General features: G+C 38.0%; 2 protein-coding genes across 2 annotated transcripts in view; one reads left to right on the top strand and one right to left on the bottom strand.

Annotated features, from left to right (window-relative positions):
- Positions 1-6739, top strand: part of gxylt1b (glucoside xylosyltransferase 1b) — a 9501-nt gene extending 2762 nt beyond the window's left edge. The window contains exons 4-7 of the mRNA XM_030149621.1: positions 1-227; positions 468-591; positions 2329-2501; positions 5657-6739. The exon at positions 1-227 is cut by the window's left edge and continues 25 nt beyond it. Coding sequence (XP_030005481.1) covers positions 1-227; positions 468-591; positions 2329-2501; positions 5657-5818 — 686 coding nt within the window. The 3' untranslated portion in view covers positions 5819-6739. The remainder of the gene's footprint in view (positions 228-467; positions 592-2328; positions 2502-5656) is intronic.
- A 40098-nt stretch (positions 6740-46837) lies between these two features.
- pdzrn4 (PDZ domain containing ring finger 4) lies at positions 46838-86832 on the bottom strand. Its single transcript, XM_030148402.1, has 9 exons — positions 86369-86832; positions 61973-62244; positions 61210-61312; positions 54658-54756; positions 53091-53153; positions 51088-51189; positions 50775-50891; positions 49409-50458; positions 46838-48464 (listed from the first exon to the last, which is right to left on the bottom strand). The coding sequence occupies exons 1-9, from the start codon at positions 86435-86437 to the stop codon at positions 47892-47894; spliced, it is 2448 nt and encodes an 815-aa protein (XP_030004262.1). The 5' UTR covers positions 86438-86832; the 3' UTR covers positions 46838-47891.
- Between the last annotated feature and the right edge of the window lie 24302 nt (positions 86833-111134).

Raw genomic sequence — 111134 nt, 5'->3', positions numbered from 1 at the left:
TAGTGTATGTTGACTCAGACATCCTCTTCCTTCAGCCTGTAGACAAGTTGTGGGCGTTCTTGTCTCGCTTTAATTCCTCTCAGCTGGCAGCCATGGCCCCGGAACACGAGGAGCCCCGGATCGCCTGGTATAACCGCTTTGCTCGCCACCCCTTCTATGGCAGGACGGGTATCAACTCAGGGGTCATGCTCATGAACATGACAAGGATGAGAAAAACATTCTTTAAGGTATGGCGAAGCTGATGACACATTATTATTATTATTGGCCACTAGGGGTCCTCCTTCTGCCATAGTTGTATTTGTACAGGTCTGGGTAACAGTCTTTGCAGAACAGCTTGGGATGTGCTCGTATTTATCTGAGTCTGATGTAATTCAGTTTGATCCTCTTGCAATGTAATGCTCATAAAAACACAATCTTTGACAAAGTCTTTACTTTTTTTTTTTTTTTTATATGTAATGTGTTGACAGAATGACATGACGTCAGTGGGGTTGCGCTGGGAGGAGCTACTGATGCCTCTTCTCCAAAAATATAAGCTCAACATAACCTGGGGAGATCAGGACCTTCTCAATATAATTTTTCATTACAACCCTGGTAAGAACTGGGCAGACTCACTTCTCCTGATGCAAATGTACAATACATACAGTATGTTTATGCAGTAGTGGAAAAAGTTTTCAGACACCCTTAGGATTTTACACAGTCTCAAATATTACCATGAAATATTTGAGGAAAAAACATTTTTGAGTTTCAAAAGGTGTGGCTGCATCAGACAAACACATACAAATTAATTTGTTGTTTATTGTTAACAAGAAATCATACCAAACCTAAATTCTTAATTTCAACATGTCATGCCTTGGATGTGTTTCAAGGTACATTATCTTAGTAAAACATTCAGTTTTGGCAGTTTTAAACAGAGCATGTACAGAAGGGAACATGTGTGTTTAGAGAATGCCATAATACAATAGTTCTTCCATTTTCTTTTATTTATTTATTTTTTTGTCTTGTTTTGTTTTTTTGTCCTAAGTTTTGCATTATGTTTGTGTCTGAAATAAACTAAACTAAGCTAAAAAAAAGAATACCATAATACTTGACAGAGTTTAATGACTTGAGAGTAATTGTTAATGCAATATGTCACAAATGCATTTGGTGTCCACAAGCTTTTTTCCACCACTGTATGTGGAAAATGTATATACAGCATTAGAAATAACAATTGGATCACTGTGATATGGTGTTGAAATAAATGTTCTGCCTCTTCCATTACGGATCTTGATGTAGTCTCTTAGTAATGACTCATTTACTGAACCACTTTCACAAAGCTCCAAAATGTCCAGCTTCCCATCATATAATCCTAAATAGGGAATGATTGAAACAGCAACTATACTTTGATTTCTATGACATTATAGACAGAAGAACACAATGTACTTGATTATTTGTCTATCTTTATTCCATTTGTAAATATAAATGTATTCCTTACTTTAGGCCCAAAAACATATTCAAGAAGAGGTTAGAAATGAGGCAATTTAAGAGTAATAATGAGTAAAAATTAAATAAGACCATGAGATTTGAAATGGATAATGTGAACTGGTGACTGTAATCATCCTTTTGTACAAAAGTAGCTTCAAGAAAAGGTTTATTCCTAGTAGAACAAAGATGGCTGGAGGATGTCAACTTTGGCAAGTAATGTATGAAAAAATTATTGAAATATTAAAATCAAACTTCCTCAAAGATGGATAGCAAGGGATTTGAATATTTAATTAAAATTATTTAATTTTTTTTTTTCACCTTCGCCCATAAGTAACTGGGATAGACTCCAGCGACTCCCATGACCCTAGTGAGGATAAAGAATGAATGAATAATGTTTTTTTATTATTATTATCAGATTTCATGTAGAAAAATAGCTCCAATTATTCAAACATTTCATGAACTTGAAACACAATTGTCACAGTTAAGATACAATAAGATAAGATTACGCTTTATTCATCCCACAATGAGGAAATTCACTGGTTAAAGGCAGCAACAGGATAAAGTGCAAGAAATTGTACATGTGTAAAGGTAATGCAAAAAAAACCAAAACAATAAATAATAATAGTAATAAAACATTATAGGGTATATACATATTTAAATAAGACGTAGAATTGCAGTATGTCAGACAGTACAGATAGGAGACAAACACAGAAGAGCTACACTGTTGTGTTGTTAAGGAGATGTTCTATTTAATTTCTACAGAAATATCACATGCTCTTAAAAAAATGATTTCCAATGGAGTGTGTTACTTTTTATACAGTGAGTTCAAATATATTTTTAAATGTAAGATTCCTTCCTTCTTCCCAGAGTGTTTGCTGGAGTTCCCATGTCAGTGGAACTATCGCCCTGATCATTGTATCTATGGCAGTAACTGTGCTTCAGCAGAAGAAGAAGGCATCTACATCCTGCATGGAAACAGAGGGGTTTACCATGATAATAAACAACCAGCTTTCAGAGCCGTTTATGAGGTCATACGAAAGGTAGGCATGCCTCAGTGTGTTTGTGTTTGTGTGTGGGTGACTTTCTAAACTGTTGCGGGTGCAATTTAGTGAAACATCTGATTGGAAGAAACCTTTTAGAACCCCAGTGACACACCTGCTCCCCTCTGGTGGGCTGTTTCCATCCCCTCCCAGATGAGATCTTGGATTGCTGCTGACCCTTAAGACCCTAAATGTTAGTGACATCAGATTGTCTGCAGCAGAAAACACAAATCTCCACCTTTGGCAGAAGGATGGAGGGAAAGCTAATTTTTCCCGAGAGGATGTTTATGGGTTGTTTACCAGGAGTGTAATGATATTGACGATCGCGGTGGCATTTACTTAATGAAGCCATCAGCGTCCAGCGTCTCATTGCTTTCCTATTAACAAAGCATTGAACATAGATCAGGCCAGTGGCTGATCCATGCGTTATCTATGGCCTGCAGTTAAGACCATGGCTTTATAGGATAGGATCAATAACAGCGGCAAGGTTAAATGTAACTGTACGGTGTATGCTAGCGTACGGCAGCATAAAACCCTACATAAACACACAGCTTGTCCAATAGCATATGTTGGTATTGATAGGTTTAAAGATATGTGATCGAGTCTAGATTGCCAGGAGGATAGAGTATAGATTGGTCTTGTGTTTAATCTCACAGGACAGGTTATTTCATTAATTTCTGCTTGTTCATCTGCAGTAAAACCTGTAGGCTCTTGTTATGGAGTGAACAACTGAGGGCAGAAATACAGCTGCAACTCCCTAAAAGTGTGACAGTTGGCAAAGAAGCAGTCCCCAATGTCAGCTCACAAAGCAGAAAAAAGACAGCGTAATCACGGGGATGGCACAACAAATTGAGGACTTTCTGGTAAACTAAGTCAAAACAGAGAATGTGCCAAACTGTAGCAGCTGCTTGGAGAGAATATACCGATGCTGATCACGTCCAAGGAGCAGGGATCTAGTCAGGTGATGTGTTTAGATGGAAAAAGCACTGAGGACAGCTGTTGGGGAAGTGAGGAATAGTGATTTGTGAAATATCTGGTATTTGTAAGTTATTACATTTACGGAAGTGGAAATCTTAGTGAATGGATTTGAAGTGGCATTCCTGTGTATCTGTGTTAACTATTATCAAGAAATGCAGGTTAACATAGGGGCTCATGGATTACAACTCACAATGGGGAAAAAATCCAGGATCCACCCCTTTTCTTAATCCACCTTGAAATCTAATTGGTTTAGATTTTGACCATGAACTTCCCATGTAGTTTCAGTAAAATCAACTGCACAGCAAAAATCTAAATCTTACCAAGTGTATTTTCCCCATTTCTAGTCAAAATATCTCATCAGACTTAAAATAAGACATCATCACCTCAAGAGGAACTTTTCAGTGAGATCTAGGAACATATTTTTCAATAATAGATCTTGAAAATCTTATTTCAAGAAATCTTGCCAAGATAATTTTCACTTGTTCCATTGGCAGATTTTTTTGCTTGAATAAAGCAAAAAATCTTGAATTAAGCAAAAAAAAATCTGCCAATGGAACAAGTGAAAATTATCTTGGCAAAATTTCTTGAAATAAGATTTTCAAGATCTATTGTCTAAAAATGAGTTCTTATATCTTACTTACAAGTTACTCTTTAGGTGATGATGTCTTATTTTAAGTGTGATGAGATATTTTGACTAGAAATGAGAAAAATACACTTGATAAGATTTAGATTTTTGCAGTGTGGTAGTTTTTAGACCAAGAGACAGACTAATGAAAAACCTCCATTTGTGGGGGTGATTAAGTGCAATATCTACTCCATCAACAAGTGTATATTTAAACGGCTTCTTAAATGATAAAATAATGATAAAATGGTAAAGCCATTAATGTCTGGACATAAGACTGTTATTCAGTGAGATATCAGCCAGGTCTGTCTCAGCCAGAGCAAACCCACACAATCCAGAGCAGAGATAAACACCAGCAAAATAGAATAGATCAAAAACCTGTATGTATTCTCGTTGGTTGTGCTGTAATTAACTGCAAAAAAAAAAACTAACTTCCTGGGGTACTGCGTGAGTTGCGTGTTCTGTTTAACATTTTAGGTTAAACTCATCTTGTGTTACTGTAACCTGATGAAACAAGAACAAAAGAACTATCACTGTTGCAGAGAAACTTTTCAGTTGTCGTTGGCTGGTTCTGTAAGCCCACACAAAGAGCTGGGAATACAAAGGGCAGTGCTCCTCCCTGTCTGTCTGCCTGTCTGCGTCTCAAACAGGCCGCAGTGGTCTGTCCATCGTAAAGCATCTCCTCCCTCCCTCTGCTGCAAAAGCTGCGTCCAGGAAGAAGCAGTTAAATTTTACAACCGATGGTACGTTTAGAGTTGGAGTCTGCACACCAACAGTACCCCATCAGCCACACAAAATCAATACACCAACTGTAAATGCAACTTTATGACCAGCACATGTGTGTATGTGTGTGTGAAAGTATGCACTCATAAAAATGCCATTCTCTTTGTGACCCAATATCAGAGACCCAACCGCAAGCAAATGAGCTGGCATAAAAAATGGTAATTCCCCTTTGATTTCCTCTGAGCATTGTAAAGGCTCCTTCATTATTGGAAAGACATGAAATTTCTCCTGTAATCCCCAGTTATGACTGGATGGTAAGCCTATAGCATAAAACTGAGGCTGCTTTATGTTTTGCCTTGCTGACCGATCAGATGAGATTTGAAGTCCCATCTGAGTTCAGTAAGCCTTCGCCAATTTAGTTTTTAATTTAAATCAAGGGGAAAATATCGTCTAAACCCAAACACCGCCCAAAGCACCACTTTGTTTGCTTGCTTGCTGTGGGCATCTGATCAATTCCACTGGAAGTCTGGGGCGTGAGTGCCTCCCTCAGGGAGTTTTAACAGCAATTTGGGATTTTAATTGCTCATTTCAAGTTTCCAAGTGCACTCATCTTTGCTTTCGGCTACCACCTCCCCCGTTTTTCAGTTTTCTAAAGAAACGAGGGGTGTGACGATGTTTGATAGTTCTTAGCTAATTAAGTAAGTTCAATTCACCTGGAACTAATGCTTGATTAGCTTGCGGCAGTCTGCCATCACCAAATTCTCATTTCTCCCATTTTTAAGTCTTTAAAACAGTACATTACACTAACCAATGGATTATTGTGTGTTTGCAGTACTCCTTTGGCACAGATCCACTGACTTCATTGTTGGATCCTCTAGAAGAAGAACTGTTAAAGACAACACATACTTACTGTGGTAAATCCCACCCACTCTTCACCAAAAGACTGGCACAAAGCCTGGCAAACATCAACAAGATGGCCCAACATGGACGGTGACAAAATGAACACTAATGATGGGAATGCAGGCAAAATGAAGAGTATGCGCCTTCTATGTTGAACTCCTAACCTAAAATCATCAGCCTAACACAAAGAAGCATAAAAGCTTTTAATGGACTGAACTTTCTTAAAGGTGCACTAAGAAGATTTGCACATGAATGTGAGCTAATCTGAAGTTTATGTTGGAGTTTATTTTGTGCTGAGAGCTGATTGTTTGTTGATATTACTAAGCTAACTATGATAACCCAATGCACAATATACTGATTTCTACACAGGTTTCAGGTCAAATGTTCTGCTCAAAGCCTAACACTGACTTCCTTTCAGGTCCTCTACTGCTGCAACAGTGTGCAACACTAGCACTGTTATCTTAGAGATGCAATCTTCTATGATGCCAACTAGGGCTGGGAGATAAAACGATAGCGATTTATATCATGATCTAACTTTTCCTCAATAGAAATATGACACGCTCGATACAATTTCAGTAGAATTTATTCATCCACGTTTTGACAAAAGTAAGAACAGCCAGTCATAATGAAGTAGTACCGCACCGAACCAATCATGCTAGAGCCATGTCAAGTTAGGTTGATGCACACACATTAATGTTTGGGCAACAGTGGGAGGTAATGAGTGTTCCCACAGGAGAAAATTTGACTGAGAACTCAGGCGACCGGGTTAATGAACAGTAGGGTGTGAACCGTTTCGGTTCCGGTGTACAACCGAGGCATAGAAGCAGGGAGTCAGACGTCCAAAGCATGGTGTTTCACTTTTGGTTTACACCAGTTATGATGCGCCTGCAGACCTGAATTCAGGGGTACACATGGAACGACAGGGGGGGGTTTTGGTCTGTGCGTACCGCAATACTAATACACACAAACCATACGGCTGAAAAAACTGAAAATGAAACTTAAGACACTTATAAGACAGGGGTCAATAAATCTTAAGATGGGGGGCTGGGGGGAGATGAATAAAAGGGGGTTAATAATGAATCAAACGGGGAATAATACATAACAGCGGAGGGGGGAATAATTGTAAGAGCAGAGTACTTCTCCATAAGTACCATGACATATCCCTCTCTCTCTCCCTCCCCCTCTCTCTCTCTCTCTCTCCTTCTCTCCCTCCCCCTTTTTGATGTCTTCACAACTAACTTATGAGTAACGGAAAATTTAAGCTTGACAAAAATAGTGATTTGATTTATTTCATGATACATATCAATATCATCTGATACGAAAAAAATGATTGTGATAATTTTTTTCCATATCGCCCAGCCCTATTACCAACAGACATCAGGCTTCTTAGAGACAGACTTGGAATAAAAACCTCACAGTAGCACACAAGCATGCACAAGTTTTACATAAAGAACCTTTAACTGGCAGAAATGTGAAAAATGAGTTGTGAATACACAGACTGCTGTGACTGACTCCATAGTCACTAATAACAGTTTGGTGGCTCCAGACTGACACTCCTAACTGTTCATCAGGTGTAAACTCTGGACAAGGGTGTGATCTGAATGTCTGATAGCAGCTATAAATGTAGCTTATTACCATTTGGTCTTAAAGCAGAATACTTGATATGTTTAACACTTCCATCTGTTTGGTGTCACACTGTTCCTCTTCCTGTGCTTTTTGTTTACTAACTAGTGTGGAAAGCTCTGTAAAAGTCTGGAAGAGTTGGTTTTGACTTTCCATATTGGAGAATTTATTAGAATCCTGCGTAAGACTCTTGTTAAAAGAGACAAAACAACATAAAAACTGGACTCAAGGCTCTCTGCACTGCAGGGTCTATTTGTAAAAAAATATATGCACTGGACCACTTTTCTATTTTCAGAAACCACTTCTTTATCAAGGGAACATGACTGAATAAATGCATGAAAGTACAATGGGTGTGAATTTTCACAGGTGTACAGGTGCAGTGTAAATGATTTATGCAACTGTTTCTTTTTTACAATGGTTGGGTTAGGGTTGACGATAAAATTGGAGAACTGTTTTCCTGCTTGTATTAGTTTTGTCTACATTAGAGCTGTCACACATCATCATACAAGTGTGCAGAAAAATGAACATTAAATATGTGAATAAGCTACTGTTTCCTAATCTGATGCCAAAGGATTTGTTTTAGTTATAATTATGTTTTTGCACTGTTGAATGTATTTTACAGAGTGTGGGGTTCATAATCATTACGTAATAGAGGTTACTGCTTATTTCTCTATGGTTTAAGGGATGTCCTATGTTACATTCACTTTGTCAAGAATATTTTTTTTTTACATTAAAGATAACTTCAGTTTTTTAAAATGTGTGTGTTGTATTTCACCACCAGAGGGCGACATTTTTTCATGTGTTTAGTAGTGTTGGGAGTGAGAAGGTAATTTTTTTTTTTATAACAACATGATCATTTGATTTTTTATTTCTTGTATAAGTATAATGTTCGAATGGTTATTATTTGGGGGAAGCTTTGTGATCTAAAAATGAGCAATTCCAGTGTTTAATTAAAATCCTTGCTATCATTTAATTGTGAGCCTTGAGGATCTTGTCTAATAAGTTCAGATAAGATGAATCCAATAAGTCACATTTCCTCTTTTATATAGTGTGTATATATAAAGCATATTTCTAGTTTATTCTACAAGGATCTGACTCGTAGAAGATTGATGTAATGTTTCTATCTCCTCCTTGGGCAGATCAATGGATTTACCGATAATCTATGACTAGGCCACCCGAGGTGCCGCACCATCTCTGCCTCAGCTTCAAGGTGCTCATAAAGTGTAAGTGATAGACCAATAACACAGCCTTATAGGTGCCTGTCAGTGACACTGTATGGCATTGACTATGGGGAATGAGTTTATGCTTATTCCCATTAGGTGAGGGATACAACCATCCATTTATGGCTCCGGTGGTAGTTTGATTCATTGCACCAGATATATCCTTCATTCATCACTATATATCCGTATGAGAGCTTATCAATTACCTTTATTGACCTGTGCGCTTAAATGCAACACGTAACAGGCCAGGTCCCGAGGGAGAGGAAGACAATGGCTTGAATTGAGCACCATGCTGAAAAATTCAATATCGTCCATCCTCCAAGGTTTCATTTTCCTGAAACTACATGTTTTATATCGCAATAAATAACTGTGATTTTATTTCTTATATGTCACTATAGATGGAAGAGAAACTATTTAAAATAAATATGTGACCTCCAGCGTTTAGAGTCGGTCAGAGTGGGAGATGAGAGAAAAATGGGGACATTCACATATGTATGTGTGTCTTTCATGTAAAAAGAGCAACCAAGAGAGAAACCAACATCCAGGGTCAGCTATTTCCCTGCTTTTACAAAATACTGAAGAGGAGAGACGAGTGCATTTATCAGAGGAGGAGTACAAACAGAGAAGAGGCTGGAGTGTGTTAGTATTGGAAGAAAAGAACAAGGCTGTCATTGCCAATATAGCAATTAGGATATTTTTTTGTTTTTGTTTCTTTTTTTGCTACAGCGCTCCATCTTTTAGGTACTGCTCTTTACAAAATAGAGCTGGACCTCAAAATGGTATAAAAAAAAAACAAACAGGAGCAAACATATTCCATATTGTTTTTTATTTATTTATTTATTTTTTTTACTGAAAGCTTGTCAGATGGGCCTCAGTACAATGCAACCCCAAAGTAGAAAAAGTTGGTATTTTATGTTAAATTGAAATTAAAACTGAGAGTAGTTTTTTGGAACTAATTATTTTTCAAACAGATTTTTTTTTTTTTTTTTTTTGCAAGGTCTTGCTGATATCTACATGGCAAATGTTGTCATTCTTAAGGCAACAATCCTACAGTATTTTTTAGTAATGGCCTTTGTCAAACTGCAGACCCTGACAGAATCTGGTGCCAGGACTTGTTACAGACAGAACATTATGAATGGTACTTTTTGTCTTTGTTTCCGCAATACATGCAGGATTTGTACGGGTGCTTGAAATCCTTGAAAATGCTTTAATTTCAGTGTTGTGTTTTCAAGGTCTGAAAAGTGCTTGAATTATAGTTGAAATGCTTGAAAGTGCTTGAGTTACAACCTTGTGATGTGATTTATTTATTTATATTTCATATTAACTCTGCCAGGTCAGCCAAGCCGTATTTTGAAAAATAAAACTTAATATCAAAAAAGAAAATTAGCTGGTGTTCTCAGGTCGACTCCAAGTACATTTTTATCTTAGTCTTTGTCTGTGTGAGTGTGTGAAGAACGCCGAGTAGCTTCCCTTTTTTTGGATAAAACTTTGTGTTCTCCTTTAATTTCTAAACTTTTTGCTATTATGACACATAATTTTAAATGTTTATAGCATAATACACTGTACATCATTGTGATAAAAAGTGAAAAAGTAATCGTGAGTATATGTATTCATGTAGATATGTATTTGACCCCAGCAATAAGGTCATGTCCTGGAAACATTTGAAAATTACCCTTAAAAGTCCTTGAAAATAATAATAATAATACATTTTATTTGTATAGCACTTATCATGGAACTCATAGACACTTTACATAAAGCAGATAAAAACAGAAACCAAACACATAGAACAAATAGAATGTATTATTTTATCAGTAGTATTTTGTCACACACGTAAATATGCATCACACATCGAATTTTACCTTCTGCCTTTAACCCATCACTAGATCATGCATCACACACACTGCATGCTAGGAGCAGTAGGCTCACCATGTCAGGCACCCGGGGAGCAAATGTTGGGGTAAGTGCCTTGCTTAAGGGCACATCAGCCAACAACTCTCCACCAGTCCAGGGAATCGAACTGGCGACCCGTGGCCCTGATGGCTAGAAGTGCTTGAATTTGACCTTGAAAAATGTGTACGAACCCTGTACATGTCATCCATTTCTTCTTACAAAAAAAAAAAATTTTGAAATGATGACTGATTTTAGTGTTTGAAAAAAGTTTGTGACAGTAATCCTGAGCCCATGTGGTTCTATCATACCCTCCTGAGACCCAGCAATGCATTTTTCTCCTCTGTAGGAGACAAGAGTTTCACAGCTTTATTGAAAAAAGAAAAAACAAAAACGCTGTCCACTGCAAAGGACATTTTATAAAAATTTTAAAAATGCATCTGAAATAACTTCTGCATTATGTTGTTTCCAAAAAAGGCAATTAGTTAATGTAAAAAAGCCAGAACTTGTACTTTCTTGGGTCTCAGGAGGTTAAATATGTTTTAGTTTTGAGCCATATGAGGAATTGCAGATACTTACGCCCTTCCTCTTTCTACACTGAAATACATTCACAGTCTTTAAATCTTTTCTATTCTGCACCGTAGAGGCTGAAATGTCCAAAATTCCTCCCTATCTTTCTTTGAGGAGCCTTGTTTTAAAACATTTCATTTACTTTTTTACACATTTATTGTCAGTATGGTTCATCTTTACTCCTAAATGACTGGGCCTTTTCTGGATGTTGCTTTTGTATCAAATTATCATAACAATGATCTGTTTCAAATCTTATTGTTGAACTTAACATTAACCTTAACATTAGTGGTGGTGTAGTTGTTCGATCTGTCTCCTCACACCATGAAGGTCCTGGGGTTGAACCTAGCACTGGGCTGACCTGAGCGTGTCTGTGTGGACTTTTACCTGTTCTGTTTGGGTTCTCTGTGGGTACTCCTGCTTCATCCCACAGCCGATTGGTGGCTCCAGATTAACCCACCTTTAAAAATGTCCCTGGATGCAGCAGCCCAGTCTCTCTTTGGTCTCTTCGCAGCTCCCAACGGAGATCGTGTGTGTTCGTGGTGGGCAGCAATCCTGTTACACATTTGTGTTTAGTAGGTTTGTGTTGTATATATGTAAATAGTAAATTTCAACTCTGTCCAAATTTCTGTTAGGGGAGGGTGGCTCATTTGTTTTTAACATCTTTCTCCTGTTTTTGGTTAACCCATAAAGACTCAAACAACCACCGGTGACACAAACCATCCACTGATCTAAACTGTTTAACACCTGTTGATCCACTAATCCTATCAATACATGTCAATAATTGGTGTAAAATATGTTATTCATCTTTTCATGGTCATCAGATATGACCCATTTGGACATTCAGAGGCTCTGTAGTTACCATGGAAACACCGTCACCTTCTACAGTATTGATTCACCAGTAAAACCCATGGAGTTGGATCAGTGACAGTGGATGGACACTTGCTTTTACTTTCAGTTAGCAATATCTTTGCTGAAAAAGTAACTTTTTCTTCAGTTTTCTCTGTTTTGATCTAATTACCTCCACCGAGGAATGGCAGAGATTATGTTTTCATCAGGGTTTGTCTGTCTGTCTGTTTGTCCGTTACTAAGATAACTCAAAAAGTTATGGACGGATTTGGATGAAATTCTCAGGAAATGTTGATGCTGGTACAAGGAATAAATTATTAGATTTTTATGGTGATGGGGGGGGGCTATTCTGTCTTGGTGGAGGTCTGCGCTCTCCTGGTGCTTTTCTGGTTAACTTTGAATTTACTTTGAGTTTTCATGAACATCTCTATGGTCTGTGAATTCAACATAGGAAAATACGTGATTTACACCAAAAAAATGCCAAATAAAGAGGATAGTATTATTATTATTTTTAAATGGTGATAAATCAGTTAAGAAAGGTAGAAAGGAGGACAAAAATCACTGGGGAACTGCCTCAAAAGTAGCACTGGGTCTTTATGGGTTAAGGGAGTTTAGGTTAGTTTATTGTATTTTTATTTCTTGAATTTATTTTTGAGCAACAAATTTAGTTTGACTTTGAAGATGGATTTGTTTGTTGTTTTGGCTGAGCCCTTCCTGAACCTTTTTTTTTTTTAGTTATTTAAAACAGATATATTTTGGACTGTAGTTTTCTGGTCTTGCGTTGTGCTTGGGAGTTGGAAGAGGACAAGGGGAGCATAGTAGGCAAGACAAGGCAAATTTATTTGTATAGCACAATTCATACACAGGGCACTTCACAGGGCTTTACAAAACTAGAAAAGAGACAGGTTAAAAACACACAATTACAATTAAAACATCATCAACAAAACGTAAATAACACTGGGTTACAAAAAAATGTTTTTTTGCAAATTGTCTAGGTTTTTTCAACTGAATTAGGACCATTTTGCACCGCTAAATCCAAAAATGACATTTGTTTTTCTCAATCAGGTCAGGTTTTTTTTGCTAATTTGATTTTGAAAAATTAGATCTTCTCACAAAATTGATTAAATTTAATTACATTAATACCAAAATAAGATCGGTAAGCACACTTTATGAAACTTGTGACTTGATTCCTGTTAGGTACAATGGTGTATTCACTGCAGATGTAGCAGAATATGTCAGGCTTATTTTTGCAAGCTCTTCTAGTTGAAGCCATTCCATTCACCTGTAATATAAAAAAAAAACATTAATCATAAATTGGCAAAAGTAAAATCTTCAGAACTTGTTTATTGCAAGAAATATGAAAGAATTTTGTATCATATGATGTGAAAATGCCCATAAATGTAAGCAAAAATGTTAAAAAGCCAATATGTAGCATAGTTCAGAAAGTTGACCTGATTGAGCAAAATTAATGTGATTTTTGGATTCAGCACACCAAAATTATCCTAAATCAGCTCAAAAAACTTAAACAATAAATTTGTTGTTGACCAGTGTAATAATCAGTTAAAATAAAGTGACCTACAGGGGTTGGACAAAATAATGGAAACACCTTCACCTCAAGATGATAATGCCCCAATCCATACAGCTAGAATTGTTAAAGAATGGCATGAGGAACATTCTAATGAAGTTGAGCATCTCGTATGGCCGGCACAGTCCCCAGACCTCAACATTATTGAGCATTTATGGTCAGTTTTAGAGATTCAAGTAAGACGTCTATTTCCACCGCCATCGTCTCTAAAAGAGTTGGAGGGTATTCTAACTGAAGAATGGCTTAAAATTCCTTTGGAAACAATTCACAAGTTGTATGAATCAATACCTCGGAGAATTGAGGCTGTAATTGCCGCAAAAGGTGGACCTACACCATATTAAATTATATTTTGTTGATTTTTTAAGGTGTTTCCATTATTTTGTCCAACCCCTGTACATCCTGGTTAAACCCTAGGCCAGGACGTAACACAGGCTCACTTTGTTATAAAGGAATACTCTGCTTTCCCAGATAAAGTGATTATAATAAATTAGAGTTATAAATTCTGAGGTACAGGGCCACAAATTATAACTTAAAACATACAAAGCAAACCAAGGCTCAGAAATGGAACAGCCTTATAGATTTACTACTACTTAATTAGCATGAATATGTTTAAAAACATTATCTGAGCATCAGTTGAAATAATTACCACTTCATAGAGGATGTCTCATAATGGTAGCATTTGGTTTATTTCTGGCCCCTCTGAGCTTTGGTCGTGCTTTTATATATGTCGTTTATCATGAAAGAAGCTTTGATCTAAGGTAGAAGTTGCTCTTCTGTTATGATGTGCCATATAGAAACAGATGACAGTAATTTGACAGCTTGAATCTAATGGAGGAACAGGATAGATGCATAATGCACATACAGTGTGTTTGCGCACATACAGTCACTGCAAGTTGATGCATTAGATTGAGCTGAACTATACACACACACATACACACACACACACACACACATTCCTATAGTATATCTGACTTCTGCACTGTGTATTTGCACATACATGTCACACTCACTCCTTATTGCACAGCAGGGGGTCATTTACATGTTGTAATAGGGTCTACATATCACTGCTGCATGAGATGAGAAGGAGAAGCGTATAAGGCTGAATGTTAGCTGCAAACCGAATGTCATGTTCTGTGGTTCTTATTTATATGTTTGGCACTTCAGGGTATGTTTGATGCCCAGTGAGATGGAATATGACATCTTTGCTCACACTGACACTGAATTTGCTTCTACAATTCACACACAGAGAAAGAGTGTGTCAGGAATGTTAGCAGTTTGGTTTATTTACTTCACAGAGTAGTTTTTGTGTGTGTTTGTCAGGCTCAACACTGCAAATGCCACAAAGACAAACTAAAAGATGCCTGTCCAGGTCTGAGTGAAATATTGTTGCTTTTATACGAAGCCAGTACTTAAGAATCACTGTTACAAACACTTTCACTGTTTCATCTGCTATTTGTCTACCTGTTCCCAGCTTGTTTCCACCTTTCTTATTCCCGTAACTTGCTTAATTTTACCCTTCCATCCCCTTTAAGTCCTTCTTCTAAAGCTAAAACATTCCTCAAATCCACGTTACTTAACCCTATAACATCAAACATATCATATTTGATATATGAGTTTTGAAGCCCTCTACATCAGTGGTTCCCAACCTTTTTTGGCTCGTGACCCCATTTTACCATCACAAATTTCTGGTGACCCCAGACATTCAAAACGGAGAATTTTTTTTTTTTTTGCAAAAATTAATTTGTTTTTGATCATGTAATAGTTTGCTATACTATGTTGCAAATAAACATTAATTTTAGACAACATTTAGTCTATTTAATGTATATTATTATGGACGGAGGCAAAAGGTGTAGATTACTGCACAAAATGAGAATTTTATTTTCCCTGGTCAGGATATGTACAGTCAGTCCAGCTTGGATTTACAAGGCTGACAATTAATACTGAACAAACAATAACTCAAACTATGAATTATGAAAGAGCTGCAGCATCTGAAACCGACCACAATGAACATTTGAAAGATAAACAGTACCACAGTGCTTCAGTTTCAGCTTCACAGTTTGTCATGTCTTTTATGGATTGGGATTGTCTCTCTCAACGCACCATATATTTTTTATTTGTATGTTTTTTTTAAAGATTTTTTTCAACTACCAGAAATTTTAGGTGACCCCATTTGAATTCCAGGTGACCAGACATGGGGTCCTGACCCCAACATTGAAAAACACTGCTCTGCATGATCAGTGTGATAATTTTTTTCTTGAAAAACCTGATGTATACAATTAGATACATGCAATACACAGATAATCCACCAGGGGGGAGGAATTCATTCACCAGAGCCCTTTCCAATGACACTATAAGACTGTCATTAATGTGGAAGGAGGAAGAACTTTGACAATTTAGAAAAGGAATTACCAATTTGTTAGACATGTTTGTGTTATATTATGTTTTTGTTCAAAAATAATAATATTTGAGCATTGAGACCTGATGTATCAAATATAATACAACATTGAAACTCATACATGGAAATTGATATTTGAAAAAAAAATGTTTTTGGTTGTTCAGAGGGACCAATAAAGGCTCCAGTTTCAAAGAACTGGAATTTTCTGACAATGATTTAATGGTTCAGGCTTTACTGGGTTAAGAAACACTATTACAAACCTTTTCACTGTTGCATCTGCTATTTGTCTACCTGTTCCCAGCTTGTTTCCACCTTTCTTATTCCCGTAACTTGCTTAATTTTACCCTTCCATCCCCTTTACATCCTTCTTCTAATGCTAAAACATTCCTCAAATCCACGTTATTTCGACAAGGATTCCCTTCACTGTCTGACCCAGTTTCTCATGCCTGATGTGCAATTCTTTTTTTTCCCTGCACTCATCACAAAGCATGCAAACTTCCAAAGACAAACCTCACTGCGGATACAAAAATACCCAATGCGCTCATCAAACACGTTCATATTTTTTTGCTGTTCAAGAAGTGGTGTCTGAATGTTTTCAAAAGCGACTATGCAGCATAAGTTCTCACCTCCAAACATTTCAAGAACGCCTGTACTACTGTGTGCCTACTTAGAAATGCTAGCCTTGAGATAGGAGCTCTTCTGCTTTGTACTAGACCACAGGCACACATAAGCGGCAAAAACAAGACCACCACAATGAGATGAACACATTCAAGGACAATAAGAAGACATTCTCAAGTATGTGAGGTTGTTGAGATGCTGCTTGGCAGGAAGCGGCAGAATAGGTTGTTCAGTGGGGGTTTAAAGCAGTTCAAGCACCTGCATTTGTTTAAATTTAAAAGGGAAGTGGCGTTAAAAGCACGTCATTTCATGATTCTCCAGAGTATTAGATTCTTCCATTTAAGATATGCTGTATATACGCTTGTTTCACTGAAATGGCTTGCACTGATATGTGTAAATTTCTAATTTCTTTTCAGATTTTTTTTAATAGAATGAATCAATCACATTCATTCCCAGTATGCACATCCCTCTTGCACACCCCCACTTTGCTCCCCTCTGTACATAGATCCCATAAAAAACTCAAAGCTGAAGCAGAGGGGAGCCCAGATTGAGAGGCTGACATCAGAAATGAGAGCGACCCTGCTGCTTTTTTATCCTGTGTACCCTGACCCTTCTCCTCTTTTCCCTGCTACATCCTCATCACACAACAATAGATTTCCCATTACTGCTCCCTCCTTCACTCCATCCCTCAATCACAGCTCTACAATATTTACCCCTAGAGTGATCAGATTCATGAAAACAGAAATGTGGAATAAAACTTGCGTGTGTATGTGTGTGTCAGTTTGACTATAGGTGCAAAAACGATGCAAAGGGAGCATTATATGTATGAATATATGCACGTTTACAGTGTGTGTGTGTGTGTGTGTGTGTGTGTGATGGAGAGTAAGGCTTCATCCAGAGCCCTGAAGCTTATCTTTCCCTTTCTCCTGTCTTTTTACCACACTTTTTTTTCTTTCTCTCTCTCTCCTTCACACACACACACACACACACACTTCTTCCCCTGTGGGCTTTTCAATTATGTAATTACAGTAGCGGTGAATAGAGCCTGTCTGGACACTGCCGCTCCATTGTTGAAGCACCTGTCCCCCCATAGACAGCAATTACCTGCCAGGCTGGAAGGAAGATGCAGGCTATTGTCTGTGTATATGTATTTGTGTCCGAAGCGGTGACTCCATCTTCATGTGTCGGCTGTGTCCCCGTATAAGGGCTGGATGTTCATCCAAATGTGTTTGTGTGCGAAACGGTTCATTGTGTGTATGTGTCAGAGTTGACAGTGTGTAAGAAGAGATCTAACTGAGTTAATTATACTCACTGGCAGTGACAGAGAAAGTCTATTTTCATTCAAGTTCATGAAAACGTTAGCAACTTTTTTTTCACTGTGAATATGATGAATGTTGATTTTTTTTTTTTTTTTTTATGCTAAGTCGACATTGGCGGTATATGGAATGTATGCAGTGAGGGTGCAGAGGTGGTACATTGCCTTGAGGTTGAAGCTGTTAAGATCAGTTAGGATCCTGCTGCTTCCTATGAGAATATAGTGTTCAGAATCCCGTTAAACACCCCGTTAACATTTTCTGTGGTTCACACTTAGAGACCCTCAGCAGGGTTTTTCCTCAGGGTGAACAGAAATATGAGTGATGTGTGGCAGATACAAGATTTACTTACAGTATATCACAGCTGTCAAACATGCGGTACGGGGGCCAAATCCAGCCCGCTGAAGGGTCCAGTCTGGCCCCTTTGGATGAATTTGTGAAATACAAATATTACACTAAGATATTAACAATCATTTTAGTTCAGGTTCCACATTCAGACCAATTCAATCTCATAATAACCTATAAATACTCACAACTCTAATTTTTTCTCTTTGTAAATGTAAATGTTTTCATGTATTTAGACTAAAACAAAGTATAATTTCGCAAAAACTCTGAATAACCTGAACAAACATGAACAACCTGAAATGTCCTAAGAGAAGTAAGTGCAATTTTAATAATAATATTCCACCTGTTACTAAATATTTTGTGTATCTGTAGATCCACTGTGATCTGTAAGTTATAATGTACATGTGGAAATGATAAACTAAAGCATAATAGTGTCAAAATTTTAAAAAAAAATTTCAGTTTGTTCATGTTATTCACATTGTTTGAAAGGATAGTTTGTAGATGTAAACATTTTCATAATGTAATTTTACCTTTTTCACTGTAAAACATAGAGAAAAGTTTGGAGTTGACATTAATTATATATAATTATGTTATTATTTTACTGGTCCGGCCCACTTCTGATCCAATTTAGCTGAATGTGGCCCCTGAACTATAATAAGTTTGACATCCCTGCAGCATATGAACAAAATCACAGTCAACGACAGCATTTTGGTCAATTTTACATTAAAAAAAAAAAAGTTTTAAAGACGTTTTTACATCACCAAATGTCACTTCATTCAGGCACCAGCAAGATGTGGCATGATGTAAAAAAAAAAGACTGAGGTTTTTCATAAGCTACAGTAGCGGTGCTCATTTAACATAAATCAAGCAATGTCTATAAATTGTGTTCAGCACAGTAAAAGTTCTCATCTTTTCCAGTTTTCAACCTCCTACATTCAAGCAGCAAATGTATATTCATCAAAATTACACATTTATTCAGCCTTTTGTTCACTATTGGCCCGTCGTATGATTCTCTTTAAGTGGAAGGATCCTCTGCCACCCACCTTTGTGCAATGGGTGCGTGATTTACTTTTCTTTTTAAAGTTGGAATAGATTAAGTTTTCCGTTCATGGACAAAATAATTTGCTTCATCAACAATGGAATCCTTTTTTCTCTGCTGTCTCCTATGCCCTCTTGATGGAGAAATTTGTTCTTAGTATACATTATATTAACTCTCAATCAGCCCTGAGCATCGTAAAGAGAAGTTAATAATATTATTTATTTATTTTGTTGTTGTTTTTTGTATGATTTTGCCCTGTTTTATTTTTTAATAGGTTTTTTGTGCAAATTTTTTTTTTTTTGTATTATGCTTGCGAGGGTTTTTTTTTGTATGTCTAAGTACATGTTTACAGGGTGGGGAAGCAAAATTTACAATATTTTGAGGCAGGGATTGAAAGACAGTGTATGACCAATTAGTTTATTGAAAGTCATGAGAATTTATTTGCCACAAGAAAATTTACATAATAGAAAATGTTTTTATTCTATGTGTCCTCCTTCTTTCTCAATAACTGCCTTCACACGCTTCCTGAAACTTGTGCAAGTGTTCCTCAAATATTCGGGTGACAACTTCTCCCATTCCTCTTTAATAGTATCTTCCAGACTTTCTCGTAATAGTTTTGCTCATAGTCATTCTCTTCTTTACATTATAAACAGTCTTTATGGACACTCCAACTATTTTTGAAATTTCCTTTGGTGTGACGAGTGCATTCAGCAAATCACACACTCTTTGATGTTTGCTTTCCTGTTTACTCATATGGGTAAAAGTTTCTGAAAAGGTATGGATAATAGTGTTAGGTATGATTATGACATCAATATATGTTTGGTTTCAAAACAATTGACGTAGTGCCTGCTGAGAAAAAACAACTAAATGTTCATTGTAAATTTTGCTTCCCCACCCTGTATGTAAATATATTTAAAAAAAAAAAAAAAAAAAAATCACATTTATACTCTTCTTTCTCTGGCAGCTTCCTACTGTCTTAATTTATGCCTCAGTCCATTTCATTGTGAACACCTACTGATCTGCTTGGACACTCATGTAAGGATCCAAACCTCTGTTAACTCAAGGCAAGATGTCTCTTACAAATTGATGGCAACATAATGTGTGTGTTTGCGTGTGTGTATTTGTGTCCCCATTTCACACTGTATTATTCTCAAACCTCTCAAGGTGGCAGAACACGTCAGTAACACCCTATCACATTTGTTCCCATGACGATAAGTGCTTTTTCTGTGAATTAAAGCCCTTTACGTCTAGGTTATGCCATGTACTAAAATTGCTATCAGACATACTGTGTACTAGCATGTGCAAACACACACATAAATGTTCTCTTTAACACAAATATTATGATTTAGTAACAGAACATACAAAGTGTTTTATTCTCCCAACCTGAAGGTAACAGCAGTGATGCGTGAACGTTGAATCATTGACTCATTCATTGGTTTAAAAAAAAAAAAAACCTAAATGAGTAAAAGACATAGCAACTAATGTCAAGGCATCCTGGCAGGGTTCCAAGTTAATCAGTTGTGTTCAGTATGTATCAGTGATGCTTATCAGGCTCAGCACTCCTGATGTTCCGGGAGGAGGATATGCAAGGCAGGATATGAGGATGACGGTTGTTATCAATCACTGATAGCGTCACACAGGGCTAATGAGGTCTCCTAACAGCGGAACATGGAGAAAACGGCATAATTGGGAAAAGTCATGATTATCTCCTGGAAAGATGGATTCATAGTGACTGGGGAGACGCATACATGAGGAGGGATGGAGGAGGGAGACGGAAGGTGCAGTAAAAGGTCAATACCTAAATACAGTGCAAATATGATTCATTGGTTTAATTTTACAGTCATGCCTCATTTCAGTGGATCATTTAAAAATACTCAAATCCCTTACCTGCTTGACATGTGCGTTCAATGCTCTGCTATTTAGTAAAATTACAAAATGTTTTCAATTCATGAGACGATAAATCTTTCCAAATGTAAAATGGACATAGAGCATACTGAAAGATAAGCTGAAGTTTTTCACAGCCTTTTTTTTTTTTTTTTTTACTTCAACTAGTCAGATTTTCTGATAAACCATGATGAGATTACTACTAAGTCTTGCTTTCAAGTTGTCCCACTTTACACATTTCATCATTAAACAACCAGTTTTAACTATGAAAATATCAGCTAAGACATGTGCAACAACAGATTGTAACTCCAATATTTCCAACAGATGGTTCATGGTGGTATGTGACATTTTATTTGGAGTTCTGCTAACATGAAACCAGCTGCAATTTATCTAACCTGTGTGAAATGTTGCATTATTTTTAAGCTCATGGAGGATTATGTGATGAAAAAGAACAGATCTGATATTCTTTGTATGCAGATCGGAAACATTCTAATCTTTTATTGGTTTTGAGAGACACATGCATTTCCCTCTGTTTGTGCAACAAACTAAGCAATTTAACTGTATAAAGCTTTTTATGACATGAACATATAAATGTGCAGATATTGCTCCAGAAACAGTTGGCAGCTCCCTCAGCAGCTTTAACAGGTTTTAAGACTTTGCACCTTGACAGTTTCTGCAAACATTCAACTGAAATACTGTGCAGTTCGTCTTGTAATACTTGCCAAGTTGAATATTTCTTTTTGACCTTGATTCTGAGTTTGCTCAGGTGCTGGTCAATAGGACTAAGGCCAGGTGATGGAGCTGACTGTTCTGTGATAGATAACACTCCACTCTCTAAATAATCCTCACAGAGTGCTGAACTTGTATGTTTCAGATCAGTGTCTCATGCGTGGGGAAGTTCTTAGCCATGCCTTATTTTCTGGCCTGTATCCATGCTGAACCATGCTGCATTTTATTGTTTTGCACATTCATTCATTCATCTTCTGAACTGCTTTGTCCTCAAGAGGGTCGTGAGGGGTGTTGGAGCTTATCCCAGCTATCTGTGGGTGAAGGATACACCCTGGACATGCCACCAGTTCATCGCAGGGCTGACATATAGAGACAACCAACCCCTCTCACATTCACACCTATAGACAATTTTAGCTCAATCAATTAACCTATCAGTGCATGTCTTTGGATGGTGGGAGGAAGCTGGAGTACCCGGAGAGAACCCTTGCAAACATGGGAGAACATGCAAACTCCACACAGAAAGGTCCCACCCCCATCCTGTTTCACACATCAATACATTAAATCATGGTCTTTATGGTGTTTAACCTACATGTAAAAACTGAGTTGGCATGGTCTTCAAACCTGCTCTGAACAGAAACTGGTGAAGTGGAACACGACATAGCTACATGTAGTTCATCTAAGATGTTTGTTATTCCCTAAGGTGATATTATTATCAATACTACTACTACTACTACTACTACTACTACTACTACTACAAATAATAATAATAATAATAATAATAATAATAATAATAATACATATTATTTTTATAGCACTTTTTGCAGAAAGATTTCACAAAGTGCTTTACAATAAAATCAGGAGTAAAATACAGGGGCAATAAAAACACAGTTACATACTCAGACACAGGCATAAAAACACACAGTGACATACACAGGTTTAAAAAACACACAACTATATACACAGACATAAAAATATAAAACCAAATGGTCATAAAACCCACGCTTAACTAAAGCCTGTCTAAACAAGAAGGTCTGCAGTTGCTTTTTAAAAAAAAAAAAAAAAAAAAAAAAACTCAGTCGAGTTTAAGGTGCGAAGTGCCTGTAGCAGGATGTTCCAAAGTCTTGGGGCCACAGCTTGGAATACTCGATCCCCTCTATTTTTGAAGTGAGTGTGACAGGCGACCAGTTGGCACTGATTCAAGGATCTAAGAGCCTGTGGAAGGTTGTGCAACTTATCAACTCTAAAATGTAGACAGGGGCTTGAATATTTAAAGCTTTAAAGGAGTGATATTTGGCTTTTTTAAAATGGAATTATGCATTTTAAAACATTTCCCTGTGGTCTACATAAATTGTAAATGCTATACTTGGGTCTGAATTCTTCATTAATTCAACTCCACAGGTCCATCTTCAACCCTATTTCTGAGTAATGACACCAGAAAGGTGGTTTTGAGCGCTGGCCCTTTAAATGCACATGAGCCACTTCAGGTCCCACCCCCTCCAGGTTGCTGGCTGTGTTGCTCTGTCCCGTTCAACCAACATCTGAACATTTTAGGCAATTGGCTCGAAGTTTGGACATATTTTCAGTATGGACTATAACCGCTGCTGCTGACAAACAATTATGTCGTCCTTGGAGAAATGTTCACCAGAAGTCTTGACCTTACATGTGCAAGTGTCATGACGTAATTAGTTATAGACATAACAAATTTAGCAGGAATTAAAACAGGTTGCAGAAATCCACTCGATTTTTGCCTGAATGAAAATAAAGATAGCTTTGCAGCACCTGGAGGGTTCAAATTCAAACTTTATGAACTATTAGGGTCCAAATACACAAATAAGTGAACCAAAGACTAATAAAAGTGGGTTTAGCTAAATATGACCCCTTTAAAAGTAAGTTCCAAAATCTTAAAATGTATGTAAATGTGATGAATACTAATATTCTTGTACCAATATCTGCATATTTATATATTTATTTGGTCAAAATAAATCTTCATTCTGTTTCATAGTTTGTTGCATTAAACCAGAAGAACATGCATGTGTCTCTTAAAAACATACAAGACTAGATGTTTCCAAACAGTTGATCAGCACTATACAACTTCAAAACCACATATTTTTTTCTAATCTATGATGTGATTTAATTTGTATTTTCTCATTTTAAAGATTAAAGATTAAAACCTAAGTCACGAACTGGCTCCATGGCAGTCAGAACGTGTGGATCCTCCTGATGGGACGGCCATATTAAGGTCACATCAGCTGCTCAGACAGGCCTCGCTTTGATCTGGGGATGCGGAATCCTCAGTGCTGACAGTTTATGTAAGAAGCAGAATCGAACTTGTCGCTCAGATCAGCATTGCCTTGGGAAACAGACTACTCATACATTTCAGAACACAGGCGTAGAGACACACTTGGAAACACAGAGAGGTAACGAAGCAAAAATATAGAAAAGAAAGTGGCACGCTCATGGTTTGAAGTGGAATGTCTCAATTGGAGAGGCATAGTGACGAGGTCTAAGACATGTCAAACTGAACAGTCCGACTGGAGTCAAGGTCATGAAACAGCTTCACCATTTCCAGATCCTTACTGCTGCTCTGATGGTGAAATAGAAAGGAAATCGATGGACTGAATACTCGAACTGCGCGATGAAATGATTCCACTTTCTGAGGACTCATCTATTAAGAGGTTAATGACTGGAAATGTGAAATGAATTTAACGTGCAATGAAACATTTCTATTTAAGTGTGTGTGCTTGCTGACTAAATGCACAGGAGAAGGATGGACTGCACTCAGGAATTGGCCTAATGCTCTTCAAAGTCAAGATGAATGGACACCCCCCCACCCCCCTACCCCACCCCCCTTTCTTCAGTGAACTCCATTTCTCCTATACTGATCATAGATATGGGCTGTTGCTTTTTTTCACGGCAGGATTCAATTTATGGTTTAATTAACATTTTGGAACCGAAAAGACACTCTCATGTTGAATAGCACAGCTGGTCTGAGATATATTTATGGATATAGTGAACTGAAAATGAAAAAGCACAGAGATTTTGACTCAGATTACATTATTTCACATATGAACGTGCACTCGGCAGCTGCAGGAAGGCTTACCTTACTGTCACTGTACTGCTAACTAAAAAAAAAAAAAAACCCTTGCACTGCCTCTTTTACAGGGGAGTAATAAAAGCAGATGGTAACTAAAATGATCAATGTATGTAGTAAGAAGGCAATTTCCAATCATAATTTATCCGGAGCTCATCACAGATATGTTGTGTTTGCAAAGTGGTTAATTCCTTTTTGATTCAGTGCCATCATAAAAAAAGACACTCTTTGTTGAAGTGCACTATTGCAGCTGTCAGGCTTACCGTCAGTGTTATATTAGCCAATGGTGATTAAAGCTTTAAATTTTGATCATTGGTGATTCAGACTCTCAATACTGGTCATCAGTGATTAAACTGTCACTGCACAGCAAGGTCATTTCTACCTCAACATAGGCCTCTTCTCATCAGTTGACATGTTTTCAATACATAATGCTAATTTAGCTTGCATATGGAAGAAACAAACGTCAGACATTTTTTTTAATGAATATACAGGGTGGGGAAGCAAAATTTACAATATTTTGAGGCAGGGATTGAAAGACAGTGTATGACCAATTCGTTTATTGAAAGTCATGACAATTTATTTGCCACAAGAAAATTTACATCATAGAAAATGTTTTTATTCTATATGTCCTCTTTCTTTCTCAATAACTGCCTTCACACGCTTCCTGAAACTTGCGCAAGTGTTCCTCAAATATTCAGGTGACAACTTCTCCCATTCTTCTTTAATAGTATCTTTAAGAAAGTCGACATTGCTGTGTGATGTTCTATTGGTAGCATGTTCTAAAACACCCCAAATAGCAGAATCCAGAGGGTTTAGATCTGGGCTAGAAGGCGGCCATAAACATGATTTCCAAAAATTGCTAAAGTTGGATTTGTTGCTGTTGTCAACAAGTGTTTTGGTGTTCTTGTGTAAGATTTTAACTTCAAATCATATTTTACTGCATTTCTAACAGTCTTGTTGTCTACCTCATGTTCAATTGCCATTTTTCTCATGGATTTGGTTGGATCCTTTAGGATTTTGGATTTGAGAGCTTTAATAAAAGCTTTGGTACGTTTTTTGTTGCTTCCTCCACTTCCAGACTTTCTCGTAATAGTTTTGCTCATAGTCATTCTCTTCTTTACATTATAAACAGTCTTTATGGACATTCCAGCTATTTTGAAATCTCCTTTGGTGTGCATTCAGCAAATCACACACTCTTTGACGTTTGCTTTCCTGATTACTCATATGGGCAAAAGTTTCTGAAAAGGTATGGATAATAGTGTTAGGTATGATTATGACATCAATATATGTTTGGTTTCAAAACAAGTGACGTAGTGCCTGCTGAGAAAAAACAACTAAATGTTCATTGTAAATTTTGCTTCCCCACCCTGTACAGTTGTGGAAAAATATATTAGACCACACTTGTTTTCTGCAATTTCTTGTTCGTTTTAATGCCTGGTACAACTAAAGATAAATTTGTTTTGGACAAATATGATAACAACAAAAATAGCTCATAGTAGTTTAATTTTACAGCTGATATCTATCCATTTTCCACGTTTTCTTGATAATAACCAAAATCACTTCAGTTTTTACATCAATATCTATGGTATTGTACTGACAAAAACTATGCTTTTAGGCATTCCATGTTTTCTTTTCTGTCAGTTTTAGTCACATGATACACACAGGAGTTAGGACTTGACTGCATAACCATTGTTTTTGATGTCTTTTGAAGGTCTTATAAAATTTTTTTTAGCTGTACATACAGTAAGCTAAATCCACATTATATAAGACAGTGAGTCATACTGTGGTGCTCTGGAAGCTCTACTCTCAAGAATGTGCATTATTGGGTCCAAATACTGAGGTACACCTTTGCTGGATGTCATGTGACCTTACAGTATGTTGACTTTCTACATGTATTTACTGCCAATGATGTTCACAGTTATGAAGACGTCAAATACCACACTTGGACCTACCTGGATCTGTCTTATTAGTCCACACAATACTTGCATAACAGTGAATTTATTCATTTGAGCTTTAAAAAATACCACCAAGTCAGGTTTGCATCATATAGTCTTCATCAGAGGATGGAAATAAACTAGTCAAAACCTCAAATTTCCATTTTTCACATCATTTTTTCCCCCTTGTCGTTATATTAAACCATTTTTTAGGTCTTTAGATTCAATATTTCATATAAGAACATAAAACCTGGGATAGGTGTTGATTGAAGAACAGACAATTGTTCAGATTAGTGTGTGTGTGTGTGTGTGTATTTCTGTTGAATTGGGTTTTCCTGTAGACAGATTATGCAAAATATGACTAAAAACTGCTGGCTGGAAATAGTGGCAAAATGCAAGCATTAATTTGGACCGAGAACAATTATATAAAACATCCAATGATATTAAGCAATAAATGATCTTTTCAAGGATTGTCTCTCACTCTTTTAACCCTTTCATGCACGAATTATGAGAACGTTAATCAAAATTTTTTCCTGAGTGTTTTTATTCCTCTTTAGGCATGAAAAAAACAAAATTGAAATTGAAAATTTTCTTATGAAAAAAAAACAAAATTAATAATTAAAAAAATGTAAAAAAAAAAAAATGTATTACAAAAATAATAATAATAATAATTAAAAAATCTTATGAACCTATTTTTCATGAAGTTGCAAAAATGTCCACTCAGCTGGACACCACACGTTTAATTTTTGATGCACAGAAACATGTATTTACTGATAAATTGTGTGAAAACTATGGGGAGAGCTTATGATTCTGGGGGTTTATGCTCAGGAGAGATCTACATAATGTGACCAATTCATGTCATAAAAGATATGTAGTGTCTAAAAACTTTGATAAAGATATGTGTAAAAATAAAACAAAAAAACAACAAAAAGAACAACAAAATCCATGAATATATAAGAGAACAGCTGTAGAATAGCTGTCCACTGGAGTGACCAGTATGCATGAAAGGGTTAATTCACTGATATGAGATTTCTGTTAAAAACTACACTACATTGTCATGCACTGAGTTCCATCATCGTATGTCACACTGAATTGTAAAATAATAATAACAAAACATTCAACAGACTAAACAATTTAAGTACATTTACACATTTAAAATAGACTGTACAGTGTTTAGCTACCAAAACACACTCTAGTAGTGTATTGACGACAGTGAACAGATATAGATTATTTAGATTAACGGCCTTGTGGAGGAATAATTACATTTTCTAATTGCACAAGTCCAAGCTCTCAAGGGAACAACACGGCTCCAAAACAAAGATGAATAATGAAATGATGAGACGGGGACTATCAGAAGATAACATGCCGGGAGGGGAAGCTATGATTCAAAGATCTGGACAAGCAAAGACTTAATCACTTCATCTGATTGGTATCTGAAACCATGAATCTCAATTAACAAGCATTACAGATGTTTTTGACAATTATGGCCATTTCCATGATTGAACCATACCTCCATAAGAGTTAATACACTGCTAGACAGAGGTGTTATAGACTAAGAGTTAGAAGAAAAGCCTGTGCACAGGAAAAATACAAGATTTCAGTCATTAGAATAAAAGTCAAAGTACTTTTCTCTGAGATTCCCCCATATGTTCCACATATCTGTATGTACAAGCTGTGGACTGAATTTATTCAACAGGCCATTTAGTTTTTCCATCCTAACTTTTGAAGACAACACTCCTGTTTTCTGTTGCTGTTTTGTCTGATAATGAATTATATCCTATCTTTACAGCTTTCTCCATGGCCCTTTGTTTACCCGTTAGCCACAGTGTACCGTATCCTCCTGCTTTTGTCTGCTTTAATTATGACTGAATTGCAAAGACAATGGGCTTTTTAATTGATAGTCCTTCCTCTGTGCTTCCAGGTTCTCTATCATTCCTTGCCACTGGTTTTCAAACTGGCTGTTTTTGCACATGTTTCCTCTCGTACCTCAGTTATTAACAAACCAAGCGGTCTCCCTGGTTACCCGCAGATAAGCAGCTAGGCCAGTTAGCCCGTTATCTTGGTTGTCGGACGGTAAAATGAGAGACACTGGGAAATCACACAATAAGCCACTTTGATATATCGTCCCTTTGTAAGTATATGATCAGCAGAAAGATTAGCTTTCTTACATTTTTGTTGAAATGCAGCATTAACAATAAGGTTTGGCTTTTTTTTCTTTTTGTAATGTTTGTTAAATTATTCACATTTTGATCTCCAATTTTTGCTCTCTAGGTGCACAGAAATACTGCACCCCTTTTCCAGAGCCTCTTTAGCATCACCTGGGGTAATTCTGAAGGAATGCTAATCTCTGATTCAGTTTGATAATATGTATGAAATATTCACACTTCTCTTCCTTTCCTCTGCGTTGATTTTTGCATCCTACACTAAGCTGTGAGCGTCCTCTTTGTGGCAGCGTGCGTCTGATATTGGCAAAGCAAGATGCATGTGTGGATGACATGGGGGAATCACTCAGACGAGTATTCTACTTGACAGTTGCTCGCTGCCATCCGATGCCTCTCACCTGAGGCACAGGCACCGACGTCCTTCAAAACCATCTGCCTGTCTTTCACTGCTAATTGATTTGTCCTTGGATGAAGGTGTCTAAGAATGCTTTGGGGAGAATATCTTTTTTGACAGATGCTCTGCATGAGAATCTGTACGATACACAGAAAAGGGCGGGGCCTTGTCTAGAAGATGCTTTTGGCGCCTTTAGGTGAGGTAATCGTCTTTGTGGTGCGTTGAGTTGTTTAAATAAAGCAGCAGGCAGCATAATGGTGATGTGGCTCAACAATTTTACAGCAGCAATCTGGTTTGTTTTCCTTATGCTACAAAGTGTATTAGACTCTTTTTCTCTCTCTTTCTCTCTTTGCAGTACTTTTCTGTGCCCTCCAGTAGCTCCTTAACTAGGCCAGCAGTTTTCACAGTCTTTAGGGATTCATGCCAAAGTGCACACAAAAAAAAATACTTTACCACATTAGGAGTGGCCTCTATGCTGTTTTGGTACAGCTTTGGTAACAGTTCTTATCGCTAGTAGTTAAACACCTAAAGCACTGAAATTAACACTTTTTTTTTTTTTCACACAATAGCGTAATGGGCCCAACTTTTGTGTTTTTTACAAAGCAAGATTGTAAATGCAGGAAGTTGGATATTATTCACAAAGAAAATGCTGCAAGCGGCAAGTCAAGTCAAATACTGTATGCTTCAGGCCCATTCACAGGGGATCGCTCCTGAAGTCATTTCTCAGATTTTTTCACCCTCTAGCCCTCAACTCGCCAAAAATGAATAAATGTAGGTTGCCATGGTGTGATGTGCACAGGGGTAAATAAGATGGATGTGGAGAAGTAGATGGCTGTGATATTTACAGATCCCATCTAAGGGGATTTCACTGAGAGGACTTGCATAGAATTATTCAGTAGTTCCTCTTGTAACAGGCCGCCGCTTACTTTCAACATAAATCACAATGCATTATCCATCATTGTCACGTCTACCAAAATATAAGGATATACAATATTTATAGGGACTGAAGACATTAAATTCTCATCAGTTTAATGGAAAATAATTTTAACTACAGCACCAAGTGAACAGCTTAAGCCATAAAGAATGTTCAATACAAGTATAAGACATGGTATTTTATAATTACACAATATCAAATCCATGAAAAGCAGGTAGTGTCCCAGTTTGTCTTTCTTATTATGCAATGTATGGGACCTCCTCTTTCATTTTCCACAGTGTGGAAGTAAGTGGTGACTTAACCTACCCACCAGTAATTGGTTTGAGCTCTCAGACTCTATTCCCCGGTGCTTACACCGAACAATGAGAGCAGCTAATGTATTTGTGTCAGTAAAGGTTAAATGCCTTGGCTGGTATTAAGATGTAATTAAGGTTTTTGTCTGACATTGTGAGGAAATTAAATCCAAATACATCATAAGGAGTATTGTAACATAAATAAAACTACATAATGTAAAAGTAGACGAAAATGCATGGAGTGGTGTGTTGTTGAATTTCTAACAGAAGTAGTTACAATACTGCATCCTTTGGTTAATGAAAGGTCTGCCAGTAAATGCAGCAATGCAGTCCCTTGGCTATTTGAAAGCAAGGCACAGAAATAGCAGGCTTTAAAGATGCAGGTTTAATTATTTGATTGTAGCTGTGATCGCCTTTTTACTAACCTAATAATGGCATGAATGTCTATCTGGGGGGTGAGCCATGATTCCTAGGAGGCTGTGAGCTACAGAAGACACGATTAACCATTTGCATTTAGATTGTGTGTTGACATACAATATAGACATGTGGGCCTGTGATTCAGACATAGGGAAGGAGAGGCAGAGGCGGACCAACAGAGCCTTGGAGACATAAGTTGTCTTTAGGGGCCCTTAAAACGTTTGTGTGTGTGTATACGAGCGTGTGGATGTTTATGTGTCCACGGCTAAGGTGGTCCAGTGTTAATAGTCATGTCTACCTCTCTCCCCCACGGCTTTCCTTAGGTCGTTCGTTCCCCTATCAGTGATGAAGGATTGGAGGATTCATAGTGTTAGCTCCACTGTAGCTTATTGCTTATTAGTAGGCTTCAACACCCCGAGGATAACACGAGGTAAATATAAGGGGGATTTAAGAAGGTTCCATCTACAGAATGGATGGATTACATGATTATGGAGAGCCCTGCAGGGAAGCACTGATCTAAGTAGAGGCACCCAGCTGTTATAAGGGAAACAAACTGGAATACACAGTAAACAGAGGAGCAGCTTCAGGAGGAGGAGGACACCTTGAATTTACACAAACATAAAAGAAAATCATCTTGTGGGCATTTGTTGCACTGTAAGTACCTGTTACTGTACAGATACAGAGTTAAAGGAAATTTCCTTGTAGATTCATATAACTGGCTGAGCCTGCAGCCAGATTTTTGACCATTTTATGACATGAACTTAATATGTAAATCTTGTTGGCAAACTTTTTCCAATTTGCACATCCTGGAGACATGAAGCAACACTAGAAATTGCTGTTTGAGGCACATTTTAGACCAGTGATGCTAAAGAAACATTGTTTTACTTGGATAATTTGCCACAATATTAATAATCAAAGGCTTTAAAGTTGCAGGATGCAAAAGCAGAGCTATGAACATAACACTGTTGCACAGTTTTTTTTTCCATAGGCACCTAAATCCCTTAGCCCCACCTGTACTTTTCATAAATATCTGTTCTGTATTTGTAACCTGTTTTATAACACTGTGCTTTATTGTTGTGTACTTTTAATTATCATTATTTTTTTTATTTTTTTTTAACATTTTTACACTCATCATATTTCTTTGTTTTTAACAATGCTTTAAAACAATGACAATAAATTTCTCTTCTTCTCTGTCTTCTCAACACAGTAAGTAATAAAATGCTGAAAGATCTGTAGTAGAATCTGAAACTCCAAGCCTGCATTGACAATACATACAAAAAGTCAACAAATTTATCAGTAACTCAACAAATTACTTTGTGATCATATAAAAAAAAAATACTATAAATATTTGTCCAAACTACAACTTATACTTATATAATATTCACACTATATTTTGTAGAGTTACTTTAGATCGTATGCAGTGGTTGGTGTCTGCATTATATCTGTACAACATGCTGGATCCCAGAGATTCTTAAGATAAATTTGCCATTCTTGGCTTCTTTTTCCACTCAATCAACTTAGAGCTTATGGGAATATTACTGCATCAGATCATGAGACTGCCCGCTCATGCAATAACCAAACCGTATTGATGCATCTGAGCGGTGATGACTTATGTGACAAATTTTCCTGTAGAGACTCATTTGATCAGTGCATGACACACATGTTTCTAAGATCAGAGCAGGACACAAACACAACCCATAGTATGTTCTGAATTTATTGACTGGTTGTTTAGTTGATATTTACAGAGCTCTTCTGTGTAAATCAGTTAATTAGGGCGATCGATCAGGAAGCACACAGTTCTTTGTCATGTTGTCACAAAAGCCACTTTAGTCTAAAGCTGTTTTTATTGATATTCCTGTTTCAACTTCAACTCACTTTCAGTGCTAAAGGGAATCAATATATTTCTTTTTTATTTAATAGTAAAAAAAAATCCTGGAAACACAAACAAAACACAATAGTTTTTATGCTTTTCTACATTATTACGTCTATTCTTTCATGAATAAGAGGCAACACACACTAAACAATCATTTTTACTTTTCTAGTAATTCACAGAACAGCATCACTGTGCAGCTTCTCTCAGATCCAGATCAATTGCTTTTCTGTGTTAATTTTACTCAGTTTCACAGGGACTCTAGAAATAGGGAGCACCATCTGTGCACCTTTGCCCAAGCAGAAAAGAAAGAGAGAAAACCCATCCTGTCCATATTTAAGATAATCTCATGGAGCCACTTGTTCTTCTGCAAATCCTCTTGCTACAAAAATCAATTTGCTTTCATCAGAGCTAATGACACTTGGTTTGTGCTACTATTCCCTATAGTAGGCCATTGTGGGAGCTGTTCATGCAGAATGAAGTAACTTGAAAACACTTTGGTATCCAGTGATCTGTGTAGTCAACAGACATTGCTGAAGAAAAGAGAAAAAGTGTGCATCCTTAATTTTATCCATACCTGTGATATGGTTTTTTGTTGTAAATGGATTTATTATACCATGGTACTTTGTAACCAGGTACCAATGAAGCAGTGACACAAAGCCTTTTCATTTTAGAAACGCTAATCCCTTGTCACCATCAATGATCATGAAATTTTAAAATGCACTGCTGTATTTGTCTTAGTCAGCCAATAATATTTACCTCCTGGAAGACGCAGATCCCCATTTTATTAACAAATCCATTAAATCCATACTGCTGCCTTGGAAAACATAATATGCTGCTTTAAACAATGTGTGAATTGTATCCTGATGTGAATTCTCACAGATCATCGTGTTTAATAGAATTCATTTGACCTTTTCACTAATTTCTACTCATAAATTCTTTTGTTGGCTTTAACACTAGATTCACTAGTGTGTAAAATTTACCCACAGATGTTTTTCAATTCTAGATAATGTGTTGTGTTGCAGAGTAAATCCATATTAAAATGAAAAGGAATTATACCTATTACCTTCACTGGAAAACCTTTACTCCTACAGACTGATCTCACCAGTTCTTATGGCGTTTGGTGTGCTATATATCCGCATTTTCATCCTTTCGTGTGTTATTCAATGCCATTTGATCGCGTGTTTACGTCAAGATCTCTGGTTTACATATCTGCAGGGTGCAATTTGTTGGGGGGATCAACCCTCCCTCTGGTTTTTACATCGCTACGTCAGCTCATTGAATTTCATTGTCAGGAGGGATAACCAGCCAATGTAAATAACAGGCAGGTTGTGACAGTTTTCTTACACCTATATCCTACATTACTGGCACTAACGTTCACTTGAACTAAACTGTCAGCAGTCTCAGAATTTGTGAATGTCCAAGGTTAGAAGTAAGGTGACCAGGTGCTTGCAAGTCACATGTGGGACAAGGAGTGTGTTTCTGTGGGACAATGTGAGACACGTAACCGTAATACTGGAACAAAGTCTAGATTTTTAAACAATGTGCATCTTACTGTCGAGCTTATAAATATGAATAACAACAATTTGATTTGGTTGCACACAGTACGCATATTTTTGCACTGGGCATTTATTTTTTTGCTTTTTCTGCACAGGTTTCAACAACTTATTTTGCTTGTAAAAACGAAACAAAAAATCTACTTGTAAAAACTCAAAAAAGAAACCTCAAGTTTCAAATACTGTAATTAAATACTTTTAGAAAATCAGCTCTTTTTATTTTTATTTTTTTTTGAGTACATATTCTCAACCCTCAAAGGTAAATTAATCTATGTGCAATAAAACCAAAAGGAGTAACTGACAACATTATAACAGCTGTTTCCACTTCCAGCCAACCTAAAATTACTTGGACCAAAACCCTTTGTGCATCCAAACACAGAACAGTCAAACTTTTTGCATTCTAACACAGCAATAAAAATAGAATAAGATAAAGAAAATATCCTGTGGAATTTTGTAAAAAAAAAAAAAAAAAAAAAAATCCACATACTTAACAAAAGCATATTTGTTTGTTTGTTGTCTCTCAATTCAAAATCCAAACTTAAAAATAGGTAAAAGGGAATAGAGATCAAATGTAACCAAACATCATATACATGCTGTGTGTTGCTTGAAGTCATACTTACCTCCATGCGCGACAGAGAAATAAGTTTGACATAGTTCACAGAATACCCTTTGTGAATCATCCCCCACTGCTTTCACCCACGTATAAACATTTTCCCATTCTTTTCTGTAGTTGCATCTTCTTTTTTATGCGGAGTTTCCATGATTTCCACCAATATTTGTATGCCGGTGTCTGAGGGTTTTCCCTTTGTTTTTTTGTGTGTCAGAGGGCGGAGCTAAGGAGGACGTCAGTGACAGGTTGATGGACTCCTGGCCCCACGCGCATGTTAGTTGATTGACAGTGGACACAGCCAATGGTGATAGCGCTATCTCCGCTATAAAATGAAGGTCATGTTTGGAGGAAGGCAGGTGACTCTCCTGCAGTTTGGAGAGCCAGAGTCAATCAAATGTGGGACATTGTCTCAATTTGCGGGACGTGGAAAAAATGGTCATAATGCCGTGCAGTCCCACACAAAGCGGGACACCTGGTCACCCTAGTTAGAAGTTGTGAAAATTTTGTGTGAGATCTGCTGTATAATAGAGGAATAGAACCTAAGGGTTGGATGTTGAAAGTATGTAAAGTTTCACTTTTGTTTCATGCCAGTGTTAGTTACGTTAGTTATGGAAAGCATCCTTATGTATATAACTGCTGCTGCCCCCCCAGCTCCGACAAAAAAACATCCCCCCTCTGTTTTTTTTTGACAAATCGCACCCTGCATATCCAACCACTAACCCTAAACCTTACCCTAACCCTACCCACTAATTACATGGTATATGATGCAACGTGAATATACACATGGAAAGCTTATAATGCCTACAGACAAAACGCCAATTAAAAGCGGCGTGTATATTTATGCAGTTCATGATATCATGTTGACTCCTATATTAATGCATTTATTTTTGCACAGTCTATAGTCATACATTGTATGTCACTACAAGGATGTAGAATTGCGTAGGGACGCTAGGGACACGTCCCTACCAATAACCATCCACTACTGTGTTGTCCCTATCAATCCAACCGCTGTCTGTAGTGTTTAGTCAATGATTATGGCACACAAAGGGTTAATAGTCGGTCTCTGCTAGAAGTCCCGCCTCTGACCTAATTATCACTCTCCGATTGGCTCCACGGTTTTGCTATCGTACATGTGATTGGCCGTCCCCGCTGCTACTCCATCTACTTGTAAAAGCTACAGTTACTCGCTAGTTGGACAGGACAGGAAAAAAAAAGTTGGACAGGACAGGAGGCAGTTCGTATCTCCAACCGCTTAACGTAAGTTGTCAACATGTTTGCATTTGTTCTGCCTGGGTCACGTCAGCTAGACAGATTTGAATATCAGAGGCGTCATTTACATTTACATTCATACATGTGTCTGTTTGCCTGCATGCATATGCGTGTATACGTGTCCGTGTGTGCAGGGCTGTTTCAAGATATCTGGGAGCCCTAGGCAAGAAAGTAAAGTGAGGCCCCTAATACGCGAAGATGTGGTGGTCGAATCACAGAAGAAGAAAAATAATAATAATTATTATTAGGCCTATTTATTATATAATAATATGCAATTAGTACTGATCGTGATAGATTTAATAATGATAAGATTTTTTTTCCTAGACTGTGATGTAACTAATTCCATGTAGCCTGATAAATACCTTCAGCTTTTGAGGAGATGGCATTGTCATTATCAATTGTCATTATCATGGCGCTGACAGAAATTTAAGCAAAGCACCTAAAAAAGCAAACAAAACAAAAAAACAAACAAAAAAAAAAAAGGCATTTGGTGAGTAGGCTTACTTTTGTCCTTGTTCTAGAAGTATATGATTAGAGCGCGGAGGATTTGATAGTAACTTTGCAGGAGAAGAACTTCACTTCCCATAATGCACCAAAATGTAACGTCAGACCTCATCGGCAAAACTACCTGAGCACATGGTGCAAAGTGTTGTGATGTGTTGATGGGCAAGTGTGGGAAATATAGGTAATTAAAGAGTTTAAAATGTAGGACTGTGATTACATGGTTCACAGACATGGTTCACAGACACCGCCATTCATTTTTTTTATGTTGTATTTGAATATTCTGAATATTTGACGATTTTGAAAAGTGTTGTAATTTCCTAATTATTCTAATTGTTCCTGAACGCCTCATGTATTGTTTACGTGTGCCTCCTTGAACGTGAACAGAACTCAGTTCTGCAGTGAGGGCACAGAGCTGATGTGAGGGACTCGAGCAGATGCTGGACTGAAAATACAAACTTTTGCTGCAGTCCTACTCTAGTCCTCTTCTGTGCCTAAACCAGCTGACACACAAGGACAAACGATGAGACGGACAAACGCAATGGAAAAGGGACATTTTTCTCCTAATGGGATGGACAGATCACCAACGGAAATTGCTAGCTAACTGAAAATGTCCACTGAACTGGATGGATTATTTGGCCAAACTGGATGGGATTCACTGGACCAGACCATTTTGTTTGGAATAAAGTTGTGTCGGTGACTGCAGCAGGAGCAGACAACCGTCCAGAGTAAGCGAATACACTTCAGTAGGCTTAGGTTTGACTTTTCATGACTAAATACTTTTAATGCTGTCGTACTTCGGTCCTCCACATTAAAATTATTTAGCTCCAAAGAAGTTTTGGAACGCTGTACAACAGTAGAAAAGGGCCATCGAGAAGTTGTGTTTCTTCTCTCCTTAAATTCTTCACACAGAACACAGTTGTGTGTATATGATTAGTTCTTGAACTGAATCCTCCCCCTCTCATGCTAACATCTATCTGTGTGTTTGGTCACTGATGTGAGGGCTTTTGTTCGCATACTTTCAAACATATCACACAGTTGTAGCCTATTTGGAGAAAACAATGGTTTACTTAATACTTGCCGCTGTGTCGTTGGCGTTTTTCCTCTTCTTCTTTCTTTTTTTGTCTTTTTGCAAACCCTGAAGGGTAGGAGTGCTTCATCATTGGTGTTCTTTTAAAATGCTCGCGCCGCCGTGCTCAGTGTGGACAGACCGTTTGTTCCACTGACAGCAAGTGGGGGGTGTGATGGGGGGTGCACAAGGGCGGAGGTCACTTCTACATGACCCTCATAGTGTTTGTCATTGCATGGGCGGAATCCCTCTTGTTTGGTGGGCCCCAGTCACAAAACAGTACAGGAGAGGGTTAGCACTGCCTCACTGTGGTGGTTTGTTTACAATGGATGGTTTTAATAAGTTGTACAGATAAATGACCATGCGGCCATCGGGGGCCCTCTTCAGCGAGGGGGCCCTAGGCAGATGGCTACCCTGCCTACGTCATCCCGGCGGCTCTGGGTTTGTGGCATAGGCTGATAACTGATAACATGATAATTTCTCATTAATTGTCTTAAAAATAAAGAAATGAGAGGAAAAAAACAAAACAATCCCCCCCTGTAATTTCTCAGGTGAGCTCTCCCAGACCGGTGCTTACTGTGTGTGTGTGAGTGACAGAGACAGAGTGGAGCAGAATGACAGTCAGACGGGCTGAACTAAGCATCCAGGTAAAGGATGGAGAGTTTATCACCACAAAAAGGAAAAGGCCTTCCAAGCCCTTAGCTGCACAGTTTAGAAGAGGAGAAAAGAGGAGGAAGAAAAGTAATCCAATTATAGAGGTATGTAACCTTTAATAATGTTAAAAAAAAACGTTTGATGTTACTAGCAACAGCTAGCTGAATTGAAATGAAACAAAGCTGGCTAATAATGGAACTGTGGATGATTAAGATATGAGATATCTGCTAAGGTGTGTGGTTTACTGATGATGGACTGGGTTATGTATGTTTCTATGTGGTTTATATATGTTTCTATATGGTTTATACATGTTTCTATGTGGTTTATATATGTTTATATGGTTTATATATGTTTCTATCTGGTTTACTGCTGGTTGGCTGGTTTATAAATGTTTCTATGTGGTTTATACATGTTTCTGTGTGGTTTATATATGTTTCTATATGGTTTATTTGTGTTTCTATCTGGTTTACTGCTTGTTGGCTGGTTTATAAATGTTTCTATGTGGTTTATACATGTTTCTATGTGGTTTATATATGTTTCTATATGGTTTATTTGTGTTTCTATCTGGTTTACTGCTGGTTGGCTGGTTTATAAATGTTTCTATGTGGTTTATATATGTTTGTATCTGGTTTACTGCTAGTTGGCTGTTTATAAATGTTTCTATCTGATTTATTTATGTTTCTATATGGTTTACTGCTAGTTGGCTGTTTGATATATGTTTCTATGTGGTTTGCTGCTGGCTGCTTTGTGCACCTCCTCTCATGCTTCATGTATTTCCTCTTCATGCCCCCCCCCCCCCATATGTATGTGTGTGTGTTTCTGTGCATGTGTGTGTTTTTTAGGTGTGTGTGTTTGTGTGTGTGTGTGTGCACAATATTCATATCTCGCCTAGGGTGCCAAAATGGCTAGAACCGACTGACTATGATTGTTTGCTTGTTTGATCAGCTCTACATGATGTGAAAGTATGTTCGCAAATGCAAAAAAACATCAACTTTCAGGAGTGCTGCCTTGGAGCACTTTTGTGTCCCCACCAATGTCAGAATCAAACCTACTCCCTTGTGTCACTAGGTCTGACTCAGAGCAAAGATTGTGACGAGATGAAACTGTTTTAGAGTGTTCCATTCAAAGGTTGCAGTGGTGTGAGCTGGGCTGTCTCAGCTCCTGCCAAACGTCAGGCTCATAGTGCTGTTTGTGACTCAGCTTGTGAAACCACCAGTAGCTGGTTTTAGAATATAGTGCTCCATAGTGTGTATTTTTCTCAGTATTTGGGCTGTAGCTCAGCTGTTGTCACGAAGTGCAGTGTTACTGTCTGCTATTTCCCTGATAAAAATCCTGTTTTCTCTGCTTATTACTGCTGACACCTACTTGACGTAACAGAACTCTCTGAGAATAGACCAACATCCCTCTCATTTTTCTTTTTCTTTTTTTTTTTTTTTTTTAGATTTTTGCTCATCAATACCAAAAATATATGTGTAATAAACACCTCAGGATTCATACGCAGGTATTTGTAACATTTCAGTTCACCTCACTGCAAAATGGTCAGAAATAGAATTAAGTTTGTGATCTCCAAACTATGTCAAGTCATTTATAACATTTTACAAAGGATCATTTTCAGTGTTGTTTTAAACTAGTTTTCACCGAACCCTGGAAAGCAATTCATGATGTGTAGATGCTTTATTTGTAAAACTAGAGCAGCAAAACACAGGTGATGGTCAAACAAACTCATGTTATGACTTGTCTTTCTGAAAAGAATACCTTAATACAATGACAAAGTAGATTCAGTAGATTTTTGTATACTAGAAATGCAAGAGCTAAGCAGGTACAGGGCTCGTGACTGCGACTGAATTACGGTCGCATGCGCCTGAGAATTTCGGTAGTGCAACTGTTTTTGAGATTACGATCGCACGGTGCGCCAATAAAAAAATGAACGAAAATTAATACGCGCGCCTAGAATAATGGCTGCAGAAGTAACTCGTCAGCTGAAAATAAACAAGCTCCACGCCCCTCTGACTGAAGCGGAAAATCTAGTCCCCGCCCCCTCGCGTGCGAAGGCGGCATAAACAAAGGGATCAAATAACTCCACCGACGTTTGAAACAATCTCCCGCCAAACCCGGTTAGTAGCGCTGGCGTTGTTCCAAGTATTTTCCCATGACGTAATGTATCCTGCAAGTCAGATGATCATGTTGCGCGAATCAACTTGCTACACGATCAGCTGACCGTAACCAGCGAATCGAGGGGCTAATGAATAAACAACAAGCGGTATCCAGACGTGTACATGATTCGTCAAAAGTTTGACTTGACTTCAGGCGTGGTGTAGACCACAGTGACTAAGGGCCTTTAGGCCATGAAATAAAAAAGTTGGTTGTTGCAAATAATGGTGTGATTCGTCTTTCTTCTCCAAGAACCAACTAAAGTATATACCACACATTGACAATTGTTTTGCACCTGTGTCAATGTAAGCTTTTTCTTTCATACTCTATTCAAATACTTTATTCTAGGTTGTTAACATTGCTTAAATACATATAGGAATATTACTTGGTATGGCCAAGAGTTTTGCTTGTTCTCCAAATTTTTTATATAATAGTGGTGCGCCTAGATTTTAGCCTGTGCTCCTAACTTTTTAGGGTTAGGAGCACAGTGCTCCTAGGTCAAAAAGTTAATTTTGAGCCCTGAGGTAGATGTTGCCCATTGGTATGAGGTGTATACCGGCCATTTGTGAGTCTAGCGTTGGAGAAGTAAAAAGTAGAAAGTGGAAAAAATATCATGGAAAACAATGTTTAACATGCATGGCTGCTTAAAAACTAGACTGTGACATTTCCTCCGTCCTTAAGTCCATTACCAGCCACACTGTGCAGGAGGGATCTAATGAACTTTGATGTGATGTGTACACACTGTGTAGTGAGGACACCTTCTGAAATCAGACTACAAGTGCAGGGGAATGTACAAGAACAAAATGTCATCAGTATACATCATATGTGTGCTGCTATAGTTGTAAATAATGACTGATGATTAAATTTACAAAACCAGTATTTTACCTCAAGTGGGAGGAGGAGAATAAGGACCTGGTTGTGACTCTGGAAAACAGACGTACTTGGGTCAACAATGTTGCAATGCTTTACGTTAGTATTTTTATATTAGTATTTTTAGCTACATAAACTCGATTAGTCCATCATTTCATCATTTCATGCTGACCTGTCATTGGTTGCTATGTAGACATGGTTTATAAATTTCAAACAATATCAGAATTGTCTTTGGTTGCAAGACAAGAACAGCCATCTGTGAATCTCTTACTGTGCAACACCATCCCACCATTTTTTAGCAATAACCAAAGATATTGGTATGCTTTGCCATCTTTCATCTGAGATAGAACAAAATTTCAATGTGTGTACCAGGCTTTAACGAATGAGCAACTGCACTGATAAGACTTTTTAGCCTGCAAAAAAAGCAACATTTCTTTGCCGAACAAAACGTACATGTTTTGAAATACTTGAAATTACTCTTATTGGCTAATGCTGCACCACAACATAATTGTTTGAATGATAATATCTTACAAATAAAGTATGTTGGACAAGACAATTTTCTGTGAGAGGTGGTTTTTCAGTGGATCCATGGTTTCCCAGAGCAGAGCAGTGCTGGTGTTTCCAGCATTTTAAACCACTGAACTCACCGGGGTGCCTGTTGTAAACCAGTAATAGCTGAGCAAGATAAGGAGCAGTCAGGCAGATCAATAGTTGAGCACATCAGCGGCTAATCAAAGCCTTTAGCTCACAGGAGAGACTGAAACATGTTTGTCTCAGAGGATGAACCAGGTGTCACATCAGCTCGATTATGAAACCAGCTGCAACCTACTGCTAATGTCACTGCTGACGCAAAAAAGCATTGTTTTGTGACAATGTTACCTGCAATTTATTTGTAAAGGTAAGATACAAAAAAGTAGAAAGGTGCAATTGTTTAGTAGAAATGAAGATAATCAAAAGTGAGTCCTGTGTTACTAAAGGAAAAAACAGATAATCCGAAAGAAAAAAAATGTTAAATTAATTTTCTTTACAGTTGGACTGTAATATTCTCCAGTCCTCCATCCACTGTAACACCACCATCTCAGAGAGCTTTTTGTTCTGCCATAACCACTGCTTTGGTCCATGTTCTGTTCCAGTTATGTGTTAAATCTGCATTGGGGCTTAGTTTTGAATATTAAGTATATATCATTAAGCCTGAGTTGAACCACCTTTATGAGTGCTGTTATTACTCTGCATGATGCCTCTGTTTTCATTCCCCAACAGATGTCCCCATGCAAAGCAATAGAGGCTGTTTTGCTGAAACTGCACAAAGGGTCTGTATGATGCCTGATGGAGCAGTTTCAGAAAGTATCACTGCCCTGGTACCTGGGTCACACAGTCAAACACAGATGTTTCCAGCACCACCATATCATACTGGTCTACATGAAGCCATCTAGGTGATTGTGATAAGCTTGGAGGCTTGGAGAAGAGTGCCACTCCAAAATATAAATGTAGAACTATTGAGGATTTAGAGTGTACTTGATCTATTGAATGGGAAATTATAGTCTTAAGTCTTTATTACTCAATAGAATAGGACGCTTTAAGGCTTGCTGCTCAAGTTATTGGACTCAAAAGAGTTTAAAATATTAAATATGTGTAAAGAAGAAATAATTTTTCCAAAAATATGAAGGTTTTTTTCAATCTTCCAGAGACACAGATGGTTACATAATGTTGTTTTTTTCACAACATGCCATCTTTAGGTGTTTCACTGTTTTTCAGCTAATCAAAAGGTTTGAGTTAAATTTGTATTACTCAATGTCAAAGTAATAGTAATCAATTAAGTCTGGCATACCAAAGAAAACATGGCTGAAGTCTCTATCAGTGGTACCAGTGAGTGTCTTTCACAAGGAAAAAGCAGAGAAAAATATCAAAATTTTTAATTAATTACAAGTCTAGATGAGCCATTAGCACATAATTGGAGCCATGAATGGAGACTTAACGAATGGAAAATTGTCAGTCATTACCCTGCTTTAATCAGTCTTTTTTCCCTCCATAACAAGACACAACTTTTGATTGAGCTGCATATTATAATGAATAACAGACTTGGCTGTTGCTGGCACAGGACGCAACACTGATTGATCAACTCAGCATCTGCAGGTCATTTGTTTTATACAACAGAGAGTATAAAGGGATGTGAGTTTGTGGGGTGTTTTGCTCTATTTTGCTTAGCTTGTTTTTTCAATATTGCCCATTTTTGCATATTAATATCCGAAGATATATCTGAAGCTGGAAGCTACACAGTGCCCTCTGCTTATGTTTACCACTTACTGATTTTACGTGCAACTTAGGGTTAATTGCAAAGCTCAAGGGCACCATTATCCATTCAGTACTGATATTTTCCTACAAGATAAGAGATTCAACCATGAAAATGTCCATCAGAGGCATATTATCACCCTCAACGCAAAACCTCTAATCACCAGTCTAAAATAAAACGCCTATGTAATGTAGATAGTTTACAAGATCATAAATCCAGTGCAATAAACAAAACTATTCAGTTTTATTGATATGTGCTGATATAATTGCATCTTCCACTTTGAAATGTAAAATCACACATAAAACACAGACAGAAATATAGTCCTATACGTATTTGAAGTTCATATTGCCAGAGTGAGAAGCTATTTCTGACAGGTTAAATGCTTCAGCAATCAAGCCACAAATACATTGGTTTTTGTTTTGGTGTTGTATCTTTCTTTTCTTTTAATGGTGTATCTGCTCAGGACTTTCACAAGTTTTTATTGTGGCACGTTGATCACACTGAAGAACCCACACATACACACAGCCTCACCCCCCGTCTGCATCTCAGAAAAGAACACCTGACTTTGCTCTAGTCCCACTCTCTCGCTGATGCTTCAAAGCCATCACTAGATCTAAGAAAGCCAGGATACCAGGCTTTTTCATCTGTGCTACATCGCAGCACCCGGGCCTGCTCTGCTCACATTAGCTGTTGGAATTTGAATGAGATAGATCTAGATGAGAAGAATGGCTCAAGAGTCATGCTGCATAAATTTCACATATTCATGTTTACGTGTTTGGGGCACGTTCTGCTATGAGAATACATTTTTAAAAAAAGTTACTGACAGGCATGGTTCTAACTCCTCGCCAAACACTAATTACTGAATGAGCAAAATCCCTCAGATGTCTTCCACAAGGAGTTGTAGCTTTTCTGAGCTGCACACATTAATGAGGAAAATCATTCTAGGTTCTTACCTGGTCTGAACTAAGCACTACACTTTTCTTACTTTTTTTTTTTTTAAATCAACCATTATGTCTATGAAGGTCACAGTGGGATATTTACTTTGGTAGTGAAGATCGCTACCACTCTTTTCTTTCAATAGAACCTGAAAGTTATTTTCAATACCAAGACACACCAAATCTTTACTCCCATCCAAATAAAAGTTGTTGAGCTAAAATTCAGGCTTTTGAACATACTTCTTTTTCTTTGGAGTGATCTAACTGATTGAATTGGGCTCAGCTTTGAGATGCTTTTAAGGAACATTGTTGTTATACTTTTAGTAACTTTTAAAATAGTGGTGACATTTTATGTATATGTTCTTATCAGTTTTAAGTTTGTTTTTAGTACTGACTTTCATGGTGCTTATGTATATTATTGTGAATGTATGGCTGTGATTTCCATTTTGTGTAACTTCTGCTGTTGCTCCTGTCTTGGCCTGGACACTCTTAAAAAGAGAATTTTAATCTCAGTGAGCTTTTTTTCCTGGTTAAATAAAGGTTATAATAACAAAATAAATAATTATTTTTCACTGTTAGTAACAGCAAATTCAAGGTGATGCTTCTCTGTGCCAGTTTTAGTCAATATTCTATAAAGCTGTGGTTGTTTCATATTTGTATGTTAAGTTTTAAATGCTTAAATCTTCAGTGCAGTCCAAAACTAAATGCATCAGTTCAGTTTCAGTGTGCATAATACCACTGGTGTATAACTGATCAACATTTAAATGTATTCAATTATCTATGCACATTGGGATTAATCATTTATAATGGGAAGTTGACGGAAACGAATTATGCCTTACAGTTGCCATGTTACTTCTGTCACACAGATATAACTGGTTGGATATTATAGAGGGAAATGTGTGCAGTGCTTACCTTTTTTAATATTATGCATAAAGGCCCTGGCAATGGGCATGCCAGTCTGATGTCTCTCATTAATTCTTCAGTTCAGTGGGCTGTGGACAGACACAGCAGATTGACAAGGGATGAGGAGACGTCACCAGCATCTCCTTAATGCTTTGAAATAGGAGTATAGTTTAGCTTTGATGCCTCCTATCACTAAATGGACACACACACTCACATCCAACCCCCCACATACACTGTCAGTCACCTATCCCACTGTGAATACATGAATACTGTAAACTATAGTGACATGGTAAATTACTATGTGTGCACAAAACATCAAAATGCAGTATGACTTCCTGTGTGTGAGAACGGGGAGATCAGAAGGCTTGGTGTGGTGCAGCGCCGAGACAGGTGTGGCAGTGTTCTAGGCGCAGCAGTCAGTGAAGCTCCCATTTAATGCCTTTAGTTAGCGTTTTAGTCTTTTTCTTTAGTATCCGTTTCATAGACTAGGTTATTAAACATGATTCATATGTGTTAACATAAACACAAAAATCACTTTTTAGTTTTTTTTTAGAAAAAAATTTTAAGAAAATAAATTTATAGAGCTTAGGTTATATAAAAGATGTGCACAAAGATGATGTCAACGATTGTTTATTTATTACCCTTCAAAGCTTTGAGTTTGAATTTAGACCATTATAATCTTGGTCATTTTGGAGCCAGAAATAGTGATACCTGAACAAAAGGTGGGGCCTGGGGGATGATGAGGGACATCATTAGAGAATCTACCCACCCTCTCCTTGCTGCCTTCTGTTAAGAGGTTGTAGTTTCATGGCATCAGAACCAGGACAGTCAGATTTTGCAATTGTTTCATCACCCATCCTATTAGAGTTTGGAACCTAGAGCAATCCCCCCCCATCCAAACTATGCACCTACTGAGCTTTTTCATTAAAAAACCTGTTACTGGATGAGTCACATTCAATTCGTCTTTCTGAAGAACTCTGTATATTTATGATATAATCCCAGACACATACTGTCATTTTGCATGTCTTTGTAAAAGTACCCTTGGGAAACACGACAACACACTAACTTAAAGCACATAACTATGAAGCAGACAAAATGTAGTGACTAAAAGACAAAAGTCTCTTTCTTCAGCTTTTTTTTTATTAGTTTATAATTTTTTATAACAAATTTCACCACTGACAAATACTGAACTGAAGGCCTCTTCAAGGGACTTTACAGTGAAAAGCAGCAAATATGATACATATTTCGACAATGCATTGAAATGTATTGGCTTTGAAGGGCAGCCACATAAGGTCAATCAGACAGACCATGAAAATTAATTTACAATAAATAGAAATAAAAGTAGACAATATAAACATAGATTTATTTAACATTTTGACATAATTCACAGGTTTATCCTTTATCTTTAGGGTTTAGGATTGATTCCAATGTTCCTTGAGTTAATATTAAGTTTGTAATAAACATTCAACTACTTGAAAGATCAGAGTTTTGACTTTAGGTTGAGGTGCAACTGTTCAAGAAGTTCAGCTCATGAATAGAGAGAGGACACAATAATATTGTCAGTGTTTCGAAGTGAGCATTTCAGACAACTCTGACTTAAGATGAGGGGAGAGTTTTTCAATCTGGTATACAACAAAGTCTCAACTGGTGATCCAAATAAATAAGGAGTTACAATAAGATGTTTACAGTACATTGACATTCAGAGTAAAAAAAGTCCTTACAAAAAGTTATCATGTGTACAAAGTGTGAAAAATATTGTTTTTTCCCTATTATAAAAAAAATGCCACCTTGAACGAGGCAAGTGAAGTTGCTTCATATGCAATGAAACAAAACAAAAATGGAGTGGATCTACACAACACATAGTATACAGAAAACTAAGTTTGTTGGTTCTTGAATTAAATTCATCTGAACCTACATGCTACCAAATTCATTTGCTGTCAGAAGCCAGTGCATTAACAAAAGCCAGTGTAAAAACAGTTAAAAGTAATGTTTTTTCCATTTTGTAAAAGGCTGAGGTGTTGTAATGTTTGAGAGTTTGAGACTAACTTAACATTGATTTTCATTCTTCAAGTTACATTTGCTTCAGGATTCCTTCACACCTTCTCTGTAGTGACATTGTAATTTAATATCACACCACAACTTCCTTTCTTCCCTAAAGCAGTAGTTTTGAAAGACAGGCTACCTGCATAAAATACAGTTGAATGAGTCTGCTAGACAGTTGTTACAGACAGGAAGGCATTATGTACTTTGGAGCCCTCTGGGACTCTGGCCCCGTGGCTCATCAGCTCCTGGATAGTCATCCAGTTGTCTAGGATCTTTTTGTTTCGTTTTTTCATCATTTTCTTGTGACTGAGCTCCAGGATATTAATCTCCTTCCTGCCCTCAGCTCCGCTGCTTGGTCCCTCTTTCAGACACTCCAGACGGCTCTTCTGCATGAACTCCCTCCTTTTTCTTTGCTCTCTGGCTCGAGCCAAGTGCTGCTTCCTCTCCTCTTTGCTCCAGTAGCGGCCCATCTTCATCTCACTCATAGCATCGTCATCTGTAGTCATTCCTCCACTTCTCTCCTCTCGGATCCTCAACGCCCTCTCCCTCAGGATTCGGTCACGAGCAGGTCTGCGAGCTACATAGCGCGTGCCATCAGCACGAACTTTGACCTTCCACTCCAGACGAGGCTCCCCTGGGCGTCCACTCCGGTGAACAGGATCTCGACAGACACTGAGCAGACTTAACTGACTCTGGGAATACTCCAGGGATGAATGTTGCTGTAGCAGCTGCATGTAGCTCTGCAACTCAAAGAGACACACAAAGAGGACTTTAAGCATCAGCCTTTTGTCATTCATACCTCATCTAAAGGCATATTAGCATTAGACTGACATATTTTGTTAGGTTACGTATAGCAAAATCGTTACTTAAATTATAATATACATGCAATTACAATCAGTTACCAATTCTGACAAAAAGAAAAAGGAAAAAAATGTAATTCAGTTACAAAGAGATTACATCCAATTATATTTTTTTCAGTTAAAAAACACAGAATATAATTTTCTTGGGGTTAGATTTCATTGTTTGTGAGCTACATCCTTCATTCAAGACATATAGAACTTTTAACTACAGACAGACCTGTGAGAACAGGAGGATTTTTGGACCGGTTTTGGATCTGTACCGGCAGATTCTGGCTCTGCTAGCTGACTAATGTTTAATATAATTTATTTCCATATATATTTGTTAATTCCTTTGCATTTGATGTTCAGTGATCCAGACATATATATATTTTTAAATATCTATTATTTTGACTTCAACAGAATCCCCAAAATCTATTTAGCTTGCACTGCACAGAATAAAGTGTGTGGACAACATACAAAATATCCTTATATATACATATGTTAATTTAAATCATTATCCAGTACTTACATAGGAACAAATATTTATATCGGTTGATTAATTGGATATTAACTTTTTCCTGTTGCAAACTATTAATATCAACCTTCAAAAATCTCCAGTGTATAAATACATTTTATGGTAGTATTGTGATCTGCATTATTTAAATACAATAATTTTACATGTATTTAGCTTTACTGGCTGACTAAAAACATTTTTAGAGACATGACGAAATAGTGATCAAATATTATAAGTTGCATTACTCTGATGAAGTCATTAAAGTAGTTCATTACTGATATTTTTACTGGACAGCTATTTTCAACAATAACCATCTCAACAGTGGTTATACCTGAAGTTGCCTGGATCCACCCTGACCATGATATGGAGACGTCTGATATGAAGAAGCATAGGGAAACCCTCTTCTTGAATCCCTGCTCCTCCCTTTCTTCTCCCATCTCTCATCATCTGCAGGCAGAGCAGGGTCTGACTCTGACCTGGATGGGTTACTCTGGTCTGGGCTGCTGGAGATAACAGGGCCTGGGTCTGCTGGTCTGCTGCGGTTGGGGGTCCCCTGGGCCTTGGGAATAGGGATGGGACTGGAGGAGCCCAGTCTGAGGTTTTTCTGGTTGGTGATGCTGATGTGTCTCTGCAGAGAATGGTCAGGAGATCTCTCCATGCCTAAAGGCGTTGATCGTGCACTCTCTGCTGTGTTGTAGGCACTGGAGCTGTCCTTTTTTCTGTCACTGTCTGACCTCTCTGGGTGTTCGTGGATGTCAGCCAGCCTGCCGTGGCGCTTGTGTCCATCTTTGGGGCTCCGTACTGGTGAACAGGTTGCAGGCTGTGAGGGCTCCAGCTGATGGGTTTGGCGGAGCTGGTGGGCTTGCATGATGCTCTGACACTCCAGCTCAATACTGCGAAGTTCCTCATTTAGCAGCTTTAACTCATGTTCCACCCCTCCCCCTTCTTCAACAGCGTCTTCACTATCTCCATCCCCTCCACCCTGTTCAGTAAGACTACACTCTATACTGTGTCGAATAGAATAAACCCCACATTCGACTCCATTGCGGATTTGACACTTAAGCTCCAGCAGTTGCTGGAAGCGGTTCTCTAAACCCAGAATCCCACCACTGCCATTGCGACTACCCACTACTCCGTCGTGTCCTTTGGATCCTGTCCTTGGACTCTGTGTGTCCTGTTGTAATACAGCTCCCCTTTGTGTGTGTGGATGCTCTGCACGCCATCTCTCTCTCAAGCAGTGAGCTGGGCTTCTCCGGTGGAGTCTGGCCAGCAGAGGCTGGTGATCTGGACTGTCAGTACTGGGTCCAAACCCACTGTCTTTGTCCTGATTGGTGGAGGAGCAGGTGGCTGTGTCTGTTGTCATTTCTTCTTCAGCTTGATACTAGTGAATCAAGACACAAAAACCAGTTAACTTTAATATCAAAATGTCCCCAAGAAATCCCCTTTAAAATAGCACTGCACTATGTACTACTTCCATGCTGTGCAACATTGTGTTCATAATTTGTTTATACAGAGTATTATGAAATGGTAGCAGTACTGATAAATCAAATACTGTACTTCCTGTCAACTTCCTTCAAATTTTCCTCTGTAGTCTGGCTTCCTTGTCAACTGTTCTTGTGATGCCTTTCTACTTCTTCTTTACTATACCATTTTCTTTCTCCTTTGTGATTCATTTCATACAGCTTACTGGTCCGCACCTCATCTCCCCTGTCAAAGTTATGTGCTCTCTGCTTCCTCCTCTCCTCCAGGATTTCCATCTTCAGCTCCTCCACAAGCTCCTGTTGGTCATCATCCAGCCATACCTCTTCTTCCAACTGAAATCACAGCATCTTGTCAGAAATATATCTTTGTCTTGCTATATGTTAGTTTGTGTGCTTCAAATTCTAGACAATCACTCTGACAGTTAGAGTGAAAGAAAAAGGCCCTTAGCAGACAACTGTTCTTATCTGACATGACAAGAGTTGTCAGAGAGAGCAGAGAGAGAGCCTGTATGTGCGCTTGAGTGTTTACCTGCATTTCTGGCCTCGTCACAATGAGTATGATGCTCCTCGCTTCTTCGCTTGACAATAAAGCGACGGCCTTCTCCCGGTCTTGCACCTCACATCCATTTATCTGCACAAAGAAGACAAGAATAAATGGTCATGTTTAAAAATCTTAGTAATTTATCCACAGTATTTTCACCACCATTAGTCTCTTTCTTGCTTTTCTCTCTCCCTGTGCACTACTACGTCTCTTTCCTTGCTCTAAATCTATACAGCTGAGGTAAAAGCATGAGTAGACTGCTCACTGCAATAGTGAGCATGAAGTCGGACTCCAGGAGAGTCTGCTCTCACTACACATCCAGACACACAATTAACTGTTCTTCGACAGGTGGCGTTCATCTTTTCCTCACTAGACTAATGGGGCTGTCAGAAGGAGATAATAGGGGCAGGAGAACAGCAGGCCTTACTCCCTACAATCACTCACACTACAGCGAGAGAAGCCAGATGGGTAATATTGGTACACTCTTGTTCAGGCTGTTGGACATAAACGTTGAAGAGTAGGGTTTTTTTTTATTTTGCCACACCATTTTTATTTACAGTCAGTATCATGGAGACTGCAGTTTCTAACATAAAAATGTGAGTAAACAAATTTGGTCAATATCAGTGCTTAGAATTACACAACAGTGAATAAGAGTCAACAGCAAACCTAATGTCAGTTTCATAAGAAAAGCATACAGCTAATCAATCCATTTCATTTTGCATGTGACAGAGACTTTTCTCTTTTGTTTAAATTGAAAGAAATACCACAAATATCTCCTACCAATTTTAAAGCTCAAACAGCACTGAGCATGCAGAATATAGAGCCTATATGAGTATTCAACTCAGTCTTCAACTGTTACCTTAGAGTTCCAAAAACATCACACAGTTGAGTGAAAAGTCTACACAGGGCACATGGAGATACATTCTCACATCTCTTTGTGGTCACTAAAAACATATCTGTTGAACAGCTTGAAAAAAATGTTTAAGATTCACTTGTTGTCAGTGAACTGATGGACACACACCTACACACACCTGTGAGAACTGAGTCTATGATCATGAATACAAATCTTGTCCCATTGTTACTCCTGTATTCCAATGGGAAAACCAATTTACATCAAAACAATATTTGATCTGAACGCAAGTGAAACTACAACATTACTCTTGTCTAGTCTCACCTTATATCTTAATTTATCTCCACCTTTTGTTAGTACTGTTCACCCAGCTCTTGTCCTAAGGGTGCTTCTTTGAAACTGGTACCTTAAAACAGGATAGAGAGGCTAGAAATTCAAACCAGAGGTAGACTAATGTTACGAAGCAAGTTTGGAGGCAATTTAGGTCGATTTTAAAAGTAAATATTTACTGAGATAAAAAAAACAAACTATTTTTCAAATAAAACACATTTTTCTATGATTTTTTAATACAAATATATATATGTAACACAAAAATTAGGCGCTACTATTTTTTCAAATATCTTTTTATTCTCTCATAGGTACATTTTGGAAATTGAACTAATTATGCAAGGTAGAGTGTTTTACAAAAATGACTGCTGTTGCAAAATCACTCGTGATTTATGTGTTTAAATGGGCAGGTTCTGCATGTAACGCCAGTGGACACAATGGGTTACACACAAAACCTGGAATGAAACTGAAGTTCATGAAAAACCACTAGGATCATCAAATTTAACAGTGTCTTTATTTATAGCAGTATATAATATATGCAACAATATAAAATATAATATAACAATATTTTATTAAAAATTCATTAATTTTGGGATGGCTCGGAGCAAGAGTATAATTTTTTTTCAATTATCTGAGGTCATCATTGGGTACATCCTGGGTGGAAATATGTCTAAATTTCTCTTTTATTATTTGATCTTAAAAAGCTGGCCAAGTGCCAGATAGCAAAATGAACCCAGTTTCATAGAAGTACCGCTAAGGAGAGCGTACAGTCTCAACCTGTTATTTCATCACTATCAGGAAAAAAAAAAATTACCTGTAATATTCGATCTCCTTCCTTGATTCTTCCATCTCTTGCTGCTATGCTGTTTGGCTCTACCTGCACACACACACACACACACACACACACACACACACACACACACACACATACACGATAGACATGTGATTAATTAGATATCTATACTATACCTGTACTTCATATGGAGTAAATGCAGGAATTGTATCATTTGCTTTTTTTTTTTTTTTTTAATATATCAGTGTGACTTGTTATAGACCTGAGATAACATATAAGTCTGTGACATTACACACAATGACATATGAGTCATAGGAAGACAAGGCCACAAGAGCAGAAATAAAAACAACACAACAGCTACAAACATTACAGGTCACAAATGTTTAGAGCACAGAAATTCTTCTATTCTGGTTGAATGAATCAACATCTCCTATGCATCCCAGTGGAAAAGAATAAGGTGCAGCAACACTAAAAACCCTCAACAGTCATTTCATAAACTTTGTTGTTCTTGCATTAAAGATCAAGAGAGAAAGCTACATGTGGAAAAAATAAACCTTAGCGGAACAGAGAAAAAAAAATCATGCCTTTCTAAAGTCTTACCAATGCGATACATACATACATTTTAATGAGGGAAATTAGCATTTCTACCCTTTTATCAAACACACAAAAATAGGCCTAGATATGTTCTGTTGGTGGGTGACAGCAGGTGTGTGCATGGTGTTTTTGTGGTTTTGTTGACATTTAGTGTTTGTGTCTGTCTTCAAATAGAACAGGTGAAAAACCAGTGGAATAACAAGCAATATATATACAAAATAATTAGAAGTCAAAATACCACAATCCTTGTATTATTCTGCAATTTACACTGATGTGGCGGCATTCCAGTTATCATAGCATCATGGCTTTGACAGCTTTGGCTTAGAGTGAGACAAATATTTCCGATTGCACTTTAGTTTTTAGAGCTTAACAATCATAATCCCATTCATTCAGGATTGTCTTGAAAGTGCAGTAATTGTTCCCATTCTTATAAGGAATGCTGTATGAAGTACTATTTATACTGAGCCCAAAATCATTTAATTATTAAAGGAATCTGTTCTTTTCTAAATCCATTCTTTGTTTTGAGTGTTTGGAATTCAGAGCAGGTAGCAGAGAGGAAAATGTGTCATTTATATATTGTGGGGGGAAAAGAAAAGGGTTTCGCTTAGAGCTAATTAAAAGCTTCAATTAAAAAATGTTGAAGGAGGAGGAATGGGGATAACAGGAGGAATCACATTTCAAACCTGACTTCCTCTTTGGCCATGCATATCTCACACTGTTTTTATTTGATTGGAGAACATTTTCTTTGTCTTTCCTCTGTTTGTCAGTTCAACTTGCTTTCTGCTTCAGTATGTAAAAACGTGACAATTTTCTGCTCCAAAGGAAAATAAAAATTGGGCCTTAGTAAATATCTGTTCAGGAGTCATTATCCAACAAGAAGAAGCATTTACCATTAAATCCTATGAAAGGAACTATAGCTAAATATGTCTTGTATAATTCAACGTCTATGAGAGTACGTAGAGAATGGGTAGATAACAGAGACATGGGCCTGTACCTGGCTGACATAGATGGCTGTATCCTCCTCATCATCAGTCCTGTAGCACAGAGTCAGACCCAGTTTCTCTTGGCTGTTCTGCCTACACAACTCCACTTCCTGTTAAACACAAGCACAAATGAACCATTAATATGTAAATACACTAATAGTTTCACAGTTGTATGTGTTTAATGGCTCGGGGTTGGATGGATTTAAGTATCATATTTACTTCTGACACAATCTCACTAAAAGGAGACACACTGTACAAAGTATCACAGTCAATAATATGTGAACATAAAGAATAGGTAGATTAGGTAGTGTTTGTAAGTTGCATATATCAGACCAAACAAAAAGTGCCGAAATTGTATCTGCAATTCTGATCGTCACAGAGAATCACACAATATATCATTTGAGCATCGTCATCGTGACGTATGTGTGCGTAATAGTCACACGGGTCCTGCAACGTAAGAGGTAAATGAACTCAATGTGTTCTCATCTAATTTCAAGGGTACCTGACACACACTGCACACAGCGGTCCACCAATTACAGTCGTTCTTAATCAGTTTGGACTGAGTCGCTGGTAACAATATTGAAAAATGAGCAACGAACAAGAGAAAATCACCGTAAACGAAGACTTGGTGCCAAAAAGGAAAGCAACGTCAGTTATCTGGAATTATTTCAGTTACAAGAAGGATGATATTGAAATATACATGTATGTTCTGTGTTGATAGTACCTTACACCTGTTACACCAACGAGAGGAAACACAACAAATTTTTTTGACCATTTATGTCAGCACCACACAGCTATTATATACTCCCGAGTATTTTTTCATATCGCAATATATATCGCAGGGGTAAAAAAAAAAAATCGCAATGTCAGTTTTTTCCAATATCGTGCAGCCCTGCATGTGAAGAGATTGTGCAAACATCAAAATGGCTTAGTCCATTCATGTTTTAGTCTACTTTTGTCACCTACTTCAGCTCCACCCAGACTGACACCTGCAGTAACTCAAACAACAAAACACTCACAAGCACAACATTAACCCTTTATCGGGCAGGTGACTATTTTTGGTAATTTCCACACACATTACAAGACAGTGACAGCAACAGTTCCAGTGAGGACATTGAGTCAACAATTTCAGGTCCAATGTGGTCTACAGGGTCTGTAAGGTCCACCTCTGCATGAACAGTGAGTGTACCTGCTTTATTAGGTACCATGAAGTAATGGTACTAATGTAAGGAATGATGTTCAAAGGGATAATGTGGATGTGGACAGGGGTCTGCATCAGCACTTATGTTGGTCTAATGTTCTAAAATACATGTTTCTTTTACCTTACATGTGTTTCTCTTGTATTATATGTATTAGAGATCGACCGATATGGGTTTTTCAGGGCTGATATCGATTATTAGTAGTTAGAGGAGGCCGATAACTGATATTTGGAGCCGATATTCATTTGCAGTAAAAGTGTAAAAATTGGCGTGAAAAATTTTGAATAATGCAAACACTGAACTTCGTTTAAATGCCTAAAGCAAGTTTATTTAATCAAACAAATAGAAAATAATAGCTCCAGAAGTGCGTGGATTTCCTAGACTCAGAAACATCGCTTATAAAGTTGAATAAAAGCTTAAATAAATAGCTTCCTTAAATTTTTCCACAGTAAATAAAGTAAACTTTAAATATAACTATAATGACTTATCTTTGTTTTAAGTTCAAACACAACAAAAATACAGGGAGACTCTAGTAAACTCTTGGGCCACATGCTGACATCTGCTCAACTCATCATGCTTAATTTATTACAGCATTTGGGACGCCTTAAATTGATTTCATTATTAAATTTTATATTTTACCATGCGACAGCAGGGACCCTGTCATTCAAAACTATGTTGCTACATTATTAATGATTAATATGATAAAAGCTACATAAAAAAAGTATAATAGTTGCTATGAGTGCAATTAAACTCCTGACAGAACACAAAAAGCCTTTAGGGCTTTAATGAGCACACACAGGATTTAAAATGTTCCACCATGTTCAGATAAATCACTTCTGAATTTTACTCTCTCTCTCATCTTCACTTTAATTTTCAGATCATAGGACTAGAAAGCTCACAGTGACATTAGTAGTTGTGAGTTGTAGAGTTCTTCATGTGACTTTAACGCAAACACACACTATTACATTACATACCAACACAGTCTCACCCCAAATAGTCAGAAATCGACGCATGCGGTCAGAGCCCCATAGCGGCACTATTTGACGCAGAGGGTACCCCTTCCACGTCGGATTTCGACGCGGAAGGGGTACACACTGCGGAGAGGTGAAGTTTTCTCGTGTGAGAAGCTCCGGAGAGAAAACACGTGTCAAAGGTAAACGCAGAAAACTCTTCTGAAACAGTAATAAACATCCCTGTGCTCTACATCTCACAACTACTACTAATGATTCAATGAGCAGCAGAAGAACGTCAGAGCAGAGTAAACATTAGCGGCAGCTCTGCTAACACATATTACCTCCTGACATGTCGGAGAATTAGTTAAAAGAAGACTGCTGATAATATAAGATGGAAACAGTCCGTGATAGAAAAGCATGTGTGTGTGATCAAGAGAGAGTGCGTAAAAAACTCAGTTCACTTGTTTGAGGGAAGCCCGCTAAGGTGGAAGCTGATGAGCTTTTACCAGAACATTAGTTTGTCAGTCTGGCTCTAAACGCTCTGCACACTATGTATTAGTAATGGAGAAAATGTATGTAGAACACAGTGTCATCCCAAGTCAGTCCCAGTCTGTGTGTGAGGACAGCTTCCGCGTCAACCAATCAGAGGGCACGGGGTGGATAGTGCAGGAGACAGTGGGAGAGAGAGAGAGAGAGAGAGAGAGAGAGAGAGAGAGAGAGAGAGAGAGAGAGAGAGCCAAAATAACCCAGATTTAAATAGATTTCTTAATATCGGCCCGTCGGATTAAAAAAAGCCCGATACCGATATATGTCAAATTTGTAAATATCGGCACCGATAATCAGCCGGGCTGATTATCGGTCGACCTCTCATATATATATGTATGTATATAGTTCTTGGATTTATTTATTTATTTATCTATTGCCTCTTACGGGTAAGGAACCAAATATGGTAACTTCGTCAACCTTGATTTTCTACATGACAATAAAAATTTTGAAAAATTTCACACACACAAGTAATAAAGTATTGTTATCTCCTCCAATAACACACTGAGGTTGGAATTTTGAATTTCAGAGTATTTCTATAAGTGAACTATAAAAGGGTTAAAGATTGTACTGATATAATAAGACGATTCCTGACTGGATTCTATAACTTCTAATACCTCCCAAGGTAAATAAAATATAGAAACACAAACATACATCCCAACATGTACTCTGTACATCAGTGAAATAAAAGCTTGTTAATATCAAACAGAGCCCAGTATGTGGTGACATACAGTGCAGGTCTTTGATGGCTATAGTGGTGTTTTTTTACGCCCAGTTCACTCCCACAGGAAATGTCTCTAAATTTAACCCGACTTGTTACCGCCTCCTTTTGATCCCCATTGTGTATAAAGGTAATCACAATAAGATAACTCGGGGATACTCGTTATTAACCCCATGCTGCCAAATTCATTTCAGCGCTGTGAAGTTGTGAAAGGATGGTGGCGTGATAGAACGTGAGGCAAAATGGGGTTGCGGGTGGGTAGAGGTACGAAATAAGCCCCAACCCCCTATTTTCTCTCATGGGAAACCATGATAGCAGAGACTGACAGGGGAAGTAATTAATTTCTGTGGCATTTAACCCCCTGTGCAGACAGCTCTGACCTTCAAAGGTTGGGTTGTGTAAGGAGTTTATAATATTGTTGCACACGTGCTAATCTTAACTACCCACTCTCTTGCAGTATAGTGCTGTGGCTGATTTGCACAAACCCTGCAGTGAGCAGCCACATACAATGGGAGCACTGGCACCTTTGGAGGTATGCTGGTTTAAGATGAGTCACTTATGTGAATCCCACTAGTTAATGATTTCCAGATGCACTGAGCTGTGGGTACTGAAACTGTAGAGAGGCTCAATTAAGGATGATTGGATCATAATTTGCCGCTGTGGGGTTTAAATTATTGTACTGCAGTGATGTCAAAATTCATTTCATTACTGTACAATATATTGTACTGATGGAGTTTGTCATCTTAATTTTCAGTATGCACTAACCAGTTTAAAACAGCAACACATTTACCACATGTCATCATGAGTAAAATATTAGAGGAATAAAGACATATTGACAATAAACATCACTGTGCCTTTCAGAGCCACATTAAACATCTGTTGGCAACATTTTAATCTGAGATGCACTTAACACTTAGTTAATGTCTCATTCAAAAGAAATTGCTGCTAAAGCTAATGTTCATTGGCTCATTGTTTGCACATTGCAGATGATGAGTTTCCCGTATTTTGTTGCAAAGGGTCTTGAAATTATGTCTTCCCACTGATACTGGACTGTTTTCAGGGTTTGAAAGATTTTGTTTCATACCAGCCAATTTCTTTGTAGGTTTTGGAATAAGTTGTCACTGACTAGCACAGTGCAACTCCCTTGATATTAATGGTGCAATTATAATTTTTATCCCCCTTTTAATATATCTACACTGGTGCTGTTTCTTCAAGCTTTATGTTATAGTTTCATACATGCACAAACAAATCCTCTCTCTGCGTGCTTTTGTTGCTCTTTAAGGGGATTTAAAAAATCCAGCAATTGAAGTTTGGCATCGCTCAACAATCCATAATGAAGACATGTTTATTTTGACTAATTTGGCAAAAAGATAACTGGCTGTTTTCTCCTAAACTGGAGCCAGCTCATTAACTGTACTGTGTAAGCCGGTGACCAAACAGAGCACAAAATCTACCATTTATTTATTTATTTGTTATTGAATATTGCATCGCCTTGGAAGCCTATTTAACTAATAGTTCTTTAAAGGGTATTTATCAAAAATGACAGTGACATTAAGAGTATTTTCCTAATTTGAACTGTCATTACATTAGATATTTGATGATATTTCACTGTGAATTTCATTTTTAATCTGTGTAGGAATAAACAGATCCACTGAAACTCTGCATACACAATGTGCAGTTATGAAATGTTATAGAGTGAAGTGGATTTCACATGTAGCAGTAATATTATGACTGCAGGAGTACCCATGTGGACAATCGGCTCCAAGTGAAGCAAATCAAGTGAAAAAAACTCTGACAGTCATACGTAATGTTCCTGGGAATGACAGCCCTATTCTGTTTCATCCACGAGGAAAGCCATCCATGTTTCACTTAGACACACATGGACGGATGGAGGTAAGTGAAGACAGCTGATTTGGTGTGTGTGTGTGTATCTGACAGGGGTGGGGAGTTCTGACTGTATACGCTCTGTGCTGTGTGTGTTGGTGTGATGCTGACCTTGTTGTGATACTAGTGCTACCACACCACACAAGTCCTCCACCTCTACTCAGGCCCTGACAAAGACAGGAGTGTCATCCAGATGACACTGTATGGTAGGCCACAGCTGGCAGTGGAGCAGTCCTAATGGCCTACAGTGCAGTTCACTGAACCAGGAAGTGTCCATTAAACCAGAGAAGATCACTGACAATAGCAAACGTTACCCATTACTGTCACCTAGAATAACCTGAAGGTCCACTGTCAGACTTGTTTGATGCATCTGTCAGTGCAGTCCCTTAAAGCAAAAAAAAAAAGCAAATCATCCACGATTTCATCACTGTTATCTGCTATTGTAACTGAATATGCAGCAGATGTCCACTGCTAGTCCTTCCACTGATATAATGTTTACTCATAACCATGTGAAACTTTCACAATTTTCATTCATCTTGAAGTGACTGTCTGAAAAGGTGTACAAATATTTGTGAAGGACAGTCCATGATGAGCTGGAAACTCATGAATTAAACCCACCAGATTTTCAACAGGAGGCCTTCCACAGCTTTTGGAAGCATTTAGCGGTCCCCATTAAACCCAGGGACTTTGCTGTGTTGCACAGAGCAATTTCCCTATCTTTATTAAGATGGCATCCTCTTTATTGTATTATTGTAGCAGGCAATTTTATTGTATTGTTGAGGGACTTGTGAGTGCCATTCATCAGGATAGCCTTGGATTATCTCTTGGGATTGTTGCGTATTACTGACAGAACTGTGCCCTTATGTTCCAGAGCACCAAGAGAGAAAAAAGCCTATTCAATCAATACAGGCTGGACTTATGAAACGACAAACAGCCAAACAGTAGAGGTCAAAGAGGTTTTGACAGAGTGTAATAACAATTTGATTGCTCATTCATGAAAATAATATACCAAAATATGTTACCATTCAGTAACCTACCTGGTAAAACATGTTTTCACCCATTTTATATATGTACATAATATTTTGACACATTTACATTTTAATTTGTAGTATAAAATTTGGCTTATCTTGGTCCTAGAAAGATCAGATAGTGAATGCAGTGTATGAATTCATTATTTGTGGCCTATGATTGTACCCAGAAATGAATGAGCAGGCTGATTGGTTGACAACTGTGACCTGCATTTATTACAAATGCAAACAGTACCTCGTATTCATACTCGTCAGTTCTCTCCACTTCTGCTGGAGTATTGGATAGGTACTCTGGACATTCATAAAACTCATGCTCCATGGTGTGGATTGAATGACAACTAGAGGAAAAACAAAACACAAAAAACAGACTGTTATGTTAACGATTATTACAGTTTACAACAATGCTTGTTTGATTTTGCAGCAAAACTTTGATGAGCAATGAAAACATAAACCATTCCTCCATATAAAGCAGAGCCTTTACAGTATAAATTGCCCCCACGGTAATTGTCTTTCTGCAATTACTGACCAAGACTAGCAAATCTGGAGTTTCATGGAACAAATTGATTTAATCTGCTGCCCAAAAAAGCTTTAAAAATAGCCACAAAATGGACATAGCGCCAGAATGCCTGCTCTATCACACCATTGACTTTTAATCGCCCAGCAAAAACTCCCATTAAAGAAAATGGATGTAGCACACAGAAGCAATTACTGCATGCTGGCTTGGCTGTGCATAATGATATCACAAGGACACAGCACTAACAATGCTGAGGGATTCCACACTATTCCATGATGCGACTAACATAAAAGAAGAGCAGCAAAGCAGTCAGCCCTTAGGCTCAATTCAGAGGGAAAAGAACTAGAGACTACAGTCTGTCTTATTGTAGCTGATGAGGACTTGTTTTAGTACAGAGTAGATAAATATACAGTTATTTTCCTGTGGGCAAAAAGGAGTATTTCTTGGCCACAATTGTAATATCCAAATGAGTGCTGGCCCTTACCTGTCGGACAAAAGGAAAGGACAAATGTCTGGAACAGGTGGTGTAGTGGGCCGAAGTTTGGCCAGTGCCATGATGTGTTCAAAGGTGATGTCTGTTTGAGTGCATACATCCACCACACACACTTCCTGTGAAGAACCGCTGTGGTTATGTGCAACTGCAGCTGTAGCTCTAGTAGGGGTTCGACGGAGCACTTGGACAACGATAGGGTCTCTCCTGATGGCTTCCACCACTGCCTCCTCATGGTCCACCTTGGAGAAGTCACGTCCATTAACCTGAACAAGAAAAGAGTAAAGAGTCCAGTGACGACTGTTTTAAGATGTGAACGTTGCATTTAAAGATCATTTGACTGAGACATCTGAGGGCTGAATTTGTATTCGAAGGATATTGTATCTTCTGTGCCTTTTTGTTGATTTATACAGAGACAATTTTTTTTGTTTGTTTTTCAAAGAAACTCTTTCACATTAACACATTTAGGTGATGAGGATTTTCCAGGAAATCAACTACAAGCTAAAAGCTTATTTTAAAAACCACATAGCCAGTAATTCCTTATGGAGGGACCACATTATATGTTCTTTTTTACCCACATAGTACACTATTTAAGCAAGTAAGACAGTTTAACTGCTAAGTAGCTTATAACAAATGTGTATACCTTTCTGCTACTGCCAAATTTATGGAGACCATATAATATGTTAAATTGCAGCATTTCTGTAACAAACTCCTACAGTGCTTTTAAACCAATCTCAATGAGTCTTGCAGCCCTGATTTTCTTCAAATAACTCTTAATCATATGCATTATTTACATTACATTCCTAGACAATACTATTAAGCTCATTAGATGAAGAATAATAGTGATAATGATTTAGTCAGAGCAGCAGCAAAGTGAGGAGGCACAGCAGGAGATATTCCCTGCTCCAGAGGGATTTCAGCTTTAGCAAGCTGCACATACTTAATTTGTGAGTTCAGAAAAGATTTTTCCCAAAGGGAATTGGTGAAAATGAGGTGCGCTTCCTGTCATATGACAGCTGCCAATTTAAAAACACACACACATAGACCTGTGCATTTACTCGTTGGCACCCTGACACTCTGCTCAAACCAATTATAATCTCCTTGTGTTGAGCTTTGCGTTGAAGTTCATTTACAGCCTGTCACATCTTGAAATTGATTGTTTTCATTGATTTCTTTACATATCTTAGAGTATCACAGTGCTTGTCCAGGGGTTAAAATGTGTAAGCACATCATTAATGGATGAACAATTTAGGAATAATAAAGAGCTACATCCTGCAGTGGTTTGGACAGTATGTCTGTGGATTGCAGATTTTCTTTTCCATATTGAAATGACAGGCCAACTGGATATGCGAGAAAATCACCTATTATTTTGTACCCACACATACTTTATAATTGCTTAAATTTGGCTCCCTACCTGTACATGCTAGTTACTGCAATCTGCAGTACGACGCAAACTAAGATGCACTAATTTATAGACTGTGACCTTTCCAACCAGAACTCATACACACATTAATTTAATTTTACTGCCTTGTTTGACCCGAAAGGCACTGCTGTAAAAAGTACAGAGAAAGTTCCGTAACATGTTTAGGTTGTAATGAGGTCCAGATGGACACATTAATCGACTATCAGAGGGATTGCTCTAGAAGGCAGGAAGTGATTGTGTGTTACACCTGCCTGTGTGTTTACCTGCTGTTGTTTCACTATTCAATCTGCCCACAGATGAGTTAACTGGGGGCTGATTAATAGCCAGCAGATGTGACAAAGACTGGGGATAATGGCTCAGAACGAGTTGATTTTGTGTGTGTGTTTGTGTGTCTCGCTCATTTTGTACACCACATTCAATGAATTTATACAGCATTAGAGATAATTAAACCACAATTGAGGAGATAAAAAGAATCAAACAAATGAGAGACGCTCTGATGCAATTGAGATGTAGCTTGTGCATATGGATCATGATAATCACATTCTAAATTAAAATATACAATTCTGTTTTGTCTCCTATTGTTAGGTCTTTAAAAAGACGGGCTCTCTATTGGGATTTGGGGATATTCCTTCTGTCTGTGTGTGTTAGAGGTAGTGTCTGTGTGTACTATAAGTAGGAGGACTCAAGCTGTACTCGGAGACATGTAGGTGTACGAATTCCATCAATATCAAACAGTAATTCCATTTTGATTACAACCCCCCTTTCTCATTACTCAACTTCGCTCCTGTGGCCAAGCTGACAGCAAGACAATATCAACTCATTACATCATCCTATATAACTCATGGAAGCTCCACAAGAACACTAAAAATAGTGTGAATCCATGGTGGTCCATTGGGACAGCTGTAACGAACCAACAATCTAGTGCAGCCTTCATATACCACTCAAGTTAAAGGTTACCATTGCCAATAAAAGTAGCTCCCAGTAGCCCTAAAAACCAGAGCTTCTGTCTGAACACTCCATCCAAAAGGTCAAGGTTCAAAGTCAGGTGCTACGGTTTAGAGGAAGTGAACGTTTATGTGTGTCTTTAGTAAGGATAGTGTGTGCATGTCATCGATCTACAGCCTTTAGTGAAAATGTCATACAGTATGCCTGTTATTAGCTTTTGTCTTGACAAATGCTCTAGATTTTCATTGTGTGATTATTAATTTTCCTCTATAGAAACACTCAATTCATTGTTGCTCTTTTCCTCTGTCACAGACTACTGTATATGATCAACAGATATGAAAAGATGGTAAACAGCAATTAATGTAAATATTTTGCTGTTTGTGATGCAACAGATCGAGCATGCTATTGGCCATAAGGTGTTACATAGACTGTGGTCTGGAAATCTAAGTTACATATGTTTGGTTTTAGGATTTAAAGTAACACAGTGCTAGACCTAATGCTTTCAATATGATCAAGTGAGGGACCTTTAAAAGTGTAAAAGGGTTTTATCGGTTAGCCACTAAAGATACCTAAATGTTGTTTCCACTTTTGACACAAATAGAAGTGATAAGAAAAGCCTGGAGATAAGAGTATTTTCCTGTGTGTGTATGTGCAGATGTACATGTGAATGGGTGTGTTTGTTGTGTAGAGATAAGAGCATGACAGAAACCACTCAACCTCACAACTAAATCTGACAGATATCGTGTCATTGTGGGAAAATGGAGGCAAATACACACTGAACACTATGCACATACACTTTAAACATTACATCAGCTCCCCAAAGGCTTAAAACAGCACTACAATGCGTTTGTTTGCATTAACCATGTTTGACTGCATAATGCCACACTGAAAAGGCTTACAATAGACCAGAGAACAATAAGCCACTCAGGAGAGACCCCCTCCTCGTTCAATACAGATCTCATCTACCTCAAGGCTTTCTCCCACAATCCCCTCCAACACAATTTTGGTCAACTTCAACTTAATTCACGTAGGATTGTTTTTTACATTCAGGGAAATTGGCAGATTGTGATGAGAGGAGATGCTCAGGTGGCATATTCCAATAATCTGCCAAATCTCATTTCACTTCCTGCTTTCGTTGTATTGAGGTGATTCAGAGGGGAGCCGCTTGTGTGTCTCTGTGTCATCAATGTCTCATTTCAATAATAAAAGTGTCTGACATTCAATATCATCTGGAGCAGTAGAGGCGAAGAAGATGATGGTTTCATAAATTTGAGTGGCAGGCTATGCAACTGGTGGGTCATGCTCAGTCAACTGAATCCCATTGACCTGTACCTTGCACGGGATGAGAATACCACGATGCTATTGACACATGTGACAACCACAAAAGGGGACATAAAACAGTGAAATACAGGGTAAAAAAGAAACCTTTCCCTTCCTTTTCTCTTGTTAAAATCAATTTTAAAAATTACATTTTGCATCGAGTCTTCCAAAAACATCTCTATTATCCATTAGCTGTACTTAATATTTCTAAAAAAGAATATGTAAATGAATTGTGTTTGTATGTAAATATGACATTTAATGTCAATCATTCGTCAGCAAAGAAAGGAAGAGAGCAGCAGTGGTGAAATGAGCTAAAGGGAGCAGCCTTAGTGAGAAAAGAGCAAAAGAAGAGAGAGAAATTAAACATATTTTGGACAGTTGTTATATTTCAATGCACTGACCATGAAATAACACACTTTGTCTTTACATCTGCTAATTTACAATTCACTGTAACGTGTGCTTGGAATGTCAGTTCATTTGTTTGTTATTCATTTCTTATCTTAGATTATGATCATTTTGTTTTATTATTTGTTATTAAATGATTTCAAAGGCACTGCAATGAGAAGCACTATTTTGTTTCAGGCTGTGATATGACAATAAAGGTGATCTTGAACTTAAAGCCTTGATAAGTACACTCATATACTTGCACAACACTGTGGGAAGGTTCAGAGTGAATCAAACCCTTCAGAACTCTCTGTGGCTCAGTGTGTGGTGGCTCAATTCATAAACATGTGGATCTGCAGAATACCAAATGCAAAGCAATGAGAGGAGACCACATTCTAACAGTCATTTTTATTTTTTATAGAGCTCTGCCAGTACACCCTGCATGGTGCTGTTATTGGCAGGGGGCTTCACTCACAGCCCTGAGGTTCACACAGAAACATCAAGAAACAAAAAACAAAACAAGAGGGAGATAAGAAAAACCAGAGAGAAGGCAATGTCCCTGCAAGCAAATACACTACTATAATTATACAAATTATTATTGTTATTGTTATTATTATATGAACTATTATTACAACAAAAGTACTACTTCTACTGTAAAAGTAGTAAATTCTGTCTTGCAGTTCAGTCGGCCTTTTCCTATTGCACTGCAATACTTCTCTGTGTAATTGTGGAGCATTCAATCTTTTTAATAATTTTAATCATTTAGAATTATATTATTATCTATCATGATTTTCCTGAACTTTGTTTTATTTATAAATTAATATATCACGCTTACATTGTTTAAGTACTTATATAGTATTGCTTTATTTTACAGCTTACAATGTACAGCATACATATTCCTGAGTTATGTTGTGTCTATTTTGTACTAACAGATACAATACCAGTACCCATATGTAGGTACCAGGGCATAAGTAGTGATGGATTAAAGGGGTAACAACTTTGGATCTTGCAACGAATGTACAATAAAGGTATTTTTAACAACTGGGTACCTATTTTATAATCACAGGGTGTGTATGACCTACTGAATGAAAATCTGGTCATTTGAGGACAGAATTAAGAGGGGAATTATACTGTATTTTATCTACTGGGAACCTGTTCAATTATTACATGATGTGAATGAAGTACTGCAGTTTTCATTCATTCATTCATTCATTCACAAATCTGAATGTCTAGTTCACATACCGTTCATGGAGGATCTTGTATACCACAGTTACCTATTTCAATCTAGCAGGTACTTCCTGTTATTATTTTGTACCAGGGTGTTGACCCATGGGGATCCATGGATTCTTTTTTTTTTTTAATTTTCTTTTTTTTTAAACTTGTCTTGTCCAGCATTATAATATTAGAATGGTGGTCTGGCTACCTTATGCTGAACAAATTAGGTTTCTTTTCTTTTTTCATTTTTTTTTTTTTTTTTTTTGGGGGGGGGGGGTGAAAAACAGGGGGAAAGAGAAGAAAGGGAGAAGAAAGAAGGAAAGAGTGATGGGGGGAGAAGACAAAAGAAAAAAGGTGGCAGAGACCCTTACACAATAAAACATCAACAATAATAGTACCAGTAACAACAATAGTGACGACTGTAATGATACAATATTTATATTGTATATATATAATGACAATAACCGACAATAATTGTTGAGATCCAGGGGTTCTAGATGTAGCAGTTTTTATGCTGTTGTGTATTTGAGCATGCTGTACTGCATTTGTCCAACAGTCACCGCCAAAACGTTCTGGGTATAGCAACATAATTGTAAGGCCATTGTATTCCAAAATTACTAATATCTCCCAAAATATTAATCCTATCAACTTGCCGTTTTCACTAATCCGCTCCTTGACCAAAAATACATAAGTATGCCAAACTGCAGCCGTCAGCTCTTTCCAGATTTTGTGTGATTCCTGAGACACACACACGCACATGCACGCACGCACAGAGACGCCACTTGGCTTTTATAATAAAGACTACTATCAAACCAAATTGGTCATTTCTCCAACACATATGAGACTGCCCTCTTGTGGCTGCTCATATTATTCCTAAAATATTTATAAGTAGTTGTAAAATTACACTGCAATGACCTACAAAAATGGGATTGTAAGGAATTTTAAGGTGTGAGTCGGATGGCTTATGAATCCTGCATTCTGTTCACTGGATATACTTCCTTCCTCTTCTTGTGCCACTGAGATGAGAAAGGCAGAGATGTCATCAGCTTTCTAAAGTATGAGCAAATTGTCCACCTTAGTTGTTTGAAATGTCCCAGTATTAAGATGGAGCAATATATTATTATGCCCAATTGATGGTAATATTGGTAAGTTAAAACACATACAGTTAATTTCATTCATACACTTAAGAAACAGGTACCAAACTATAAGAACAGCTATGTAAATAATAACTGTGACATAAAGTCTCCAAAATCCTTCCAGAAAAAATCAAATTCTTGGTCAGCTTTATGACAATGCATGCCCTGGGATTGCCAAATAGGTGTTCAGTTGGTAAAAATTGTGACAGTATAAATCTATTTGTTCTGCTCTGAAATGACACTCCATAGATCATAATTACCCTGTACTTAGAAAATAGGTATGTGTGTGTTCTTTGTTAGATCACGAGTTCTTACCCCTTTATTCCATCAAATCGTGTTTCCAGATATATGCATAAAATACATACATTGTACATTGCAGGTTGTAAAAGAAAGTGTTACCATTGATTTTGGGTATGGAATGCACTATATATATATATATATATATATATATATATATATATATATATATAAACTTTTCTTTGTAATATAAATGTTCAGTTTTGGCTAAATATGGATTTGGAAGTATTGTATTATTTCCTGCAGTTCACTAAACTTCAGACGTTTTTAATCAAAATCATACTAAAATTTACAAGAAAAAACAGCACAAATATGATATTGCATCTTCTATAATTATAACACCAGCAATTTTAAAGACAAGAGAAATATATCACTTAGGATGGAGTTGAAAACAGCTAAAATCTGTAATTCACAACAATTATAGTCAATTTAAAGCTAACTACAGTGACTTTCTTGGGTTGATGACCGCTATTATGTTGTGATCATTTTAACCTATATTTAGCCGATTAAGATTTGCTGAGCAAGTGAGTTGTAGCAGCATCCTTCTGCGGAGCTGCTGAGGATGAGGTCAAAGGCATTTTTGCTTCTTGTGGACACATTGTAAGCTGCTAATTGAGGGAAAAGTATGTGTCTTGGCTCTGCCCAGCACATACACCAGAAGCGTTTTACTCACACAGCCTTCTAAATAACATAGTGAGACACCTGAGAAAAAGACTGCTAATTTCCATCATTTTCTGTTATTATGTTATTTGGCTCAGTTTGTCTGGACTCTCAAGAGCTGAATGTTAGTCTAGTTCATGGGAGTTTGAACATTTAACAAACTTATGTTGGAATAGAATAGAATAGAATAGAATAGAATAGAATAGAATAGAATAGAATAGAATAGATCTTTCTTTCACTGTCACGGGAACAATGGAAATCAGTTTAGCAGCAAAACACTTAGCGCGAAAAGATTGTATAAAACATGTCACACAAAATACTGAAAATGTAGGCATGTGCAAAAAGCTACAGGATACAATATTATATACTACTAAGTAGGGCTGGGCGATATGGAAAAAAATCATATCACGATAATTTTTTTTCATATCAGACGATATCGATATGTATCACAATATAAATCAAATCACTATTTTTGCCAAGCTTAAATTTTTCGTTGCTCGTAAGTTAGTTGTGAAGACATCAGAAGGTTATTTTTGATTTAAATATGATTTATTTTCTGTCAGGGGTTGAACATGACAGATGTGCTGAAGAACATTATCCAACTGTTTCAGATAAATAAAACAGGTACATTTATTTAAAACTAAACTAAATGTCTGACCAGCAGGAAAAAGCTTTCAAGTTTTAAAAGAGAACACAAACAACAACAGACCATCTTCACCAAACAATACCGGGGGTATATATGTAGGGGTGCGTTCCTTAACTGCCATAACTGACGTAAACTGAAAATGAAACTTAACACGCTTTGACCGTCCGACTCCCAGCTTCTATTCCACACCCTACTTTTGAGTAACCCGGTCGTCCGAGTTCTCGGTCACATTTTCTCCTGAGGGAACAGTCATTATCTCCCGCTGCAGCCCAAACATTAGTGTGTGTGCTGCAGCTGCTCTTACACCTGTGCTGTGCGTGTCAACCTAACTTGCTGTGGCTCTAGTGTGATTGGTTCAGTGCGGTGCTACTTAATTATGATTGGCTGTTCATATGTCTGTCAAAACATGGACAAATGATTTCTATTGAAATTGTATTGAGCATGTCTCATATTTTGAGGAAAGGTTAAATCGCGATATATATTGTTATTGTTTTATCACCCAGCCCCACTACTAAGTACTCCAAAAACTACTGAAATATACAGCTAACTCTATACTATAGATGAGAAATATGTACAACAAAAAAGGATAAATACAGACAATCTACAATATATACAGACGACATTAGGAAAACCAGGTGCGTGTCTTGTGGCTATTGCACTGAGGTAGGGTGAGTATTGCACTGTCCATTAGACTGGGTTATATATGGCGGGGGGGGGGGGGGGGACACGCATACTTGTGGGTAAAAACTGTGCTTGAGTCTATTTGTTTTGTCCTGAGTGTCCTGAATCTCCTACTCCTTATTAATCTGACAAATTCAGACTAAAGGTAAAAGCGAGCTTTTCTCTTACACAGGCAGATATCTTTGTGGTGTGAGATGTTTGTTTTTATTGTTAGAAAAACCCTGCGTCAACTTTAAAAGTGCATATGGAGTTAGTGAGATTTTACCTCCGTTTAGCATTTTTAGCCAGGCGTTTTACTCTTTTCCAATCAGCAACTGTTCACTATGCATTGCATTGTATGCTCTGCTGTTTTACATTTCTGCATCGCACCAATTAATCAAACTGACAAGGTATTTAATGAGAGGCAATTAGAGTGTTAACCAAAATGCAAATCAGATGGAAAGAGGGTGTGGGAGAACGAGCGAGAGACGTGTGTTGTAGTGGCCTCTACGATCTGTGTGTATAAATATAAATATATGTATGTGCATGTACAGAATATGTGTGTATGTGTGATAAGCAATACCAACGTGTTCAAGGAGATTCCACATTGCTCTTATTAATACTCTATTTCAGATTTTCCTGTCTGTTTTTCTGTACTTGTTTGCACCCATGATTGCATCTCCGTCCATACCTGTGAGCGTACAAGTTGTAATGAGTGTCCTTCACAGTTTTCCACAGACACAGGCTCCTGAACAACGGGCGAAAACAACCAATTAGTTCTGCCTGAGTAAGGCCGCTTGACAACATAGAACGTGGATTAAATAGCTTCTGACGGGACGGCTGTTAAGTAGCTCACCAGGGTCACTTCCTTTTACATGAGATAGTAGCTGTCTGCTGTAGATTAGACTGTGTTTCCTCTAGAAATCGTTCTTCACAGTGCTGGCTTGTTTCAGCTTTTAGATCTGGGCTTCAGAGGAAAGCATTAAAAGTTAAAAATGTATGAACTTTTCACTGAAGAATAGTGTGCTTAGTTTTACAGTAGTCTTACAGCAACAGCAGAGACCAGTGCTTCCCCCATGTCCCATTTCAGTGATAACAGCAAAAAGTAGCAGACTAGTGCTCTGTCCTTCAACTGGCAATTTTGCATTCAAGCTCTTCATCATAAGCATCAGCACTGCTGTAGTGTCCTTCAGCAAGATTGACATTGCTGCTCTGCTGCTGATCATACACATGAACTGAACACTCCCTCTCCTGTGGATGGCTTTTTGCATTTCCCCAGATGTCTTCCAAAAATCTCGTGATTGTCCATTTTGCCATATTTATAGTTTTTCAAAGGGCAGCATGTCCTTTTCACTCCAGCGGTGTATGTCCATTCATGTTACTGCCGCTAAAGTAATTCACCCCTCCCTTTAATTTTCTCCCGAATGTTGACATGCATCTGCCTCTTCTTCGTCAACAAATAATTGTTTACGGTAGAAGGCTGCAGGTTTCTCTACATAAGACATGGCACGGAGCAGATTTCATTAATACTTTTATTCTTTTGTCTCGTACTCTGAGTGCTCTTCCTTATTGTTTGTCATTGTCGCTGTAAGTCAGCCGCTGTCATTTCAATCCCGTTGGTTAAAAACATTCACCACACAACACCAGCTGAATAGAGACACGCAGGCAGACATCAGAGACTGCTGACTTGTGACTGTCATTTCCAAGCAGCCATTTCTGATGTAAGTGAGGGGAAATCAAAGGTTATCATCTGTCAGCGAATGCATTAAGAACCATCTCATTTCCACTCTTTGTGCCACTCCCATATGCAAGGCAGGTTTCCTTTCAATTAGCCTTCATGAATACACATACTTCCTACGGTAAAGCCTTAGAATGAAACATTATCTGTCTTGTATTTCTGTCTTTGAAATTTGAAGTGTTTTTCTTTATTCTCAAGACAGTGACACTTAAGTGCGAAAAACTCTATCACTAATATAAAAGCAAGCAAATCCAAATTCATATTCAATTAAAACATCACCTCTATCCTTTTTTTTAACCCCACTATGCTATTAAGATGAAAAAAAAGGTAGAAGTCAAAAGACTTGCTTCACCCTGCCTAAATTAATAGACAATCCTACTTAATACGAAAAGAAGTCTGGCACTTTTCTTTATTTGCTGTCATAAAGTGACTAATGCCCTCTGCTAGGTGGGTTCATACATCATGGCAGGACCAATGTGTCTGTGTTTAACTAATAGGCTCTCTGTCCTCAAACAGCCACGGATGGCATGGGTTATGACAAACTGCATCAACAAGACATTCATTACCCTCAACATCCTAGCAACCAAATCACAATTACCGTGATCCACGAGTGAGCATCCAGCTCCACTGCCACACTCTTATTCATTGCACACCATGTTGCCAATGCATAAATTAGCCGTCTTTTGTCACATTGGGGGGTTGGCGGGTTGAGAATTAGCTCAGTTTGTTTTGTTTCTGATGAGACAGGGTGCACTGATGCCGGATATCTGCAAAAAATTCCCTCACTGATAAATCAATACCATAGAAGTGAATTTCATTTTTATTCACTGTGTATCTGTGCATATTTGTGTTTGTTGGGATTTTACAGATATGTGTTTGTGTGCATTCATGCAGATAGTTGTCTCGACTGACTAATGTACTTGGCCTGTGCTGCACCCGGACTCTATTGTTGCTCTGTGTCCTCCCCGCAGTCATTAGATTGCCATTAATCTCTCATATGCCATTAAAACAACAGCCAGTGAGCTGGGCCCAACAATAGAGTGGCCCTTCCTCCAGCCCCTCGACATGTACCAGCAATGAGTTTGAATTAGGCTCTTGGGGGTCACCGATTAGACCCACATAAGTCATCCAGACGGCTGAGTTCACAAAGAGGTTATGTGTTTCGCCTCAGTATGAGAAAGCTGAACAACATGTATTCTGCACTCAAGCATGCCATTTATCCAAGCTCAACAAACAACGAAAGAAATCATATTAAAAGACTTAATCCTTCAGCTACATGAACCAGCACACAGCAGTTAATTTGATGATTGGGCGGACACGGCTCAGGTGGTAGAGCAGTTGGCGGTTGGTAGAGGGTTGGTGGTTCGAATCGCACTCTATCCTAGTCATGTGCCATTGTGTCCTTGGGCAAGACACTTCACCCACCTTGCCTCCAATGCTGCTCACATTGGTGTATGAATGTGTGTATGTTTGGTGGTGGTTGGAGGGGTTGTTGACATGGATTGGCAGCTACGCTTCCGTCAGCGTGCCCCAGGGCAGCTGTGGATACACATGTAGTTTACCACCACCAGAGTGAGAGTGAATGAATAATGGATCCATGTATGTGCTTTGAGTATGCCAAAATAGAAAAGCACTACAGAAATCTAATCCATTATTATTATTATTATTATTGTTATTATTATTATGACAAATTCACATGCTCCATCCTCCTGTCATAAGTACTGACCAGTGGACTGATTATGTCCACTACTTAACTTAGTCCAACAAAAGAAACACTTACTCTATTTAAAATACCATTTACATTCTACAGTACATTCCTATTTTATAAATGAATGTCTGCAAATGCCATTCATGTTGATCAGCTGTCTTTAATGCTTTACTTTACTTTAAAACATTATGATTAATAATAATGAGTCATGCAGTTACCCATTTTATTCGCCCTTAGCTTCACTTCCCTTTGTCTGAACAATTGGGTTGATTGTACTGCTGCACTACATGAGGTTTAAACATGTCAGAAAAGTGGCAATCAGTAAGGAGAAATAGAAGGCAATTGGGACTGAATAAATCCTGACTGAATAATCACTAAGAAAAGAACATAGCCTCTTCGCTTGAGACATTTATGTACACATATATACCTAAGTAAGAGCAAAATCCTCCTTTGTTCATAATACTATATGGTGGCTGTTGGTAGGAAAAACATTACCTAGCACTGGAACCAAAAGAGTGTGGGCATGAGTTCACTTGCAGCAGTTTTAACATGTATCACTAGTTAACTTAAACCAGGATCTTTACTGGATTATATGTTACTTTCATGTGCACAGATTTGGTTAAAGGCAAAGATTCATGGGGCATAATTAGCAACATTTGCTAAAGCTTGAAAAGTGAAAACATTTTACTGGGGAACAGGAAGATAAAAGATTTATGTGCTGCTTTTTGCATAAATTATTTTTTTAAAGAAGCCTAGAGTGTGAATGTTTTTCCTCCACCAAACCTTTGACTTCTTCCTTTTAAAGTGATGCATGTTTACGCTCACTGGAAGCACCTAACCTATTAGCATTATTCATAACATGAAGCTTCCTCTGTCCGCCCTTTGGTGGTAGAGAAAAATGACTTCACACTCCACTAAGTATGAGTGGAAGAGAAGAGCTCTTCCTGCTATGAAAAATACCTTCATCCTAATGCATGGCTGGTTAGTTAAGTAAAAGACACCCTGGTACAATTTACCCCCATTCGAACTGCTTCAATCAAGACTTATTCATAGTTTCATGCCGCTAGGAGTAGTTTGCAACATGTGTGACTGAATAGTCAATCACATCCGACACCAATACATTATCAGTTAGATGATTAGTGACTGAACTCCGGTAATTTCTGACTGTGGCAAAGATTGACTTATTAAATCACACCATTGTTACTCAAAATGGGATACGAGCCTAATTTGCGTCAGCCTCTGTGCAACAGGGGCATTGTGCAGGTTGAAATGATGATCACAAGCTGTATTTACAAAGACAAAACTGACTCAGTCTTTCATTTCTGTGGATACATGTACATATGACGTATTATGACAGGATATTGATGGGAAATTTCACATGAAAATTAATCAAGTCAGATACTTGAGACCTACCAGATTCCCTAAAATTAGCAATGTATGACCATTTATTCTGAGTTTCACCCTGTTTGAAACTTTTAACATCTACAGTTCCATGACAACTGGCAAGCATGCAAAATCAGTATCTCACTGGAGTCCAGATAATGATGCAATGTGGTTGAAAGTCAAGGAATGAGTTTGTAAATTGACCTTTGGTGGCAGATGAAAGTATTATTTGCAGCAATTCTCAAGGGTAAGATGCTGTATATTTCTCATCTCAGCTGGTCAAACAGATTGAACAGTTTACGGTTTTATTTTTATTCCATTAGGTAAAATTTCAACAATGTTTTAATTAGTGCTGGGCAGCGATTAAAATTTTAATCGCAATTAATCATGTGGATTTCTGTGATTAATCACAGTTAATCGCATAGTTATATGAGGTGGTGGGGGGGGTTGCCAGCATCAACAGCGTGTATTTCCTTTCAGTGATATTTCGGACTGGAAGTACTCCGGTGATAAAAAAATAATTCCACATTGCAGTGCTTACAAACAACTTCAGCCTTATCAACCCCACCATCTGAAGACATTTAAAATGAAAATGTCCATGGAAATTGTGAATTTCCCCATTGTGGGATCAATAAAGGAATATCTTATCTTTATCTTATCTTATGGAAAAGACCGGTACTTTTCTCCACGTTTTTGTCCCCACCAGTTTATTTCCGGTTGTGAGTGATTGACAGGAGTCTTAAGCCCACTAATATAATAAGCCCAATAATATGTGATGTTCAGTTGTTAAAAGCAAGCAAAGATGGCCCTCTAGTGGTCGGAATAAATTGCACTAACGTATGTTTTGTACTAGCGGGGTTCCCGTAGCCAGTTCCATAGTAGCCATAAGAAGGAACTAACAGACATGTTTCTTTCACTCTGTTTGCATGGCCTGAAAAACGTTTGCCTCTGAGTATTGTATGCTCAGTTGTTGTAAGAATGAATTGTATAAAATATCTCTGATGTGAACCTTTGTTGCTGGATAAAAAGACATTGTAAATCTCAAGTTAATCTGTAAATGCTAATTGTTAGCGTGTCTATGGATTTTCCCATTCAAGTTAGCATCGAGCTAGCAATCTTTTTCCCATTCATTTAAATGTATAATGCCATGTAAATGTACTAAGGCAATGAACAGAACTGAGACATATTTTGTATGTATATTGCAGTTTTAAAGTGAGTCTCAAGTAAAAGATTTGGAGAGAAGTTTTCGGCATCCAGCTTTTCTTGGGAAACCTGTTGTCTATCTGCTGAGCTAATCGCTACACGCACACAAGCAGGGGCAGAATAATATGAGTTATAATAAAACGGCATTAACGTGAGATAAAAAAAATTGTCGGCATTATTTAACGAATGCTTTAATGCGGTAATAACGCGTTAACTTGCCCAGCCCTAGTTTTAATATTTTACAAATATAATTTTTTTAAAACACATTTTTGATAAAATTATCTATCACTGAAGCTATTCATAGATAGATAGACAGACAGACAGACAGACCTGTGTTTCTGAACTGAGATGAATGGAGGATAGCACAACATATTTGTCCAAATTCTGTCAAAATAGATTTTTTCCCTGGTTACAGTGCAATCCACACAGTGGTGTTGAAAAAAATGTCAAAAAGCAAATGCACCTCTCAAGCCCCCTACTGCTATTCTTACTCACTGTTTGCAGCAGGACTGTGTAAAGTGTTTGCACAAGCTGCCTCCACATGCTGTGTTTACTTCATTTACACCAATCATTCAAACAACAATATGTGATGAAACTGTGCTGTGAAGGGGGACCCAGGAAACAAACCAAAATAATATAACAACAAAGATTTCAGCTTCTCTGCATTCAGAGGGCCTTTCCCATATCAGCACAAGGCTTATGGTTACACCCCACACTAAATGTAATCATCCCCCCTAGTATGCAGATGGCTCAGTGTTATTCTATCCGTAACTGGACTCGAGGCCAGGCTCTGAGTGGGCCTAATGACTCCTAAACCCAGGTTGGTTGAGTGGGAATTCAACACCAGCGCCCTGCAGTAACTTAATCTTCTTTTAGACCACCTGGACCTAGATCTACCCTGTGGATTCAAAATGCACTTGGCACTTGAACAACATCAGAGCATTTGCATTTAAAGCATTTAGCTGATAGTTCCATCACATGGGTACAGTATTATTATTTGACAACAAACTGGCACAGATGTTATTGCATCTTTGAAACAGATACACCACCGATAACACTGAGAATAAACAGTTGCATGCTCACAACAGACCTACTGTTGTCTATAAATAGTTGCACAAAATACCCCTGTCAATCCAAAGTGTACAACATAAAGGATACATTCTTGGCAAAGGAAAAAAAGGGAGGGGAGGGGAAAGTTTTCTTTTTATAGTAAAACTGACATTTGGTCTCTGATGAGATTTGCACCTTCCCTGCCAAAGAATTCATCCCAAGATCTGACGGAGAAAAAAATTATGGTAATGTGAGAGACGTTAGCAGTTTTATGTCTCAGAAGTTCTGTTTTAGCACCCCCCCGCAATGACTAAATATCTCAGGGAATTTTAGTGCATATTTTGTGTGCAGAGTGTGTATTTTTTGTAGCAGTGTGTTGCAGTAAATGTCTGCAACATATCCATAACCACTCCTGATGGTTTGTTGTAACATCTGTCTAACCTGACAAAACATAGCCTGCAGCATGTGGCCATAAGGTGTAATACTGGGTTATTTTGGCACAAGGTTTGCTTCAAACCTTATAAGAGTCACTGGCTGACAGCACACATACTGAGAACAGACAAAATTAGTGTCTCTCCACTCCCACATATATAAATACAAGCAGAATGACAGGCTGTCTCTGTGTCCTCCATCACTATCTTTTTTCTTTCCAGGGTCTTTCCAGTGCACAGGAAAATCCATGGCACCTCATAGGACAGGGTTATGCCAAAGTGTATTAATGAGCTGGATAGACAGACAGTAACAAACAGGCAGTGAGACAGACAGAAGCAGTGGACTGGAACGGACTTGAAACACTGTCTGGTGACTGATAAGTGATGGAAAGAGGAGGGTGAGGCTGAGTTTTGAAAAACCACAGGGAAAAAGAAGGGGGAAAATCAGAGGAATGGGAGGATTTAAGAGACTTTTTGATGGCAAATGACTCAACATTTCTCACTCTGGTTCTGCCTCCTTTAGCTTTACTACTGTACTTAATTATGCTTTATTATTATGCGTTCTTTCTGCATCCTGTGCATTTCCATTATCCCTTTCCAACTTCACCTCTGCTTTTCACTTTGCTATTTTTCCTCATTTTCTCCCCTCTCCTGACTCCTATCATCTTGGCCAGGCCACTTGGCCAATCGGTAAGTATGGTAATCAGCAAAAGGCTGATAACAACTGATAAGTCCTCTTGTCGGGTGCTAAGAGCTTGAGTGACATTTTTACACAGTCGTAAAAAGGAAAACACGCCATAAAGCTGATGAATGGATTGACCGTGTGTTTTTTCTTCTGCGTGGTACATGAATGCACACAGTATGTGCAAATAGGCATATCTGCCTCTTAACATTGTAGTTGTGTGCACATGCATCATGTGTGCTGTTACATCGCTGGCCTTGTCTAGAGGGCAGGAGGGGGGTGTCACTCTTCCCACTGAAAGGACTTTTATCCTGTGCTTATCAGAGCCAATGCAGGGGGAGATTGTTGGCTGGTGGAGCGAAACGGTGACTGTTGTAGTCCCCCCCCCACTCTGGCCCTGTCTTCCACCGACTTTATGATCCTCCCACACACACAAAAACCTAAAAGAGCAGTACACACGTGTTTACAGGTAAACAGACAGAAAAAAGGAGCCATCCTTGAACACAATGACATGTAGCCCTGTTGCTATTTCACAGTGCACTGAAATTCATTTATTGTCAAAAACATGTTGTTAAGCATTCCATGATTTTCACTTCTTGACAACACATGACAACTCCAAGATGTTATATCCTGTATTAAACTACCAATAAGCTGATGCTGGATAATTAGTCATTTCCTGTTCAAAGTTTTGGCTGTGGACCAGAAACGCGATACCCACAGTGTTGGTGACGAGGCCATATGCACCTCTAAATCATGTGGTATTATCACCATGCTGTGCTCCAGCGAGCAACTATAACCATGATGGAAGACACCAGATGATCTGTGTTCAACAGCAGAGTTCATTTCCATAATGCTATATTAACATTTTAGTGCCAAAATCATTACCTAAGTTCATTATTCAGCACGACTAAGCTCTACAAGGGCAATACATTTTTTTTTGTCATCTAGAAACCTACCCATTTTTTTGTGTGAAGTGCTTTATGTTTTCAAGATTATGAAAGCTACAGCATGTTAAATAAAACATCCTTCATCCTAGAAATCCAAGAGATGATAAGGCCACGTTGCTGTAATGCTACTTAGCTATTGTTTTTGCACAACACACTGCGTTTCCTTTGTGTATTAATAAATAATCTATTACGGAATCATGACTTTGTTGTGTGACAGCATAAACAAACCTGTCAGTCAAAACCAGTACACTATCTGTGCATGTGTGTCTCTATGTGTGAGAGAGAAAGAGGCTTGTCAGGTGGAATTACACTCACAGGTATAAAGGTCAAAACCACTGACCCACAATGACAGAAAACAACTTGTTTCCAAAATTGCAAGAAAATATTGAAAGGTCACTTCATTCAAGACTTTGCTCAAAATCCGATCAAGGAAAGAAAAACAGGGAGAAACATTGACTGGTGGCTGTTGGCATACTCCTCAGGCTAGTGGACAGTTGGTGAATCAGCCAATATCACCTCCCTTCATTCCCTGTGAACTGAAGCACATTTTATGACCCAGCCTTATCCTTCAGAGGAGAGATCTGCATGGACCAGATTATATTCATCACCACTGAAACATTTTCAAAATCCCACCTTCCTATATTCACAAAGGAATTTTTGACTCTGTTAGGTGATTTTTCCATTTACAATTCATGTCCTGCTCTATATGTCAAAAAATCTCAACACCTGAAGTCAACAGAACAGATTGCATCAAAATATTTCCCAGCCCTTTGTGGATAAAATCATGGCCGAAGTCTTAAATGGCCATATGGAGGTGACGGCTGTAAGGGTCTGACCACAGCTTCCCCTGCTCTGTGTGACATTCACTGGACACGATAGGTGGTGGTGGGATGGAAGGGTTTCTGTCTAGCCCCTTTCATGCTGTCTAACAGGCTGGACATGTGGCAAAGCATCTGTCTCCGGAGGACAGAACCACACCAAAAACTGGCCTGGTTGACAACCCTGCACCCCCACATATGTAAGACAGAGAGGAACATGGAGGCAATATCCTTTCGACTAAACTGGAAATTGTATTGTTATCAGTGTTGAAAAGTCTACTTGAATAGGTATTTACAAGAAACTAGTGGTAATTTTTGTCCTTGTCAATAATAAACCAGCTTTTTTCTTTTTTTTTTGCATCATTATGTTTAGTGCTTACATCTAAGGCTTAAACAGATGGAGTTTGTCCTTCATGGGGGTGATGATGGTGGGTGGGCATCTGAGCTTCATGAGGGAAACCAATGCTGTGAATTTGCTTGTTTGGTTTTATTAAGTACATTCAAGATAAAGAAAAAAAAAAGTTCAATAGAAAAAAGTTTACCAAAGTGAAATTGCCACCTCACTCTGCCCTACAAATGCTGCAATTAAAAACAGAGCCTTTGTTTGTTTGTTTTTCTGTTCTGGAGGTGTCCCATTCAATTATCCATGTATGTGGGTGGATGTGTAGAATCCTAAAAAATGACTTTCTTGTGTGTTGCAGTAAAAGCAGAAATATTCATGGAATCCAACCAGAGGCAATTTCTCAAAGACAACAAGGGAAGCTCAGCTTCCCCTAAATTACGAAAATTAAATGGTCAAATATGTACGGTTGTGTTGACATTTCATTGACAACAAATGTGCTAGAACATGTTCATTTCACAGACGAGTTCATTCAGAATCAGCTTTATCACAAATCAACGGACTCAATGTTGTTCATTTCTCATACATTCCCGTTGTGCTGTTTTCTCATACAATCTATGCTCAGTGCATTTGCCCGTTGATGCTCAGTGTCCATGCATTTCAATGGGGCTGAGTGGAACAGTTTTTTTCACTGCCTCAAAACTGGATGGTAATTGGATAAATGCCACAATGTTGTCCCACCCTCGGACGCTCGGCGTCTCTGGGGGTGAATGGAGCTGTGGGTGGACCTCAGCTGGGCTGGACGCTGGGCTTCCACGTGCTGATTGGAGGATCAGTCGAAAGGCTGAATCCCGTTTGATTGACAGCTATTTTGAGATCTACTCCTTCACTTGACAGAGTTCAGTTTAATACCGTCACACATTCTGCTTGTGAAGTCAAGAGAGAAACCACTACGAATTTACTTGTTCATTTCTTCCACTGTAAATAAAACACACTCATTGTACTTCCTTGTTTCAATGTAACATAATTTCAGCATTTTCTTGTTTCAGTTACATAATTTAATCATTTCTTGTTTGAGTTTAATATTGTTTTGTAGATAGTTAAATCAAACATACTGTTGGCTAGGTCGGAGTGAACTAGCTATCTAGCAAGGTATACAACGATGGCAGACAATGCTAATGTTGTCGACCCGATTTTGGCAACGCCATTTGATAGTCTTCCTTGCGATTACCATTTTCTTAAAAAGGAACGGAGGGCCAAATTTATCTTTAAACTAGAAGCACTCGGAGAGCGCAGACCTCCGCCAAGGCTGATCCGTGCCCCCCCCCCCGATCACCACCAAAATTTAATCATTTCTTCCTTATCCCATTTCCAACAAACCCTGAAAATTTCATCAAAATCTGTCCATAACTTTTTGAGTTATGTTACACACTAACGGACAGACAAACAGACAGACAGACAAACAAACCCTGGCAAAAACATAACCTCCTTGGCGGAGGTAATAACTTGACAATTTTTTTGATATAAGCCGATAATGTGCTTCCCCTCTCTGAAAGACAAGCAGCCACCACTGAATCTAACATGGGAAAAGAAAACCCCATCAACTTTACGAGGAGCAACAAAAACCATGTCAGAGATATATTTAAAAAAGCAAATAAAAGTTCTCTGCAAGAAAAAGTATAAATAAAGTATTTCCAGTAAAATTCAGCTTCTAATACTTTAGTGCATTACTTAATGAATAAGATCACATGGATTAAACCTGAGCCAAGTGTACACAAATCCCAAAAATTTGTTTCTTCTTGGTTACATTTCGAATAATCTTTCTCTGCTCCACAGAAAACACTCTCCGCTGATAGCAGGAGCCAGTGAAAATTACACAAAGTAGTTAGATGGTGCTGAAATCACCATACTATTATGGGATACCCACAGTGCTGACTTCATTACAACTTAAAGGACCGAACACATGTGTCTTCTGATGCTACGAAAGCCAGGGGCCGAGGTCAATTTAAAACAGCCACAAGCAAAATACATGGAATTGCAGTTGCTACTGTCAGAATGGTGCCCCGCGGTCACACGTATGCATGAAAGAGTCTACATTTGCAGACGTACACACACAAAGTCACAAATGAAATGTTGAATGTAAATGGTCCGACGAGACTCATAAATCTCCCTGTGGCTGCTGGGCAGTTGTGGTTGGGCCGCCAGCAGTCCTGTCAGAATAGGGCAGCTGTGTGAACGCAGATAGCCACTGTGGTGTAGGACACACTGAGGCAAGCCTTCAGGCTGAAAACTGGAAATGGACCGTGATATGCTCTGCTACTTTTTCAAAATGCTATGAGGTGCTGAACAACAATATATGTCCATTTTGGAGAGGCAATATCATTACAATAACTGCAATCTGCAAAATAGGTGCAATCAGTTTAAGTGTCATCGCTTTGTTCATATTATTATCAGCTCAGGTGGAAATTTTTAAAGTGATGGTTGTGTTGTTTATTTGTGATGATGGCACATTTTAACACCTACTCAATCGGGACCAGAATGGAAGCAAACAACTGTTCTTAAGTTCTTGACTGCCAGAAAAAAAAACTCCCACTGTTTTGGTGTCAACACCCAAGAAACGAATGAGAGTGTGAGAAGAAAACAGCACCAGAAACGAGGGCCAAATGGGAGTGTAACAGCAGTTCAAAAGCCAGTCCGGGGCCATTGTGCACCTGTTCTCACCATGTTTCAGCCACGGTAGAGCATCAGCATCCTTTTTCCACTGGTATAATGAGCAGGTGGTGTCCTATTGTGTGGCACCGTTGGAGGAACAACACTACAGAAACACGTTTAGATTCTCCAGTGTTGTGTGAGTGCCAAAGTAAAATGAGTGAAGGGAGAAACAGATTGCTCAGAGGGAGGAAGACACAGGGAGAGAACAAAACTAATGAAGGTTAGGGAAGGAGAGAGCAGGAAATGGTAAAGCAAAAGAGTAAGTCTGAAATGATAAAAGGGAAAGAGACGGAGGGATTGTTGAGCAGTCTCTCTGGATTTGCAGAATCCCTCAGCCTTGAGTTTCAGGACAAAGTCGCACTGACACACTTTCTGTCTGGTGCGCTCCCTCCTTTCTTTATTTCTCTTTCTCACTTTCTTTCACGCTGCCAATGAGAACTGTAGGTGTTCACTGACTGTCACATACACACCACCCAGCATTTAACCGGCTGCACTTACTTAACACATAACCACACATTATTCTGTTATTCTTGGACATCCGCCACAGTGCCTGCACACCTACAGAGTGAGGCAGGAATAGAAGGAAACCATAAGGCTTTTTCTGGACTCCTAAGCAATCTCATCATGCAAACACTGTCATCGTACAATTCATCTGCCATTCTGTTGGGACAAAAGAAAACTGCAAGAGCTTCATCAGATGCATAACACAGATCTTTGTTTGTTCTGCAGCATGAAAACAGTTTCCGATCCAACTTTATTTGTAAAGCACTTTAAAACAACCACAGTGGACCAAAGTGCTATACAGAAAAATAAATAAAAACCAAAATACAAGAATAGATTAAAAGACATAGAACAACTGTTAAATAAATAAATAAATAAATAAATAAAATAAAGAAGAATAGATTAAACCTACACTACAGTTTATTCAGAATACATTAAAACAGACTATACAAAATACAAGCCAGCCAGCGCTTTTTGGACATTCTTCAAGGCTAATTAATATTAAATTGCTCAGTGGGTTAACATGCATAGCACTTGTGCCTTTGTTTTGGTTAGCATTATCCATTTACCATGACCTCCTTTGGTTTCATTTAATTGACATGGCTAATTTTCTTGCACTCCACCCAGGCAGACAATACAGACATCCACCAGCTCATTAAAACATGGGGACATATAGGCTGAGAGCGTAATGAGCTTGAGGCTGCAGCGCTGTGAATAATGTTCACGTAAAAGCCACATCTAACAGTGATGGAAGGTTTTGTGCTGATAATGTATTCTTTAAATCTTAAAAGAGCCCATAACTAGCAGACAAGCACCATCAACATCATTATCTTCCACATTAGACGACTGACAGCAGCCTTTTTGTCATTCTACAAAAATACATTATTTTCATTGTGAGCTTGTTTTCCTATCAGCGGCAGAACGGTATATGCTTTTAACAATGTATTTTGGATGATGATATATATTTCACTGTGGAATTAATGAGAATTATTAACAAGAGCTGCCCATTGTCATTGTCCCGTATCCAGTTTACCCTCTGTTTGTAACCGTGTAAGGTACTAAATGATGAATGAATCCTCATCGTTGATATGCGTCTGTAGTTTACTCAACAACACAGGCAAACCCAACCACGTGTTTTCCACATTTAGCTCCACACATACTATAAAAGCCATGCAAATACACTTTACATTCCTGTTTACCTCTGTGTTTAATTTGTAAGTACATATACATGCTGTAGCCTCTTAAAAGATAACTGATAGTTTTCAAGAAGCAAACAGTTTTTCTTCCACTCCAAAAGGAATGGTATATCAGAAATACATGGATTCACACATGTGGAGGCTTCCCTATCTAATCAACACATTCCAGCCAAGCCCAGCACAATATGACAAGTTACACATTCACTACATTTTACTGCACTTAAATGCAATCATTTGTGCAGGTAATGTAAGTGACTCCTATCGCTCAATAGATCTTTTATATCTATGACTATTTCATTTCTCTCCACACAGTTTTCAATCCATAATAAAAGGACAATAAACTTACACTAAAAGCAGGATTAAGTAATATGCAGTAGTTGAAAAGCACAACTCCACCGTGCAACACATGAGGTCAGAAAGAGAGAAAGAAAAAAACACGTCCAGTTCTGACAAGCAAAAGAGAGGAAAACAGCAGAGCGCATTTGCCGCTTGTTCTTTGAACTGTATTGCTTCTAGACAGTCACAGGCAGTAGAGATGAGATGAATCCCCCCGGAGCCAGCACGGGAAGAAGAGCTGAACTTGTTCTCACATCTTCAGCTACAGAAAAGAAATAACTAGCTCCACTCACTTTGATGGGGAGAGGAAGACACACACACACACACACACACACACACACACTGGCTCTCTGCCTGGCATCTTGGAAGTAACTCATTTTAGTATGTTTCTCTCAGGTCCCTCTCCCATTTTTCTCCTGATTCCTCTCTCAGTCTGTCAGCTGTGTATCTGCTCCTACACCAACTCTGACTTTGCTTACTTTAGTCCTCTCCACCCTGTTTTTCTGTGTGATTTCACTTTCTTTGCCTGTTGGTAAGAAATCCAATTCTAATTTCCTCAAACTAGAAAATCCATCCTGCCACAAGTATAATCACTACCTCTCCATGCTCTTCACTAACCAAGCCCTCTTCCCTCTCCTTCTCTGTTAAGTTTCACTTACCTGTGCTATCTCATACAGCAGTTTGTAGTGTTCCTCCCGTTTCTGCAAGGTGCACAAATTGCAGCCCATTCTAGTTGTCAGGGAAACAGTGCTGAGCGCCCGCTGGAGTGTGTGCCGTCTGTGGCGCAGGAACGTGTGTGTGTGAGTTCCCCCGGGGGCGAAACACACTCGGGCTCCTCTTCCTTGGCTCCCCCACACCTTTTTCTCATCCGTGTATCCTCAGAGGTCCCCTCAGTTGCTTCAAGCACAGATACACACATACACGTGTTTCAATTCACGTTTTTAGTAAAGAGTGGATGCAGCTCCTTCACAGTCTGTATGTATGTGTGTGTGTGTGTGTTTGTATGTATGTTGTGTATCTGTGGTAAAGTGACTAAAAGCATCTGGTGTCTCTTTCCCTCTTGCCTGTCACTCCTTCCTCTGATTCTCACTTGCATGCCTACATACACTGTCTACTGCGCTTCTCCACAACCTCCTCTCTCAGTGTGAGCACACACACTGGTAAGCACACACTTTTGGCTCAGCGAGACACACCTCCTCCTGTGGCAGGCTGCCTACACATGCCTGCTATTACTCCTGCTCATGAATACACAGCACCCTCATTGGCTGTTTAAGAGAAGGGGCTGGGAAAAGAGGGAGGAGGCTGTTCTTATCATGCACAGCCTCAATATCTGAACATCAGTGTTCTTGCATTCAGGCTGAGGGAAGAACATGCTGGATGTGTGTTTTGAACCTCTGTTTTGTGAATGTCTGTTTAAAAATATTTCACCAACTTGTAAAATCCATAATCTGTACAGTTAAATACAAAAAAAGGTGCATGCAATTCAGGCAGATTTTGAGATGCCTTTCCCACACTTAATCAAGTTAGTGAGAGGTTATTTGTCAGTGCATGCATTTGACAACTGGATTTGGCATGGAAATCAATCTCATTTGGATTCAATCAGATAGCCTTTTGCACTCAGTACAATGGTCGTAGTAGTGTTTAGAGGCTGCCATAGATTTACAGTCAGAGCGATAGTCACCAACCAGATGCTCCCTCTCACTGCCGGCAGTTAGACAAGGGCACCGGACTGGGCTGACACACAGGAAGAAACACAGACCAATATTGATTGGCTTCAAATTAGCTTCCAGCTCAACTGGCCCCTCTCTGTGGGGGTGACGTGAAGGAAAGTGAAAGAAAGAGAGAGTGATGGAAAGAGCACGAGAGAAAGTGACAGAGATGCTGCTAAGACAAATCGATGCAGCAGTAATGATAAAAATGCACTTAAATAAATTAACATATCATACCCTTTGATTTATTTCCCCAGCAAAGGTATTTTGTTTTTGCTCTGTGTTGTCTTCTATAAAAAAAAGTAAAGGTTACTGTACAGTGAGCTCCTCATTACTGTAAAATAATTGCTTTTTTTATTATTATTTTAGAGCTATTTTTATTTAATTTTTAAAATTTTATTCTCTGTTTATATTTTTGTTGTACTTTGTATATTATTGTTTTATTACCTCCACCAGGAGGTATTGTGATCACTTTGCTTTGTGTGTTTGCATGCGTGCGTGCTTGTTTGCGTGTTTGTTTGTTTGTTTGTTAGCAAGATAACTCAAAAAGTTATGGGTGGATTTTCATGAAATTTTCAGGAAATGTTGATACTGGCAGAAGGAAGAAATGATTAATTTTTGGTGGTGATGTGGGGGGGGCAGATTTGTCTTGGTGGAGGTCTGTGCTCTCCGAGTGCTTTTCTTGTTCTTATTGTCTTTCTTTAAGCTAATGCTGTAATGAGGTGAGATTAATTTTATAAGCCCCACAGGGTTTTCTGATCTCACCTGCATGATTTGTTTCTTTGTCCCAATGTTTGATTTGTTGTTGTGCAAAAAAAAAATACTGAAGAATTCAGTAAGTTGACAAAAAATATTGAAATGAAATGATTTTGTCAAAAAATTATACTGTGTTATAAATATAAGAGTGTGTTAATGCATGTAACACAGTATCAGTGTTTTAGGCAAGAAATGTTGCAAATAGTGTTACATTGACCTATGGCCTACAAGAACAGCATTCAGCCTTCAGCATTCAGCACAATATAGTGAACATACCTTATGAAGGCCGCAGGCTCATTGTCCGATGACTAACAGTCTAACAAAAGGAAAAAAAGAGTATAACTTCCAGTAAAGAAGCAAATGTGCCCAGTCCTGTTCTGATTCTAATAGCTGTCACTACTAGGAGGAAGCACCAATGCGTCATCCTCCTTATCACTAGTCATGCAGGTACAAGGACCATAGTGGTTCAGTCAAGGGCGTCAGACCAGATCCAGATACAGCCCCCAGATAACACTTAACCCTTTCTCACTGACCACTTTTGTTCATTTGTGATGAGGTCACTGCTGTCTTTGCTGATCTCAAAAGGTGACTTCTCATGGATGAGATCACCAGAGAATAAATTTTAGGGTTCTTCCTTCTGTTTTATTGTTTGCGTTTTTTTGTGTGTTCCTCGTCTATTTCAGTCTCGCCTGCTCTCCCTTGCACTGCTGAGGTTTGCAGTCTGAGTATGGGATTAGCAGTATTACTGGGTTCTAAACTGCTACTGTGATCATCCACAAGCTCACATTTGCTGACGGACACAGACCTATAAACGTGCACACACACAGTCACGTACAAGCACACACATCTCAAATGCTTGAAATTTTCCACTGTATTTTTCACACTTTTCACTGAGTTGAAATTAAATCTAAGGTGCAAGATGGTCCTTCAGAGGGTGACATCATCATTGTGGTCTTTTATGGTCTGTCGGCCCCTTCTTTATTGTTCATATCAGCCATATTCCATCATTTCTATAACTTCTCACCCCCTCTTCATTTCATCATACTGTTCTATTGCCCTTTGTAAATGAGACAAATGGACAGATGTCTGGCTCATGTTCTCATATAAAATTGAAGAGACTCATATAACTTTAAGAGATGTGGGATTTGAAACCTACGGATCAGCAATCATACAAGGGGTACTGCATATTTGTATAGGCAAATGCATCTCAGAGTGTTTAATTTTTGAGGCGAGAGCAATATGGCAGAAAAATGGCGTCATATGTGCTAGGTTATGCCTTCAATAGATTCTGGGAATGTTGTTCATTTTTGGGGAAAGAAGGGTGAAGTGGGTTCAAAGAGCCACACAGGTCATTTCTTATTTTATGGAAAATCCGTCAGTATGATCTGCCAGTCAGTCAAAGGTTAACCAAAAATAGCTTGCTGCAGGAAGGAAAGTGTGGCACTTCAAAGGAAGCCTGAAACGCCATATTAGCATAATGTCCTATACTGCTCTGACTGAAATGAGACAGTCCACTTCACAGCTTCCTTTCTGAAAATAAAAAGTTTATATATCTGCATTTCAGAACTGAATCTAAACCTATGTATATGTAAGCCTGAAATGTAAAGTTTTGCTAAGCAACCCTCAATAAGGTGTAAGTGCTCAGGTAGCTGGTAATTGCACCTCCATGAATCCTTTACTAAGTTGTTCAAAGGCCACAGTATCCAGCAGTGCATCAGGGTTAAAAGCCGACTTAATAAGGACAATGATCACACATTCTGTCTGTGTTCCAAGGCCTGCTCCACAGAATACCAACAACCTGCTCTTAAGTAAGTTACCAGTTCAAACTTTTTCTCCTACAAAGCTGTCTTGAAGCACATCAACCCAGACACAATGGAGAGATGTTACAAGAGAAATGAAAATACCTCCTCAACTCACATGTTGATTTTCATGGTGATACAAGAATGTCCTTCATGCAATGTCATAGACAAGTCTTAAGGATGACACCTGGGATTTAAAAAAAAAAAAAAAAAGCTTTTGTCTCAGAGAAGCAGCTTCTCTGATGCTCAGAATATGGTATTAGTTTTCAATTTGGTTTGAAAAAACAGTTTCTGATTTAGTCTGAGGGATGGTTCATGTTTTGAGTTTCCTCTGCAGGATGGTTTGGGGTCTTCCTCAGTGGTAGGGTGAGGAGTTGAACCAGGAGGGGGTCCGAATAGAGGCGCTGTTCCTCCACATCAAGAGGAGTCACTGGTCAGGTAGTTGGGACATGCTCAGGATGGATGGATGGATGGATGGATGGATGGATGGACGGATGGATGGAGGGATCATTTCTGTTAAATAAATAATGACGATGAAATGTGTTGTGACTTGTTTTACAGTTGAGGTTAAATTTAAGTCATTTTGGAAACTGGTAAGAACAAGATGATTTTCAATTATGCCTCATTTCATAAAACCATAATCATCAAACAGGATGCATTTCGATTTTCTCATGACTCTAGTTCACTTGACATTTTATGTTGACTTATGGTTCTTAGCAGCAAAATACTAAACAGAAAAACTGAAGATTCTGATTGCGTGTTCAGTATCTTAAAGGGGTCATATTTTGCTAAACCCACTTTTATAAGTCTTTGGTTCATTTGTGTATTTGGACCCTAATAGTTCATACAGTTTGAATTTGAACCCTCCAGGTGCTGGAAAGCTATCTTTATATTCATTCCAGCAAAGATTGGATTTCTACAACCTGTTTCAATTCCTACTTAATTTGTTACGTCTATAACTAGTTACGTCACGACATTTGCACATATAAGGTCAAGACTTCTGACGAACATTTCTCAGAGTATGATATAATTGTTCTTCAGCAGTAGTGGTTGTGGTCCATACTGAAAATATGTCCAAACTTTGAGCCGATTACTTAAAATTTTCAGTTGCTGGTTGAACCTGGAGGGGGTGGGGTATGAAGTGGCTCATTTGCATTTAAAGGGCAGGCACTCCAAATGACATTTCTGGTGTCATTACTCGGAAATAAGGTTGAAGATGGACCTGTGAAGTTGAATTAAAGAAGAATTTAGACCCAAGCATAGCATTTACAATTTATGTAGACCACAGGGAAATGTTTTACAGTAGCCCTGATATGTTTTAGAGTTTTATGATGGGTGGCATCCAGCATTAAGGTGTATAAGTGCCATTCAAGTAAAGCTTTTTTTCAGTGTGGATAGGCTAAATTCCTAATTATTTTTTAACATGTTATAATTCCAGTGGTCTGGCTTTTACTGTAGATGTCCTATTTATTTCAGGCTGTAGAACATGGACCCTGTGATGGAGATTAGACTAATCAGAGGCACTTTCAGACAGGAGGGTTAAATATGTGACAGCTGCAGTTACTAATTGCTCAGATGTCAGATTGTCGGATGTGCCCTGGATGTGACTCTGCTTCTTCACTCCATGTCTGGACACAGAAGCTTGGAAAAGTGGCTTCACTTTTCCCTAACAGCATTAAATGGTGTCAGGTCATCTAACTTTATGTTTAGTCTTTGGATTTAGGATTCACTCCAGCCTCCTTCCACTCTCCATAGACATGCAATGATATATTTACCGGTAAATGTAAATCATCTGTCGGTGTGAATGGTTGTTCATCTGCGTGTGTCATCCATCTGATGAACTTGCATCACGTTCAGGGTGTATCCTGTCTTTGGCCATAGACAGCTGGGGTGGGCTCCAGCACCTCACTGACCCTCTCGAGGAATAAACGGTTCAGAAAATGGATGGATGGACATATTTTAGTTGTGATAAGGAGTATCCACCTGTGTTTTACACTTCTTTTTATTGGGGTTTTAATTTTCTTTTTATTGACCTTAATGATTGATGGAACCTTGAGCACTTTTATCATCTATATTGAGTTCATGTGTTGGTTTCATGTTTCATGCCATTGTGTTTTGGGAAAATGTCAAAAGGATGTCATCATCTGACTGCAAAACAAATCTACCTACAGGTATAAATAATATAATCTAAACCTGAACCTTAACCTGCATTTTACACACTGACCGTTGAAATAACCACCTGCTGGCTTGAAGTGATCAAAATCAGTACTTATGTCCATAGGATGACACAAGAATGCACACAAAAGTCAATACACAACAGGAGCATTCCTAGTACCATGGCATCATGAAGGCAACAGTGTGAGAAGAGCCCAAGGGCGAACCACACAGCGCTCTCCATATATCATACCATAACCCATACATTATTTAACACACTGAACCATTCATCTAAGTAAAACACAATTACAGTGCTACTTACAGCGTTGCGCTAAAGGCCAAGGGGAAATGATGGTACATGATGGTAATTGAAAAGCTGCATCCTTTTCTGTTTTTTTGTTCTAGTGATTACATTGTAACTATTCATTAATAGCTAATTACTTTGCAGGAGGCCAACATTCAGATCCAATCCTCATAATGACTATCTGTCTTCCACTCATTGTCTCCTGATCCCGATTGTTGAAGCAAAATGACTGACTCTGTAAAAAGAGCCAACGTGATTTCAGTCATTTAATTATCAAATTATGGGCAGGTTTATATGAGAAACAAAAGACTGTCAGGTGACAAAACTAAAAAAGAGACAAAACACCTTAACTGGGATCTATTCAGTAGAACACAGAGAGACCTTTTGTTCTTAATTTGCAACTGCAAAGATGGGCAAAAATCATTCATCAGTGAATGTTTTCATGTCCAATCTTTGTTATGTCTCCTTTGAGCAGACGCACAAACTGACAAAATGTGCAGTAATGAAGGCATTCAGAGTATGGCATTAGACAAACCAAAGCAGCCATTAAACCAAGTCAAATTAGTGTTGAATCAGCCTTTCATTGTATCTTTTGTACTGCACCATTGATGAAGGTAATTTAGAAAAACAAATGGCAGAATTTAGTGATCAGGCATCCAGGGCCTATGTTGGAAATATTTGGTTATGCTCACTATTCGCTGGATACTGAGGCTTACTCTCATGGCTGAGGGAACATGAGACTGTGACAGCCCCTTCACTCAATAACCTATCAGCCACACTGGCGTCTCACCAACTGACCTCACATAACATTGACCACTGAGGGTCAACTAGTCCATGGTGTCGCCCTTAGGCACTGACATTTCCCTTTGCAGCTGTAGTGAGCACCATAATTACATAAAACTGAAATAGAAAATAAAAGACTTTTGTTGCACCTACAGAAATTATAGATGCTTCTCTGAGAACAGTGCCTGTGAGCTCAGACTGTGTGAGTGGAAAACAAAAAAATTCTAGGCTTAAACAAGGGTTTGTGTAACACTAACAGTATCATCACCTTGACCCCATATGGTCATCCAATCATGACATCTAAACCAACAAGCTCATCTGTCTCACAGCTGAGTCTCACTTTCCACCCCAACAAATGTGTGTGTGTGCGCGTACGTGTACATAAAAGAGACAAAGAGAAAGAGAAACATTTCTATCTGTGCTATAGCCTGAGGGCGTAAACATACACAGATACCCCCTGTATGTGCACACACATTTACAGTGGATAGCCGCTGGGCTCTGGGCCTGACCCTGTTGTGTTAACCCAATAGCATGGCTCCAATAAAACTGATTAGAGAAGTCTTCCCCTGCTGCTCCAAGGACTAATGGCACAAGTGGGCCTCTTAAAGTTTCCACAACATCTGTGCCAGTATTGAACCAGGAGGATGGATGGAGCACCAGGGCCAAGAGAGCACCACCGGCAGCGCCCAGGGGAGAGAGAGAGGAGGATAAACAGGACAGAAAGACAGGTAGATAAGCACACACAGACACATACAGTAAGTAAAAAAAAATATAGATGACAAGATCAATAGACATATAGATTTTTCCCCCTGTCTATTTTTGTTGGTCCATCTGAATGCTGTGCACATCATCTTCTTATGCACTCCACTCTGCTGAGCCCAGGAAGACCAAGCCAGCTGTTCCTCTATTGTCCAGGTGCTTAACAGGATTACAGAGGGCACAAGGCCAGCCTCTTCCATACACACTAACACACAGGCAGACACCTCCATGTGCAGACTTAACCTAAAACTTCAAAGCAGACTGAAGACCACATCATCCTTAGGCTTTGCGGATAAGGACTGCTGCTATGCTTGGCGAAGCATGAGGATCCTATGTTACTGGGATGCTCTATAATAAAAACATACTGTATAAATGAATTTGAATTCAATTCAATACACCAATGCAAACCATACAAACAGGTTCATTCATTTATGTTCACATTCATTGTGTTGTATTTATTTTTATCTCCTTATTTTTCATTCTTCTTGTAATTTTTTGTTAATTACCTCCACCAAGGAGGTTATGTTTTTGCCAGGGTTTGTTTGTTTGTTTGTCTGTTTGTTACCTCCGCCAAGGAGGTTATGTTTTTGCCAGGGTTTGTTTGTTTGTTTGTCTGTTTGTTACCTCCGCCAAGGAGGTTATGTTTTTGCCAGGGTTTGTTTGTTTGTTTGTTTGTTTGTTTGTCTGTCCGTTAGTGTGCAACATAACTCAAAAAGTTATGGACAGATTTGGATGAAATTTTCAGGGTTTGTTGGAAATGGGATAAGGAAGAAATGATTAAATTTTGGTGGTGATCGGGGGTGGGGGGGCCCACGGGGGGGGGGCACTGATCAGCCTTGGCGGAGGTCTGCGCTCTCCGAGTGCTTCTAGTTGCATATTTTTCCTACAGTGTCTTGAATCACTACCTTGAATCTGACCCTGAAAAGACTTGATTGCACATTGTGTTGAACTGAAACACAACACAGACTGTTTTAATATATATATATATATATATTGTAAACAGACGGCTTGAGTTGTATGAGGTGGGAATTTAAGAACTGTTTATTGGACTTTGAAGCAATAGATTACCTACAAATAAAATATTTCTAAACCATATTCTCGCTCTGTCTCCCACTCCCCCCTTTTTCATCTTTTACATGCATATCCTCCCATGGAGGAGCATGGCCCTTTCGATTTTATCACTACACCGGCTGGGTTTAAAAGGGCTTCCCTGTTGTGAATTAATGTGGCCTTAATCTGGCCCCCCACATACTGATAAAGCGGTGTAAGAGACGGTGCACATTCGATCAGAGAACACAAGATTAGTCATAGACCACTGAGCTCGAAGTGGTATCTGTAATGTCACGTGTCGTTTGACTTCCTGGGTCCAGATGCTGGTGCCCCCGTTCTGTCTAATCCTAACTGCAGGACGAGCTACCGCCTGTCCGACAGATAAGGAAGTGTCTATTGTCTCCTTGATCCTCCTTATGCCTGTATAGTAATGGCTGCTTGCATCAATCTGCTAGCATAAGGTGTGGTCAGAACTGAAACAAATACTCCATGGATGGATGGAGGATAGGACACATGTTATATTTTGACATGAAACATCATCAACAGAACAACAGAAAGTATCCAGAATTCATGCCAGGCTGCTTTTCTTTTGTTGGGTCTTACACACTGTTGCCCATAAATTTGGAATAACTTTGTTTTCAGACACATTCTTCTTTTTATTCCTATTTATACACATCAGTAATCACCTTTGACCTGGTGTAATGATTCCATACTCAGTCTCATTACACTTTATCGATCAAGAATAAACACTGTCACAATCATTTCATGAGAATAGTTTAAAAAAAAATATTCAAACTTTATGGGCAACAGTGGGTAAGTTTTCATCTCTGTTCATTTCATTTTATGGAAATGTGTATGTCTTGCGCCAGACTTGCAAGAAGAATGTTTGGGTAAAAAGTTACATTTCCATTTCAATAATCAAAAAAAGAATATTGATAATGCATGATTTCACATGTGTTATTGGTAATATTAATACCTTTACATGGAGTTTACATTCAAATGCCTCACATCAATTATAGTACCTTGCATCCATAACAACAGGGACCAGAACCCATGAAGTGAATACACACCAGAGGCAATTTCTCAAAGACTGCATGGGAAGCTCAGCTTCCCTGAAAATTATGAAAATTAAATGGTCAAATATGTACAGTTGTGTTGACATTTCATTGACTACAAATGTGTTAGAACATGTTCATCTCAAAGATGAGTTCGCTTGCAATCAGCTTTATCACAAATCAACAGACTCGATGTTGTTCACTTCTCATACATTCCCGTTGTGCTGTTTTCTCATACGATCTCTGCTCAGTGCATTTGCCCGTAGACGCTCAGCATCCGTGCACTTCAATGGGACTTTATGGAACAGTTTTTTTCATTGCCTCAAAACTGGACGGTAATTGGATAAATGCCACTATGGTGTCCCGCCCCCGGACGCTCAGCGTCTCTGGGGGTGAATGAAGCTGTGGGTGGACCTCAGCTGGGCTGGACGCTGGGCTTCCACGTGCTGATTGGAGGATCAGTCGAAAGGCTGAATCCCGTTTGATTGACAGCTATTTTGAGATCTACTCCTTCACTTGACAGAGTTCAGTTTAATACCGTCACACATTCTGCTGTGAAATCGAGAGAGAAACCACTACGAAATTACTTGTTCACTTCTTGCACTGTAAATAAAACACACTCATTGTACTTCCTTGTTTCAATTTAACATAATTTCAATGTTTTGTTGTTTCAGTTACATAATTTAATCATCTCTTGTTCGAGTTTAATATCGTTTTGTAGATAGTTAAATCAATCATACTGTTGGCTAGGTCGGAGTGAAAGGAGCTTCTCTTGTTTAAAAAGGCTCAAGTCCTGCACCCACAACACAATGGGCCAAGGCAGTCTGAGCAGCCTAGCTCTGCTGGCCATTGAGAGGACACTGGTCAAGTCCCTGGAAAAGACGCCTACTTGATATGATAAGGTCACAGACCATTTTCTTAAAAAGGAACGGAGGGCCGAATTTATGTTTAAATAACTTGACAATTTTTTTTGATGTAAGCCAACAATGAGCGTCCCCTCTCTGAAAGACGAGCAGCCACCACTGATAAACACATATTGATCTTGTTCCCTCTGTGGCTAAGGGTGTGGCTGGCTAACTGGCAGTGGTTGGCCTAGCAGTCAATATGCTCAATAAAGTGCAGAATGTTGAACATATAGTAATTTGACAAATCTTGAGCTACATAGATCTATACCGCACAGATCTATATGCAGGTCAGCGGGGGATTTTTTACCGTTAGATAAAAATAAAGCCATTTAATCGTTAGAGTTCCTTAATCACTGTGGAACTCACCAGCACGTGTGCAGCACATAGTGTGTATCCATTATTTCACTGTATGCATTTGATTATCATTAAAACTGCACATCCTGCTTTTGCCTTATATTTTAACGAGAGAGATAATAGAGTCATGATAGGAAATAGGAGACAAGAGAGATGGGGGATATCAAACAAAAATTTCCATGCAGCCATTAAGAAAGATATTCCTAAATTGTGCTTTGACGTATAATATAATATAATATAATATAATATAATATAATATAATATAATATAATGTGTTATTGTTGAAGTAACAACTCAATAAAGAGCTGACAATGTTACTGTATCACAGTCACTGTAAGAATGTACATATTTCACATTTGGTTGCATCTGTTCAGTAAATATTTTAAGACTTTTTTGTACTTAATCTCCACAAATAAATATGATTGATTACTTGATTGACTGTGTGTGATGTTTACACCCTGCTGGTTCCAATCTTGGGCCAAAGTGACCAATAAAAACTTTATTATCCCTGTGATGGCTGTAGAACTGACAAAAAACTGGCTCAGTAGGAAAACAATGACCCATCACAAGGAAAATAAATGGTGTAATTCCATTTGGAATATGTAGCATTTATTGCAACAAAAAGCAGATAAACACGCTCAAATTAAAAACATAAACTAGCTTTGACTTGTGATATGTTTTCACATTGCCCATGTGTTTTAACTCCTACAGTCACAAAGCTCAGGTCATTAAAACTCTGAAGACATTTCTGGCATATGATCAGGAATTATGAAAAAGATGTTATGCAGTGTAAGTATTAAAATATTTACAAAATGTCAAATCAAAAGCACACAGAAAACGTAGAATGCATTTGGAACAGTGTTTAAGAAACACTGTCAACCATCTGTTTAACGTTGACATATGGGTCATTTAATAGATTCTTGACTACATATTTCAAAGCAGCTTCAACACAGATGACATGGTACACATCACACCAGTTCAATGACGACCTCAGAGGTCAAAGGGATGCAAAGGTCAGGTGGCCCCACAGAACCCCTCTTTGATAACTACTGGTAACATGAACTGGTGACACGTCCAGGGTGTACCCTGCCTTCGCCCAATGGTAGCTGGGATAGGCTCCAGCACCCCCTGCGACTCTCTTGAGGACAAAGCGGTTCAGAAGATAAATGAATGGTTATGGTAACACGCATAGGAGCTCAGTAGAAAACTCCAAATGTAAATCTAAATGTATTTAAATGTTATTTTATGATAGGCCTATTAACTTAACTGAATGCCACCCAAAATGCTTTTATTCTCTTCTTTAACTTTAACCCTTTGGTTCTTGTAGGGACAAATATATAAGACCATCCACACTCTGGATGTTTATGGCTCTCTTTGTACCTTATAAAATGTCTTGTTTTTCAAATGCAGCAGCAGCCTTGTCAGTTGTTTATGATCTAATACCAAACCATTGTATTTTTACAGCCACCCTGAATGAGGGAAAGCTCAGAAGGTCAGAGAGTGGGTTTTTATTGGTACATACCAATGGTCAAAGTCATAACACTGTCAAACACATTTCATTGCATTTAACTGCTTGTTAGACATGTCAGCCTGTCCGATAGGATTGGACTGACACAGCTGAATATACTGTGTCTCCCGTATGTTTCCATTAAATTAGTCTCATTTAGAAATAGCAGACTGTTGGGCACTGAAACATCATGTTTTACCTCCCTGTCTTGACTGCACATCATGCGCTCGTTGTCATAGCAACCCTGTAATGTGACTGAGCTGATGACAGAGGAGCTCTAAGCCGAGATCTGTCACTGAAATAGCCTCATGTAATGATGTGTCTGTGTACCTATGTACTGTATGTGTGTGTGTGTGTGTGTGTGTGTGTGTGTGTGTGTGTGTGTGTGTGTGTGTGTGTGTGTGTGTGTGTGTACAGATGAACAACACACACACAGGGCTGAACCATTACTTTTTCTTCTTTTGCTGTGTCCACAGAAAAGCCAAATGATTCTGGTTTGATTTGGTCTTCGAGTTCTGCTCTCAACATGACAAAGAGGTGCTGTCAAAAGTGTTTGGATTGTGTGTCATGTGCTGATGGCAGAAAAAACAGAACAGTTCAGTTCTTTTAGTGAAAATCACAGGGTGAAAAGCAGACTGTAAAGAGTTTTTACTAAAAAACGAAGCAAGAATCAAGACCTGAACTTCATACAATAGGCTAAATAATGAGTTTCTGTTGGATATACTGTAATGTTTGAGTTTATGAATCCATGATATTTAACCAAGAATTTGTAAGAATTTCTTTTTTCTGTAAAGTCAGTGTAGGGGCCCACCTCTGTCCTCCCATGAGGGGCTGCTCAAATGTCTGATTCTAGCTACATTATTAGGTTTGCCAGATTTGTAATTTTTCTTATGCACAAAGATTGTTGATAAAGTTTGTCCACACATAACACAATGGGCTGCAGCAGCAACTTCCATATGAAGACTATTAATTTAATAACAAAATTTGGGTATGTTGCGTCATTAAACTTGGCAGAAAAGATGGAAAAAGAAGTCATAACTTTGATTATAGTTATTCTGAAATCTAAGTTTCGTGTTGAATCTTGTAAATCCCACTGAAATATACAAAAGTTTCCATTTAGAACAGGTTATGATGATGCATAAGGGTTGATTTCTTGGTTAAATCTGCACCTTTTTGTCCTGAAGAATCACTCCTCTTGTTGACCTTTAGTGGTCAATTCATCAGAGCAGAGCATAAGGGCAGGTTGGGGTCACACTATGTCCCAATGGGGGTCTTCTTCGGTCAGAAAGATCAAAATACTTAAGAGGTTTAATCTCATGAGGGGAAGATTTGTTCAGTGGATCCACAATGCCACGAGGTCACTATAGAGTCAGAGTTCAAAAGAGACTATTCAGCCCTCTTTCTGTCATTTGAGCTGTCCTTCCTCTTTCAAGTCCTCTGAAAACAATCTCACCAGGTGTGAAGTTTAAGAAGAAAGAGTTGGTAAAACAAAAAAGTCACAAAAAGTTAGTGTTTAGCCCTGAGGTTGTTCTCATATAGTATGGGGGTTGTGGGTAAAGGTGCCAGAATGGTCAATAATTCTTGATTTCTCTGGATAAACTCAAACCTTTTGTCATCGCCATTTCAATTTATTGCTCTATTTCTATCATTTTATACATGTTTCCATTATTTCTGTGTGCAGTTCAGTTCAGCAAAGAGATTCTAGGTGTTATGTTCAGGTTTATTAGATATTGTATTAGATTTTTATAGTGGAGATGTAGCTCAGTCTGTGTGTGAGAGTGGCACTGGTCCTTACCATTACATTATGGGAACATAAATCTATTTCCACAGTTGCTTATAGGGACAAAAATGCAGGCCCTTATAATGTAAATCATTAAATTTGAGTGATAGGAGTTGCTTAAAAGTTATGATGAGCTATGTTGTGGTTAGGTCCCCAGGAAATGAATGTAAGTCAATGTAATGTCCTTTAAATACATGTGTGTGTTGAAAACATGAACTATAGCTCTGACTCATCTCACCCTCCTCACTCCAGTTAATACCACATATTACATCAGGGTGAAATTGCTTTTTGATTGATTTTGACTCTCATGCTTTTTATGTGTGGTTTCACTCAGACAAGAAAGAAAATAGCGCAATACTTGTGTGAGAGATACGACGTAGGCAATTAAAAAGTTTGATGTGTATGTATCTGGACTTATAAATGTATTTCAGCCACACTGCAGGGTAACCCTTTATTTGTGTGGTTACTCAGCTTGAGAGGCCATGTTTGAGTTTTATGTTAATATCTATTCAGTCTGTGCTTGCAGCATCTGAAAGTGTCTTCAAGTGCTGCAATGGGAATCAGGACCACTCAAAGCTTTTAGAGCATTCAGGATACAAAGAGCCCTTTTAAAGGTACCAGCATCCAATTATGCCAAACATTGATGCAAAAGGTCTTAATGTAATGCATTAGACATATTTTAACAAGTTACTTCTGTGGTCCATCTCTCCATCTGACTTGAAGGGCTGTGGCGAATAAAGTGAGCGACACTCAAATCATTAAAATGAGCAAAAATTATTCACAAAAACAGGTAAGACACATGTGCCACTAGAGTCAAAGGTATGGTATAGGACTGATGCAGATTCTAAGTGTACCAAATCAAACTCATTGCTAAAGGAAAGACTCTTGTGTAGCTAAACTTAACACCTCCACCTGCAAATTTACAGTAATTCCCAGACATAAATGAACTTAACCCATAAAGACCCAGTGGTACTTTTGTGGCAGTTCCCACAGTTCCCATTAATTTTTCCTCTATATTTAAGTTTTCTCTAAATGATTTATCACCATTTATTTTAATATTATCCTCTGTAGTTTGAGTTTTTTCAGTGTAAACCATGTGTTTTCCTATATTTAATTCACTGATCACGTAGATGTTCATTAAAGCTCAGAGTTAATTCAAAGGTTATATCAAAACAGAGAAAACTGAAGAAATAGTGACTTTTTTAGTAAAATATATCATAATCTGAACATAAACTAAGTGTATCCATCCATAGTCATTTATCAAACTCCATGGGTTTACTGTTGAATCAATGTTGTAGAAGATGACAGTGTTTCCACAGTAACTACAGAGCCTCTGAACATCCAAATAGGTCATATCTGATGACCATGAAAAGATGACAAACTGCATTTTACACCAATTAATTTACATGTATGGATAGAATTAGTGGATCAACAGGTATCAAACATTTTACATCAGTAGCTGGGTTTGGTCGCCAGTGGATGTTTGGGTTTTTATAGGTTAACTGGAAAACAATGTCAAGAAAGTAGTGTGTCTTAGTGTTGTGGTCAAGACTGGCTAGACCACAGGTGCCAAAACCGGCATGCCAAAGTTTCCGATCCGGCCTGTGGGATGAATTGGCAAAGTGCAAGTTAGGGCAACGAACTCAAAAATAATATCATAATAACCTATAAATAATGACAACATCAATTTCTTCTGTTTGATTTAGAGCAAAAAACATTAAATTATGAAAATATTTCCATTATGAAACTATTCCTTCACAATAAAATGTGAATAACCTGAACAAATATGAACAACCTGAAATGTCTAAAGAAAATTAAGTGCAATTTTAACAATATTTTGCAAGTTATTAAATGTTTTGTGCCTTCATAGATCTGATCTGTAATGCACATGTAGCTTATAAATGATAAGTCAAGGTATAATATTGATAAAATTCTACTAACATTTCTTCACAAATTTCTGTTTTTTCAGGTTATCCACATCCTTTTTGTTTGGATAGTTTTGTAAATGTAAATACTGGCATAATTAAATGTTATTTTTTGCACTAAAACAATTTGGAGTTGCCATTATTTATTTGCTGTCATGCTGTTATTTTACTGGTCCGGCCCACTTCAGATTAAATTGGGCTGAATGTGGCCCCCAGAAGAAAATGAGTTTGACACCCCTGGGCTAGACCAAGACACTGCCAAAACCAAAGGGTATAGAGACCAAGACCATAACACATTAAGGAGTGACCAAGACCAAGCCTTGTCGAGACCAAGTCCAAGACCAACACCGAAAAACAGACTAGAGTTAGAATTGACATGACATCATTACTCATATCAAATGTAGAGCAAAAGGCATTGATATAAAGTGTCATGACTAGTTAAATCAAAGTCGTGTTATCTTTTCTATTATATTGTCCTAATGTCTTTCATTTGACATCACCCAGATTTGTCATTGTTACACGTTGGGCCTAAATTGCATGAATATAACACTCCCCCTAGGCCTGATGGGAAATAATATTCTCAGCTGTCCTCTCCTATGACCAGTTTATCAGAACTCGAAAAGGGAAAGAGATGGGATGTATGAGGAAGATGTTCATATTAAGTCTTATACAGTGGAAAATGTTTTTAAAATCGATGCATCTGACTGGTTCCATTTGAAGAGGGCGCGTAATAAGATTTTTGTACAAATTCCATTGAGACCGCTATGTCTGAGACCAAGACAAGAAGACCAAAGAGAGTTGAGATCGTGACAACGCCGAGACCACAAAAAACTACATCATTACTATGTCTTATGATCCAACAACAGTAAAAAAAAAACAAGCGGTGCCAGCACAACAAACCCCGCCCCTCGCACGTATTGTAGCTTATTGTGGCGTCAGTCCAGTTTATGTCATCATGTCTATGCATGTGCTGATGTCAGCATAGGCACAGACAGCATAGACAAATTTCACCCATTATAAATAAATGGGAAGAAAAAAAAAAGATTGTAAAAATTCGTAAAAAATTTTAACTTTGACCTATTTTTCCCAAAATGTAATCACATCTATTCTTGGTCACTGGTAATATATAAACTCAATTTGGTATGAAGTCAACCAATAGTTTTGCTGCTACAGACATGGGAAATCTTGCCATTTCTAAGTAAATGGGGAAAAAAAAAAATAAAAATTCATAAAAAATGTAAAATTTGACCTACTTTTCCCAAAATGTAATCACCTACAGGGTGGGGAAGCAAAATTTACAATGAACATTTAGTTGTTTTTTCTCAGCAGGCACTACGTCAATTGTTTTGAAACCAAACATATACTGATGTCATAATCATACCTAACACTATTATCCATACCTTTTCAGAAACTTTTGCCCATATGAGTAATCAGGAAAGCAAACGTCAAAGAGTGTGTGATTTGCTGAATGCACTATTCACACCAAAGGAGATTTCAAAAATAGTTGGAGTGTCCATAAAGACTGTTTATAATGGAAAGAAGAGAATGACTATGAGCAAAACTATTACGAGAAAGTCTGGAAGTGGAGGAAGCAACAAAAAACGTACCAAAGCTTTTATTAAAGCTCTCAAATCCGAAATCCTAAAGGATCCAACCAAATCCATGAGAAAAACGGCAACTGAACTTGAGGTAGACAACAAGACTGTTAGAAATGCAGTAAAATATGATTTGAAGATTTAAATTCTCTTGACTTTCAATAAACTAATTGGTCATACATTGTCTTTCAATCCCTGCCTCAAAATATTGTAAATTTTGCTTCCCCACCCTGTATATTCTGTGTCACTGGCAATCTATAAAGCCAGTTTGGTATGAATTCAACCAACAGTTTTGCTGCTAGAGTGTTAACAAACAAAGAAACAAACAAACAAGTGGTTCCAGGCACAACAAACCCCGCCCCTCGCACGTATTGTAGCTTATTTTGGCATCAATCCAGCTGATGTCATCATGTCTATGCGTGTGCTGATGTCAGCATATCAACTGCCTCTATATTTGTGCCAAGTTTGAAGTAAATAGAAACAAAATTGATGTTTTTATAGACATGTGAAATGAAGAAAAAAAGATTTTAAAACTTTATAAAAATTATGACTTTGACCTACTGTTCCCAAAATGTAATGAGATCTATTCTGGGTCACTGGCAATCTATAAACCCAATGTGGTATGAATTCAACCAACAGTTTTGCTGCTAGAGTGTTAACAAACAAACAAACAAACCAAACCAAAAACAATACCCCTTGCCTCCCCTTTGGAGGGCGGGGTAAAAATGAAATGATAGCAGTATCTTTGATGAAAAGCACTCTGACGATGCTGTGAGGGCTTGGTTAGCTGTTGCAAGACAATTACACAGATATATGAGGGTTAAAGGGTGGTAGTGTAGAGTCATGGACGGAGCCACTGATCATAGGACAGCGTTGCCTTGTCCTGCTCTGAGACAAATGGAAGTAGCTCTGTCAGTATCTACTTCAGTATATATGGTGTGTCCGCCTGTATATCTGCGCCCGTCATGCCTCCCTGCTTCCAATGCATGACAATTATCCTGAATGCACCAGAGTGTGTAGACAATAAAAAAAAGGCTCTTTGAGATGAAGCCCATTGTACATGAAAACAAGGGCTGGACCCAAATTTACTGATAATTTCCAAAAGTGACGGTAATGTATGGTTGTCCTACTGTTCTTTCGTCTCTACTGTCATTTTAACTGCATGAATAGGTATAGTATGTTATGTCCGGAAGGAAGAACTACTTTGCAGTTGTTTTGCACCAGTGTTAACACATGTCCAATGAAAAAGCAATTTGTCCTGCCTATGTAGCAGCTGTCAAACTTAAAAGCCTCTCAATAATAAATTATAAGGGATGGTCCAATTATCCCCTACACACTGCCTAATATGGATTTATGTCTTTTGTCAGAGGCCTTTGTATCCTTTCCATGGCATCACAGGTCATAAACCGGGAGTCACATGAGGTCAAATGGACACTGAGGTCACCACGAAAATACGCAGTGTCCACCTTTTGTGTTTTTTATGTGTCACAATATTTATGTCTTTAGTTTTAACCTCCTGTCATAATAATCCACACAAGAGAAGAAAACAATTTTTCACAGAGTAGTCATGGACTTTGTCTTATTTGGAAAATTGTTAGAATGAATAAGTAAGTTTAAAGATTATACTAGAAAAAAGAAAACACTCATAAGCATCGGTGTTGGAGGTTCAAAACTGTATTGAATTTATATGCTACTGAACATCTCCGCTATAAAAGAACATCACAAAGGCTACACAGCAGGGAATAAGAAATGAGATATTGAATTTTTATGTAATAAAAATAGAGGAGCATTATAAATGGATTTGATGTATTATTTAACATGTTTTTCTGCTTCATTTTATACGATTTAATGTTTTTCACTTTCAAACTTAGAGCACCCATTTATTTCTCTAATTGGCCAAATAAAACTTGGGAAATTTAAGGGGTGACATAAATTTTAATTTATTTCCAATTATCTGAAATTAGTTTCACCTCCACTGCAAAAACAATGACAAAATAAAACGACCTCCATTAACTTCCACACATTAGCATCCTATTACAGAGATACACCCACACTCACACTCAGGAACACACAACAGGAATTAAATAACCTAAATCATAATTACAAATATTAAATAATACAAAGCAATTTGTATGATTTAATGATATGGTTGCATCAACAAAACGACACCATAGACACCGTAGGATTCAGGGGATGGGTGAAAAGTCAAATACATGGTTGGAAAATACAATTAATAGAGCAAAGACATGGATTCCTGTAAATGAAACATTGCTAAATGTGTTCTTACATGTGAAGAATTGTACAGTAGGAAGCTCATTTTGAAGAATAACGTCTCATTAAGACTGAAATGAAACATATAACTGAATGTAACTCTATTGGACTTGCATTCCCTCCCATTACCCAAAGTATTAAATTATGTAGCTAACTACAGTGTAGGCATATACTTCAAAAGGTACTGGAATGAATAATGAGTGAACCACAACACTGATTTTTATCAACACATCTTTCTAATGTATTCTCTGAATAATTTGACAATATTTCTTTTCCTCCAGCTAACCTTAAAAGCTCTGCTTTTTGTACAATAATGTGGAGATGTGGTTATAAATTTAGTCCATTTATTAATCCTAGTAATTATGTGACTCTTCAAAACAAGCTGACAGCACTTAGTAACCTTCATTCTTTTCCAGTAAGTACTGTGCAGACACTGGAATGGGCAGACAGACGCATGTAACAAAGTGTTTCTCCTGCATTGGAAAGTTTCACAGAATAAAATGTGGTATATGGTGTTATATATTGTAAACTCCTTTCAAATCAGTGCATGCTTAATATAGTGTGCATAAGAAATGTACTTACGTAGACACACAGGCAAACATTGGTCAATCACACAGCCAACAGCAATATTACGGGTTATCAAGGTCTGAGGGTAGCCTTGTGTGAGGATGCTGCACTACAGTTATGGAGGCACATAGAGATCTGTGTTATTTGTTTCCCTACATCCTTGTAGAGAAGACCTGTTGACCCTCATGTTCAGCTGCTGATTATCTTTTCACAGGCGAAGAAAAATATGTTTCTCATTACAAGCATTGGAGATTGATTGCCGTCTTTTTGCTTCAGCTTAGTGTGTCTGATTGGCCTGCCGTGGAGATAATTGCAAGTCTTGCTGTCTGAGGAACTGGGTTTCATACGCAGGCATGTTTGTCTGGCTGCCCACCCTAGAGCTGTGTACTTTCATCTGTCTCAGGGTCTTCAGGTCACAGCTGTATTTTTCAGTGCACATCCTAATAGGCCCATACAACCAATAGTCTCAATCTTTAGTTTTTCTGAGGCAAAGGTTTAAGACAGATATTATTTTCTATAAGACACAAGGCTGGATTATTCTTTTAACCAGTGCACACTTCTGTCAACAAAACTATAAGATGTTTGTAAGCTTTTCCAAAAAGATGTAACAGCTTCTTGATGTTGTTTTTCAAGGCTGTTCAGTCCAGTTGCTAACTCTAATTAAGAACAGTTTCAAAAAGCACCAGATAGGTGCAACAGCTTTGCAGCTATCAGCAGCCACATATGATTCACTCACTTTGTTCCATGTCAGATTTCAGTTTCAAGCTCAGACTGTTCCATTATCTGCAGACAAAAATCTGTCATTGTATGTGTTGGATACAAACAGATAGATAAAGCAGACTGGGATATGTGCTCATGCTGGAATTTGGGTTAAAAAAAACAACAGAATTTTAACATGCTTTTGGCATGCTTTCCAAAGATCTCCTAATGGCAGGCAGGTCAACAATGCAGGTCTGTCCCTCTCTACTCTTTTTTTCTATCAATTGCTAACAACCATAATTACTCATTATTGTTTGTTGTACCTTAGACACAGCTGTAATTGGGGTCATTCAAAAGGTTAAAGGTCACTAAAAAATCTTAAAGCTGGTGTTTTTCTTCATCATTTTCACACCACAAATGGGCCATTAGTTAAGGACAACCCAAGCATAAACCATGTGATTTCATGTAATATTCACAAAGTAATAAGATAAATATGAGGATGCATGACCACATAATATAAGCCAAATGTCTGTCAGAATGTTTTTACACCAGTAACATCCATGCTTTTTTTTGTGTGTTTTGTTTGTTTTTTAAGGTTTGCACATTAAGGTTAAACATATTAGAGGTTGTCAGTGGTTCTGTTCAAATGAATTATCTGTCAGTAATGAATGAATAGATTTATATACAATTATTTTCTGTTCTGTTGTTTTGTGAAGTATGGTGTAATAAACATTGTTTAACCCTTGTGCCTCACTAAGAACATATTTCGCTTTTTAGATTTTTTTTGACCTGTGCTAATGCAAATTTCATGAAATTTTGGTGAAGGTGTTTTTTTTTTATTTTTATTTTTTTACAAGATTTCAAACTCAATTCCATTAATAATTCCAAAATAAGGTGTATTTTCAAGATGCTATCCCTTGTTACCTTAACCCTTAAAGGCCCAAATTATGTGCAAATTAATCTTGTACATTTAACCTTTACTAAGTGATTAATCACCATTCATCATATAATTACTCTCTGCATTTTGTATTTTCAGTGAAAATCAGATATTTTATTTCTTCGTGTTTATTTTACAAACTATGTAGAAGTTCATAAAAGTTCAGTATAAAGGTAAAGGTTATTATATCAAAAACAGAGAAAACTGAAGAAAAAGTTATATTTTCAACAAAATACTGTACATCATTAACTGAATGTAAAAACAAGTGTCTACAACCACTGTCATTAGCCAGAGTACATAGATTTTATCTGTGGATTAGTGAACATGAACATGTTTCCACAGCAGAGACTCTGAATGTCCAGATGGGTCATATCTGATGCTGCTGAAAAGCGGGTTGTTACAGGCAGACCTTCAGGATCTGCTGATATGGTGTGAGTGGATGCACCTGTGGTTCCACCACAGCTGAGGGTAATTGTCGTGACTGGGCTCAAACTGGTCTGGTTGTGACCTCTGAGGGAGCAGTGTCTCCATTTTGATCTTCTCATTGTCTGTATTTGAAAGTGAAGACTGGTGTTCAATTTTGATTTATATTATTTGATTCGTTTAATATTTTTAGTTTTCTAATTGATTCCAATAATCCATGTGAGCTGTTCTTCTGTTATAGAGACCTATGAGTCCATTTGTGCAACTGAAATGATCTGTGTGGTATGGACATGACAGAGCAGAATGTGTGTATAAGGAAAACCTCAAGTGTGTACATATATGTATGTGAATTGGGGTCTTTTTTTTTCATCAGAGTTGTTTGCATTAAAACAGTAATGTATCACTGTCTGACCTTATTAACCCCCGCTCCTGACCTCTAACCCCTAATCTCATCCTGACGTTCCCACACAGATGGGTCATGCCCTCTGTCCAGAGTTGTCACTTCTGTAACCTTTCCATGAAAAGAAAACCATGTACTTTTCACATGAGGCTGACAAGATCCACTTGTTAACCTTCGTTTGTATAGCTTGTCTTGTCACGGTGAAAAGTTATTGTGTGAGATGGAGGGTAGTTTGTGTCCAATCTGACAGCGTGGATTTAATCATTTTGCTTTTCTATTTGACCGACTACGCAGTGAGGTGTTTTGTCTGCTGATCCACAAAGTAACCCCTGTATGGTTTCTGGAGTGTGAGAAATGGGTTCAGAAATCAAACCTGACAAAAGGTAGTCTGAAGTAGATGTGGAAGACCTTTCTGTGTTAGGGGTTGATGGTTGTTTGAGACAGGGCACACTTCTACTTGTTAAGATTGACTTTGGGATTTACTGGGTAGTTCACAGTTTAAATGAGAGAAGAGCAAAAACATGTTTTGTTTTGTTTTTCTCCACCCAAATGGGACCTTGTGCAGTTATAGATCAGCTGATTAGCAAAACAGAAGTACTTAAAAGCAAATAATCAGTTTAAAGGAGTGATATTTAGCTTTAAAAATAAATAAATAAATGGAATTATGCATTTTAAAACATTTCCCTGTAGTCTATATAAACTGTAAATGCTATGCTTGGGTTAGGGTTAGCTTTGCAGATAAATGTACCAAAGACTAATAAAAGTGGGTTTAGCAAAATATGACCCCTTTAAGTGTTTGTTTGTTTGTTTGTTTTTTAAATATTGATATTATTAAAAATATGAAGAAATAACAGTTTAAAATCAAGTAAATTATTAACTCTGAGTGCACATACTTTGTCCAAGGTCCTGGACCTTAATCAAATGTCCTATCACACCAAGTTTTAAGCAGCCAAAAAATAAATCAAGGCTGTGTCACAGAGTTTCAAAAATTTGGTGAATCCTTCCGACAGACTAACGATGATTAAAAACATAACCTACTTAGCAAAGAGAGCGTGTCTTTAGCACAAGAGGAATGGAAACTAAAGAATCTCAAATATTTTTTGAAACAATTAAGGTTAATAGAAAAAAAAAAAAATATATATATATATATATATATATATACACACACACACACACATATATATATATGTATATACATATATATATATATGTATATATATATATATATATATATATATATATATATATATATATATATACATATATATAAAATAATAGGGAAAAAAATGTATTATAGGGAGATACTATCTAAAAATAAAAACAAAACACTGCATTGTCATCACAGCTGAAATGACAGTCAGCAAAGTTTGTGAAAACAAGATTTGTGTGAAAACCTTTGCCTGTCACAGTATAAATATACATGTAAATGCCCCAGAAACCCAGGTTTTTTTTTCCATTGATAGAGCTGTATATGGTCAAAAATACAGAAATGAATCTTATCTTGAGTCACTGGAGAGTAGAACAGCACTCTGGCACTAAGTCCTTGGTGTGTTTCAGTACAGGTTGTTGTGATCTAGCCTGCAAGGAACATTGCCTGGCCCACTCTGGTTTTGTTTTAATGCGGTCTTGGGCTCAGAATTCATTTAAAATGATTTAAGTCTAGCCAGGGACTACCAGCAACAAGCCTGAAAAT

This window comes from Sphaeramia orbicularis, chromosome 12 (genome assembly GCF_902148855.1).
Source record: "Sphaeramia orbicularis chromosome 12, fSphaOr1.1, whole genome shotgun sequence".
Lineage (NCBI taxonomy): Eukaryota > Metazoa > Chordata > Actinopteri > Kurtiformes > Apogonidae > Sphaeramia > Sphaeramia orbicularis.
The sequence above is the reverse complement of the archived record's forward strand: the minus strand, read 5'-3'. Positions and strand labels throughout refer to the sequence as shown.

Coding starts and splice junctions, on each gene's coding strand:
- pdzrn4 (XM_030148402.1), bottom strand. CDS start 86,437: ATGGGCTGCAATTTGTGCACCTTGCAGAAACGGGAGGAACACTACAAA. Junction 61,313..61,972: donor CCTTTCCTTTTGTCCGACAG/GTAAGGGCCAGC, acceptor TTTTTCCTCTAG/TTGTCATTCAATCCACACCA. Junction 50,892..51,087: donor TGACGAGGCCAGAAATGCAG/GTAAACACTCAA, acceptor CTGTGATTTCAG/TTGGAAGAAGAGGTATGGCT.